Source organism: Phaethon aethereus (assembly GCF_964289735.1).
Source record: "Phaethon aethereus genome assembly, chromosome: 3".
Lineage (NCBI taxonomy): Eukaryota > Metazoa > Chordata > Aves > Phaethontiformes > Phaethontidae > Phaethon > Phaethon aethereus.
In genome coordinates this window covers 916,507-1,057,181 of record NC_138576.1, presented here as the reverse complement: position 1 = coordinate 1,057,181, position 140,675 = coordinate 916,507, and the positions used below count along the sequence as shown (strand labels likewise).

Genomic DNA, 140,675 nt, shown 5'->3' with positions numbered 1-140,675 from the left:
CCAGCATTGCTGATTGCTGGCAAGGGAATAATCGCTGCGGGTTTGCTCCCAGAGCAAGTGTCGGTGCAGGGAGAGAGCAGGACTCCTTGGTTCAGAAGCAGCTTCTGGATGGGTTTCCTTGGCTGTTTTCCAGTCCAGGCTCTAAGCTGATCCCTGCCCATGCTGGGCTGTATGGGAGGGCCCTGCTCTGCCCAGACTCCCACCCAGCACTGGGTCCCGTCCCCGGTCTGGTGCTGGAGCTGGTCTTCTGGACTTCACCTCTCCAAAATCCCATCCAGCAACACCTCAAACAAAAAGGTTTTTTTTCTGGGTGGTTTTCCAGCAGCTCCATGCACAGATCCATGCTCTGAAGCCATCCTCCTACCCCATATCCCCAGCACAGACATCACCATAAAGTGGAGTAACAAGCTGTAATTAAACAACAGCCCTCCTAATTACTTTCTAGAGCTGGTTAATTGCTTTCCTCTCCCTCTTTTGCTGATGCATAATGAGGGGAGATTAGCCAGGGAAAGAAAGAGTGGCAGGGGAGGAAAACAGGGAAGCAGGACCCAAACAGAGAAATTTAGGAACTGTGGGAGAAAGAAATAAGTTTGAAAAGCCAGAAAGCAGAGGCAGGGCAGGAGTCTGCAAAGCAAAACAGGGAGGCGAGGAGTCGGTGTTTCCCGCATGGTATCAGGGCAGGAGAACCCCCAGGTCAGCCCATCTCCTCTAGCTGAACTCTCTCTGGAGGGAGGATATGAATAGACCTTTGTGGGCGGAAAAGGAAGACCGCTCCCCTCTACCAAAGAGGAGAAGCCTTGTCTCCTGCCCCAGCAACATCCCAAATCTGTGCACGTACAGCCGTAGCTGCTTTACTGGCCCTATACGTGCACCCAGCAAATGCCCATCACCTCCTGGTGCCAGGAGCTGTGGTTCCCCGAAGCCCCTCTAACCTAGCAGAGGGTCTTGCAGAGGTGTTACCCACCCGAACTGTGGAGGTAGGCAGGACAGGGCTGTTTGGGGTCAGCCCTGACCAGGAAGGTTGCCCATGACTGCAGCCTTGGAGCACTGTGAGGAGCAGGGAAGCTGCAAAGGAACGAGCAACCTCTTCTGGTTCTGTGGTCTGATTGAAGCCCTTGAAGTGCACTGAAGCTTTTTTTGCCTTTTTTTCCCCTGATGCATGGCCACCGGCTCCAGCAAAGGCAAAGAGAAGACAAAGGAGCACAAGTAGGTTTGCTCTCCCTGCTCCTTCTCCTCCTCCTTGTTTCCAGCTTTCCCAGCTCATGCTGTGGTAGATGCTGTGTTCTCCCTTCCTCTAAAGCTGAGCCTGTCAGCCCTGGAGGAGCTTGGGTCTCTTGGATATGTGGCCTGAGGCTTCCGAGCCTGCAGGGAATATTTATCTACAGCAAAAGCCAAATGTAAAAGGCAGGCTTGGAGCGGTTCCTGGCAGCACTGGAAAGCAACTGAGAGGTCTTGAGAGAAGGCTGGCTCCCATCAAGTTTGGATGGGTCCTGGCTGGGGGTAGAGTTTCCCAGCTTGGGCATGGACAGCCTGGCCAGGGCTCAGAGCAGGAGAGGGTCTGGGTGCAGGTCATCAGCATAAGACTGGGCAAATGGGACTTAGCACCAGCTTTACAGCTCCTGTGCCCACAGGTCAGGTGGCTACATCATCCAGTTGGACAAATTTCTTCAGCTCCCGCCTTCCTTTTGTCCCCAGCGCTTGCACTGATACCAGACCAGGCTGTGTCTGAGCTCTCTCCCAGCAGCAGCATCCTCCAGCTCTCCGGCTTAGCAGATCTGCTGAAATTTAAACTCGAGTCTCCTGTGAGTGCAGGCTCTTCTGCTGTCCAGTGGACAGTCCCTGCAGCCACCGCAGGGCACTCCCCGATCAGCGAGGTCTCTTTGGGCTCATATTTATTGCACTGCAGTTTAAGGACGAGTTTATGGCCATATCTTACTGATGGACCCTCCCAATTAACGGTGTAAAGCGAGGAGGCAGAGATGAGGTGGGGAAAGGAGAAAAATGTCTTCAAGCAGCCAAGGAGAGGGCAGACTCAAGAAAAGGTGGGAAGAGATCTCCCCGCACCAAGCAACCTGGTCCTTGCTGGCTCCCCTCCCCAGTTCGGCTGGGCAGGGAAGGGGTCTGAGGGTTGGGGTCTTCCCTGGGCTCGAGGGTAGTGTGCGCAGGATGACCCCGCGGGGCTGGCAGTGGGGTCTGTCCCCAGTGCCGGCGGGAGAAATGGAAGCCTTGTTAGCACAGGGGTGGTGGAAGCAGCACCCACCTGACGGGCATAATTCCTGGAAAGAAATGAGCTGTGGAAACCCTGTTCCCTGCTCCCAGCTCCCCAGTAAAAAGCAATGATTAAAATGTCCTTTTTATCCATGAATAATTAACCAGTAATCTGCAACCGTATCTTTAACTAGAAGCCGGCCAGGAGAGAGATTGCTTCCACCTCCCTGCCCACGTCTCAAAATCTGTCCCTCCATGGTCCTCTCCTGGAGACCCCCACGGGTGAGACCCTGAAAGACAAAGCCAAGCGTTTCTGGGAGCAGCAAACTAAATGGAGGATGCATGCTTTGCCCGCAGCTGAAGATAATTCATCTGCCCAATCCCATACTAGACAGAAGAAAATCCAAGGGGCGAGTGCTGTGGGAGGCTGAGTGGATACTCTGGTGGCTAATACAGGTTTAAGCTTGCTCGGAAGCTTGTCCCTACTTGGGAACAGGGTCAAGCTGTTCGGTCCTACATCCCCAAACTCGCAGGAACCCAGTCTTGACCCTGCTGCCACACTGGGTTGCAATGGGCCAGCAGCTTGCGCTGTTTCGGAGGGGAGCAGGCAGCCGCCCCTCCTGCATCTCAGTTCTTTAGGAAACCAGGCTAAACCCGGGCTTTGGCAAAGCTGGGGGGGGGGGTCTCGGTGCCACCACGCAGCCCGTGTCGGCATCTCAGGTTCGCGGGTCCTCATGTAATATTCACGCGGCGACGGTGTCAGCTCTCCGCCAGCACCAGCTTCCCACCCGCGCCGTCGGATGCGCGGCAGGAGCAGCGGAGGGGTTGGCACGACCTTTGTTTAATGCTGCAAAGACCCTGCTGTGCCTGGAGAGGGGCTTGGCTGGGGTCCCCATCCCTGCGCCGTCCTGACCTGCACGTGGGGCACGGCTCGGCCCTCGGCATCGGGATGGCCACTCTGCCCTAGACGTGCCGCTGGCCACTCTCCTGTCTCAGCTGAGCTCTTCCAGCATCTCCTCCCGGGGAGCCACGTCCTGGTGAAGGTAGTACCCCCGAGGGGTGGGAAGGGGGAGGTGTGTGGGATGTGGCAGTGCTCACCTGGCTTGGAAGAGGTGGCAGATGGGGCTTGGGAAGGGGCTGGGGGATGAGGGTGAGCGGCTGGACATCTGCCTCCAAAGCATCCGGGACGGCTCCTTCCTCATCCTTCACTTGCTTCCTCCCTTCTCCTCCTCCCACACAAAGCATGCTGCCAAAATCCACCTTTTTCTTTTTTTTTTTTTTTTTAATTTTCTCAGTGACCTCCAAACTCCATTGTTTCCTAGATATTTACCTCCCTGGGGCTCCAGTCCGCTGTGATGATACCAGTAAGGGCACTGGTGAAGGAAGGAGGCAGTGCCAGATGTTGTAACCAGGGTTGCGAAGAGCAGGAGGGAGATGTGGCCGGGATGCGGGCGTGGGGACAGCACCTGAAGTTTTGTGCCACCGAGGGACCTTGTGCCCTCTGGACTCTGCTCTCCAGACTAGCTAGAGCTGAGGCTCATCTCATGGATGTGCTAGAGGCTGTCAGGCTGTTTCGCATTTCTGGGACCCCTTCTGGAGTAAAACTGGTTCTGGGGACCCAAGAGAGGCTCCTGCAGCCGATGTCCCCAGGACATTTACTGGGGCTAAGCTGGCAGCGCAGGCGTCATCACTCCCGAAGGGGAGGGGGTGACACCGTCTCTCACGTGCACCCCTCTGGAAGGAGCTGGGTTGGGCCGGTGCTGCTGGGATGGGCCTCAGGTCATGCTCCTTGGACCGGGTGCTTCATCCCAGTCTTGTTCCACACGGCCCAAACCCCGCTTCATCGTTTCACTGGTGGGGGCCTCGGATGCTGCGCTAGCCAGGACCCAGCGCATCCTCCGTGCCCGTGCAAGGATTATCGTCATTTTGGGTCCTGGTAGAGGACCAGCACTGCCAGTGTCTTCCCTGCAGAGTCCTACTGGCTCCGTCACCAGTTGCTCTTCTGCTTTGTTTCGCTTCCCAAGAAACCGCAGAAATTCCCGGGACGAGATACGGTGATTTCATCACTAACCATCCGTGAGCAAACTGCCTGCGTGGCAGCTCTGGGGCTGGTGGGGCTTTTTTTTCCTCTCCGTTTTAAAGAAATTAATCGGAAAGAAGGGAATGTAATGTAACCGACCCCGGAGGTGTGCTGTCGTGCGGCGGGGCTGTGTGTCTGCTGGATTCCCGACACTCGGTGGTGGAGAGCGGTCTGACAGCCTGAGCGGTTACAGCGTTTGCTCGTAAAAAAATGAATTTGCAAATAGCTTAAAAGTGTTAATTCCCCCGCAGCACCTTGGGGCAGATGTTCCCTGGCAGGATTTCAGATATGGAAACCAACTCCTCGTCTTTCCTCCGTCTATCCATTGAGAAACTGCCCTTTTGCTGAGGATCCCGTGAATTAAAATAAAGCCAGCGACTGCCTTGAGGGCCGAGCATTGCTTTAGTCCCACTTAAACCTCAGCTGGAAATAGCTCCTGTTTCTTACGCTAGCCTTCTGCTCCGATCGAATTCCCCCTCCCTTGGTGAATACGTTATCCTCCTATTCTCCTTGATTTTCTTCTCGTTTGCTCTGGCTCCTGCAAACTTCCAGCTGTTATTTAAGACAACAAGCGCATCAGGCTGGCTGCAACGCCAGGACTGCTTTATTTTTCAAAAAAAGGGTGGACCTTCACCCTCTGGCCCCAGCCAGATGTGACCAAAGCAGAGACCGGGGGGTTCTGCAGCTTTGCTGCTGTCACCTGGCTCATGGGCATCACGTCCCAATCCTGCTGCATCCAGGGCTGGTGCTGAGCCCTGGCTCCCCTGCCTTGGCAGCCAGCTTGGAGGTGAGGTCCAGGCTGGAGGTGAGGTCCAGGCTGGAGGTGAGGTTCCCCCTTGCTTCCAAGCTGGCCCAAAAACGTTGCAAAAACTTTGCAGGTTTGATGGACAAGAGCAACACTTCTAGGTAATGGAATTTTCCAATTAAAAAAATTCCCTTTCACCTTTACCACCTTCTGCTTTTGGGACAGTCACAGGCCATTGCCTTCAAGTCTCTCTCCAGCTGTTTGCTCTCTAATACTAGAACAGGGTTATCACACGGCCTGACTTGTGCTTCTTGCTGGTTTCAGTTTTGCAGATACGATGAAGGGGTTTGTTTTTTTTTTTCTACTGAGGTTTTTCCGCTGAATTTTCAGGCTCAAAATCCACATCACATCCAGACTCCATAACTCTCACCAGGGTGACTGAGAACCTCCCACCTCTTTGCAACAGCATGGACTTACCCCCAAATAACAGGGAACGCTTTCCCAGGAATCTCTCCAAGGCTTTAATTGTCTTTAACAATCTCTGCCTGTTTGCGGTCGAGAGCGATCCGGTTTGCAGCGCAGAAGCCCTGTTATTTGCCGAGTGCTGTATTTGTGTGTATTTGCTGTGTATTTGCGGCTGCACTGGCTGATTTCTGGGCTGGAGTACCAGCCCTAGCCCCACGGAAGCATTCTGGAAGCAAGAAGTTTTCCTTCTTAAACTTGCCTTGAAACGATGGATATTTTTAGAAAGCAACTGGCCAGCCATTTGCAAACCATTATTTTTATCAGCCAGTCCAGCCCAAACTGGAGTGACTTTGACCCCAGCCTAGACTGCAGCCAGGCAGCCAAGACCGACCCGGTGCTGGCGTTGACCGCGCTGGAAGGAGAAAAATCACGTCGCTGCAATGGGCTGCTGAGAAACCTTAGGACCTGCACAGGTTTGCTGCTGATCCGGCCAAAGAGGTTACTGATTTTTCACAGCAAGGTGGTGGAGGAAGCGGTTGGATCTTTTAATTTTTATGTGACGGTTTTAGGTAAATTGCACAAACGGGTCGGGAGGGATGAGAAGTCTCTTCAGAGCGGGGGCCGGCAGCAGAGACGGGAGGCATGGGTCGGGGGGAAGAGTTTCTTGGCTGCCAACGCCTCGTGTTTTGTCCCAAGTTGGAGCATTCCCTGAGGAAAAAACGAGACCCAGGCCTCAAAGGCGGTGTGTTCAGCTGCGATCTCGACTCTGCCCTGTGGCATGTTTGCAGCAGCCCTGCTCAGTCCTGCAGCTGCTATTTTCTCTCTTGCTTTTGAGCTGTGAAAGGCTCCTCCTGTTCCCACCCTCAAGTCACAGAAAACAACACTAAAAACACAGTAATTGATTTTTTTTTCTCCTTCCTCTCTTCTTCTAGAGCCGGGAAAGGAGTTTTTTCAGCCATGAAGCTTGGCAAGACACGTCCGTCGAAGGATGACCATCGGAAACAAGGTATGTTGTTCCTGGGAGGAGGTTGTTCCCTGCTCCAGTGCTGCTTTTTGGCTCTCCTCCACATCCCAGGAAAGCACCTGAGAAACCCCACAGACCCACAGCAGGGTTTGGGTGGGAAGGGGCCGTCAGAGGCCATCTCGTCCCACCCCTGCAGTGAGCAGGGACATCTTCACCCAGAGCAGGTTGCTCAGAGCCCCGTCCAGCCTGACCTGGGCTGTTTCCAGGGATGGGGCATCCACCACCTCTCTGGGCAACCTGGGCCAGGGCTTCACCACCCTCCTTGTCAAAAATGTCTTCCTTGGATCCAGTCTGAATCTCCCCTCTTTTAGTTTAAAACCGTCACCCCTTGTCCTGTGGCTACAGGCCCTGCTGAACAGTCTGTCCCCGCAGTGGCTCCGTCAGGCACAGTCGGAAACTCGGGGATTAGATGAGGCAGCGTTGGGTGCTTGGGAGGAGAGCTGGAGAGAGGGGTTCCAATGGGAAGCAGGAACTGATGGAGAGAGGCTCCTGCTGAAGGCTTGGCCAGGCAACACCCACCTTCTGCCACTGTGGCAAAGCCCGGGAGCCACGCGGGCAGCTTCCAGCTTATTTTCAGGGATGATTTGCGAATGCAAACAGAAGTTAGCTCTGGCACCTTGCTGGGTGCACGGTGCAGCAGCAGCACAGCGAGAGGGAGGGCTGCTGACATCGGACGCCTTTCTGGAGATGCGCAGGAGGGTCAGCGATCGGAAATTCATTGTTGTTTCCATTCAGATCAAAGGATTGTGTTCCCAGGGCAAAGAAATGGAGGAACGTGTGTTTGCAGGCGAGGACAAAGCATTGCTTTAGATAGTGTTTTTGGGAAAGTCTCCACCGGTTTTTCAGCCAGGTTTGAGGACAGGAAAAGGGGAATTTGGCCTGGGACACCAGCGTAGGTAGAGGTACTGGCAGCCTGCGGCAAGGCATGGCAGCGAAACCCGGGGCCTCCCTCTCTGCCCAGTGCCCGGGTACTCATCTCATGGTTAAAGCTTCATGCAAGACCATGGGGAAAGCAGCTGGGATGCAAAGGCAGGAGCAGGGTGTGTGTTGTGGGGAACAGTTGCAACACAGCTGCTATAGTGTGGTGTGGTCAGTGCTGCACAGCCATGGGGCTCCTTCTTCCACCTTCCCCAGGTACCTCTGGCTTTCACACACCTCACCAGGGCTCTGCTCTCTTAACACCAACCTCCTCGCTCAGCCTCAGTGCTGTCTCAGTTGTGACTCCTACCCTTGGGTTGGCCAGTTGGCGATGGGATGGAGTAGCACAGCACCCTCCACCTGTTGGCCAAGCCAGCATCCCTCCTGTGTCATGGTCTGCTTTCCTCCCACGCAGACTGCTGGTCCTGCTCAGGCCAAACAGACCCACTGCATCACCGAAAACCAAGCTGGGAGGGTGCGAGTCTGTCTGCCCACCCGCACACGGCAGGTTTGAACCTGCTTAGGTCCTTCCTGGCTGGTACGGTTCTGGATCAATCTCAAAAGCTCGCAGTTGAGTTGAGGACACCCTTTCCCCACCCAACACGCAGCAGTGCGTCTCTCCGCCCTGACGGAGAGCTTTTCCTAACAGCCAGCCTCGATCTCCCTCACTTCAGCTGAAGCCCATGTTATCTCACAAAAACGGGCCAGACTACAGTGAAAAACCTGATTTCTGGTCTCCTGGAGCATGCCCATCTCCTGGAGCAAGCTTGCCTAGATCAGTAAAGACACAGGGAACCTGTTTCCCGGGAGTAGCATCTGTACTGTGCCAGTGGATTCATACAGCTGTGCCACCAAAGCAGACCAGTCCTCCAACAGCGGATGGTTTTGGTCCAGCGGAAGAAAATCACTGCTGATTTGTGGTCGTTTCTTGACCGAAGCAAAGGCAGGAGGGCAGGCATGGCACGCACACGGTGCGCAGAAAAGGCGGTATCTCAACTTCTTCTGATAGAAACGCACGTGGGTGGACAACACAGCTGTGTCTCAGTGCCAGTGGGATCTGGGGTCTTGACCCTCCCTGCAGCAATTTTTCTTCTTGGGAAATGACCCCTTTCTCATATTTTTTCAGACCTCTCTACCCCAAAGCTAGACAGTTGGTTATCTTTGCAGCTGCTTTTCTGGTAGCTAGAGCTGCCAGCACTTGCTCAAATGCTTTTTCACCCCTTGAAGTCTGGTGTGTTTATCATTTTCTGGTTTTGTTTTGCCTTCACAAAACCCTATGCAGGCATGCTGCCCAGGTGGAATAATGTGTCGCAGGAGGCACTACCTGTTTTTTTAATCCCTTTTTAGACCAGGTTGTCTGTGACCGGACCTGGTGACCATTGTTCTTTGTATTATCAGGTGAGGTTGATAGGACGTATTGGTTACCTTTCTCTTCACCTTTAATTATTCATTGGGTGGAAACAATAAGAGACATTCTTTTGCCTCCTTTATGCAGATGAGCCCGCTGTTTTGGAGGCAGAAGACCTGGACCGAAAAGCCATGAGACAGGGATGTGGACTGGAGCCAGACACCATCTCCTTGGCCTCTGTCACGGCTGTCACCACCAACGTCTCGAATAAGAGGTGAGGGCCAGATGTGGGCTTGTGCAAGCCAGGAGGTGAGGGCACGTTGGCAGACACCTCACAACCCCGCGTTCCCTCCGATGGGGTACATAGGAAATCACATTGCCCCAGGCGGCTGGTGGTTTTTGACCTGCTACGAAGAGCACCAATGTTCAGTGGGGTTTCGCAGCCCCCAGGGTTTGTGTTCCTCAGATTCAAAAAGGGCCAGGAGCTTCGAGGGGTGACCCTGCAAAAGCTCCGTCACAGCTTGTGGCGAGTCCATCTGTGGTTTGACTGAGGGTTTCTTCTGCCCCTCCAAAAGGTCCAAGCCTGACATCAAAATGGAGCCGAGTGCTGGGAGGCCAATGGACTACCAGGTAGGTGACAACGTTGTGCCCCAACCTCAGACCACAGGGGTCACAACCCGGGGGGAGGGGGCAACCGTTTTGCAGGGAATGAGTTCATGCTGGGCTTCAACACACTGCACTCACAAAGCACAACCTTCCAAGAGCTGGCATTTAAATGCTCGAGCAATAAACTCCAGGTTAAGTAATTAACTGGTTTTGCTCTCCATCATGTGAAGCCCAGAAAGCCCAAATTAAGCTGTGATTGAAACGGGTTGTCTCCAATACATTTATCTCACATCTCAAGAGCTTTCAGTACGCTGTTTGGTATTCAAGATTGGTGAGCCCCGGCCGGCAGCAAGTCGCTCACTGGATTTCCTCAGATGGGCTGGTACGTGGCTGCTGCTCTCCCGTTGAGCAACACTCCGCTCCTGCCACTTTGTCTGGACTAGAAGAACGCCACGTTTAGTTTCCCAAGGCTCAGATGGTCCCTGCCGCTCCCTTTTCGTTCACTGGTTGGTGCCAGCGTGACTCATAAAGTGGCTCCTCTTCTCATTTTTGCCAAGCCGTGCTGATTCAGCAGCCATTTGGCTTTATGTCCCCACTTCTGAGCACAGCAACGCGTTCCTGGGGACATCTTGGAACGATGCAAATAGCTGGTTTTGTCAGAGATTTATTGCAGAATGAAGTGTCAATGCAGGATGGTGCCCAGCAAAGTCATCCCCAGCCCCTTCCTCAGAGGGCTCAGCTACCCTTTACCAGCTGCCTCTTAGAAGCACTCTAGAATAAAATAGAATATTTCAGCTTAAATTATCACAGCATCCCCGCAACTTTGGGTGGGTTTTTTTTTTTTTTTTTTTTTTTTAAACTGGAATCTGAGCCTGTTTTAAAGAAATCCGATTGAAAGTCGAGCCTCTTAATATGTTACCAAAATGAAATTTCCCCAAATGACAAAGATAATAGTTTAATTTTTAATAGGTTTCTATTTTCCATTATTATATGATTTAAGATAAAGCTGAGTTCAAGTTACAAAAATAATTAACGACAGCTAGAGAAGGCATGTATAAATTAACTCATCTGTTGGGCTTCAAGGGAGCCAGGACTGAGAGCTCATGTTATTTTAAAATAATAATTTTAAATGATACCCAAATTCACTATGCTTTGAAACCTGGAGGTTACCTGTCCTACCACCAACTTGTGATAGATTTTAAAGAGATGACTCTAGGAAAATGGCTGCTGGGCATTGAAAAGACTTGGTACCTACATGAAATTGCATCTTATGTTTTTTAGTTAAATTAAGAAATTTAGCTATAGTCCAAGCAGGAATATGAATTTAATTGCAAGGAAGGAATTTAGAGACTATCTAAATACCTAATATTAATTTAATGTCACAAGGTGGATTGAATTGTGAATGACAAACTTCTGTGTCATCAATACATGCAAGCATTCCATCTGGATGATTTACTTACGTTCTATTGAAAGTAGTTTATTTCTCATATACCACACAGACGAGCACTTAATTTAAATAAACCACCATGTGTGTATGCATGCATATAGGAAGGCTGAACCATGAAATGGTGGGGAATCCTCCAGAAATAATGGAGAGTGGAGTAGACTAGACTAGAATAGAATATTCCTATTGGAAGGGTCCTGCAATGATCGCCCCTTTGCGTTTTCTAGCGGAAGCAAGTGCAGCCAGCTGGGGTCTCGCCAGCCAAGCTCCACTCCCACAGCTTCGCTAAATCCATTTGGCTTTACACCTTGCCGTGCTCCGAGGCAGAAGCAACAGGGATGCCCAGGGTCTCATCCCACACCACGCTGCAGCTCACTCAGGCTTGTCCAAGCAACCCAGTGTCTTTGGCTTGACCAGTAGACCCCAGAGCTGCCACCATTGCACCGAAAATGACTCAAAATCAAGAGGTGGGGAGGCAGGGGTTAAGGCAGCGAGCGGCATCTGGTGCTGCTCTCAGGAGAAGGTGCACAAATCCCTCTCTGCAGGTTAGCATCACCATCATCGAGGCCCGGCAGCTGGTTGGGCTCAACATGGACCCCGTGGTCTGCGTGGAGGTTGGAGAGGAAAAGAAATACACATCCATGAAGGAATCGACCAGTTGCCCTTACTACAATGAGGTGGGTCTGTCCTCTGGTGATGCTCATGGCTACCGGCTCCTCAGGGTCTACATTACTATTAGTCAATCAAATGTAATTTCTTGTCACTTGGGTTTTTTTCTTTTTTTCTTCTGTCACCTCTTGTCAGAATAAGATGAAACCTCAAACCACCAGGAGAAATGAAACCTTTGCCCTCTGGTATTTTGCAAAATGGTAAAAAGCGTACTCGCTTGATCTGTGCCAAATTATTCTCATTCTTTCCAAGAAGTTAGGGCTTCTTTCTAGTTCCTCAGACTGCAGAGGCTGGCAGTGTTGGGGCTCACACGGATCCATCCCTGCTGTGGCGGGTGCTCCAGGATGCTCCTCCAGGCAGCCACAGCCTCCCCAGCTGCAGCGGGCACCGTACCACTGCCTTTCGAGCCAAAAGGAGCCCGCCCCGGCTCTCCTGCCCTCACGACTGCTCTTTCCCTTTCAGTACTTCGTCTTCGATTTCCACGTGCCCCCAGATGTCATGTTCGACAAGATCATCAAGCTGTCCGTAAGTGAGCGTGGTTGTGTTCATCCTTTTCATGGGGCTTTGGGAGAAATCAGCCCGTTTTGTGTATGCACTGGGGATGGATCTAAGGTCCTTGAAGTGAGACCCCCAACAGGAGCAGAGGTGTTCGGTCCTACGAGCCTCACCCCTTTTGCAGGCACCCAGTCCCTCTTTCTCTTGCTGACCCTCATTGCTGGGGCCACACCGCTCCACTCCTGCTTCCACTGTCTCCCTGTGTGGCTAATCTCTGGCCTTTCAGAGCCAGGCAGAACTAAACCTGTCCCGGGACGTGTTTCGGCTTGGAGAGAAGCAAGTCCCTCCTGATCCTCCTGAGAGGATTTCCTGAGGTGTGAGACTGACAGAGCTATTGTGGAAATTCAGGACTGTAGATGCTGAGAGCAAAGCAGAGACTGCAGCCCTCCCCACAGTGACGGAGGAGAGTGGTGAACAAGATTTGCAGATTCACTGACTGAAGCACACTAATTAGGAATATCCGTATCTATGCCACGCATCGACCAGTTGTTACCATAGTGGCTGGAAAACTGCATCTTGTTTTAAAGATTAATTTCTTTGCATTTTTTTCTATTCAATCCAAGAACACACTTGCTTGCAAGACTGCTAAGCAAGAGCTGGCAACCCCACCGTGCCTTTTAGTGTCCTCATACAGGCCAAGGAAGATGCATCAGCTCCTTTCCCATCTGACACTGAACACCTCTGGAAAGAGCCTTATGGCCTCCAGGGCATGGAAGAAAGTCTGACCTGTTTTCGCCTCTTGATTTCCAGGTGATCCACTCAAAAAACCTCTTGCGCAGTGGGACTTTGGTAGGCTCCTTCAAGATGGACGTTGGAACAGTTTATACTCAGCCCGGTACGTAAATGCTGTTTGCAACCAGTCCTATGTGCCTACGTGCACCATTGAATAACTGTCCTTGCAAGGTAGCTGGGAAGGTGCTAGTTTCCTTGGGTGATGCTTATCTAACTTAATTTTAGTATATAGCAAGATATAAGATGGTCACCTGGGCTACCCTCTGCTGTCGGGAAAGAGCACTCAGCACCTCCGGAGAAGGTTGTATATCCCATCAAGAAATAAGGTGTTACAGCCAGAGGCTGAGATGCCCTCTGGGTGTGCTGGTCTCTGTCCACTGACCTGCTGAGGAAGGAAGCCCAAGGAGACTTACTTAGGCAAGATATTGACCTTCCAGATAGCTGGAGGTCATGGGATGGATCTTGCCCTTTGTGGCTGGCATTTAAACCAAGAAATGAAGATGCCTGGTGTGCAATGGAAAAGAGAGAGAGGTTGATTAGAGCTGCTGCTGTGTTGCTCACTGATGATAAACAGAACAGCAATGCCCTTTTGAGGGCCCAGTGCTCACAGCAGGCTAGAGCTGAACACACAACACCCCTTCAGAAAAAGATACCTCCAAAATCACAGCATTTTTTTTTCCTTGCTCCTGTGTCACGCCTATTGCTGCACTCTGCCTTTATAAATAAGCCTGAGAGCTAAGATGTAAATGAAGCCTCCAAAGTCTGCCCTTCAGGGATGCTCAGCAGATGATGCTGGAGGCACCTTGAAGGAGCATCTAGTCTGGTTCCTTGCTCTGCAGAAGGATGAAATCTTTCTAACACCATCCAAAAGGCACCTGAGACATAAAGACTTTGAATCATAGAATCATTTAGGTTGGAAAAGACCCTTAAGATTATTGAAGCTTAACCTAACACTACCGAGCACACCACTAAACCATGTCCCTAAGCGTCACATCTACACATCTTTTAAATACCTCCAGGGATGGTGACTTCCAGCATTGGAGACTCCAAACCCCTTCAGACGATTTATCCCATTGCTTCTCAGACTTCGACATCAAACACATCTTCCTAATGAATTTTTCAGGGGTTTCTGTCTGAATTCCTCACACCTGAAGATGTCTCTTACGTGTATGTGCAGGTCCCCCCACTCAAGTGGAAGGATGTTTCCAGTCCTCGCAGTAATTGCTGTGTCTCATTCTGATAAATTACTGTCTTGTCCCCTGGCTTCCAGAGCACCAGTTCTACCACAAATGGGCCATCCTTTCCGACCCTGAGGATCTCACTGCCGGGCTGAAAGGTTACATAAAGTGTGACATCGCCGTGGTAGGGAAAGGGGACAACATCAAGACACCACACAAAGCCAATGAGACGGAAGAGGATGATATTGAAGGGTAAGGATCCGAAGACCCAGCTTCACATAGCCTTGCTTGGGAATGACTTTTCATGTCTCTTCACCTTGGATTGTGCAATGAGGACAGCATCCCTTCTGGATGAGGCTGATAGCCCATGCCTACCATGTGCAATGAAACCAGAGGGATCAAGTTGTTGAGAAGAGAGAACATATGGCAGATAACTTGTGCAAATCCAGGTCATATCAAGTACAGACCAGTCATTTCTATCAGGTCAGGCCGTCTGCTGGCTGTTGAGCTTTCTATAGCAACATCAGCCTGATGCCAACCGATCTGATGTCCCCACTGGTTACATAATGCTCCTGTTGGCCCTTGGATAGGATGGGGTCTCGTCACTCACTGCCAGGACAGAGCAGGGAGGTCTGGGTGAGGTTTCCCAGTCTGCATGGGTCGCAGGGCTCTTTGACTCCCCAGAGCATGTAAAAGGCCATGGAAGAAAAATCAGGAATGTTTAAAACTTAGTTCCAGCCCCAAAACATTTCAGGCTAATTAAATACCTCCAAGTGCAACCACGGGCTTTCAAGTCTACTGCTCAGCCTCTCACCACATAGTCAGAAACCCAGACTAGTAGCAAAATACCAGCGCAGCTCGCTTGACTTGCTGGGGACCAGGTGGCTTGAGGCACCACCTGAACCAGTTTGGGCCATCGTTCCATGCAGTAGTGCTGATATTATCTGACTTTTTCATGGACAACTCCAGCAATTCCTCCAGAAATTGTTTTGTTCACAGCAACCCCCATGTCTCTCATTTCTTCCCCCTAAAAGAAGAAAGTCATATATAGCAAGAAAAACAATTTGATTGAGTTCAATTCTTCCCCCAAAATAACCACTCCAGCTCCCCTTGTACCCTGATAAGAAAAACATCCCATTCATCTGGCCTGCTTTAAATGTCTGAATTAGGCTGAATTTAACTGTCCTCTAGACTCCACTGACAATAATGATTATATCCCTTTAGTGGAATGCACATTGTCCCAGGGGGCTCAAGATTTTGCGTATGAAATCACCACTCCCCATCCCAAAACAGGATGATGGGGAGAAACAGGACAGCAACAAAATGTATGGCTGCAGAAATGGTCATCTTTCCACCTCCACAGAGCCTGCGCTCAGGAAGTGGGGCAGCTTCTCTCTCTTTGGTAAGCCTCTCCTGACAAACCTGCCAGCCCCAGTAGCTGTTTCCAACCCTGCCTGTCGGTGTTGCAGGAACCTCCTCCTCCCAGATGGGGTCCCTCCGGAGAGGCAGTGGGCTCGTTTCTACATCAAGATCTATCGAGCGGAGGGGCTGCCCCGTATGAACGCCAGCATCATGGCCAATGTGAAGAAGGCTCTCATCGGGGAGAACAAGGACTTGGTAGACCCCTACGTGCAGGTGGTCTTTGCAGGGCAGAAGGTGAGCAAGCCGCGTCTGGTACTAGGGTGGCCCTGGGAGGTAACGTGGGCAGAACAAGCCATTGTAGAGGTGGCCAGAAATTATCTTAGCTGTCCTGGCGTGGAGATGCTGAGAGGCATGGCAAAGTCGCCTTATTTGCTATGTTTCCCCTCTCTTGTGCAGACTATGGTGGGCTTGCAGCACTCTCCAGTTGAGGAAAGGAGCTTGTTACTTGGGAGAGGAGAGTCACAAGGCAGAATGCATGTTTCAATGGTCATTAGCAAGGGAGCAGTTCAGGTTGTGAGCGATGGCTCAGGAGCTCAAACCCTTGTCAAACATCGATCTCCTCCCACTCGGCAGGGCAAGACATCCATACAAAAAAGCAGCTATGAGCCTCTCTGGAATGAGCAAATAATCTTCACAGAAATGTTCCCCCCATTGTGCAAGCGGATAAAGATCCAGATCCGAGACTCGGACAAAGTCAATGATGTGGCCATTGGTACCCACTTCATTGATTTGCGGAAGATCTCTAACGAAGGAGACAAAGGTAAAGCTAAGGCGGGGGCAGACCGAGCTACCTTCTTCATGGTAGAGAGACACCCCTTTGGCAGAGAGTTAGCAAAATAGCCTAGCTCCTTCTCCACCCCTGGAGACAGCTGCTTCTTGGTGCCCGGCTGGAGAGACTTTGATTCACTGCAGTGGTCTTTCTGAGGTCACTGGACATGCACTCTTTAAAAACCAAGCCCCATCACAAGCCTCCAGTCTACCACTTGGAAACAGAGGCACCCAAGAACAAAAATTCGTTGTCATGAATGGATGAATATCTGACAGGTTCCCCTATTCACGCACACATGAACACACCAGCATACATAGGCAGGACCAATGTGAAAACAAAGATGGCTCTAGAAAGGGGGACTAATGGGAGGTTCTTTTTTCTTGACTCTCACATTGGAGACTCACCAAATGAGAGACTCACCTCTATCTTTGGGCTGGTGGACTGCACATCCCCATCACTGCCTTCACTGCAAAACTGTCTCCATGTATGGTTTCAATCACGTATTTCCACGCACACACGTGCATATTCAAGCCTGCGTTGCCATACACAGACCAGGACAGTGATGCCAATCCATGAGTGAGTTTGTACCCTGAGGCAAAGACATGCCCTCCTTCTTGCACATCCCCTTCCCTACATGCATGTTGGGTCTGCTGCAGGCTTCCTGCCCACCTTTGGCCCAGCGTGGGTGAATATGTACGGCTCCACCCGGAACTACACCCTGATGGACGAGCACCAAGAGCTGAACGAGGGTCTGGGAGAAGGTGTCTCCTTCAGGGCCAGGCTTTTGATGAGTCTTGCTGTGGAGATCTTGGACACCACCAACCCGGAGATCAACAGCTCCACTGAGGTGCAAGTCGAGCAGGCCACATCAATTGCTGATGTAAGTCGCTCCTAACCCTACAGCTGCCAGCGGTGAGTCTTGGGTCTCAGGCCTCTTGTTTTTTTATCTTTGGTTTCACAAACCAAGGATGTCATTTAGAGTTGTCCTGTGTTCTGGATCCCCCAGCACAATGAAAGCAAATCTTGCAAGGATTTCAGTTTTTATGATCATTCATATGCTTACCTCTCTTAGGAGTGCTGGGCAGAAGAAATATCTGAGTGAGGGGGGATCCTAAACTTTGAGATGTTTCTCCACTTGGGAGTTAGACAAGGCCAAAGAAAGCCATCTCCTAATGCCAACTGTCTCACTCCTATCCTGAAGATGGACAGAAGCCAAGAATCTAATCTATATCCTAACCAATTCTGTCAGGGTGAAACTGGTCAGAGAAATGGAACGGCTGTTTCCTGACAAGCGAACCCTCACAGCTTTAGTCCTGATACGTAGAGCCCACAAGACTGCTGCTGTTCTCTGCAGACAGACACATCCAGGCTTGTCCCACCTGGGGATGCCCACATATGTCAAAACATATGAGCCAAGGGTGTGAAATAGAAACGGAGAAGTCTGATGGCAGTGCACCCTCTGTGTGAAAGCTCTCGTTCGGAAGTAAAGTGGCCTTCATTCACCTCCAGGGGAAATTAAGCCACCTGGAAATAAAGCCATTCCAGTTCTGAAAGACCATCCAGGCAGGTGGTTAGGTGTGCTTTCATTAATTTGATTTGTGGATAAACTCAGTCTCATATTCCTGAATGTCCCTTAGACAGTCCCTCATGTGCAAGGGATGACTGATCTAAACCCATTTAAAAGTTAAGCTAAAATCTTTAATTACAGTCTCTCTGCAATGAGCCTAGAGATAGCTCAGCCGGGGGGAGAGAAAACCCTCATGGTCCCCTTGAAAGCCCAAGCAGTGACATCTCACCTTCTGAAAGCCCATGAGGGTGCTCAGAGGTGCCAGGTGATGCACACCTCTGCCCAAGGCGACCTGTCCTCCTAGGTGTGTCTCTGACTGACCTCAACCCTGATCCCTGCAATTTCTTCTGCAGAACTGCACTGGGAAGATGGAGGAGTTCTTTCTCTTTGGAGCCTTCCTGGAAGCTACCATGATCGACAGGAAGATCGGAGACAAACCCATCAACTTCGAAGTCACAATAGGTTGGTTGTTTTTCAGGGAGGGTGGTTTTGAAGCATGCCTGGTGGGGAATGCAAGATCCAAGGCTGAGAGCAGGGTTTCTTCCCCATTTTCCTTATCAACACATGCCAGAGCATGCAGAGCTCTCAGTTTAGGGAGAAGGTGATGGTTACTTTACCAGCACAAGCTACTCGGGGCCCCAAATCATCTGTTGTGCTCATCCTGTGCTGTGGCCAGTGGACCTGCTCCCTTCTCTCATGTGGCTTTGTGCCTACTGAGGCCGACCACTGAAGGGAGGGTGCATATTCCTCCTGGCTCAAGAGGGGACATGAGCAGGGGACAGACACCCATCACTAATTTACGGTTCCTGGGCATGGTTTCAGAGAGTTGAACTCCGCTGTCCCCCATGGTTCCTGCAGAGAAAACTTCTCCCCAACCTGAATTAGGGCCAAGAGATCGACCCTGATTGGAGTTAAAACCCTGCGACTTTATTTCACATTTTCTCTTGAGGTAACTATGGGAACCAGGCCGATGGCATGACCAAACCCATCCTACGGAGACAGAAAGAAGGAGGAGATGGGGACGTGGAGCAGTCCGAGCTGCTCCAGAATTCAAGTGAGGATGAAGGTGATGAAGATGGAGAGCTGGTCTCTGTTTCCTCATCTCAACCTGTGAAGCCCCTGGTGACAGACAGGTGAGCATGCCCACCTGGCCACTGAAGTGCTACTGGACAGAGATGTGTCTCTCAGCTCAGACATGGTGTGTAAGTGTTCCCACATGCACTGGTTGTCCGAACTCCCACCACTGTCTGCAGAGATGAAGTCAGAGGTGAATTCAGTGCCATCATGGGGCCTGGAGACATTCGGCCCAACAGACTGGGAGCAGCAGTGGGGACCAGATCTCCATGCCCTGTAAGGGGCGACTAGATACCATGTGTAGATACCTTGTCTTAGATACTACAGTCTGCCAGTTGAACCCCTACAGTTCTGAGAACTCCTGTGGATTCTCTGATACCCAGTAAAGGGCTGAATTTACCTCCCAGGCTACCCTACAAAGGACATCCTTCATCCACCTGGCCAGAGGTCACAAATGAGTGGTTTAGGCCACTTAAAGAATCACTGCCAGAGATATTAGGAAAATAAATTATTTTAATATGAATTTGTAAAAAACATAACAACAGAATTCAATGGCAAGGTTCACTCTATCACTTATTCAACATGGAAAAAGCATACAAAGGGAAATCGAGTCAGAATCAGGTTGGTATGATTTATAGAGAGATAAGGGAAGATGATGAGAGAGACCCTCCTGTTGAGTCATGAGGTTGAGAGTGGACCCTCTTGCTTTCTAAACTTCTCAGAGAGGATTGTAGGTGCGGCTGAATCCACTCCTAGTCCTAGACTTGGTCAACAGTTTATGTCTAAAGGGTAAATTGCATGTACACACAGAGATACAGATATAGAGAAATATAAAGCTATACCTGTTTAAAAGTTCCCCTTGACTTCAGTGAAATGTTCATGTCGAATGCCTTTGCATTTCTCAGTGGCTGAGGGTTGAGCCTCAAGGAGCGGGGGGGTTCAGCCCAGGTCCTGTCGTCAGTCTTCGGCGACGGTCCTCCGAACTTCATAAACTTGAGAGTTCACGAGCTCTGAGAGGCATCCCACTCAGTAGAAGATGCTGGTTGTAGCCGGTTGTGGTCCAGGAGAGCTCAGAGGGCCTCACTTAGAACCGCTGTTTATAGAGTCACGAGATGTTTGACTTTAGGCATCAGTAAATTTCCATCCTGGCCATAATCGTTTGTCAGTAATTGCTGGAATTCCCAAAATTCCAGTGACACTGGTACTCATCCACCTGAGTCATAATTCAGTAAATATGTTCCAGGGATATCAGGGGATGATTAGTTACTCCCACAACTGAATTCCCGGAATGGTCAGTACCATTCCCCACCTTAGCTACGCAAGAGTGCTGGGTACGGTCAAGGGGCTCTTAACGGCCAAACTCATTGCACCAAGGCCAAGGCTTGACGAGAGTTCCTAAGGGCGGGGGTGCAATGTACCACCACACCAGATAAGCTTCCAAAACTCGTGGCTATCTGATACCTTTCATGCTCTTCCCCTATGGCACGTAGGGATGAAGTTAACCAGTGGATTAAAAAAATTGTTGGTGGGCACTGAAAAAACAGCTTCACTCCCACACATATGTTTTGTACCTTTAGGAAACCAGTCTAAAAACAGGTCCTTCCCTAGGATCACTGCCACCCTTGGTGTCACAACCCAGAACTGCACACCAGGGAGGAGAGGTCTGGGCTTTGTCTGTGCTCTCTCTCACTGCCCAACATATAAAAACATCATGGGCACCATGTAGAGGCAGACAAAGTCCGTCTAGAAATAAGGCACAGATTTCAGTAGTGAAGGTAATTTGTGCTGAGACAAGGTGCGTTTCTTCACCACTTCAGATCTTAAAAGCTAGACAAGGTCACAGACACACAGAGGGGGGAGGATGCGAAAACTACTGGAAAAAGTTCTTGAGAATGTGTTAGGCAGGAGATTGGGGTAAAAGACTTACTTAAAATACTTTGTCTCCCTTAGTTTGCAGCATTTTTTGGTCAGTCTCTCTGTCCCCATTGCTTACAGTCATTGACAGCCACACTCTGCCATTTAACTGAGCCAGGGCTCAGGAAACTGGGTCCTACCCTGATGCACGGCTGGTTGTCAGTGGACAAATCGCTTCTGTTTTCTCTGCTTCGGTTCCTCCAGCTATAAAATTATGTCTATTTTTTTGTCTGCTTTACAGATTGCTTTGAGATGTGCAGGTAGCAGTCACCCTAAAATACAGAGAAGACCCAGACAGCTGCAAGTGTGATTCTGGTGGGTGATTTCCACCCCAAGCAGCTGGGTCAGAAAGCCCCAAACTGAATGGGATCAGCACACGTGTCTTGGCGTGTCTGGGCTGGTCTTCAGCCACAGCCTGGATTTGAATACAAAGGACTAGTACTAAGGAAAACAAATTGGATTTAACCTGATGAGATATGCTTAAAGTGGATTCTGACTGTGTTATACCAGTAGATAGATGTTAATAGAATTAACTGGCTGATTTTATTCATTTGGGAAATGAAACAAACCACACTGAACCAAGGGTATTTGAGCGCCAGAAAAAAGTGTCTGCCCGGGGTTCCCTCACTTGTTCACCAGCTCCTTGTCAAGGTGAATGCCGCATGGACGTGAGCAGCACGGATGTCTTTTGAGCCTGTGCCCTGGGCTCTGCCCTTCGTGCTCTCCCCCCCATACCCATCCCCTTGGGTGCCGGGAGCCTCACGCTCAACCACGGGGCTCTGCTGACACCTCCTGGCTGGAAATACCCTGGTGGCTTCGGAGGGATGAGCTGAAGCTGGTTTTTAACTAAGCATGATCCCAGGTGCAGCAGGATCTGCCGTGCCTTTGCACTGTCTGGAGCTCCAGCCCTGGAGCCCTGGGCACAGGAGAGACACGGACCTGCTGGAGCGGGGCCAGAGGAGGCCCCAGCGATGCTCCGAGGGCTGGAACAGCTCTGCTGGGAGGACAGGCTGGGAGAGCTGGGGGGGCTCAGCCTGGAGCAGAGAAGGCTCCGGGGAGACCTTAGTGCAGCTGCCAGGGCTTGGAGGGGCTGAGGAGAAAGATGGGGACAGACTGTTCAGCAGGGCCTGGAGCCACAGGACAAGGGGTGACGGTTTTAAACTAAAAGAGGGGAGATGTAGACTGGATGGAAGGAAAGAAATTTTTGGCAGTGAGGGTGGTGAATCCCTGGCCCAGGTTGCCCAGAGAGGTGGTGGATGCCCCATCCCTGGAAACACTCCGGGTCAGGCTGGACGGGGCTCTGAGCAACCTGCTCTGGGTGAAGATGTCCCTGCTCACTGCAGGGGTGGGACTAGATGGCCTCTAACGGCCCCTTCCCACCCAAACCCTGCTGTGATTCTACTCTGTGATCCTATTGCCACTCCATCCCACCAGCATATGGAAACCTGTCAGCTCTGCAAAGAGCAGAGACCTCTTCCTGTTGTGAAGGTCAGGGTCTATAGGAGATGCTCACCAGCATTCAGAAAAGGGTGTTAATGCTTCAGGTTCTCTTGTGTCCCTGTTCACGCTGCTGCATGCTGGAGATGTTTGCTCTCCGCTGGGCTGCTGTCATGGTCATGGGAGTAGGAGCTTCCCTTGTTTCTCTCTGGGCCACCAGGTCAGAGGTGGTAAATTTGCAACCCCTGGGCACTGCACCCGTCCACCCTGGGTCTGGCATTGGGAAGGGTCCTAGGAGAGCTGGAGCCTCTGTCCCTTAGGGTGCAATTCACCTCAGCCCCCTCTCTCGATGCCTGACCGCCTCTATAGCCCCCTCCCCACCGCAGCATTGCCTCCCCGGCAGAGGTGTGGGACAGGGGCTGTTCCTGGCCGGGAACGTTACCACCATGGAGCATCTCTTCTTGCCTCCTCTTGCAGGAACTACTTCCACCTGCCATACTTCGAGAAGAAACCCTGCATCTATATCAAGAGCTGGTGGCAGGACCAGCGCCGCAGGTTGTACAATGCCAACATCATGGACAAGATTGCGGACAAGCTGGTCAGTGGGTGCTGGGGAGGGAGGGAGGGAGGCAGCTTGGGGCATGGGGCTGGCATGAGGCACATCCAGGCTCCCTGTGCAGCTCCGCAGCTTGTCACAAAGTGGGGACAAGCAATACGAGGACCTATTAGCAAACTCGTGCCAGAAAGGGGAAGTTTCCCAGTGCTAAGTGCTCCACAATTCGAATGTCCAAATCCTAGGAGCTCATTGAATTTTCTGTGGGGTCGGACCTAGGTGTCCCCAGCAAAGGGAGCAGGGGCGGGGGGCTTCGTCCCCCTGGAATGCAGGAGTGAGCCACTCGTGTGGCCGAACCTCCTCAATAGTCTCAGTTAATTGCCAAAGAGCCTTTGTGACAGCTCCACGTTGGCAGGGTCACAGCAGGATCTTCAAAGGGACAGCCTGGCAGGTCCAGCCAAGACGGGGTGGACCTTGGCCAACTAGTCTCATGGAGAGCCGTGGAGCCATTGCCATCACCCAGAGCTAGGTCCCTGCAGCTAAATGTCTGCCAGACCTGAGCTCTAAGGCTGGCAGCTCTGGAGAAGCAGATGTTTCCCACTGGCAGCCCCCACAGGGCTGCTCTATGTGGGGTTGGACCTCAGGTGGGACATCGCCCCACCGACCCCTCACCACTCCCCCCATTTGATGCTGCAGGAGGAAGGGCTGAACGACGTGCAGGAAATGATCAAGACGGAGAAGCCGCACCCGGAGCGCCGGCTCCGAGGGGTCCTGGAGGAACTGAGCAATGGGTGCTTGTGAGTAAACGGTGGGCAAAGGTGGCACACTGCTCTCTTGGGCCTGTGGGCAAGGCCACGAGCATGAGCTCTCCTTGCCTTATCCTCCGGGTGATGAGCAAGTATTTAATTGCATTGGCACAGTGCCGTATCAGCTGCCCTCTGGCTTGGAGCAAGGGTGAGGTGGTGCTTACATCTGCACCCCAAAGACCCCAAACCAGTGGTGAAAGCCTCAATCTTGTGGCCTCCACAGGCTGGTTCCTGATCGGCACCTACTCCCCATGCACGACACTCAACATTGGATGCAAATAAACCACTTGGCCACGATTGCGTTGCAGACTGGGGGGAACGAGGGCATTTCCCTCCAGTGGGGTGCTCTCCTGCTGGCAGAGATCCATCCATCCCATGGGCTCCCGTGGGATTCATGCTGCCGGCCTTTTCCACCAGGCGCTTCGTGACATTGGCTGACAAGGACCAGCACCACTCTTCCCGCACGAGGCTGGACCGGGAGAGACTCAAGTCCTGCATGCGGGAGCTGGTAAGTGGGATTTGGCCGGGCAGGGAGGAGGGTTCATAAGCGGGGGCTGAACCTTGTCAATGCAGTGGGGAATCTGGTCCGTAGGCGTGTTGGTTTCCAGTCTCTGTGAATTGAGGGTTTGGGGGTTATTTCTTAGCAGAGGAGCCCAAGAGTCCACACTTGGGTCCATGCTGCTGCCTCCCTTCCACCACACTCTGCTTTGCCTTGGAAAGAAATCCAGGAGTGCAGAGGAGGAGCTGCACTGCTGTCAAGCAGCTGAGGACAGCGGGGAGGAGTGGTTCAGGGGAACCATGCAGAGCACAGCTGCTCCGGGGATGCTTATGGCATAGGTGCTTGGGGCTGGTGGCCCAGCTCCTTGCAAAGGAGTCGGATGTGCAAAAGAGATGTGCAAAGAGCAGGTGGCTTATCCAGCTGCCACGGCCAAGGACACCGGCTTCTGTAGCCAGCTGCATACTAGAGCGCGATGGCTTCAGCGTGCGAAAGCCTCCACGTCCCCTTTTCTGAGCTGTCAGGTGCTGACTTACAGCAGGGTCAGCAGAAGGGGAGAGACTGTCCTTAACACCAGGCTAGAAGTCACCCCAAAATGCCCGAAGCACAGCTGGCACCTCTGTCCTGCACACTTCCGCTGGGACGGAGGTCTCTGTACTGTCAGGGGCCTTCCTGCACCCTGCCAAGGCTGACGAAGGGGTGTCAGAGGTACCGTCACCGGGATGCATCTGCCTCCTCACCACCCTCTCCCAGATGCTGGGGACCTGCCAGGTGCTGCTCCCTTCTTTGTGCTCCAGTCTGCTCTTGCTAACGTGGTGTCCTGGGCTCTCCTTTAACCACAGGAGAACATGGGGCAGCAAGCCACGACTCTGCGGTCGCAGGTGAAGAAGAACACCATGAAAGACAAGATGAAGCTGGTGCAAAACTTCCTGCAGAAACTCCGGTTCTTGGCGGACGAGGTGAGTCCCTCTGCACGTAGAGAGAGTGTTAGCTGTCAACGCCACGGCGACAGCAGCCTGGGATGGATGGAGACCTCTGGGCAAACCCTGTAGGCAGGGGAAGTCCCAGTAGGACAGGTCTTGTGGAAGGACTAAGCCACGCCAAGCCTACGTGGTGCCCCATGCCTCCCAGGCACTGCTGGGTTGGAACAAATCAGCACTAAAACAAATCTAAGAGCCCTTCCCAGCCGGTAACAGAGCTGGGTCTTCTTGCAGCTGAGCTGAAGGCGGTTTTGCCGGTCTCAGCCACGGCAAAGCCATGCAATTCCCTGGGGCATCAGTCATCAGAAGGTCCACACAGCGCTGAAGTCAGCAGCGGGGAGCTGTTTCTGATCCTGGCTAGGTAGGGAGCTGTTAAAGCGAGTAGCTCTTCAAAGGGCTGTGGGATAAAGCCCTGTCCTCTCGCAGAACTCAAGCCATCTAATTTTTATTGCTGCAGTGTACTCTTGCTTCCCTCCAGCTCACGGGTAAGAGATAATAACCCAGTATATTGGAGTTGCTCACAGCATTTCCAAAGCGATGCTGTATCATGAAATATTTTTTTCCTTCCTTCAGAAAAATACAGCATTCATCTGATATTTTTACAGTTTAGGACTGGGTCAGCCATTGGGGGTTACCGGCCCTCATGGGAGCTGTAGTTGTTGCACCTCCTGTTCTCATTTCCCGTGGCAGGCTCCCAGCCTCAACTACGTACCCCTTATTACAGCCAGGCCTTCTTTGGCTTGCACTCAGGACAGCAGAACATAAACCAGACTATAAGGTGTGATGGGACCTGTCCAGGCAGAGAGAACCTGTTCCATAGTAAGGAATGAAGGTATGGCCCCTGCCCCACCATCCCCATCGGCACTGAATGAAGAGAGAAGGACAATCTGTAGTCTTATAATCCTTTTTTTTTTTTTTTTTTTTTTTTAACTAGAACAAATGTAAACCCCAGTTTCTTTCCTGCTAGGCTTCACCCTGCTGAGTTGTTGTGGTTTAGCCCCAGCCAGCAATTAAGCACCACACAACTGCTCACTCACTACCCCGCCATGGTGGGACAGGGGAGAGAATTGGAAAAAAAACCTCATGGGTTGAGATAACAACAGTTTAATAGGACAGCAAAATAAGAGGAAACAACAAGAATAATGATAATACCAACAAAGGAATGTACAAGAACAAGTGATGCCCGATGCAGTGATTGCTCCCCACCCGGTGAATGATAGCCCGTCCCCACGCAGCGATTCCTGCCCCCCAGCCAACTCCAGTTACATACTGGGCCTGACATCATATGCCAGGGAATATCTCTTTGGCCAATCTGGGTCAGCTGTCCTGGCTGTCCTTAGCTCTGAGCTGCTTTTCTTAAGCAGATGAGCTTCTGCAGTGGGAGGCTCAAAATTATTTCAATGGCCCTAATGTCCCAATAGGTACATCCATCTCCTGTGGCATCAGCTGAATTTGCCTTCAGAAGGTCTCCAGCCCCGCTAGTGCCTCAGTGGTCAGAAAGAGCTGAGGCACTGACAGGGCTCTTCGCTGGTGTTCACAGCCCCAGCACACTATTCCCGACATTTTCATCTGGATGATGAGCAACAACAAGCGCATTGCCTACGCCCGCATCCCTTCCAAGGACATCCTCTACTCTATTGTGGATGAGGAGATGGGCAAGGACTGCGCCAAAGTGAAGACCATCTTCCTTAAGGTGCCGATCTGTCTTTCCTGGGGCAACTGCAGCGAAGAGGAGGGAGATGGAGGAAGGATAGACTGGGAGAATGGGAGATGAAGATGAGAGCGCTGTGTATCCAGTTTTGCTGGGGCTTGAATACTAGGCAAAACAGACCCAATACTCTACTGGTAGGGGTGGAAGTCTGCTGCTAGGAATTGTGAACCACTGATCTTACCCAGTCCGGTAAGTGAGAAATGTTTGGAAGGAGAGAGATGTTTGAAGCAGCTGGCCACAAAAGAGGATGTTGACTTAGAAAAAGCCAACGTGGTGGGAAGAAGATAATGCATGAGCCAGAGTAGTGTTATGATCCAAAATTATGAGGTCCCTGGTTTTAAGGGGCAGCAGTACAAGCGATGCACCAGAAGGATTTGAATGCTGCAAGGGGTGGTCAGTCCATCTCTAAGGCTTTCCCTATATCCATGTAAACTCTTCTGTCCTTTGTGCCCAGCTACCTGGGAAGAGGGGCTTCGGACCTGCTGGCTGGACAGTTCAGGCCAAGATGGAGATGTACTTGTGGCTGGGCCTCAACAAACAGCGCAAAGACTTCCTGAGTGGCCTGCCTTGTGGTTTTGAGGAGAAGAAGACCACCAGAGGCCAAAATCTGCCTTCCTTCCCGCCCATCAGCCTCCTTTACACCAGTAAGAACTTCCTGCCTGCGGTGGGTCTGGGGACAGGACATGGAGAGGGCAGGAGGGAGCCTGGCTGGACACCACTTGGACTAAGGGCTTCCAGGACCTCAGAGGAAAATAATTCCAGTTGTCCCAGTCTGAGGTCTCACACTGCTCCCATGGGGAGCTGGGGTGTGGGAACTGTGCACCCTCTTCCTTACCCTGTTCATAGCTCTGGTTATTCTGCACATGGTGGGCAGGATGCCGAGGAAGTCTGTATCCATTCGGGACTCATGCTTTGAGCCTGTATCCTCCATCAGTGCTGCCCCTGGGCAAAAGCGTGCCCCTGGGACCTCACTCTGCAGGCTGAGCCCCAGGTTTGCCTATCAAGCTGCCTCACCTCCTCTCTCCCTTGCAGAGAAGCAGGTTTTCCAGCTGCGAGCCCACATGTACCAAGCCAGGAGTTTATTTGCAGCCGACAGCAGTGGCCTTTCAGACCCCTTTGCACGAGTCTTCTTCATCTCCCAGAGCCAGTGCACAGAGGTAAACACCATCCCCTGACCTGGAAGGCATTGCATGTCCCATCAGCTCTCCGTCCTGCTCCCCTGCCACAGGTCTCGCGACTGCTAGTGGATCAAGGACTAGGTTAATGGTTAGGTTAAGCACCCACATGGGATCCTGTGGTGGGAAAGCAGCCACAGCACTGGGGCTTGACTCTCTCCAGGACCCCCTTCCCCAGGAGAACCTTCACAACATGTCCCCCTGCACCAGCTATCCCACATCCCTGTGGCTGTGGTTCACCTGCCTGGTTAGGAGATACCGGAGCATTCCCACTGGTGGACACTGTGAATAATTTGGGTCTGCTTGCCTGCTGTTGGAGTTTTTGTCTCAGAAGAGTTCTTGGGAGCTACCCCATGGCTTCCTGGTCCAAAAACACGTAGAGCAGCCTACTGGAGTTGCAGCCTGACACATGGCTGAGACAGGCCAGGGCTGTGCTCATTCTCCAGAGCTCAACCCCGTGGCTGCCCCATCACTGGGCACTGTTTCACCCGGATTTTACAGAAAGAAGTAGGTAATCACGCAGAGCAAATAGGAACACCAGAGCGAGGGGTGAACACTGCGAGCTGCCAGGGTCAAGATCCGCACGGTGTTCCAGACCCTTCGTTCCCCCTTCCTTCAGATCAGGCTTCAGATCCTATTGCGGATCATCCCATCTCCTGCCCCATCAGCCCTGCGATCTGTAGAGCACCGGCTTTGATCCAACACCCTTTGATCCAACAAACAGCTGCAAGCCAAAGTGCTGCATGGAGAGGACATAGATACCTACTCGACTGCAGAGAGCTGTAGTGTACGCAACTGCGTCACAGCGCTGTTAATTCTCTTAATAACCAGTGTAGACAAAAGGACCCCTAAAGGGTACAGTGCTGCTCATCTATTTTAGCCATACACCTTAGGAAGAGACAAATTGCACCACAAAAACGTTGTTTTCTTTCCACTGCTTATAAAGGAAACCTGGGGTAACTATTCTAAAAGTAATGGAGCCTGTACGTTGTCCACAATGTCTGAAATAAATATTTCCAAGGCATCGCCCACCCCAGCACTGCTAATATCCTGGTGCAGGAAAACTGAGACCAATGCCCTGCCTGCTGCCCTTGCCCAGGGCATCAGCCTCTGGCTGGAGCGGTAAGTCCCTCTCCCATTCTTCCAGGTTCTCAATGAGACCCTTTGCCCGACCTGGGACCAGCTGCTGGTTTTCAACAATGTGGAGCTGTATGGAGAAGCTCATGAGATGCGGGATGACCCTCCCATAATTGTCATTGAGATCTATGACCAGGACACAGTGGTAAGATGAATCCCAGCAAAGGGAAATATTTATGATTTAGATGCTGCAATCACTCTTGAGTTGGAGGCAAGGCAGATGGTGCAGAGGATGTGAGAAGGAGCTTTTCTCCTGACTCTTGGAAGATGGTTCCCCCTAACATCTTCCATGGCATGAGCAGTCTCTGCTGCTTATTAGATCTCAGACTCAACTTAATGATATCTTATTTTTGGAGAGTGAAGCAAGAGCTTATGTGAGGCTGGAGGCAAGGAGACATTACCTGCTCAGCCCTTGCCTCCTTGCTGTCCCAGCCCTAGGCCACCTCTTTCACCTTATTTGAAGAAGCCGGGAGTGAAAGCTGTCACTGAGCTTCGGTGTCCCAGGCCCAGTGGGCTGGTCCTGTTCTGACCACAATGGGGAGAGCTGTGGGGCTAACTTGGAGGACTTCATGTTGGGTCAGCAAACCCAAGTGCTCTCTTCGTCTCTCCAGGGCAAAGCTGACTTCATGGGCCGCACCTTTGCCAAACCAGTGGTGAAGATGTCAGATGAGCACTACTGCCCTCCACGCTTCCCCCCGCAGCTGGAGTACTACCAGATCTACCGGGGCAACTCCACAGCCGGTGACCTGCTGGCTGCCTTCGAGCTGCTCCAGGTACCAGCTGGCCAAAGCCACCCCAGACTGAGGGATGGAAAGAATCACAGAATCAGGTTGGAAAAGACCTTTAAGATCATCAAGTCCAACCATCAAATGGTTGGATGAGATGGAGGGTTGCAAGGGAGCAGGGCTTAACCCATGCTTATATATCTTAGGTGCTACAAAGAGCAGGTAGCTCATGCATCCTAGAAAAGCTAGAAGGGTTTAGCGCAGCTACTAACCCAGTGAGAGGGCAGCTCCTGCCCAGTTATGCTGGTCAAGGTCATGTGCAGTGAGTCCCAGGCATCGTGCTGGACAGGACACCCCACTAAAGTGCTGCGTTTAGCCCAAACTCTGCACCATCCCTAGGATACAGGAGATGCCAATGGGACTCTCGGCGCTCTCAGAGATGCCAATTTGAAGGTCTCAGGAAAGAGGGGTGTGAATTCATAGCAGCATCCCAAAAATATGGTGAAATTTTAGCGCATAGTCTCTGGGGGTAGCAGGGTTAAACCCTCCCGCTTTCGTGCCTTCTTTCCACTGAAACTGTTGTATTTGTATGGACGTGTCTCAGCAGCCTCCGGGTGTGCAGGGGCATGAGACATCCCAGCTGAAAAGAGAGAGGCCCCAGAAAACTCAGCGCAGTGCTGGTGGGTTTGGCCGCACAAGGACCAACCTGCCGCAGGCACCTCTAACGCAGCTGAGCACCAGCCAGGGGCGGTGGTCCCCAGGCTGGCCCCACGTCCACGCACGCCAGGAGCAGGCAGGGCCTGGGGAGGAGGGTGGACCCTTGGGGGCTACATGCTCCCTCCACCTCTGGGTCTCCCCTTTATCTCAAAGGAGACTTTCCTTTACCTACCTGTCCGTCTGCGATGTCCTCAGGTGCCCCGTGACGATGGTGAGATTGGGGCAGCCTTGCAGGCTGCTGCTGAGCCTGGTGTCCCACTCCCCAAGGTGGTTTTCCCGTCTCCTTTGATGCCAGAGGAGGTGCTCGTCCAAGCCCTTTTTTATCCCCAACTTTCCTTGCAGTGGGGTGGTTTCTCTAGGGACTGGCTCACATGGGATATCTGATCTCCCTGCTGCTCTGGGTTGGAAACGGGACCTGAAACCTGCTCCTGGGCTAAGCTCTTGAACCATTTCTGCATCTCTTCACACCTAGACCAGGTGGATGCAACTCCTTGCAGGAGGAAAAGGAACAGCCCTGGGGTTGGGATGCGTTGGTGGGCTGAAAGTTTGCTTTGCTGCTGGATCTGTCCGGTGTGGAAGCACAGCACTGCCCAGCACCTTCTGCTCATGTGTGTGCCTTTTCCCAAAACACCTGGAGGGTACAGGATGCTCAGCAACCCTTGTTGCTCCTGCACCCTCTGAGACAACACAGACCCAATGCATGAGACCAGGGTGTGCCAGTTACAGCTGAGACTACCAAAACCTGCTTCCCTTCTCCAGTTCAAAGGAACAGATCCTAATCCATGCTGCATCTCTTCCAGATTGGCCCTGGGGGCAAGTCAGACCTGCCTCCAATCGACGGCCCAACAGACATGGACCGGGGCCCCATCCTGCCAGTGCCACTGGGGATTCGGCCAGTGCTGAGTAAATACAGAGTGGAGGTAATTGCCTTGGAGCACCAAATTTTAATGCTCAGTATTATGTGGAGCAAGAGAGCCTGTCCATGGCTGTTTGAAGGCCAGGAGGGATCTCTGAGGCTCTGATGACTAGCTGGGCACCAAGACCAGACGTCTGCGCCGCAGGCATCTGTCTGTACTGGCTGCACAGGGAGTGAGGCTGCAGCAGCCCTAAAAGAACAGGGAACTGAATGACTCCTTGTTGTCTCAAATGTGGGCACCGTAGCAAGTCTAGAGCCCTGCAGCAAATGGCACTTGGGCTGAGATGCAATGCAGGGCACATGAGACGCGCAAGTAATACATCTCCACCCGAAGCAGTCCCCTAGGTCAGGTGAGCTGCATCCCACCAAGCTCAGCCATCAAGAGCAGGATGCCTCTCATGTACCTGTAGGTATCTAAAGGGTGATGGATCCAATCAGGGCCCCTCTCCTTTGGGTGTCTTGGTGGTGATCCAGGCAACACAGCCAGTGACGTTCATTGCACAGTTCACCCACGGCTGTAGGTAACTCTGCTTAGGTGAGATGCTGCTGACCAAATCTCCAGGTCTCTAAAAGGATCCTAGCTCCTGCTCTTCCACACATTTGCAGCTGGTTAAATAAATTTTAATTTTATTTAAGCTGGAACAAATAAATTCCTCTGATGTGCAAGGTGAATACAGCCATGGGGAATCAGGAGGTGGAAAAATCTCACTTTAGGGGAACTTTTGCTCGTGGTGGCAGTCTGTTATCATATAGAAGGGAGAGGCAAGTTTCCCCAGTGATACTGATATCATTTTGACATAAACGGTGCCAGCACCAAATGAAGAGCCACTGTGGGTGGACAAAGCTGGTCTGGTCCTGCTCTGTGGAGTCCCATGGCAGAAAAAGGTTAGAAAGGGAGAAAGGCAGAAAAGGGAGTGTTGAGGGCAGCAGGTTGGAGATCTTAGGGTACTGCAGTTCAGGCATGGGGTGGGGTGTCAGAGAGAGATTGTGCTGCAGCCCTGAGCCACGTGGAGGAGGAGACGATACCTCAGGGATCCGCCATTGCCTGGGCGATGACATTTGCAGTAGGATCTCTGCTCCTGGGGGATATGGAGAACCAGCTCCCGTGACTCTAGCCTGGCTCCAGCCAGGGGCGCAGTTCCTCTCACATTCGTGCTCTTCCTTCTCCTCCTCCTGACCTAGATCTTGTTTTGGGGGCTGAGGGATCTGAAGAGAGTGAACCTGGCCCAGGTGGACCGGCCCCGTGTGGACATTGAGTGTGCTGGGAAGGGGGTCCAGTCAGCCCTCATCCAGAACTACAAGAAAAATCCCAACTTCAGCACTTTGGTCAAGTGGTTCGAAGTGGTGAGTGTTTCCTCTTGCCCTGAGCCCTCAGCTGAAACTCAGATTTTCTGGAGCCCAAACCATGACACCTAACCCCTTGCTTCAGTTTCCCCACAGCAATGGAGGATGTGAGCTCCATCCCAGTTGGTGATGGCCTTTCTCTGAGGCCTCCCAAGCCATGCTTTGCTGGAGCTGCTCTAGACCTCCTCCTCCAACAGGATCCCTGCTTTAGTAGTGGCCTTTCCAACCACCAAAGTAGACAGCCCCCACCCAACCCTTGATAACCATCACACCTTTGCTTCCCAGGACCTCCCAGAGAATGAGCTTCTCCATCCACCCCTCAACATCCGGGTGGTGGACTGCAGGGCTTTTGGGCGTTACACCCTGGTGGGGTCCCACGCCGTCAGCTCCCTCCGAAAGTTCATCTACCGCCCACCAGATAAGACAGCCCAGCACTGGAATATGACAGGTACCAGGCTTGGGCCACGGGGGGCCTGGCTGGTATGGGTCATTGCGGGGGGCATTGCATGCAGCAGAGGGACATAGAAAAGAGGGAGATGGGTTGTAAGGACTATGGGACATTGCCTGCTTGTTGGTCACGCAAGCAGTGATTCAAGGTTTGGGTCAAGGGGGTGAGAAGGTATAGGGTGTGAGGCCATGATTCCCCTTTAATTTTCTGATCTGTTGGTCTCACTGCAACAACTGCGCTCCCCCCGATACCTGTAAGACAAGAAAGGCTCGATCACCTCTAACTTCTCTGCAACTTCATGACTCTACACTCCCCAAGTGTTCCTCAAGACTGGGAGGTGAATTTCCCATGCTCCATGCCTTCTGCTATTATTTAAGCAAATACTAGAAAGCTACAGATTGAGGCCACCCTCTCAGTTCCAACCACCACCCCATCTATCAGCACTGGAGAATTCCTCGCAGCAAAAACCATCAAACCCCCACTTTCCCTGCACCCAGCGCAGCAGCCGAGGGCTTGCTGAGCCACAGGAATTGCTCATCTCCTCCCAGTCCTTGGTGGAAGCGGAGGCACTCTTGGCTGAGCAGAGACAGGAGTTCTGTGGGAGGATTGCCAAGGGCCATCCCTGGTTCCAGCCAGAGGTCTGGACCTATGGTTGTGTCCATGCCAGGTCATGTTTTCAGGGCAATCATCTTCTCTGCCTCTTCTTCTCTGGAGGCTGGTGCAGGTGAAAAAAAAAACCAATCCTTTTCATCATTTGCTTTCCTTTGCTATGGAAGGGTTTTTTAATCACGCTGTAAGAGTCTGTGCTCATTTCCTCTGCTCTTCTTCTCTGAACAAGACGGTCACACATCACTCCTGCATGAATCCTGTAGGATCTCACCTGAGCTCTCAGTTTCTCCTCTACACTATCCTATTCTCTTGTTCTTTCTCTGTCATCTGTCCAGCTAAACACCTCAATGGCTATCTACCAATGGCCAACAGGGCCCATCGCTCTCACCCCACAGGGGAGATCGTTGTCAATATGGAACCTGAGGTTCCCATCAAGAAGATGGAGACCATGGTGAAGCTGGAAGCTGTGAGTATCCATATGTCAGCACCACTTTAACATCTCTTTCCTCACTGAATTGCCAATCTCTGAGGGATTTCACCCAAACAGAGTCCGCCTTGTCCTGTTGAATATGGGGTTGGGCTGATGCCTGGAATGAAGAGCCTTGGGTCCTCATCAGTCTACAAACTGGCCTCGTTCTGTCCTGGATGAAATTAGCTGATGCTTGCTGCCCAGAAAAAGACTGTCCTGGGCTATGCAAATTATACAGCTTTATGTTTTCCTTCAAAATCAGTCAGATGGGAATGAGCACCCACGAGCACAACCCTGTCCCTATCTGTGACCAGCGCAGACACAAGTGACCCATCAGAAATTCCCCATCTGCGCAGCTGCAGCGATCCTGCCCTTCCACAGCCCTGCGCACCGCACAGTCTCTGCAAGCAGCCAGGGTCATGCACATTTCCCTGGTGGTTTTTCCTTTTTACAATAGTTTTGAGACATTCAGATGGCTACAGCAGCTCTGGGAAATACCCGTGCAGCAGTCTGGATGGGTGGTCAGCACAGTGTCCTGGTGTACAGCACACAGCAGATGTGCATGGCATAGGGCTGGTCCAGGCACGCACGGTCCGAGGCAGCCAGAGCTCTTTAGACCTAGTGTGCTTGCCCTGAAAATTTGGCACCGTATGCATTGGGCAGGCAATGTGTCCCAGAGGCATCAGGCTTTGTTCGCGCTCTGAATGTGCCTGTGCCCATTTTCTTGCCGGAATTTCAACTCCTTCTCGTACACTTCTGCTTGAGAGCTTCCTCCACAAAACGAAACGCATTTCTTTTTGCAGGAGGCTCTTTGCAGCAACATGCACACACAACCCCCCAGACAAGCAGCACGTGCATACATGCGCCTGCAGGCGTGTTGTGGCTTCCAACTATGCGTGGCCCCTCGCAGGTGTGCATTTACAGAAGGGCTATGGCACATACAAAGCCTCACAGGCCCATACGTACGCCCCACAAGGTCCCCGGTGCAGTCACATAGGCACCTGTAGGCGTTGTTCCCGGTGTGTGCGCAGGAAGCCGTGTCGTGTACGCCTGCTCACACCGCCTCGCGCAGGAGGAGCTGCAGGACACGTGTGCATGGGTATGTCCGGAACGCCCCAGCACCCACGTGCTTCTTGAAATCTTCTTGTGGACCTTCCGAGAGAGACGAGAAAAGCTCCAAGGCAGCAGAGAGGCGTTACCCGAAGGCCAAAATATCTTTCCAGACCCCGTCCCTTGCTGCCTGGGACCGCGGTTCTCCCTCAGCAGAGCGCGAGAGACGTCTGCCGTGCGGAGCCGAGCTTGGCGTGTCACGGCGGACGTCTCCCTTGCACGCAGAGCTTTTCCAGCCAGGGCTCTTCATTCAAGGCATTGGGTTCCTTCATCCTCGGGAAGCTGTCTGTGACTTCTAGTGCGTGCGTGTGCCCGTGCGTATTTGTACTCGGCTGAGGCTGCGCTGCTAATCCGCTCTCCCTCTCGCTCTTCCCTTCCACCCGGGGCGGCAGAACTCCGACGCGGTGGTGAAGGTGGACGTGGTAAGTGATGGTTCTGCCCTGCACCCCTGCTCCCAGCCCTCCGCTCCCTGCCCAGCCCTTCTGCGTGGCTTTCAACGGGCCGTGCATCCTCACCAACCCCAAGATAGGTGCGGACCAGCACCCCTTTGTCCCAAGGCAGAGACACAGCAGTGTTTTCTCCTCAATGCATATGGCAGTGGCCTGGCCCTTGCGGATTAGGAAGCTCCTCTGGGCCAGCACTTCGCAGCCCAGCTGTGCCAGGAGGAGCAGGGACGGCAGCACCCTGTGGGAGGGGTGCTGGTTATTCCCACCACAACCGGACGCCGGCTGCAACAGGCTTTATTGCACCACTAAGTGGAGCCAGGGGAATTTGCTGGGCAGAGGGAGGATTGCTGCCGTGTAAGATTCAGCTGCTGTAGCCTGGGAAGTGCATGGATGAAAGGGATGATGGACAGGAGGGGAAGTCTTGGGACTCTGACACTGTGTCTCTCTGGAGCCTTGGGCATCTTCCTTTCCGTGCCTCAGTGTCTGCGACTGTAAATGGGACAAAGTGCTAATGAGGCCACCCAGTCTGGAGGGTTCTGCCTTCTCGGGTGCTTCACCCACCACCTTTGCACCTCAGGAGACATTTCACTTTCATCTGATCCCTCTTCTTCTCTGTCTTTGCTTCCCCTGTCCCTGCAGTCTGAGGAAGAGAAGGAGAAAAAGAAAAAGAAGAAGAAAGGAGGAGGAGGAGAAGAAGTAGAAGAGGAGGAGCCGGACGAGAGCATGCTGGACTGGTGGTCCAAGTATTTTGCTTCAATTGAGACTATGAAGGAGGTGGGTGCAGAGCAGAGGAGGGGAGTATGTAGGGGGGAAGAGAAAAATGTTTCCTGCCTGTGTGGTCTCACCTATTTCCAGCTGCTTCCAAAGGCTTGGGGCTCTGCTGCTGTCCTCGCCAGCCGTGCCTGCCTGCCAGCAAGGCTTTCAGCTGGCAGGGCTGAGCAGGATTCCTCTTTCTTTGAGCGGACTCTGGGTGGCCTTTGTGCCTGGTTTGTACTCAGAGACGGGTATTTAACAGCATCGGTGCTCAAGGCTGCACTGAGCAGCTCCGATTTCTCCAGCGCTGCCAGAGCCTCGCTCACGGCTCAGGTGGGAAGAGCGAGCTGTGGCCCTGAGTTGGGCATTTCCAGCGAGCGCAGAGACCTCGGAACAAGCACCCACTCCCCGTTCACTTGATTTCTCCCCGCAGCAACTCCGGCAGCAGGAAGCAGCCTCAGCAGAAGCGGAGGAGAAGGACGAAATGGAGATTGCAGAGGGTAAGCAGGTTGCAAACAAGAGAGGGAGCATGGCAGGACTCCTTTTGGTGCTTGAACCCCCCTTTTGGAGCATGCCGGTGCTCTTCTGCTAAACCAGATGCTCGCAGCGTGTCGTATATCCCCGTGCAGGATCGATTCTTGTGAAGGCAGGCCTGGTGTGGGCTGTGTTGGGTTAACGTGCTAATGCCGGGTGAATCCAGGTATTGTGGCAGCCTCCAACCCAGCCGTGCAGGGAGGAAGGCCATGTGCAAGCAACGCAGACTAGTGACCAGGATCCGTGTTGTTGTCCGAAGACATTTTCATGCAATGACAAGTTAGAATGTCATTAAAAGTCCCATCGCTTTGGCCACGCAGATGTGTTAGCTATAGGACTGTGTCCTTGAAGCCTGTTGAGCACACCAAGTAACAGATACTTCTAGATCACCTTCATGGGGTTTTCCATCCTCATTTTGCACGAGGCTTAATTTTTTTTTTTTTAATTTTGCAATTTTTCTCCAGTTTTACACAGGAAGATGCAACCAGACAAAAGGTCTGGGATTCATCTGACTGCCTTTACCTGCATGTAGAGACCTCCTTGTCTGCTGTTCTAGCACAGGCAATGAAGAAAAATACACGCTTTTAGGGCAAGTTCTCTGACGTATTTTCAATACTATGTTACGATCAGATGAACTGTGCCCTGAACGTGTTTTTCTCTGAAGGAAGTCGGGGGTCTGTAGCTCAGATGGGGTGTTGCTGATGTCTAAAGTTGGGTGAGACAAATTTTGTACCACAAGTGATGTGGGCCAAGAATACTGGTTGAGTTGGGAGACGTTGGTCAAGGGTGACTGTCCAGTTGCAGCCTGGAGGCTCCTTGCCCAGTCCCACCAATAAGGCCTGGAGGGGTTTCTCTGAGGACCTTCATCCATGCTCTCCATGTGTCCCGCGTCCCCATCACAGCGGATTGCTGTCATGCCCAGGCAATGCAAAATCCATTAGCTGAGAAAAATACAGAGCCTGGTTTCTTTTGGAAGACTAGTCTTTGCGTGATGAGAAAGATGAGGCCAGGTGTTGCTGAGCTTAGAGACAACCCTGGGCAGGTTCTTCCTGGGCTTGCTGTCACAGCAGGGCTGCTGGGGGTGTCTTGTGTCCCCCATTGTTTTATTTCTGTCTTCTCAGTTGGGGTCATTTCCCTTTGGCATTCCCATCCCTTCCTCCTTTCCTCTCCCCTAGTCTGTCCCCATCTGCATCGCCCAGCAGCCATGAAAGCGGGCAGAGGCAGTGAGGGACAGGGATTGTAGAGGGGTGGGAGAAGTTTTCTTTGAACCTGCCTTTCCAGGAAGCCTGTTCCCAGCGTGGTTGATGTCTCTGGCTGGTGGTTGCTCTGAATAGAGACCCTAACAACCTGTCATTGCACCTGGTCATGGGCAACACCTCTTATCAGGGAAGCAGCTTGTGCTCTGGTGCTGAACATCAACACTGTCATCTCTGTGCTACCTAGGCTGGGGTTTTATTCTCCAGGCTGCACAGAGCAGGAAAAGTCTCCAGTAGAAGGAAGAAAAGGAGACACACTGGGCAGGGCCAGGTCTTCTCTCACTGCTGCTGAAGCTAGACAGAGCCTAGCCCTCTGTCCATGTTTTGTAGCCCTCCAAATGACTTCTGCTCAGGTCAGCTCTGGAAGTTCCCTGCACAGAGAACTCTGGGCTCCTGGAGATGCTATGACCCAGACACAGAGTCAGGGAAAGATGGGAAAGCGCTGGGACGGGAGCTGCAGGCAGTAGCAGCGGTCAGCTTTCATGCTTCTCCTGTTTGAAGGATTTTGATGAAGTCCTTCTTTCCCATCTTCTCCACCCATCCTCACCCTCATTTCCATCTCCTCTCTCCCCTCTGCTTCCCCTCGGACTCAAATCAAACTTGATGACTCTCCCATGAAAGGCTCCAAGGGTCTGGCGAAGAACAAGGAGAAGTCCAAGGCACCCAAAGACGACAAGAAAAAGAAGCAACAGTCAGCCTCTGAGCCTCCCGAGAAGAAGAACAAGCAGAAGATTGACGAACTGAAGGTACGTGTGTCAGGAGAGGAGGAGAAGGTCCTGCCTGCTCAGTGGCAGGCTGGAGGTCTGGCAGGACCAGAGCAGGACAGATCAACCCTGCATGAGTCACCTTGCCTGTCTGGGGATTATCTAACCCTAGGTGAGATGTGTCTTGGGACTGCCAGCTTCTCTCCATAGTTTGAAGGAGTCAGAGGTAACAAGTTTTACAGAAACGGGGTTGCCCCGGTATAGGATCATCCTTGGGGTGGCTTGGATGTGCCCTGGCTGGAGGGGAGAGTTGTCCAGCCTGGCCATGGCTGGCCCAGCCAAGACTCGGGGCAGGGATGGGCTCTGGTTCCACGTACTGGCCATGGTATTTATTAAGATTAATGTAGTCTGTGATTCTGGGGTTTAGAAGGGGTTTGAACCTCAGTCTTGCACAGAGCTGGGACAGCCACCTCACCCATTCAGCTGAACTTCCCTCTTGTATGTTGTCAGTTCAGGGAGGTGCTTGTGGCATCAACGTCCAACCCAATGACCCTGGAGATCCTTTCCCTTCCTATAGAATCGGGCACTCGGAGCTGAGGTGTCCATGTTCCCTCTTGAGTTGGCTCGGGTAGTCACTGTATCTTTTCCTCGCTTTTTTTTTAACCTAATTCCCCTCCCTGAACTTTCTGTCATCTCAGGTCTTCAACAAAGAGCTGGAAGCAGAGTTTGATAACTTTGAGGACTGGCTGCACACCTTCAGCCTGCTCCGTGGGAAGACTGGGGACAACGACGACAATGCAACAGAAGAGGAGCGGATAGTGGGGAGGTTCAAAGTGAGTTTAGTTGCTGAGTCGGGCCAGGGCAGGGGCAGCTTGGGAAGCCCTTGTCAATGGGTTTCTCTGCTAAAGCTGGTTTAGCAGGAACGGGTTGGATGCTATAGAAACCAATTTGCATTGACCCAGCTGCAGCACCTTGCAGGGAGGGAAAGCCTCCAGAAAGCCCCCAGAAATCAGATGGCTTCAAAGAGCGCATCCACAGAGGTGGTGATCTGCAGGCAAACAGATCCTTGATGATCCTTACAGAAGGCCAAGGGAAAAGCAGATCCTCTTTCTTGCCCACTGTGGAAATAAGTTGTGCCCTGGGTTATCTCGCTGAACCATTTTTCACCAACACCAGTCAACTAGTCTGATGGTCAAGTTGCACCATTACCGGTCCCCAGGCAATGTAGGAGCACATCTGTCAGCTGTAAGATTCTTGAACTAGAACCTTTTTGAGGGTGTGATCCTGGCAAGATGAAGCCTGTTGATGCCAGTTTTGCCCTTTGTTTGCTTAGCAGAGGCGATGAGCAGGCAGTTCCCCACCTTAGCTAGGATCAGATGCTTAGGGAGCATAAAAATCAGCAGTGTTTCATGTGGTAGTTCCCAGATTTTCCAGCCCATCCCTTGTCAACCCTTTTATTCCCATTGCTTTTATTCTCCTGTCAGCTTCACTCTTGGAAATCCCTGTCCATGAGCACCTCCTTCCCTTTGTCCAATTTCTCTGCTCATGGTTGCAACCCCTGAAGAGGTGCTTGTGCGGTGGAGGAATTTTCCAGATCTGGCCTGTCTGCTGCAGCAGATGGCTAGAAACAAGGATATCGACTGGGTCTTCAGGAAGGGTGGTTTGAGATGGGTCTGCTTACCCTGAGCCCCTGGACAGCAGGACTCTCATGGGGCCATGCACTCCCTTGCACTAGGGCTCCATGTGTGTCTACAAAGTGCCGCTCCCTGATGATATCACCAAGGAGGCAGGATACGACCCCAACTTTGGCATGTTCCAGGGGATCCCGAGCAACGACCCCATCAACGTACTGGTCCGAGTCTATATTGTGAGGGTGAGTATAACTGTGTGGTGTGGAAAGGCGTGATCATAGAATCATCAGATCACAGCAGGGTTTGGGTGGGAAGGGGCTGTTAGAGGCCATCTAGTCCCACCCCTGCAGTGAGCAGGGACATCTTCACCCAGAGCAGGTTGCTCAGAGCCCCGTCCAGCCTGACCTGGGCTGTTTCCAGGGATGGGGCATCCACCACCTCTCTGGGCAACCTGGGACAGGGCTTCACCACCCTCATAGTGAAGAATTTCTTCCTTATATCCAGTCTAAATTTACCCTCTTTCACTTTAAAGCCATCCCCCATTGTCCTGTCACTACACGCCTTTGTGCAAAAGTCCCTCTCCAGCTCCCTGTAGGCTCCCTTTAAATCCTGGCCGGCTGCACTAAGGTGTCCCCGGAGCCTTCTCTGCTCCAGGCTGAGCCCCCCCAGCTCTCCCAGCCTGTCCTCCCAGCAGAGCTGTTCCAGCCCTCGGAGCATCGCTGGGGCTCCTCTGGCCCTGCTCCAGCAGGTCCGTGTCTCTCCTGTGCCGAGGGCTCCAGAGCTGGACACAGCCCTGCAGGGGGGTCTCCCCAGAGCGGGGCAGAGGGGCAGAATCCCCTCCCTCGCCCTGCTGACCACGCGGCTTTGGGGGCAGCCCTGGACACGGGTGGCTTCTGGCCTGCAAGCGCACATGATGATGCTGCAATCACATAATCACATGGCGATCCTGCGCTCCCTTCCACAGTGCACACTCAGGAGCTGGTCCCAAAGCTGTAGGGATGTTGGGTTTTAGCACTCCGTGCATCAGGGCCAAGGAAGCAGCATGAGGACTGAAGCAACTCATTGATGGGGACTTTAACAGTGTCTCCACAGCTGTGTGCTCCAAGCACTGGGAGCAAGCCAGATCCAAGCTCCTGCCAGATCCAGACACCTTTCTTCTGGTATATAGGATGGACCAGCACGTCTGTCCTAGTGCTTAACTGAAGTTGAATAACTGGGATCAGCCTGGACTGCGAGGTGCTGGTTCCTTACATAGCCATGACACCTCAGTGAAGCACATGCTGAGCCGAATGGGAGCTGGCAGGGTCTAGTAGACCTGGTTGAAGGGCAGGGTGCCTCCTTGAACACATGCTGAGCTAATGCATGTTTCTTTATATTGACTGTGCTCTGGAAAAAGTCATTTTTCCTGACCTCTAAACAAGTCATCTGTGTGTCCGCAAGCGTGTGAGGCAGGCACTAATGCCAGGCACTTGAGAGGGATCTCAGTCCTGCTAGAAGTATTTGGGCCGCTCTTTGTCACCACCTTGTCCCGGTGTTTTACAAATGCAACCTACTTTTGGATGCATTTCCCACTAGCCAAATTCTCCATCTAGTGCTGCATCCCATTGCCCAGTGGAGTAATGAGTCTCCCATCCATCACCAACAGACTGAGGCTGCAATGGTAGACACCAGTCTGGTCAGCACCAACATCAACCAGGACTGACTGGATGTGTCCTGGCATGGGCATCTGCTGTTGTGTGCCATGATGGAGGTTGGGACTGGAGAGTTTGGGGATACTCACCCCCTTTATGGGGAGAAGCCAGACACCCTAGCCCTAATGTAATGATTAAAGAGAACAAGAGGGGAAGTGGGAAGTCTTCTTGACATCTTGTTCAGGTTGTTGCTCTAGGTCTTTCTTTAGAGACTGTTTCTTTCCCCTGTGAAAGAGATGCTAAAGGAGACTGTGGTTACATCTCTCTGAGGGGACACAGCCAGCCCCAACTCCTCCCCAAACTGGAACAGAGATTAACACAAGGCAGGATTTCTGCCCTGTTTAAACCAAGACACTATTTAAGGGGACCAAAGTGCTTAGCCACATGCCTACAGCCAGGCAGGGCCAGATGGTCTCAGGAATGGAGAATAGGGCCGTCCCTGAATTCCTCGCTACTGTGGATGGCACTGATGTATGTCTGTTCTCTACAGGCCACGGACCTTCACCCAGCCGACATCAATGGGAAAGCTGACCCCTACATTGCCATCAAGCTGGGGAAGACAGACATCAAAGACAAGGAGAACTACATCTCCAAGCAGCTGAACCCTGTCTTTGGAAAGTGAGTTGCCCCAGCCCTGTTACCTGTCTGCACCTGGAAGGGGTGTGCTAAGCCTGAGCCAAGCTTGCCAGCCACTGGACCTGCACCCTAGTTGTCCTACAGCTGCTGCTTGGGCTCAAAAGATGGGACTCATCGCACAAAACTTTCCTTGCAAGCAGCGTAGGCATCCTCATTTCAGTCATCTGCCCTTCTTTGCCAGTGGTATGGTTAATATCGTAAAGGTTGTTTAAGAGATGTCCATATCCGATCAAGATTAAGTACCTACTTTAGGAATCGTTAGGCCCAAACTCCAGTGAGAGTATGGCCTGGATCCCCAGTGACACACAAACTCAGGGCTATGGACAGTCAGGTCAAGCAATCGCCCTGTGCCACCTCCGGTCTAGGGCTGCTGGATATGAAACAACCCATGCAGAGATTTAGTTAAAACCCCCTACGTCGAATGTCCTGCAATGGTAGATGCAAATTAAACACTGTCCACAGGCTGGAGCAGACCCACCTCACCCATGTGTCTGTCCTGAGTAGCAGCCAAATCTTTCAACAGCTTTTCTCTTTCCCCTCGCCTGCTTTCCCCTGGCCTAGATCCTTTGACATCGAGGCCACCTTCCCTATGGAGTCCATGCTGACAGTGGCGGTGTACGACTGGGACTTGGTGGGGACTGATGACCTCATTGGAGAGACGAAGATTGATCTGGAGAACCGCTACTACAGCAAGCACCGAGCTACTTGTGGGGTGTCACAGACTTACTCCATGTACGAGCAAGGCTTTCCCTGCCCAACTTTCTGCCTGGACCCATGCCTGTCTCATCTTCCACACCAAGCCTAGATCTCCTGCGGGAATCTCCCTCCTTTATTGCCTGCTAATGGAGAAGACTGTGCTGTACCCTCACTCTTAAGACAGGTTTTGTGACCAGCACAGCAGGGCAGCAGTGGAATGGGTTGTAAGGAGCCCAGGACAGGGAGGAAGACACTCAGGGGCACTGGTGGGACTGGGCAGAGGGATGAGGCCAGAGCTGAAATAGCAGCAGGGCCAAAGGAGCAATGCTGAGCATCAGGAGTCAAGTGGGGTGCACTGCGGATTTCGGGTCTGAGTCAGCACAGAGTAAAGGGGCCAGGGTGGAAGGGTGTTAGCAAAGCGTAGCGAGGGGACACAGAGGGACCTAGTCTGCATTGAAGTTTCATGTTTTCTGCCTCAGATCCTTTCCCTGTGAATTCCAAGTCCTTCATGGCAGTAGCATTTGTTTTGCTGGCAGAGGGGAACAGAACTGCTTTTTCCTCCACATCTTGCTACTGCTTCACTGACCTTGCCATCCTATTCACAGACATGGTTATAACACCTGGCGTGATCCCATGAAGCCCTCCCAAATCCTGTCCAAGCTGTGCAAAGAGGGCAAGGTGGATGGGCCGCATTTTGGGCCAGGAGGAAGAGTGAAAGTTGCCAACAGGGTCTTCACCGGCCCCACGGAGATTGAGGATGAAAATGGTACTTGCCCCATGGGATGAAGGTTGTGGAGGGAAGCAGGGCTCTGGGGTGTCCCCTCATCATCCAGGACTGGAGACAGATGTAGTGGCCTCATCACCCTAAAGCAGCAGTGTAATCATTCTCCATCCACCACCTTAAATGGACCTTCCAGTATGTGACCAGTTAGACAGTGTCATTTAGACCACCCAGGTCTGTGGGGTGCTCTCAGAATCACTCATGGGCGTCTGTGGCACAGCATCACCAGTGATGCCTTTGAAAACTTCCTCCTGGCAGTGTATGCCCAAGAAGCAATGAAGGCAGCCCACTCTGGCCTTTCCAGGGTTTAAGAAGCCATTCTCCATGTAACTGCATCCCCAGACAACAGTTGTGTCTCAATGCGCTCACGTGTGCTCAAGAAAGATGAAGGCAGGCCAGGAGGGGTGTGGAAATGGAGAACATGGTCAATGCCTACGGAGTTTGTTCAGCCTGGGAAAATGCAGACTGACAGTGGATCTGGACCTTCTGTAAATGACTAGGGTTAGAGGGAGGAGAAAGAGAGGAGCTAGGAAGTGTTGGCTGAAAGACAAAGCATACGCAAGGCAATGGAGAGGAGTAGCTAGTGCCCTTGGAGTAGGGGTAGAGGAACAGGGTTGTTTGCTGTCCCTGGTGTGTCTCTGCCCAGTTCTTAAAGCTCAGCCCTCCCTTTGCCCACCAGGTCAGAAGAAGCAGACAGATGAACACCTGGCCCTGATGGTGCTGCGCCACTGGGAGGACATCCCACGGGCAGGCTGCAAGCTGGTCCCCGAGCACGTGGAGACGCGTCCGCTGCTGAACCCTGACAAGCCGGGCATCGAGCAGGTCCTCAAAGTCCCGGAGCAGAAGTGGAGGCAGCCCATGCTGCAGAGCCTCCAAGCAGGGAACAGAGATGCCAGCTGGGCAGACCAGCTGTAACCCACCTTGTCGTGGGCCATGGAGGCGCGGGAGGTGTCCTGCAAAGAGTGGCACTTGGCCATCAACAGCCCTTAACAGTTGCCTGTTGACGTAGCAGACTAAAGTTTCAGCACCTCTCCTGCTCCAGCCTGTACCCATTTCACACACCCCAAGTCCCTTGGTCCCCTGGGCTCCTCCATGCCTGTGCACCTCGGCACCACGCCATGCCAGGAGACACTCTTCTGCAGAGGGTGGAAAGGACTCATGGCACGGGCGAGCCCTGCCTTGCCCCATATCTGGCATGGCCAGACAGATGTTGAAGGGCAAGAGCAGCTGGGGGGGGTGACATTTCTGGGTGGGGGGACAAGGAGGGACAAGGGAGCTGACTGCACCTCTCAACCTTGCAGGGTCGCCTGGAGATGTGGGTGGACATGTTCCCCATGGACATGCCAGCGCCTGGACCTGCCACTGATATTTCCCCCAGGAAACCAAAAAAGTAAGGAACCTCTCAGCCAACCAACTCAAGGCTGGGGATGGAGCCCTGCTTCTCCCCTCTCCTGCTGCTGCTCCCTGGCCCAGCCCGGCCCTCTGCCTGGGTACCTCAGCCATGCTGGTATTTCCAGAGATCCCAAGACTGGAGGCACTGAGTGACGTCTTCCCTTTCTAGAGCTGCTACTGAAGGGTGGTTTCCTGCCTGTTCCATGTCCTGCAGCTCCCGATCTCTCTTGTCTGTGTAGACTAGGAAATTAAATTGTTACCCAGTCCCTGGCACAGGGCTGGGGCAGACGAGTGCGCCCAGCCCTGACCCTCTTCAAGGCAGGGGCAGGGGTAGCCCAGGGAAAGGCATCCCCGGGCAGTTTGGATGGGTCCTTTCCAGGACATGAGGATTCCCCAGCATGGCCAGAGCCCAAGGCAGGGAGTATTACTGGAGCAGAGTTGGTCAAGGGTAGAGGGTAGATTCAGACTAGATGTAAGGAAGAAATTTTTCCCAGTGAGGGTGGTGAATCCCTGGCCCAGGTTGCCCAGAGAGATGGTGGGTGCCCCATCCCTGGAAACACCCCAGGTCAGGCTGGACGGGGCTCTGAGCAACCTGCTCTGGGTGAAGATGTCCCTGCTCACTGCAGGGGTGGGACGAGATGGCCTCTAATGGCCCCTTCCCACCCAAACCCTGCTGTGATTCTAATCCAAGCAGGACAGAGCAGGCAGCAGGCAGTGTAATAGAGTTCTTCCCTCCCCATCCTGCCTTCTCCCAACTCATTTAGAGAGAAGACAGACATTTCTTCCCATGGCATCCCTCCTAGCCCTGCCTTACCCTGCCAGATTGTGTCCTTGGGCCCCTTTTCCCACGCCCAGGGCTGGGATATGGGGACACCACTGTGCATCCTGGTGGGAGTCTCTTGCACTCCTGTGCCCAACAGACGATGCCTTGGGCAGAGAGAATGTCCCTTGATCCCAGTGGGCTGCAGACGGGGTCTGAACAGCAGCGCAGGCAGCTGCAGGGAAGCTGATGCCAAGGACAAAATCTGGACACCAGCACGGACTGGAAAAGCAGAGGGTTGTCTACAGGGCAGCCCAGGACAGCCGTGCTCAGCAGTAAGCCGTGAGCTGGAGCTGAGATGTTCCTGTTGACTGGCTGAGAGAGGGTTTGCAGATAGACAGCCTGTTTCAAGCAAGGGTATGCCTGGCTGTCATCCTTGGGATTTAATCCATCTCCCCTGCCTTTGCTGGGAGCACTGGGCACCGCCTGATACCAGCTGTAGGTGCTGGAGAGGCACAGCACAGGACAAGCTCACATACACGGGAGAAGGCAGGAGGGAGCTGGGGCTGGAGCCCCACAGCTGGGCTCAGCCAGGGCGTTGCCAGAGGGACATACCAGAGGAGGTATTTAAGGAAGCTGTAAACCTCCTTCCCCTCATCCGTAGGACTCCCCGGTACTTCTAGCGCTGTGTTGTGCTTGCGGCTGCATGTCTGTGTTTCTCTGCCACCGTCCCCCAACTTCCTCCAGTCCTTTCCACAGCTGCACCCTGTGAGGAATCTGGCTTGTGCTCTTCCTCCACCCACTCCCCCCAGAGCTCCTTTCTCCATCACCGAAATTCCCAACCAAGCTGAATGTGACTGGGAAACCCGCGGCTGCTGCACACAGAAGGCAGTGCTGGGAATATCCCAGAGTCTCTGAACCTGCTGGAGTCCTGTGAAGGACGGTGGTGCCCGGCGGGTGCCCTGGACGTGGCAGCAGGGTTCACTTCTGAAGGCAGCAGCATTGCTAGGGGAGGACAGCCCTGCTGAGTAAGGGGGGGAAACCGGGAAGAGAGTTGGACTCAGACTGTTTTGCAGGCCCCGTTTTAGCCATGAATCTACCAAACCCCAAGCCTGGTCTGTGCCTTCGAGCCTTGGGCTTGGGCTTTGCAGAGGTTCAGAGCAGACAGAGGTAAAGGTCCCCTTGTGCTCTGCTCACTGGGCTGATCTGAGCTCATGCGCAGGTCCCCCTCCTGCTCTCGTCCTCACGATCCCTCAGATAAGATCCCTGCGAGCAGTTCCCTGCCATCTCACTGCCTGGACCTGGGTTCTGGCAGCGTCACCTCATTCCCCCCTGCCCCCATGCCTCACCTTGTCTCCCTTCCTCCTGCCAGATATGAGCTCAGAGTGATAGTGTGGAACACAGACGAGGTCATCCTGGAGGACGATGACTACTTCACTGGCGAGAAATCCAGTGACATTTTTGTCCGGGGGTAGGTACAGCGCGGCATGCCAGTGCCACCTCCTCTGCATCTCCCTGGCGGGCGTTGCTGGTGCTCCCCGGGGTCCCCGGGGTGGTTTTGGAGCGGGGAGGGGACGTATGGCACGGACTGTGGTGCAGGGTCAGAGAGCACCAAAGCTGCCGTTGTCTTCTGTGCTGTGCCCCTTGCCTCTCCGTCTCTCTTGGCTGCACGAGCCGCTGCATGTGCCTGGCCTGGCCACCCGGCCTTGAGCGGCGGGTTCGTATCTGGAACACCGATGCGGTGCTTTTGGAAGATGATGCTTTTCTGGCGGGAGGGAAGGTGTCTGACGTCTGTGTAAGGGGGTAATGGCCGAGGCCACGTTGCTTGGTCCTCTCTGTCCCTCTCCCCGTTTCCGCACTTGTCTTGACAGCCCCACTTGGCATTTCAGCCCTGCAACCTCCAGTTCCAGCATCTGGAGCCAAACTGCGGTCGGTTCCCATCTCCGCTTCACTCTCACCCAGCAAGAGGAGCAAGCCCCTTCCAAAACTTGCCCGTACAGAGATGGGGTGACCCACACTCCCCTAGCCCAATTCTTTACAGGTCCTCAAATCAACGCAATGACATTTCAGGCTGATGGCTGACTACGCGGTGATTTCCCACCAGTCTGTTAAACTGCTCGGTGCTTCCTCTGCAGCCTCGTCAGCTCAGGCCAAATCTCCTCTGCTTGCACCACGTGCTGCTCTCAGAAAACTGGGTCTCTTTCAGCATCTCAGGTCCTACCAGCCCAAACCTTTCCTGCAATGGCTCTGAATCGGAGATGCTCCAGCCCTTCTCCATCTGTGTGATGGGGGATCACTTGACCTTTGTGTTTTGTGGAGCGGAGCAGGGCATCGGCACGCTCAGAGCGTGAGAGAACAACCCTGCATTGGGTGCCCGAGCATGGAGTCGTGTCCCTGCTGGCTGCAGCCCCTCAGGACAAGAACCTGAGAGCAGCCTGGGGAATGGAGATGCCTTGGCTCATCAGAGAAGGGGGCTGGGGGGCACTTACAGTCTTTAAAACAAAGCTGTGTTCCGCCAGGGCCCAGACTTGCTGGTATGGACCATTCTCCGTGTCCCTTGTGCTCTGGGAATCCTGCTCACTGGAGCCTGAAAACTGGGGGCACAAGCACATGTGATGGTAAGGTGGACATGGCCACCCCATCTCCTGGGGTGGCAGGACTGAGACCCCACTGTCTCCAGTGACATGGTGCCCACGATGCCTGTCTGAGCGGGGCACTTCAGGCCCCTTCGCTGGAGATAGGGTCAGCAGAGACAATCCCACTCCCAAGCAGAGCCTGCAGCAGGTCCTAAATACCTCTGATGGGCTCAGATAGATGTGCCCTGACACAGGGAGCCCGCGGCGACCCACACAGACCGAGCTGCCTGCGCACAGACAGCTGCCACCAGGGCACCTGTGGTGGAGTGAGAAGGTCTCTACAGCCTCCCCGGGGCTGCCCGCTCCACCAGTGTGAGATGGGGACATCCTTCCAGCATGCTCTGCTCCAGACTCCCCAGCAACGCTGCTTGCTCCTGGCCACCTCTTTAACATCTTCCCTGCCCAGAGAAAGACCTCTGACAACCCGCTTGCCTTTCTTGCTCTCCAACCCCACTGTTCTCTCCTTCCCCCATGCCCGTTTTGCCCTTTGGAGACGCTGCTGCGGTGATTGGAGCAGCCCCAGCCTGTTGCTCGCGCCTTTTAGGTCCTTACAGTCTGTCCTGGAGACATCCTGGCTGCACGGACCAGATAGTCCCGTGCCCTCTCCTTCCTCCTGTAACGTGGGCCACCCCTCTCACCCCTGTGGGCCCTGCAGGTGGCTGAAGGGTCAGCAAGAGGACAAGCAAGACACGGACGTCCATTACCACTCACTCACTGGTGAAGGCAACTTCAACTGGCGCTACATCTTCCCCTTCGACTACCTGATGGCGGAGGAGAAGATCGTCATCTCCAAGAAGGAGTCCATGTTCTCCTGGGATGAGACCGAGTACAAGATCCCAGCTCGCCTCACCCTGCAGGTCTGGGATGCTGACCACTTCTCGGCCGACGATTTCCTCGGTGAGCGGGGGGTCCGTGGAGCTGGGGCAGCGGGGCAGCTAGCAGGGAGCCCGTGGCTGGACACAAGGGAGCAGTGTGGGATGAGGCAAAGCCTCTACAGGAACAGAACCTGGAAGGGCAGCTCTGTTCCTCGAGTCCGCAACAACCTACAAACCCCTTCAGATGCTGCTTGTGAGAGCCCGTGTCCCTGTTCAGAGGCGGCTCCTGTAGCAAAGATGTCAACTTTGAGTTCCCAGAGCTAGCTCAAAGTTGCTCTCCGGGGCAGGAGATGCTGGCCCAGCCCACCTCCTGCCAAGGACTCAGCATTTTGGGGCTGCCAACATCTGTGCTCCCCTTTCTCCTGCCAGGGGCCATCGAGCTGGACCTGAACCGCTTCCCCCGGGGAGCCAAGACATCGAAACAGTGCAGCCTGGAGATGGTGACGAATGAGGCAGAGCTGCCCATGGTCTCCATCTTCAAGCAGAAGCGGGTGAAGGGCTGGTGGCCGTTCGTGGCCAGAGATGAGAATGATGAGCTGGAGATCACCGTAAGGAAGGGGAAAAGGGAGGGATTTTTGCATCCTGCACTCTGCAGACACCCTCCACCCCCCTGCACTTGCCTCTGTTCCCTCAGGCCCCCTCTGTCACCATATCTTGGGGGCCTGAGATGGGAGGCACTGCCCAGGTCTCAGCACAACTCTCTGCTCCCTGCAGGGGAAAGTCGAGGCTGAACTGCACCTTCTGACGGCAGAGGAGGCAGAGAAATCCCCCGCCGGGCTGGCTCGCAATGAGCCCGATCCCCTGGAGAAGCCCAAGTAAGTAGGAAAACCCGCTCCCCAGCAGGCACCTGGGTTCCTGGGAGATGCTGTGGGGTGCTCTCCAGGGCGGGAGCCAGGCATGGGGATACAAGGAGAAGGCTGTAGGCATGAGGGTTGGGGCAGAGCCATCTCTACTGCTCCCCCCCATTGTCTGCTATTCACTGCCCCGCTGCTTTTCCTTTCTCTATTCCTCCTCTGCCTCTTTTCTTGGTTCCATCCCCTTTCCTTGGCCTCCACCTCCTCCTCCTCCCCTCCAGTCCTCACCGCCACCTTCCAGCTTCAACTGGAATCCTCATGCTCCCTCAGCAGCCTGCATTACTCCAGCTGGCACGTGTCATGCTGACTCCCCTTGTTCACCCTCCTGATCCTCCTGGTTGGGCTCTTTCACTCTGTGCAGCTTACCCAGGGAAGGGGATCCTGCACCTCCCCTTGCCCTCCATGCCCATTGTTGCACTGCCGGCCATGCATCCCTTCTCCACGGCCGTGGCATTCATGACGCGTATTTGCTTCCCCTGCAGCCGCCCGGACACGTCCTTCATCTGGTTCCTGAACCCACTCAAGTCCATCAAATACCTCATCTGCACGCGCTACAAGTGGCTCATCATCAAAATCGTGCTGGCGCTGCTGCTCCTCATCATGATCGCCCTCTTTCTCTACAGCATGCCAGGCTACATGGTCAAGAAGCTGCTGGGAGCATGAAGCATGGGAGCCTCCCCCATGTCCCCAGCGCTGCACCACATCCTTTCCTGGCCCCATGCCCTTCTCCCCGCAGCCTCTCAGCAGCTCTGAGGGACATCTCCTCCCTGCTGCTGCTGCTGATGATGATGATGATAGGCCTCCTCTTTTGCATTCCTCCTCTGTGGGGCCCATTCATGCCTTTAGTCCCAGAAAAATGGGGCTGGAGGGTGGCGTCGATCCCGAGGCTGCACATCCCTCACCGGGGCTCGTAGAGGTGCCTGGGTGGCTACTGCAGGGCACCCAGGCTGGGGGTCTCGGAGCCCTTTGCCCACTGGGGCCATAGTGGGTGCCCTCCCAGGGACCTCAGCCCCCAGCCCCAGGGGAAGGGGAGTGAGGGCTGGGGTGGCATCGCTGGAGTGGCGGGAGCGCTCCCGAAAGGCTCGTTGGAGAGAGACACTGGGAAACCAGGATGAAGCAGGGACCTGGGATGGAGCAGCTGGGGACACACCAGCCTCTCCAGGCTAGTGGCCTCCCTATCCCCCCTGCCAGCACTGTCCTGACACCCTGGTAGCCCTGGAGGTCACAGTCCCCCATTCATTCAATAAATGAAGAGCTCTCGGGGATGCTTTAAGGATGCTGTTGTTTTATTCTGATGAAGGCTTAGTTTCGCTGCCGAGTTCTCCACTAAGGCCTTGCGATCCAGGGGAGAGCGCTCACAGCTGCTTCTCTGTGGCTTCTCTGCTGCTGGCGGCCTCCTGAGATGACATGGATCTTTGCCCCATCCCAGCAGAGCACGAGGCACTTGAGGGCTCCTCTTGTCCCTGGTCCCGCAGCTGCACAGGGAGCAAGCCAGTTGGGGCTCTGCCTTCCCCTCCGGGCAGGATGGAGGCAGGCAGACATCGACGTCCTGGGGACGCCAGTGACCGAGCAGGACTGTTGCTGGGCGGGGAAGCCACAGTCCCTTCTCGCCCTCGTCTGCCGGCTGCACTGGGGGGCTGCCCCGCGGGTGGTCTCATCTTGCCTGTCCTAGGAGGGAGAAAGGGGGTGAGGAGGGACCCCAGGGCTCCATTTGTCCCCGAGCAGGAACCTCCTGAACAGCACAGCTTGGAAGGCTGCGCAAGGCAGCCCAGTCCCGTCCCCGTCCTCCCGTGCTGCGCTCGCCCTGCCCACACTCCTCCCGGTCCCACCTTTTAGCCCAGCTAGAGCTCAGTCTGGCCACAGTCATAAAGGATAATAAAAAATGTTTTTACAAATATATTAACAACAAAAAGAGAGGCAAGGAGAATCTCCATCCCCTACTGGATATGGCGGGGAACATTGTCTCCAAGGATGAGGACAAGGCTGAGGTACTTAATGCCTTCTTTGCCTCAGTCTTTAATAGCCAGTCCAGGTATCCACAGGGTATTCAGCCCCCTGAGCTGGAAGATGGGGATGGAGAGCACAATGTACTCCTCATAATCCAAGAGGAAGCAGTTAAGGACATGCTAAACCACCTGGACACCCACAAGTCTATGGGACCTGATGGGATCCACCCGAGAGTACTGAGAGAGCTGGCGGAGGAGCTTGCCAAGCCACTCTCCATCATTTACCAGCAGTCCTGGTTAACAGGGGAGGTCCCAGAAGACTGCAGGCTTGCCAATGTAACGTCCGTCTACAAGAAAGGCCGGAAGGAGGATCCTGGGAACTACAGGCCTGTCAGCCTGACCTCTGTACCGGGGAAGATCATGGAGCGGTTGGTCTTGAGAGTGCTCACAGGGCATGTGCAGGACAACCAAGGGATCAGGCCCAGCCAGCATGGGTTCATGAAAGGCAGGTCCTGCTTGACCAACCTGATCTCCTTCTATGACCAGGTGACCTGCCTAGTGGATGAGGTAAAGGCTGTGGACGTTGTCTACCTGGACTTTAGTAAAGCCTTTGACAGCGTCTCCCACAGCATTCTCCTGGAGAAACTGGCGGCTCGTGGCTTAGACAGGTTTACTCTTCGCTGGGTGAGGAACTGGCTGGATGGCCGAGCCCAAAGAGTTGTGGTGAATGGCGTTAAATCTGGCTGGTGGCCAGTCACAAGCGGTGTTCCCCAGGGCTCGGTTCTGGGGCCGGTCTTGTTCAATATCTTTATAGATGATCTGGATGAGGGAATCGAGTGCTCCCTCAGTAAGTTTGCAGATGACACCAAGTTGGGTGGGAGTGTTGATCTGCTGGAGGGTAGGAGGGCTCTGCAGAGGGATCTGGACAGGCTGGATCGATGGGCTGAGGTCAACTGTGTGAGGTTTAATAAGGCCAAGTGCAGGGTCCTGCACTTTGGCCACAACAACCCCAGGCAACGCTACAGGCTTGGGGAAGAGTGGCTGGAGAGCTGCCCGGCGGAAAGGGACCTGGGGGTGCTGGTTGACAGCCGGCTGAATATGAGCCGGCAGTGTGCCCAGGTGGCCAAGAAGGCCAACAGTGTCCTGGCCTGTATCAGGAATAGTGTGGCCAGCAGGAGCAGGGAAGTGATTGTGCCCCTGTACTCGGCACTGGTGACGCCGCACCTTGAATCCTGTGTTCAGTTTTGGGCCCCTCACTACAAGAAGGATGTTGAGGTGCTGGAGCGTGTCCAGAGAAGGGCAACAGAGCTGGGGAGGGGTCTGGAGCACAAGTCTTATGAGGAGCGGCTGAGGGAACTGGGATTGTTTAGCCTGGAGAAGAGGAGGCTGAGAGGAGACCTTATCGCTCTCTACAACTACCTGAAAGGGGGTTGTGGCGACGAGGGTGTTGGTCTCTTCTCCCAAGTAACTAGCGATAGGACGAGAGGAAATGGCCTCAAATTGTGCCAGGGGAGGTTTAGATTGGATATTAGAAAAAATTTCTTCACTTGAGAGAGTGGTCAAGCATTGGAACAGGGAGGACATGGTTTAGGGGACATGGTGGCACTGGATTAATGGTTGGACTTGATGATCTTGAAGGTCCTTTCCAACCTAGTGATTCTGTGATTTTCTTGCCGGTGCTCCTTATGCCTCTGTCACTATGTGTGGAAGAAGGCGTCGACCTTATGCCGCAGATCGAATGGCAGCTCCTGGTCCCCTTCCATGGTGCCGTTGGGTGCCGAGCTCCCGACTAGCCGCAACCAGCCCCACACGGCCACCACGCTGCTCCGCACACTGCTCTTCAGCTTGAACCAGGACTGACGGATGCGCTGCAGGCTGATGCCCTGCCCCAGACCCTTGTACCCCACCCAGGGCAGGGACTCTGTGCCCGCTCCGCGCAGCCGGTCCGGGGCCTCAGGGGAGGGCGGCTGTTCCCACGGGGCCAGGGTCCCTGTGGGGGCCAGGCTGGGGAGGGACTCGTCCTGCCCACGAGCACAACCGAAAGTTCACTTTCCTCAGCTTTTGGGTTTTGGCTACGTTTTTCACCTGGCCTATACCCCTCCAGATCATGAATTCCACCAGGGCTTGACCACTTCAGCCCAGGATGCCACCAGTCTTGACCTCTCCGGTAAGTTCCTCTGCATCGGTGAGCCACAGGTGCAGTAACACGTCTCCTCTGGTTGGGCTTTCTGTCACCTGGAGTAGGAAGTTATCCTTGATGCACACTGAGAGTCTACTAGACTGCTTGAAGCTTTCTGGGCCACTTTTCCAGCAGGTGCCCAGCAGAATTCCCCTAGCAGGATCAGGTGAAGGGAAGCAACTGTTGGGGCTGCATCACTGGAGCCTTGGCAGCATTCCCAAAAAGCTCGTTTCAGGGACATTCAGAAACAAGGATGAAGCAGGGACCTGGGACGGAGCAGCTGGGGACAGCTGGGGATACATCATTGCCCCCAGGGTGGGGATGAGGCACAAAGTGGCCCCAATGCCTGTCCCCCCTGCCAGCACTGTCCCTGACACCCTCATAGCCCTGGAGGTCACAGGCCCCCATTCATGCAATAACTGAAGAGCTCTTGGGGATGTTTTTAGGATGCTGCTCTTTTAACCTCTCAGTACAGGTTGGGTTTCACTGTTGGGTTCTCCACTGAGGTCTTGTGATAGTGGGGAGAGGGCTCATCGCTGGCTGGTTTTCATGGTGGGCCCTTTCCTCCTTCCCTCCGGCTGCCCCACTGCTTCCCAGTCGCAGCCTCTTTCCCTGCTGCCTCTCCCCGGTTCCTGTGCCCTGGGCGTGTGGCACAGCAGGGACTGGAGCTCTGGGCCAGGCGAGACCCTCCACAGTGACATCGTGTCGAGCCGGTGTCCCCAAGCAGGGACGTTTGTCAGCACAGCGAGGATGCCGTATATTGGCGTATATGGTGAAGCAGGTTGTCCCCCTGCAACCCGCAGAGATCCCTTCCAGAGCAGATCCCCACACTGCAGCCCATGGAGGACCCCACACAGCAGCAGGTGGACCTGACACCCTGAAGGACGCTTCTGCCTGTGGCGATGAGCCCAGGCAGGAGCCATTTTCTGGCAGGAACTGCATGTCCTGTCCATAACCCACGTTGGAGCAGTCTGGCAAGGGCTGTATCCCTTTGGCAGGACCCTGTGCTGGAGCAGGGGAACAGTGGCACAGACAAAGTGTTACGAACTGACTGCAACCCCCGCTCCCCATCCTTTTTTGCCCGCTGTGGGAGAGGAGGTCAAAGAGCTGGGAATGGAAAATCCAAGTTGAACACAGGATAAGGACAGAGTGGGAGGAAAGTATTTTTACTTTTGTTTTTGTTTCTAACTTATCCTACTCTATTTTTATTTGGCAATAAATTAGATTAACCTTCGCCAGGTTGAGTCTATTTTGCCTGTGTTGGTAGTTAGTGAGTTCTTATAGAATCATATGATCACGGAGTGTTTTGGGTTGGCAGGGACTTTTGAAGATTGTCTAGTCCAAGCCCTGTGCCATGGGCAGGGACATCTTCCAGTCAGTCGGGTTGCTCAAAGCCTCATCCAACCTGACCTTGAATACTTCCAGGGATGGGGCATTCCTGGTCCAAGCTGAAAACCAAAGTGCGCGGGAGCGTCGGAGACGAGCGGGGACAGCAGGGAGCTTGGCACCCGATGGCCGGCATCGCAGGAGGGGACCAGCCACTCCCGCCTGATATCCGGTTTAAGGTTGATGCGCTCTTGCACGCCATGGCAGTGGAAGCATAGGGAGCACCGGCAAGAAAAGTCACCATAGCAGTTCGGAAGCATGGATGGGAATTGTGTTGAGAACCCCTTGAGGCGAGTTGGCCTAACTTAGTCCCCAGCCTTTCCCCTCAGGTTTCCCTTCCTCCCCACAGCCACACCAACACCCCAACAGGGTGTCCCAGGGCCCTGGCCAGGATCCCTGGTGCGAGAGAGAGGACAAGAGACCACCACGGTGTCCCTGGCTGGTGAGAAGCCATCAACCCCTGGGGATGGGAGTGGGGGGCTGCTGCCGGGGCCACCAGCAGGTCCCCCAGGCGCCCCGGGGTGCCAGAGCAGCCCTGGTGCCACCAGGACCGGGCCACCATCGCAGGGCCCAGCCTGGCTAGGGGTGGAGGCGGGGGCCCCCAGGGACCTTCCCTGCCCGCTCTCCCGCAGGCCCTGGGCTACGTCCTGGGGCGTGCTGCCCCTCAAACCCCGATGCGGGGCTCTCTGGGGCGGCTGCTCCCCGATGCCCTCACAATCGCCGTGCCAGCTCAGCCCTGGGCCGCCATGGCAACCATTGTGTGTCGGCGCGATGTCACCATTGCATCACAGGCGTGGCCCTTATTTTAGCGGGCTTCGGGCGGACTTCGGGCGGGCTTCGGGCGTCACTTGACTGTGCGCGAGCCAGCGAGCAGATGGCCCCGAGAAAACCGTCGGAGATGGAAGGACGCGCGAACAAGCGGGTAGGAGCGGGGTGCTTGGGTGTCACCCTGCGCTCCCCTCCCGTCGCGGCACCTCGCCGGGGCCCTGGGCCGGCCCAGCTGACCCCTCTGCGCATCCCCTCTTCATGCAGAACTTCTGGAGCAGAGGCCGGCGCTTCCTGCGCCGGATGGAGGAGTGGAAGCTGACGGTGCTGCTCTTCATCTCCAGCCTGAGCCTCTGGGGGCTCTGCATGCTCGTGCTGCCCTGTGCCCCCAGCTTGTTGGCCATCCTGACCCTGGGCATCTTCCTGATCTGGTGTCCCAAGAGCAAGGACAAGGTAGGTGTGGGGTTCAGCATCGCCCCTCACGCTCCCTGGGCAGGGGTTACCCGGGGCAGACCCCACCCCCGGGGCGCTGGGGAGGGCCCCTGCCATGGAAGGGAGCGGCGAACAGCAGCCGCTGCCCAGCCAGCCAGGCCCCTGCCCCGCAGCCACCGAGCCGCCTGCGCGCGGGCACCGGGCTGGGGGCCGGGGACGCTCCTGTCCCCGCAACTCCCAGTGCCCTTCCCTGGGCCCTCGTCTCCCCGGCAAGGGGCCCTCCTGGCCGAGGGCAGACACCCCGCGCTAACCCGGGGCTCGCTTTCTGGGCGCAGGGCACCCCGGTGGGGGAGAGCCGTTGGAGGAGCAGGAGGAAGGACCCGATCGGTGAGCAGCCCCGTCCCAGAGCTGCGCCGGGCTCCGCAGCGGCTCCCGGCCGAGGGACGCCACTGCAGCTGGAGCGCCCGTGACAGTGGCCCTTGTTCACTCTCCCTCTGCTTCCTCCGCCAGGAGCCTGCGTCCCCTGGGAAGGCATGGAGGGGTCTACAGAGAGCCTGAAGGCAAGGTAAGCAGAGCCCAGCCCTGCAGGGGGGCAGCCCCCTCCGGGAGCCCCACTCGTGGGTATCTCTGCCCTGTGCAGCTGCCCCCTTGCTCCGGGGAGGCTGCAGGTGGGTGAAAGCAGGGTCCAGCACACAGCCAGGCCCCGGGGTCAGCCCGGATCCCCCAAGGAAGGGCTGGGGCTGGGGGGCGAGGGGAGGCTGGGGGTGGCTTGGGGGACACGCAGTCGCTCAGGAGAAGGCAGAGAGAGGGTGCTGGGACCCTCCTGTCCCACAGCAGCCCCCACAGTCCAGCTGGTATTTCCCCTCACAGGCAAGGGAAGCACCATGCAGCAGAAGGCTGGGGAAGTGACTGCGGTGGGGAAGGAGCCTCTGCACGGAAGCTCTCCCAGGACACAGGAGACATGGGACAAGGCGGCCATGTCAGTGCTGACACCACCTCAGAGCTCCTCAGGAACCAGCCCTCCATTGCTGACATGGAGGAGCTCGCCACATCCCTGATGGAGTCCCTGGACATAACCCAAATCTGCCTTGGCCTGCTGCGAAAGCTGAAGGAAATGCAGCACTGCGGCGCTCCAACCCGTCGTGGAGCCTTGAGGGAAGAGTATCTCATCTGCCTGCAGTGCCGTCAATGCCTCACCGGCAGCTGCCCGCACTGCAGCGAGTCCACAGCAGAACAGGTCCTGCCCACGCTGGCCACCGTCCTCTACACCATGGACATCCTGGTGCACGAGGAGGACATCCAGCTGGAACTGGGGCTGGGCTTTGAGCTGGCCATCGGTGGGGAGCCTGTCTACGTGTGGGAGATAAGCCAGCGACTCCCCGAAATACCAGCTGAGAGATGCTGCGAGGAGTGCAGCGCACCTCTGCCCAGGGGCTGCAGGGACAGCGAGTGCTCGCAGGCATCGTTCACTGTCCCCAGGGCCCGGGGAACACCAAAGGGACAAGTGAGGCTGGCCAGACAGGACGTGAGGCGGTCATGGACAAAACGCAGCTCCAGCAGCAGCGCAGAGCTGCAGCCGGGTGGACAGGACGAGTCTCTCCCCAGCCCGGCCCCCACAGGGACCCTGGCCCCGTGGGAACAGCCGCCCTCCCCTGAGGCCCCGGACCAGCTGCGCGGAGCGGGCACGGAGTCCCTGCCCTGGGTGGGGTACAAGGGCCTGGGGCAGGGCATCAGCCTGCAGCGCATCCGTCAGTCCTGGTTCAAGCTGAAGAGCAGTGTGCGGAGCAGCGTGGCGGCCGTGTGGGCCTGGTTGCGGCTAGTCGGGAGCTCGGCACCCAACGGCACCATGGAAGGGGACCAGGAGCTGCCATTCGATCTGCGGCATAAGGTCAACGCCTTCTTCCACACCATGGTGACAGAGGCATAAGGAGCACCGGCAAGAAAAGGTGGGACCGGGAGGAGTGTGGGCAGGGCGAGCGCAGCACGGGAGGACGGGGACGGGACTGGCCTGCCTTGCGCAGCCTTCCAAGCTGTGCTGTTCAGGAGGTTCCTGCTCGGGGACAAATGGAGCCCTGGGGTCCCTCCTCACCCCCTTTCTCCCTCCTAGGACAGGCAAGATGAGACCACCCATGGGGCAGCCCCCCCAGCGCAGCCGGCAGATGAGAACGAGAAGGAACTGTGGCTTCCCCGCCCAGCAGCAGTCCTGCTCGGTCACTGGCGTCCCCAGGACGTCGCTGTCTGCCTGCCTCCATCCTGCCCGGAGGGGAAGGCAGGGCCATGCCTGTTGTGCTCTCTGTGCAGCTGAGGGACCAGGCTGCTGCCCTGGGCACAGGAACTGCGGAGAGGCAGTGGGAAAAGAGGCTGCAACTAGGAAGCAGTGGGGCAGGTGGAGGGAAGGAGGAAAGGGCTTGTCCTGAAAAGCAGCCAGTGACAAGCCCTCTCCCCGCTAACATGAGGCCTTGGCGAAGCACCCGGAAATTAAAGCCGATTGTTATTGACTGATTAAAACAGTAGTATCCTAAAACCATCCCCAAGGTCACCTCCATTATTCGATGAGGGTCACACACACTTGAAGCTGAGAAAGGTGGCTCCCCAGCTGTCCCATGTCCCTGCTTCATCCTGGTTTCCCAATGTCTCTCTCCAAGGAGCTTTTCGGGACCGCTCCCACCACCCCAGCAAATCCGCCCCAGCCCTCGCTCCCCTTCCCCTGCGGCTGGGGGGCTGAGCTCCGCGGGAGGATGCCTGCCATGGCCCCAGTGGGCAAAGGGCGAGACCCCCAGCCTGGGTGCCCTGCAGTAGCCACCTGGGGTAACCACACAATTTTGATTTTTACCTCTGGAGGATTTGGTTGCTTTTTTTCTACCTTCCCACTAGGCTGTGGTCTCCAAGGGGTATGTAAATCCTACTTATATTGAGGAAACTTTGATGCCCCTTGGACTGCCTCTGACACAAAGTGAGGCCCGCTGTCGGAGGATAAACCATCAGAAATTCCAAATCTGGGGACTATTTCCTTCAGTAATACTTTAACAACTTCCCTAGCCCCACTGATGCGGCAAGGGAAAGCTTCTGGCCATCCTGAAAACACATCTACTAAAACGAGTAGGTATTTGTACTGTCTGCGCTTTGGCAACTTGGAGAAATGGGTTTGCCAGTGTTCCCCAGGAGCTACCCCCCTCATCACTCGCAGGCGGTTTTCTTTGTCGTCTGGGGTTATTTACACAAGTTCGGCACCCTCTTACTATTGCCTCTGCCCTTGATTGCACTTCACAGAATCACAGGATCACAGAATCACTAAGGTTGGAAAGGACCTTCAAGGTCATCAAGCCCAACCGTTAACCCAACGCCACCATGCCCCCACTTTTGGCCCTATGGCATATCCCCTAACACTGCTGATCACAGCATCGGCTCCCACGTGAGTTTCTTCATGTACCTTCCTGAGGAGGACTTCCATCATTTTTGCTGTAGTGAGAACTTGTTGATCCGGAGCTATCCACCATCCTTATGCATTCTTTGAACACTTTACCATCTCTGCCAATTCGTTTTCCTTCTCGGAGTATTGAGGAGGTTTCATGTCGATCTCTCTACTGATCTCTGTCGATCAGAGCTCCAATTACATGGCAGCTTTTTTGGCTGCCCAGTCAACTTTTCTATTTCCCTGAATTATTGTTCTTTGTCCTTTCCGGTGGGCTTTGCAATGAATTATGGCTGCTACTTTGGGCTCTAAAGCTGCATGTAACAACTTTACAAGTTCTTGTCCATATTTTATGCCGCTTCCCTGTGAGTTGAGGCAGTCCTTTTTCTTTCCAAATGGCTCCATGAGCATGCACAACTGCAAAAGCATACTTGGAGTCTGTATATATGTTGACCTGCTGTTTACGAACAGAGAAGGACTGGTGGGAGATATGGTGGTCGGAGGCCATCTTAGGTCACAACAACCCCATGCAACACTACAGGCTTGGGAAGGAGTGCTTGGAGAGCTGCCTGGCGGAAAAGGGCCTGAGGGTGCTGGTCGACAGTCGGCTGAACATGAGCCACAGTGTGCCCAGGTGGCCAAGAAGACCAACATCACCCTGGCCTGTATCAGCACTAGCGTGGCCAGCAGGAGCAGGGCAGGGATCGTGCCCCTGGAGTCGGCACTGGTGAGGCTGCACCTTGAATCCTGTGTTCAGTGTTGGGCCCCTCATGACAAGAAGGACGTTGAGGTGTCCAGAGCATGTCCAGAGAAGGGCAACGGAGCTGGGGAGGGGTCTGGAGCACAAGTCTGATGAGGAGCGGCTGAGGGAACTGGGGGTGTTCAGTCTGGAGAAGAGGAGGCTGAGGGGAGCCCTCATCGCTCTCTACAACTGCCTGAAAGGGGGTTGTGGTGAGGTGGGGGTTGGTCTCTTCTCTCAAGTAACCAGTGGTAGGACGAGAGGAAATGGCCTCAAGTTGTGCCAGGGGAGGTTTAGATTGGGTATTGGGAAAAATTTCTTTACGGACGGAGTGGTCAAGCATTGGCACAGGCTGCCCAGGGAGGTGGTGGAGTCACCATCCCTGGAGGTGTTCAAAACACGTGTGGATGTGGCACTTCAGGACATGGTTTAGTGGGCGTGGTGGTGTTGGGTTGATGGTTGGACTTGGTGATCTTAAAGGCCTTTTCCAACCTTAATGATTCTGTGATTCTGTGACTCTCAAGTCTCTCCCTATTTCAAGAGCCCTGGTCAATGCGATGATCTCTGCCTCTTGTGCCGAGGTGTTCCAGGGTAAAGGTTTAGTTTAAATTTCTTCCCATAGGGTTACCACTGCATATCCTGCTTTCCTTTTCCCATTTTGCATAAAACTGCGACCATCTCTGTACAGTTCCAAGTCCACATTTTTTAATGGTTCATCCTTTAAATCTGGTCCACTGGTATAATCCTGTTCAATAGTAGCCAAGCAATCACACTCTCGGTGTTCTTGTTCAGCTATAGGCAATGCCTGGATGCAGGGCTGACGCCACGCTCATAGTCACATCTTCCTGATCCGCTAGGATGGCTTGATGTTTTGCCAATCAATCTGGAGAAATGCAGTGGTGCCCTTTTTTAATTAGGATGACCATTGCTGCATGAGGGACTAACACGGTTATGGGTTGTCCCAGGATGAGCTTTCGGGCTTCTTGGATCAGTAGAGCAACCACTGCTACGGCTCGAAGGTGTGCGGGCAGGCCACCCTTTGCTTACTTCATCAAGTTGCTTTGAGAAGTAAGCCACTGGTCTCTGCCATCTCCCAAGTAATTGAGCCATTACTCCTAAAGCTATGTGTTGCCTTTCGTGCACATATAATCAAAAAGGCTTTGTCATGTGGCGGAAGCCTAACCCTGGAGCCTCCCTTAGTTTCTTTTTTATCTGATTGAAGCTCTTTCGGCAATCAGGAGTCCGTTCCAATAATTCTCCTGGTCCCTTGACAACACCATATAGCGGCTTAGTAGCTAGTCCAAAATTTGGCATCCAAATGCAACAAAATCCAGCTATTCCCAAAAACAGCCCCCTCAGCTGCCTTTTGGTTTTTGGCACGGCGATCCTGCATATAGCTTCTTTTCTTTCTAGTCCAAGCTCCCTTTGTCCTTTTGATATTTCAGAACCCAGATACTGAACTTTTTCTTTTGCTACCTGAGCCTCTTTCTGGGAAACTTTATATCCTGCCGGTCCCAGATTTTCGCAGACTGACTGTTACCTCCGAGCTGTTCTTCTCAGCATCAGCTCCTATTAGTAAGGTATCAACGTATTGCAACGGAGTCCCGTTGTTATTGCTATGTTGCTATTGTTCCAGATCCTTCGCCAATACGTTACTGAACAAGGCAGGGCTGCTTTTAAATCCTTGTGGGAGTACAGTCCAACACAGCTGCACCTTCCTTCCCGTTGTGGGGTTCTCCCATTCGAAGGCGAAGATCGTTTGACTTTGCTCCTCCACTGGGATACAAAAGAAAGCATCTTTCAGGTCCAAAACACTGAAATATGCATTTTTTTCAGGCACCAAAGCTAGCAATGTAAAAAGATTTGATGCAGTAGGATGTATGTGCACAGTTATTCGGCTTACTTCTCTTAAATCCTGCAGTAATCTGTATTCCTGGGAGCGAGGCTTCTTTACAGGTAAAATAGGAGTGTTAAACTCAGACTGACATTGTCTAAGCAGTCCATATTGCCTGAAAGTGTTTATCAAGGGTCCTTTATTCCAGTCCTTTGTGTGCTTCCAGTCTCATAGGGTACTGCTTTACCCTCACCGGACTCACTCCTGGTCTGAGTCGTGTTTTGAGCGGGATCACATTCTTGGCTTTACCTGGTTTCACTGAGGCCCACACCAGAGGAATGACGGCATTCAATACCATGTCCGGGATATTATTCTCGGGTTCTTCCGAGGTCTGATCTGCCAGCAAGCAGATTTGAGCCTTCCAGGCCGTTTCTCGAGGAGTGTGCCGCTAGCAGTACAGGATTCTCAGGGAAGGTTACTTGGGCGTGTAATTTACATAACAAATCTCGTCCTAACGGTGGAAGGGGGCATTCTGGCACGTACCGAAACTCATGAGTCGGTTGAGTGCCTCCAGTTGTACATTCCATAGGTTGTACAAAAGGCCACAAAGTCCTCTTCCCCGTTGCCCCGACAATCGGTATCACAGTTTTACTGCGAGGTCCTCCACAACTTGTTACTACCGAATGAGTAGCTCCACTGCCAATCCCAAAATCGACTGTGTCGTCCCCCAGCTTTGCTGGAACCAGGGGATCTGCTGGGGACACCTCGATGTTTTTCCCCAGTTCCCTTCATTCGTCGTCTGAATCTTCCAACACCCTAACGTCAACATCACCCCCTGACTGAACTTTTCCTTCCTTGTTGGGGCATTCATTTCTCCAGTGCCCCTCCTGTTTGCCACTGGCATGTGGATTTGGATGCAAAGGGGCCTCTCTATGCTCCATGACCTCTTCCCTTACCTCCTACCCCACCCTTCCTACCTCCAAGTGCCGTGGCTAAAAGAGAGGCCTGCAATTTCGTTCTCGTCTGTTCCTCCTCCTCTTTCTTTTCCTCTCTACCACGGTATTTTTTTGCTGCTATTTACCTCATCAGCAATTGCCACCAGCTGAGAAACAGACATTCCCTCTGCTCCGTCTACTTTCTGCAACTGCAGAAAACTTTTCTGCAAGTTTTCTTCTGTCTTGCGATGTTAAACGGTTTTTGATTTGCCTCCCCTTCTGGATTTAAGTCAGCCCGTTTCTTCGCCACCTCACATAATCCCTCACAGAAAGCCAACGGATTCTCATCAGCTGCTTGTTTAACTTCACATAGTTTAGACAGATTTTTCGGTTTGGGGACCCCACGTTGTATCCCACATAGTGTTAACTGCTGGTATCGTTTTATTTTAGCTTTCCCGAACCCAGTGTTCGGATTCCACTCCGGATCTTCTCTCAAAGGCAAATACTGACTGGGATCCTCCTGCCTACTTCTCTTCCACAGCAACCAACCCCTTGTTTTTCCTCCTCCTCCTCCTCCACACACGGCATCAGCACGTCACCGCCCAACCCACCCTGTTTTCCTGACTACCAGGGTTTCTATACAAAGTTCTATACGAAGTTCTGAAAGCATCACCATATGGCACTTCATCCCACTTCCCACACCGGCCACCAGCAGGTCCCCCAGGCACCCCAGGGTGCCAGAGCACTGGGACCCCCACCACCACCCACCCCGTTTGGGTTGGGCCACCGTCCGAAGGCGCTTCCCGGGGCTCTGTGTCCTCGCCTCGCAGGCGAGCGTTACGCGCGTCTTGCGTCGCCGTTCTAAGCTTAGGTCCAGCCTCGCGCCGTGCGGCATCAGCTCCAGCCGATGCCCCGGTCCCGTGAGCGAGTTGCGCCTGCCGAAGCGTTTGTAATCGCAGCAGGGTTTGGGTGGGAAGGGGCCGTTAGAGGCCATCTGTAGCGGCCCGAAAAGGAGTCGTTTAGGACGACCTCCTTCCCCGTGAGACCAACGACCAAGTTCGTGATCCCCCTGGACTGAATTAAGGTGAAACGACACCAGCCAACCAATTTAACAATTTAATAATACAAAATGCAAGGCATGAGGTTACATGAAATGACTCAATGGCAACTACTCTAACTAAGTAATTCAACTAAACAAACGAGTTCCCTACAGTACATCTTTTACACTTCGACAAAGAGAGGAGAGAGAAAGAGAGAGAGAGAAGAGGGGGGGGAGAGAGAGAGAGAAAAGACAGAGAAAGACAGCAAAGAAGATACCACCACCCGTGGATCCAGCGGTGTTTCGTTGCTCCTTTTGATGCTCCTTGGTGGGGGGGATCCCCCTTTTTGCTTCTTATGGTGTCCTTTTTACACAGTCCGAGTCCCACAATCTCCACCCGCATGCATACGCAACAGGCTGGTTCAATCAGGCAATGGCACCTCTTGGTGTCTCCTCCCAGTATTCAACCAGGCAAAGGCACCTTATCTCCGTCTTTTCTGGGGTCCACCCCGTATTGAGGCATGTTCAAGCTTTTGTACCAAGAAAAAGGTGTGAGTTCCTCGGAACCGTGAAATGTTTAAGACAGAAACCACATATTGGTCCGCCACACCATCTAGTCCCACCCCCGCAGTGAGCAGGGACATCTTCACCCAGAGCAGGTTGCTCAGAGCCCCGTCCAGCCTGACCTGGGCTGTTTCCAGGGATGGGGCATCCACCACCTCTCTGGGCAACCTGGGACAGGGCTTCACCTCCCTCGTTGCCAAAAATTTCTTCCTTCCATCCAGTCTGAATCTCCCCTCTTTTAGTTTAAAACCATCACCCCTTGTCCTGTGGCTCCAGGCCCTGCTGAACAGTCTGTCCCCATCTTTCTCCTCAGCCCCTCCAAGCCCTGGCAGCTGCAATAGGGTCTCCCCAGAGCCTTCTCCTCATTTTCCTCCTCGCTGTCCTCCTTGTTCTTCTCCTCATTCTGCTTTTTCCCATTGCACCATGGACGTGCGCGAGTCATGAGCAATGCAGGCTGAGGCTGGGCAGACGTGGCCAGAGGGAGCAGGAAAAGTGCAGTGAAGGAACAAGTTTTGCAAGGACGAGCTGTCAGCCAGCACAAACCACGAGCAAAGCAGCAGCTGGGGGCATGGAGCCCCTCTGCAGCCCCTCCTGGCACGGCCACTGGGCTCCTGCACCGAGGACACACCTGAACACGCTCCACAGGCGCTCTTTCACCGAGAGATCTCAGAGACCCACGGGACATGCCCCAGCCGAGTATGTCCCGCCACCGCTGCAGGACCCCAAACCCGGCCTGACCCCATGTCACGACCTAAAGAGTTCCCCAGCCTGCAGGTGTTTAGAAATCGCGGACGTGGGTCCGTAGGATTCCCCAATACACAGGGACGCAGAAGCTTGATCTCTGAATTCCTCTACTTGATTACACGTTGCCACAAATAGCAGAAAAATAACTTCTAGCAAGTATACCCATGAATAATAAAGTGAATATAGATCAAGCTATTACAATTTACAATGTTATTATCATCAATCAATAATAGCAGCAATCGATAATAGCAGCAATCAAATATAAAGAATATTATGGATTACTACAATCTTCTCATCAGTGAAGCAAACATAAATAATGTAACACTAGATACACTTATGATAGATTACTTATATGCATATATATATAAAAAATATATGTTTGTAATATCAAGCGCATTAGACAGATCCCAGAAGGAGACCCAACCACCCCAGAAGTGGCAGGACAAACCCAACCAACCCCAGGATGGGAAAGCACTAAAATAAGAGTCTCACTTCGGAGATGATCCACATCACGGAGTTGGGAGTCAACCGGGCATCGCCGGCGAGGGTCCAAGAGCTCACAGAAAGTTTGTGCGGACCTGTTTAGGAAAGGGAGAAGTCTGTGCAGCACGGGAAGTTCTCAGAGAGAGAAGCTCCATTTGGGCAAAACTTGAGTCATTTTTATAATAGAGACATAAGAGAGCGTAGGACACCACCACTTCGAGCAGCCAATACGTGCTATTAGTTTCTATTTTTCACCTGGAACAGTCAGTAGATGATGTTTTTTGTTCTCTCACACCAATTTTTACTTTTCCAGACTGTTTTCCTGTTCTTGTGGTTAGAACAGCCAGTGGCAGTTACAGATTCGTACTTTCTCAGGACGTTTCCCCCTTTTTCCAGACTATTTTTCACCTTTTCAGACTTTGTTTTTGCGCTTATCAGTGGTATCTCAGGATGTCTCTGGTTTCTCAGGACCAGCTGCACTTCAGAGACACCAGCTGCACTTCTCAAGGATGCTTCTGGCTCCCAGGCTGAGTTCCCAGGCTGGCAGGCTCCTCCTCTGTCAGTATTTCAGCAGATATTTTCTTTTGTTCAGTAATTTTCCCCTTCCAACCAGGTCGCCTTTACGGCTGCTCACGTCACCTCCCCAGCCTCTCCCAGCTCCCGCCTGCCAGACGCCGTTGCTGATCCACCCGTGTGCCAAATGACTGCCAAAATAGGGCAAATTCCGGAGCTGGGTGCGGAACGGTCCCTCTCCGGCACCGGCACATCGCCCACGCCCCACCGGCCGCATGGCACAGGAGGCACAGGGTTCTGGGCGCGCGTTTGACCCTGTTTCTTGGAGCAACATCAAGCAGTTACCAGAGAGGTCTGTGCCCCCTCACCAGCGTGACGGGAGGACACACGATTTGCTTTCTGCCTCCCCCGGAGCTGCAAACATCTCTGCACAGGGCAGGACCGAGCTCCACCTTCCCCGTCTGCATACGTCGCTTGCCGGCGGCATTCCCGCAGCCCCGGGTCTTACCAGCGCTCGGACCCGCTGTCCTGGCTGCACACCAGCGAGCCCAAAGGCGGGCAGACGTGCCACGCGCCTGGCTCCTGTGCCACGGGCAGCTAAACCGGATTGCAGCACCCGGATTTTGGGTGCCCTGGGAGGGGTAGCCCCCTTGCCAGAGGAGCCTGGGGAGGGCGCAAGGGACCCCCGTTTGGGAGGGCGATGCCCACCCGCGAGGAGTGAGCGGAGGGATGTGCGAGGGGCCGCTGAGCGGGACTGTGCCCATCCCCGCAGCGTCGGGGCGCCATGCACTGGCGGGGGGGAACAGGGGCCATGGCTGGATAAATATGGGTGGGCAGGCAGCCGTGGTGCCAACAGCAGGTACAGTTGGCACCAGTTAAATGATGAATTAGTGAATTCTTATGTTAGCCTAGTCCGTACAAAGGGGTTTGACTCCTTGTTTGTTTGTTTTCTTTCCTAACAAGCTCATAAAATAAAGTTTAATTTACAGAGTACGTCATCCTGTAAATCTGCGAGGCCCAAATGGACCGTGACAGCAGCCTGCGCCGCCAGCACGCGGTGTGCTGCTGAAACGCTATTGTTCTTAACAATCCCTTAAGTATATTACACCTACCGCAACAATCCTCTTAGAGGAAGCCGTCAAGACGGCTGATAAAGGACGAGGCATCACTTAAATACACCTAGGCTTTAGCCTAGAGGGAAAGCGTGTGGTCCAGGGCCTGGGAAGAGGCCGCAGGGCTCCTGGGTTCTGCTCAAGGCTTTGCCACCAGCCTGCAGCCTCCTCCACTGCTCCCAGGACAGCTTCAGCCCCAGACGCCCGGTCTCTGCTGTCACCCCATGTCCCACGTGCTGCTCTCAGGGGCCCAGCGCCACGGTGGCCGCTCCCCCACGTCCTGCAAAGGTGGCTTAAAGGTGGCCTGGCCAAAGCAGAGCTCTGCCGAAGTTCAGGGAGCCTGGGTGGGTGCCACAGCCCGAGGGTTTCAGAGCAGCTCGGGTAGGTCTGCCGTGGGACAGAGCCCATGCCCGCCGCAGTGTCCCACGGCCGGGGGGGATGGCTGTGCCCCACAGAGCTGCGGGGTGCGGAGCAACCGCTTCGCTTAGGGAGCAAAATGGCTCCTGGGGCTGTTTCACACCCCCAATTTCACCGTCGGGAGAGCGTCGTTCCTGCTCCAGCAGCAACCTCCGTCGCGGACCTTTACGTAGCTCAATTCTTGCGATTTTCAGCAGAAGTGCCAGTGGCTGTGCTGGCACCGACGGTCGCCGGGAGGTCACTGTGGTGCGGGGTACAGGGCGCTGGGGGAAGGAGCGGCAGCGTGGGGCCCTCGGGACGCCCTGCGGCAGCGCCCGTGCCCCTGCGCGCTGGCGGAGGAAGGCAGAGCTTTCCCAACCGCAAAGAGATCCCGGGCGTGACGGCGTCGGTCCGAAGGGCACCGGGCACGCGGTGCGCGGCGCGGGAGGGTGGCACCGAGGCTGAAACTGCCGCCAGCGCCAACCGTGTTCTCCCTTCTGCCGAGCAAAGGGCACGGAGTGGGGAATTAGGGCACGGGATGTAAATCCTGCACCTCCCAGCCACTCTGCTGAGTCCCCCGGCAGTTTCTGGCGTAGCAGCACTGCTTTCTGCCCTCGGCCCCCACCGAAGCTGCGACTTCTCCGTTTAGCCCTGTGCCACCCATGCACCTTCCCAGGCACACTCAGAGCTGCAGGCACAGAGCAGCGGTTCAGACCCCCATGCCTGGCTGAATTTTGATGCAATTTGGTGGCCACAAACTAAGACGCGCCCCCAGCCCCAAGGTGTGTGTTTGGAAGGGAGAAGGCAGCCCCTCTTCCCGCCCTGCTGTAGCCTTCCCCACCACTTGGCCACCCGCCGGAGCAGGGACCGTGTCCCCAGCCACCTCCACGTCCCAGCACAGTCCTCCTGATCCGCAGCCGGGTGACCCGGGAGGGGCCGTGATTCCACTCGCCCCCTGAGTCGGCCTGGGGCTCGTGAGGACATCCCTCCTAATTCCTGACCTCAGCCTCCCTGGCTAAGTCGGCTGTCCATGGTCTCCTGCCCCGGGCACGCAGCCACCGAGAGCTGCTTATTCGCCCGGGTGCAGCCCCGGCCGCGCTGGCGCGGGGATGAGGCGGGGATTACCCCGATTAGCACCGAAGCCAACAGCGCGAAGAGCTCGCTGTGGCGGTGGGCGGCTTCGCTGGGGCAGAGCCGAGTCCTGACGCGTCAGGGCGGTCGAGCTGCTGCCAGGAAAACACCGGTTTCCAGTGACACCCAACCTCCTCCCTCTCCCGCGGCACCTTCCTGAGCACGCTCAGGGGAGCACCACGCCGGAGGAGCCGTGGTTGAAGCAGGCCATGATCCTGGCTTCAGGGAGGCGGGAAAGGAGCGTCCAGTGAAAGGCAGCACCTCTGCCCGCTCCATGTTCCAAGCCCTGCGTTTCGCGGCAGACCATCTTCAGCAGCGGCCGGTGGCCCCGCGGCCCCGGCCCCGCGCAGCCCCAGCTCCGCCCGAGCCGTCGGTGGAAACGCGGCACCGACCCTAAGGGCTCGTTAGAGGTTTAATCACTTGTGCGGGGCTCAGGGCTGACCCCAGGCGCGCGGGGCGCAGAGCAGGGCCCACAGCCTTGCTAGGACAGATCCAGCCCCAGCTGCCCAAGGGACCCACCCTGCCCCTGCCAAGGGAGCTGCTGGGGGGCCCGAGCAGGGCCCGAACCCCTGAGAAGAGCGTGTTTGGCGGGGGGGGGGGGGGGCTCTCTTCTCCTCGGAGGAGCCCTGCGGCCATACCCCCCCACCAGCTGTAACCCACAGCCTCCCCGGTACCGCTGACCGCTCTCTCCGCCTCGCTGCTAAGGAGCAGCCAGCAAGTAAAAAACCCTCTCTCTGCACTGCCCTCCAGCCCGTACCCTGCCTCACCCCACCTTCTTCTTCCTCACCACGCATGCCCCAGTCATGCTACGGGGCACGGGATGACTTACAGGCTCTGCAGAAGTGGCAGAGCAAAGGGCAGGAGCCTACGGGAAAATGGTGAGCCTTTGGGATGCTGCACCCCAACGCACCCCCCCCCCACCCCTCTAGCAACTCCCGGGGGCCGGTTAACCCAGGAGAGGGTGCCACGGGGCAGGGCTGGCCCAGGGCAACGCTGCCTTCTCCTTGCCACGTCCTCCCATGTGCCGCAGCCCGCTGCTCCCGTGCCTGCGGCGCCTCGACGAGCACCGCAACCGCAGCCTGTCACAGCAGCCGAATAAAACCCACGGCTCCAGGGAGAGCCCACAGGAGCTTTGCCACCTCTGCCGTGGCCAGCACAGTCGCTCAAAGTGGGGCAGGAGCTCCAGCCAGGAACCGCTGCCCAAACGCGGCTCCTTGTGCTGGGCTGCCTGCTCAGTAGAAAGGGGGGGGGGGGAAAAAAAAAAAAAAAAAAAAAAAAAGACAAAACACCATTAAAAGGCTTGGAAAATTTTATTCTTTACTGAACTTTAATAGTTTCTCGTTTGGTTTAAACAGAATAAATATTTCAGTAATAGCATTTAACAGACTGGAATTCAAACCCACTGCAGTACCTAAGCTCCCAGCGACAGGAATCCAGGGAAGCGATTGGGGTCCGTGGGACCGCGGCAGTGCTGGGACCGCCGCTCACAGCCAGGCTGCTTCATCTCCGTTTGGGGCAGCCCTGTGCACAGCACCCAGAGCCCCCGGGGAGCCAGGCGCCCGCTGACAGCAGCTCCTCAGAAAGGCTCAGTGGGGAAGGGGCAGAACCAAACCCCCACACCAGCACCAAGCGCGTCTTTCCCTGCATCATTTCACAGCCCCCACGGCCCCGGGAAGCAGGACAGCAGCGCTGGCTCTCCAGCCCTGCTGCGCAGGGGGTCGGTGGCAGAAGCCCTGGCTGCAGGTCCAGTTGGTGCCTCCAAACTCGTTTCTAGAAGGACAAGGCAGCATCCCCAACCCCTTCCCCACCCTGCCCAGGAAAACAGAACAGCCACGTGGACACAGGCCTTCAAAGATGCTCTGAAGGGCTGCAGAGAAGCTCCCTGTGCTGCACTAGTAGCAGGGGCCAGTGGTAGGAGCCCAGAGAGCAGGGACTGTTTGTAAAACCACTCAGATGTAAAGGTCGAGTCTGAAATGACCCAGTTCAGCCCACCTCTGCGGGCTGGATTTGACGCTGCTGCCTTGCTGGGGCTTAGGTGCAGGATTACAGCTGGAGAGGAGAGCGATTCAGCACTCACACAAAGACCAGAGCCAAAACCAGCCTGGCACCACCCTCCTCTTCACCTTCCTCTTCCAGAGGGGCTGGCGCCAGCGCACCATGGACGACCGAGATCAGCGTCCACGTCAGCTGGAAGCTCGAGGGACAGAAGCAGGTCACGTGTCCCTGGCGGGAGGGAAGGGGGGGCAGATGGCGATTAATGAAGTCTCCAACCTGAAGCATAGCACCAGCTCCTACCAAACGCCCCCAGGGACGCCGCTGGCTGAGATGAAGGGCACCTTGGAGGGCAAGCAGCAGATTTCACGGGGAACCTCCACTCCAGGGGCAGCAATGCCCTGACCACTTCCTTGGAGACCAGCCTAGAGACCTCTCAAGCCAGGTCTGACAACACTTGGATGGGCCAAAGGGTCTTCTACAAACTAAACTGAGACCTTTTCCAGAAGCAGAGATCAGCGTAGCACCCGTCATCACCATGTCCCACCAAGAGCACGTCACCTCGGCCGCTGCTTTGACAGAGCACAACGAGGTAGAATTAAATGAGCAAAAGCAGGATGAGTCAAGCTTGCAACCCCGCACCAGGGATGCGGATCTGCACTAGAAAAGCGAGGAGCAAATGAGCTTTTAGCTGCCCCAGCTCCACCAGCACCGAAGCAAAGCCGACACACTGCGCTGAAAGGTTTTGGGACGGTGTAAGGGGATGCTGGTGAGCTGAAGGACTCCCACTTCTCAAGCGAGTGATGGACGCTAAGCAAAAAGGGACAACTGGAAACGAGACTGCTTCAGGGATGTTCCTGCAGGTTTCGGAAGGATATAGAAACGCCATGCAGAGTTCTGCCATAAATTGAGGTGACCAGAGCTCAGCTACAGCTCGCGTTTGCGCACAAATCTGCTCTTCCCTTGGTGCTGTGTATGAGAGGGAAGAAAAAAAAGATCCGAGCTAGTTTCCAAAAAACACTGCTTCTCCAGAGACATTCCAGGTCTATCACAAGCAGGCGCAGATGCTCTCAAAGGAGTGGACTTTAGGAGCCTTGCTAGAACTGACCCGAGATCAAAACAGCTCTCAGACTACAAACTGCAGGTACTCAATGCACCCGGGAGGTAACATCAGGCCAGCTCTATTTAAGGAGCTTAAATATGTGTTTCCAGAGCCTTAGAAGCTTACAACATGCTGCTCCTCTGCCTCTGGCAAAGCCACCTGTATCAGGTGGCTGATGTTTACGAGAGGAGAGACTGCTGTCGAGCCCTCGCCCCGACCGACCGCGGGAGAGAGGCGTTAACTGCGGCACAGACACGCCGGGGAAGGAACAAGTGAAAACCACGGCGCGCAGGGGCTTGGTTTTCATAGCTTTTGTACCCCCACAGATCAGCTGCAGCGTTTGTACGCAGAAAACGTCGCTTTTAGCACGATGGCCACTTTTGCTCAAACCCCAGGAGGTCCCAAAACCTGCGCTTCACCCTCAGCCCCGGCTCTGCACGTGAATTCCTGCGCTGGGCCGCTGGATCGGCGCAGAGGCAGGAGCTGTGATATAAGCCACAAGACTGAAATGAAAAAGGCTGCAGGCGCGGCTGCCTCTGCCTCGGCTAGGCAAGTCCTGTGCTGACAGGCTGGCATGTCCCAAACTCCCACAAAAACCTGCTTTAGAGTGAAGACTGACCAGTCACAGAGCAGCGAGGATCAGGAGCAGCAGCACTGGCCACCTCTTCCTGCAGCACAAGCACCTGCCTGGAGCCCAAAGCCAGGAGAACATCATCCCAGGGGGTCTTGAAGGACTGCACCCTTCCCTGAACAAGTTTTTCCCTGGTAATACACTGTATTGAGATAAAAATGTGCAAAACTGATTTAGGTAAGCATAAGAGTTCTATTATCAACACAGCAGGTCCATCAGTAATTAAGAAAATATGATTGACACTATCCCTGGAAGAAGAGACAACACAGATCAGCTCTCAAACGCCAGACAGGAGGAGCTCAGGAGCGAGCGCATGTCCTGCAGGACCCTGCCCCGTCCCACAGAGCGCACCCCAGAGCAAGGACAGAGTCCAGCCAGCAAGGCGAGCAACCACCGCCGTAACACAATTACCCTCAGATGCTGTCAGCGAGGAAGGAATGCATTTATTCTTAAGATTTAAAACCATTACTATTAATAAATAGTTTGCTTCTCAGCATGCCACGCCACACTGTGGCAAGATGGTTTGGTCCTTCTGTTCATTCCCAGAGCAGGGATGTGGGAATCCGGGAGCAGGAATCACTTAATTTCAAAGAGCCCAAACAAACCTCCACAGCTTTGCCGCAGCACGAGTTGGCAACAGTCACATGCGCACCGAGATCAGGTCTGCTCTCTCCTCGCTCTGCCACAAGCCTGGTGGCACTAGAGAGAGGCGAACCTGTTTTCCAGCACTGATTTAAAGAGACATTTTTCTAGCCTCAAGGTGCAACAAATTAAGGCACCAAAAATCCAAAGATGAAGCCTGTGCAGATAGGAAGTCGTTCCAGTTTTTGAGAGATGTTTCTCCTGCAGCCCGACAAGTATTTGCAGGATTTCAGAGAGGATGCCCTGCTTCCCTATGTTTGTAACTCCACAAAGGGGTTTTTCAGGGTATATTACGTGCTGCAAAGGCGCATCAGCTCACAGCTAGGAGAGATGACAGACGAACAGCGTATTACAAAGTGACATCCTAAGATTTAAGATCAGACAACTTCTCTCAGCATTAGCACCGTCCCAGGCCCCAGGCCCCAGCAATGCTAGTGGGAAGAGACAGGACAACGCAAGCTCCAGGCTTGGGAGCCCAGAGCTCAGCTGAAAATTATTCCCTGGTCCTGCAAACACACAAATAGAAAGTAAATAACCCAACCTCCACTTTTTCTCAGTGCTGCTAGCACAATTCTGCTATCTGAACACGTCCCATAGATAAGCGTTGTGTCCCATTTTAAGATTCCCTATAATTCTTGTGCAAGCATGACTTCAATTTATCTCCCTTCATAATTATATTTCATTAAATAGCAAGAGTCAAAAATTCAAGCACAGCCCAATTCATTTGTACAGTTAGGGTTTTTTTTCTGTACAACATCACTAAAATATATAGGAGTAAGTTACTTTATTAAATAAACTCTGAAAACCATTTGCCCCCTCTCTCAGATTAGCCAGACACGTCGCAGCCGTACAGACACATGAGCACAGACGTTCAGCCGAGCCCTCCCACGACGTCAGCCCAGACGAACGCGCCAGCTCGCTCCTCGCAGGACGTACCGTGACCGAGCAACCCCGACCTCGCGCCCTGTGCGCAGTGAGCTCGCCTCAGGATTTCAACTCTCATAGTCTGCATGACAATGACTCAAATTTACAAAAGAAAAAGCATTAAATAGTAGTTACAGTTGGAAGGTTTCCTAAAGCAGGAGGAGTCTTCCCCTGCAGAAGGCAGACGCTGTGACCAAGCTTTTATGAACCACGTTGCACAACAATCAGTGTATAAGCAACTTTGTTCCCATGGTAGATTACATATGCACAACCTGCTGTGCTTGTTCGCCTCCGGATGCAGCCTTTCCAGAGCCTGGGTTTAAGCTACACTCTTCATTCAAGCACAGGTCTTCATTAAATAAAGTGAACGGAAAAGAAAATCAGCATTCAGTCTTCACCACTCCACTCTAACTCAATTACAAAAACAAGTTTTAAAAAAAAAAAAAATCAATGCAAACATGTCTTTTACAAACAGACAGTAAACAAATATATCCCTGGAGGAGACACACAGCCACTGGAGACAATTGTTTTGAAAATAAAGTGGTATTTGGAAAGGACCCCACCACACACACGCCCGTGAGCTTTCTGGAAGTGCACACCCAACCAACACAAGACTTATCAAGGTGCTTCTCTAAGCAGTGGATTTGCTGCTGTCGATGGGAAGGGTGACGTGCAGACCGAGCCTGGCTGCGCTGCTACAAAAGCAGAGGCTCAGGCAGCTTGCAGTGACCCAGCAGAGCCGACCCGAAACAGCAAGTTCATACTGGTAGGAAGAGGGGGGAGTTTGGCTCTGTTAGACAGGCTGGTGTAAGCCACTTTCTGCTGCCGATCGGAGCCCAGACCCCACTCCCAGGCGGGGAATGCACATGGGCAGACAGGAACACGGTCGAGATGTGGTCCCAGGTACCCACAGCTCGAGCAGGGGAGGCAGAAGACACCTTCCCACTTTCACAGGAAATTGAGCCCCGATTTTTTTAAGCCCCCCAAGTACAATATTACTAGAAGTTTTGTGTGTTGTTGTTCTTCCCCCTCTTAAAAAAAGTTGCAAGTATTTGCCCAAGTAGGCGAGTGCAGGAAGGCAGGACAGAATGTGGGAGAACTGTCACCATCTGCTCCCTAAGTACCAGCCCAGGACGAGGGCTGTCTAGCAGGATTAGGGACAGACAGGAACTCCCCCGACCACCAGGATGTTCCCCTGACCTTGCAGAAATCAGCTGTTATGTTGGTTTTGGTGATGGGTCAAGATGCTTTGCTCAGGTAAAGCCATTTGCATCTCCAACTGGCTTTACCCGAGCAACAGCTGGAGTGTGAGGTTTCACTGGGAACATTCAGCTGGTCTAATATACAGTAATAGTGACCTGAAAGGCTACCCTCCTCGTCCAGTTTCACCCCAAACCAAAAGTCTGCATTCGTTGAACAGCAGCGGGGGCTGCCCCGTACCAGTCCTGCCCTGGCTGCACCGGATACTGTGCGTACTTTGCCCTGATATCTGTCCAGAGGATAGGTTTAGATCTGTGGTGATGGCTGAAGTATTTACAGGTATTTGCAGCATTTATTTACAGTACTTCTGCAGACCGCAAGCCGATTTTCTCTTCCTCCACTCCTAGTCAATCTGGCGTGGGCTTCTTTAGCGAGAAGGGCCTTATATTGAAGTGCCTGCTCAGCTGGCTCACCTGGGGACAAGGCAGACAACGGGACCAGGTTAGCGAGGCTCGGAGGGACAAGGAGGAAAGTGGGCAGAGCACCAGACTGGTTCCCTGTACAGCCAACAAAGCCCCTGCCACCTTCCTGTACCCACTTTCCTCAGCATTGCCCACCCTACAGGCTCCCCGTGGGCGCGGCAGATCCGGACCACAGCCTCTGTCTTGTGCTACGGGGCCAGCCAGGCTGCCCTGCCCAGGAGCCGAGCCTCGTCCCTGCCAGCCCGACACTGGGGCTGGCCGGGCCCGTGGCCCTGCAAGATGCAGCCTTGCTCCTTTCCCCTGCCTTCCCAAGCAGCCCGGCCTGACCAGGAGCAGGCTCACCTCTGTTTCTGCCCTCCTCAGAGGCAGGAGTCAGAAACACCCGCCCTGGGGCCAGGCATGCAGGAATTTAGCCCGCAGTACTGCTCTCCCTCTGTGCCTCCCCGCAATACTTTTATTATCTTTCTTAAATTAATTTGATCATCTCAGATACCTATGTGAAAACCTGCGCCCTGACTCCATTTGCAATTCAAAATGGGGGTCGGGTACTTTGCATTGACCACAAAGACACACAGAGGAAGGCTACAGAGAGGAGGGGAACCCAGCACCAGGTTTTGGATAAATCGGGCCCCTTTTACACCAGTCTTTGGAAGAAGCTTTCACCACCTCTTTTGAGGACATGAGAAAACCACAGAGGACTGAGAACTGCACCAGAAAACGAGCTTTCAGGCATGGTTCAGAGAACTGCAGACAGGAGGATAAAACGGATGGTGTGGCACCGGCAGCTGGTGACCACAAGGTGACAGTCACTGCAGGACGACGAGCAAGCAGAGCTGAGCAGTACCGGAGGCTGAGTCGGGCACAGAGTCAGGGCAGAGAGAGTTTATTCCTAATCCTTATTCCCAAATTCAGAGCAGTTTGGGATCATGCCACAGTCCCAGAGCCTTAAAAGGCTCTTCAACTCAAGGTTTCTTTTATCCTGGAAGAGAAGACTGCACAGATGGGCCTTTGGAAAGCTGGATGGGGGAAATGAGGGGAACACAAACTGAAGGGAGCAGAGCACCAAGAAGCTCACCGCAGGGGATGGGCAAGCCTGGGCAGACAGGATTACACCATCCGGTCAGTCCCCATCTCCAGCTGTGATTCCAAGACCAAATTTATTTAAGCTTCTTAGCTATTCAAATCCTTCTTGCATAGAAGCCTCATTACACTAATTGGAAAGACAAGACAACCTGGCTATTACTTCTTTGCTGTAATTACAGTTCAGACTCGACTCTGGAGGCTCCACATTAGAGCTGGGGTTCCCAGGGGACAGGGCTTCCCAAGGCGGGCGTACGCTGGTGGCAGCAGCCAGCTCTGCAGGGGTTCCTTGCCCTCGTTCCTCAGCAGCTTCCTGGGGCACTTCTAACAGGACTCGGCCTCCTCCGAGTTTATTTTCTCTCTTAATGAAAACTAAGAGAGTCAGGCAGAGCTGGCACAGAATAAGGGGAGCAAATCGGTCCCTGGATCTCTACACAGCCCTTGCAGCAGGGCAGAAGGCACTGCAGCTGCAGTGTCCCCACGTTCCCTGGCAGGAACATCCCTCCTCCCTCCTGGCTCTCCCCGTGACTCCAGCGCAGGGCACGTCACCGAGGTCGCAGATCGAACTCCTCAACCAAAGTTACACCAACAGCAGTTTAACTTTTTACACTAAGGCTCCCAAATTAAGCACTCCCGCCCGGTGTGCAGACACGGTAACACGGTATCTGCTGCTCTGGGTACCTACTGGAGCTGCCCTTCCCACTGCCCAAGGGTGCGGGTCACCCGTGCTGGCTTACATCCAGGCTGGTCACTAAGCTGCAACCGCAGCCAGGATGAGTTAAACACGGCAGCAGAGATGCAAGTATTTGTTTCACACTAATCTCTGGCGCAACGGCCCCTCCACGACATTGCGTGAAGCTTGCTTCAAACCCACGCGACAGCCCGCACAAGCCTCTTGCAAAGACGTCAGCTCAAGTTTCATATGAAACTTCATATGAAACATATGCTGTCACAGACAGCATGACACTGGCAGCCATTCCCACTGACATCGCCGTTTTTAAGCGGAGTATTCCCTGCCCCAAACAGCAGCAGCACCCAAGCAAAGCCCGCGTGCAGTCAGAGCACAGCAGCCAAACCCCACGCGTCGAGCGGTCACCTACCACGACGACTCCGTAGTGGATGTGCGCCAGGGTGAGGAAAGCAGTTAATATGTAGAGGAGAAGCGTTTCGCTGGTCGGCGCGAAGCCGGACGTCACCACGAAGAGCACCACCGCTATGGGGAGCAGCATCCAGTTCAGAGGCTGGCAGCGTGTGCTGCTCATCTGACAGACAATCAGTTGGCACTGCAGGAAGAGAAAGCTGTCAGAGCTGGCACCCAGGATCGACTCTGCAAGCCCACAGCTGCCCACAGAGAGGACGGTCACACATGTACAAATTGTGTGCGCTCTACAACTACCATCACACAGTTCCGCCCCGAGCTTCTCACTCGGGGATCTTTCTTTGCATTAGAAAATGGGACACACACAGCAAAGCCTCGTGGGGCAGGAAGGTCATGGGGAAACAGGCATCAAGGGCATCTTTAAAAGAAAAAGGAGTTCCCCTGAGCTGACCGAGCCTTACCAGAGTTATCTGCACAATCAGCAGAAAGTCCTGCCAAGCAGCAGTGTGAGCTGCTGGACCCAGGGCATGGACAACACAGAGCTACTCAGCCACATGTCTGAGGGGACGAGCACAGGTGCCTTGGTAAAGGTCTCAAGCAAGCACAGATGCAATATGCAGCTAAATCTGATTTTGACAAAAGCTTTAGTCCCCCACATTTTAAGTTTATCCCAAACAAGGCAGCAGGAACTCCTTTCGCATTAGCAGTTTCACAACACAGAGGATGCATGCATGCGCAAACACACTCAGTTTAACTCATTCTGTCGTTTCTCAAGAGCGAGAGCTGCAGCACAAAATTCATAGACCCCAAACCCTGTCTACTTTCCTGTTTGTTCTTTTAATCACAGCAAAACAGAAAAGCTGTTAATTTTTGCTTCTCTCCTCACATTTGAGATCGTCTTTTTCTTCCTGCCTCCCAAGCGTCCTGGCAGGCTTCATACTCCCCAGGGGATAAACTGGAACATAAAGCAAAAGCTGCTTACAGAAATGTTAGCAAAGGCTGTTCCAACCATGAAATAGAAGAGCCTGGGATGGACCTCCAGGATGTCTGTCGGGGACACGAAGATCCATGCGGTGCAGAGCAGGAACAGCAACACTGGGGACACCAGTGGCAGCATGATTTCATACACGGAGTGGTGCTTCAAGGTGTTATTCTTATAGGCCCTGAAAGGCAAGCAAAGACATGAAAATACCTGGAACCACAGCTAAGAAATACCTGGTCCTGGCCTTCAGGAGAGGGCTGCAAAATCTCATTGGCCATTCTGCTACCCAAAACTGCTGATATCAGTCATAACCACAGTGAGACCAGGAAGATGGCACACCTTCATTGTTAACCCCCAAAAATCCTGAATTACAGCAGCACCTGGTTGTCTGGCGCTCCGGGTTGTGACCAACAGAATAAGACCACAAAACCTAGGGGCCCTCCTGCAAGACCCTGCTCAGCCCACTCCTCCCAGTGCATCCTGCAAACTGGGACCTCCTGGTATGTCAGAGCCACTTTGCCACACTGAAAACAGTCGTCTGAAAACTACTAAGGAAACCAAGAGGCTTCGGAGGCTCTTGCAAAGGTGCTAGTGCAGGGAGGGAGACTTGAAGAGAGAAAATAAACTTACTTGTAGAAGTTATAGAGGCTCATTGGCAGCGTCACTGTGAGCGCACAAGCTGGAAGAGAGAGACCCACGTTACTGCCCCACAGTAGAGGGAGACCATCACATGCACCCCACGAACAGGCAGGTGGTTGTGCTCTGGTTTAAGTTGCTCGCAACAAAAATAGCTCAGAGGTGCACCAAGAATAGCTCGGCACATTTAAAAGTAGGCGCTCATAATTCTGGTTCAAGAGCTGTAATTACAAGTTAAGGTCTGCTACAGATTAAAGACATTTCCATTTTTAAAAGTTGCATTAACGAGCCCAGTATTATGCTTTAAACAAAGTTTAATTATAATACTGTCTTTAATGAGACATGAGGCAAGTTCAAACTCCACAAGCAATATGGCTGCGCACAACAGAGTTTTCAGTCTTAGTAATAAAGCCAGTTTGCTATTTCTCCCACTGTGAACAAGCACTTTGAGTTCCCATTGTGCAAAAAAGTTCTTCTCACTTGACAAATGATACAAAAAGTCTAAATAACTCTGAAAAAATTTAGACCTTCACAGGGAACATCATTCACTACACTCAAACCCATGAGTCTATCACAACTCCTTCCATGTTTATATAGCACTAGGTATTTTAAGAGAGCTGTAAATATTCCTGCTTTTAATAACCCAACTCCTATCCAAGTGCACAAATCCAGCCAATGTAGGCATCGTGCTCTATTTTTAACACAGGAAAAGTGCATTTATTATTTATATGTTAAGTTATACGGCTGCCAAAGGAAAGTTCCGATTAAGAAAAGTGCAAGCATTAGACTTAACATAACAATTCAAGACATTGATTTGAAATTAAGTAGTTACAATTAACCCCTAAAGAAACGGACACAGACTAAGAAAAATTAAACTGAGCAAGAACTTCTGAAAGACTGGAATTTTATTAAGCAAAGCCAGCTCTCCCCTACTAAGCTTCACCTGCATTACTCCCACCTTTGCAGTGGCTTGTTCTGACAGACCACTGGAGAGAAAGGTTGGGCTTTTTTTTTTTTTTTAATTTAATTTTTAGATGGGTGGATGGAGGGCAGGATCCCCAAACAACAGAGTGCTCTTCCCCACCTCCGTGGCTGTAACCTCCCTCCTGCAGCAGTCCCAGGCTCCCACGCAGCATTTGGGCTCTGGGTCCAGCGCCGGCTGTGCGGCGGGCGAGACGGAGCCCCAGGCAGCAAAGCAAGCGTGCTCTGCAAACAGTGCAAGCGTGGGGGGTCCTGCTGGCCGCCGGCTCCCAGCACCCACCCGCACGCTGGGCTGCGTTTTATCCCCTAAAAACCCCACAGCTCTCCCCAAAAACAAACCGTGCTTCCCCTGGGCAGCACGAAGCCCGCAGCCCCAGAACTCGGGCAACGCAGCTACTTGGAGGAGACGTGTCTTCACAGGCTCGCAGGTCCCAGGCACGAGGGAGTCGCCTGTTTAGCACCCAGGGGCCGATGCTGGGCTCCAGGTGCCCCCCAGCACGCTGGCACACCCGGCCCCGAGCAGCAGCCACAACCCTTGAACTATGCCGCTCCAGGCCAGAGACCGTTTTGTGTCTGCCCATACAAACCCTTAGCCCCAGGCAGGCAGCACCAGGGCTGATCCCCCAGGCAGCGACGTGTGCCTATACCTTCAGGATGGACACAAAAATATATCTGAGGCATGAGCACAGAGCTCCGCTTCCTTGCTTTTTTGGTCAGCATAGACCCAGGCACACTGGAGTTAACTTCTCCAAAGTTACTACGCCAAAGACAGCAATGCTTTGAAATGCTGGGAAAGGGCAGGCTATGAGAACACCTTCAATTAGTCACTTCAATAACAGCCTACAGGAGTTTTCATTACAGCAAACAGAACAGCGTTATCATGTAATTAAGACATTCAATTTCAGTAAAAAGATGGAGTTTAAAAGACAGGCTTCAACATGGAGTTTCTTACCAATAATCATTGCAGTGAATAGGTCTCTATATAAGAAATTAAACAGGAAAGGTGCATACCAAGCCTCAACTCCCACAATGGCTGTCACTATGTAGACAACTGAAATGGTCTGAAAGAAAGCACAGGACACGCAGGCGTGAGCAACCTGAGACAGGCAGTCTGGCAGCACCCGACCCATCAGCACAGCTTCAGGGAAAGGCAGCTCGAGAAGCACGCTTTAAGCTACATCATCTTCTCCCCACCAGCGGGAAGGAAAAAAATCTAAAAAAAAAATCCACAAACATCCCATGTTGAGACCAGGTCTAATAAGCGTAAGTAGCTGAGCTGCTAAGACTACAACCAGGAGCTGCTCCTCACAGCAGGAGCAAAGATGCCCTTGCACAGCTTGAACTCACAAGGTGCTTGGAGCACAAGAGATAGGTTTTATATGACAAGTTGCAGTGATCCTGGAGGGTTTGTTTGGGGACTCTTTCTTATCCATCTGCTGAAGCAATTACAGGGAAAAAGCTAACAAGGGATATGTCAGTTTTAATAGTAACCCTGAAGCTGGGTGAAGCGTGCTGCAGGGTAGCTCAGCCCTCCACCCCCTGCCTTTTTGCAATAGGCAGAGGTCTGAAAGCATTAGGGTTAAGCAATGCTTTTGGAGAAAGGGGTCAGAGTATCGTCAGAGGGGACCAGCTACAGTCTCCTTTTATTAGGAGAGATGATTATTGCAATTAACGCAGCTGCATTAATTGAACTCTCCTTCCAACTTGTTGCATTTCCCACCCAGCGTCTGATAAGCCAGAAGATAAAGGCGCACCGTGTGCTGCGCAGTGCTGTGAGACTAAACCCTGGCTATGGAGGACCGCTGCCAGCAGTAAAGGTGAGTTCTACCATCCAGAGCTTGCTCCCAGTTCTGACGGGCTCTTCAGAAAGAGCCTCCTGCAGATAAGTTCTTAATGAGAGACATGCCAACATACCAAAGGGTCCATCACCCATCAGTCTCAACATCAACTGCCCAGTCACCACAGTACAGCGGGGCACCTCGCCAGGCACGGTGACTAATGTGCCAATTAGGTGCTACGTTTTGGCACACATCCTGCTAGTGCCAGAAGGCACCCCTGACATCTAGACTTGAATTTACCCACACTGGTAAAACGCAGGAACATAACCAGAGCCACAGTTTAGGTGGCCAAAACATGCATCTTAGAACAGCAGAAACCAGGTAGAAGAAACACAAGGCAATGCCTATTCTGCAAGCCTCGTGTTTTGTGGAGGGTCCATCTACAAAAGCTACTCGGAACAAAATAAAAACCACACTGCACAAACCTCCTTGGATTTAACGGTTTTTAGCAGTCGAACTCTAGTGCCACATGGCCCCAGCTCACTAAAGCAATTACAGCTCCGTGTCATGCACGCAGTCCTGGAAAGCTCTCCTCCTCCACAACGCCAGGCTGGAGACACCCGTCTCCAGAGCGCGTCGCAGTGACCGATCAACAAGGCTCTGGACACGTAGCAGAGCTGCGTGCATCCCTCGCACACCCCAGCGGGCACCGCTGCACCCCCGGCACACTAGCAGTTTATTGAGCTTTTGCTGAAGCCAAGCAGCGGCAGCGGCGTGCACTTACCACCTGGCTGATGTCATATCCCCAGGGCAGGAAGAGGATCCCTGTGTTATACTTCTCCCAGTGGGAGAGGATGAATGAAAACAAGACCACCCATAAGAGGAGGTAGAGAACGAAGACACTGACACCCGTGGACCCCCGTCCAAAGGTGGAGTAGACTGTCACGACAAAGTACACGCATGCCCAGCTGTCGAGGCCATGATCAAAGAGCTCTCCCAGGGGCGTGCTGGAGTTGGTCCGGCGAGCCTGTTTCCCATCAACACCATCTGGGAAGAGAACAAGGAGAAACGGGGAGTTTTGCTGGACACCCCCACACAAAGCAATGGGCCGGTTTGCAGCTGACAAAGTGCACACAGCCAGCGAACAGCAGCTTTCACTACCTCCATCCTCTAATGGGGAGTGCACTTTCCAACCCCCCGCTCTACTTGAGGCTGAAAAATACAATAAAGTCTGATGAGATTACATTTATTTAAAGCAGACTGAAGATAGAATTTCACAATTCATCTCAAAGTCAGTTCCAGCATCCTCCTTTCACATCAACTGCTCTGGGACAACGTCCTTCTATTCACTCTGCAAAGCAGCTCCCAGAAACTGCTCTAGCAGCCCGAGCAGCAGTTGGGTTAGTGCATGGCAGAAGCCCAGAATCAAAGATTTCTCAACATGCTCCAAGATAAGATGACATACCACCGCAGCATGAATGGACGACAGACACAAACCCCCACAATCAACTAAAGTCTTACCTAATGTATACGCAATGAAGTTGAGGAGACCCACAATGACCCACACTCCGTTGGGAACATGCTGGTGGTCAGGAGCTGCAGAGATCAGAAAGACTCAAGTCAGGACAGCTCAGTTTGTACTTTCAGTGGGTTTATTTTGGCACAAGAGGCACAGCAACAAGGACCGGCAGCTCACCAAGACAAAGCACCTACACAACTCAGTGAAACTGAGGTGTTAGCTTTCCAGGACATGATGGCAGAGCTGTTCCACAGCATGTGAAACCAGGTCACCGAGGGCTTTACTTTCCAGGACATACCTCTCCTCTTGTCCCCAGCTCCCCAAAGTCTTGGGATCTAAGACCTGGTGATGGCAGCTAGCACCTATAACCCAAATGAATGACATGGAAGTGTGTGCAGATCAGAATCTCCTCAATCACTTGCTCATAGAGCATCAAGCAGAGCCTCTCTGAGATGTGGCAACACCCTCCCTCCCCATAAACATGTCAGGATTCCCCGTCCAATCTCCAGTCTGCATCCTGCCAATTAATGTTCCTCCTTAATAACATCCCCACCTTCTCCAGCATTGTTTTGGCAGATAGCCAGCTTAGCTGTTGGCAACTCAGAGAGCCCGAAAGTGCATTTGAAAGAAATCAGGAAGAGGCATAGCTGCTTGGCAGCAACCTCGCAGGAGGGCACATGGAGGTCTCCTAGGGGGAACGATGATTCTGTGAAATGCCACCTCCTGTTTCCTTACAGCAGCATGATGGCGCCTTTCCAGCAGCAAACGGAGGGCACCACATCTACAAAACCATCCAATGAGGAAGGCAGGCACAAGCTTCTGGAGGCCTCACCAGCAACATGAAAAGTTGCCTTTCCAAGCAGGACATGCATAACATGTATGTATAAAAGAGTCCCAAAGCATGAGCTTCACCATCTCTTTGGCAGGGCCCAAGTGTCTGGACATCTGATGTCATAGAATCATTAAGGTGGGAAAAGACCTTCAAGATCAAAGTCCAACCATCATGTCCTGGGGATTCTCACAATGAGCTTCCTTCCCTGAGCTACTCATGGACCAAAACACAGTCCAAATCTTATCTAACAGCCACTGATGCCACCCAGGCTTTTGAAAGCCTGGCATACTGAATACAGTACTTGCCTACCTACTGATAAAGACAATCCCAAGAAACCAGTATTTTTCCCCACTTAACTGTGTTTTGATGATTGGCCCAGTTTTAGAAGAACTAGATGAACTCTTCTCAGTAAACTAAACCAAACCTGGCAGAGTCAAAAGGAGAGAAAAATGTAGAAAGGAAGCTATTGGTAAGTATTGGTAAGTGACTGAGAAATCTTTTCCCTGGGACACCCCCACGAGGAAGGGGACACAACCAAACCCTCACGAAAAGACAAACATGGTTAGGACCCAGGGAACTAGCAACCTGTCAGCCTCAACTCTGTGAGGAAGGATTTGATGGGTGTACTGTTGGGTGGGTGAGGAATTTGTTGGATGGTCGCACCCAGAGGGTAGTGTTCAATAGTTCCATGTCCAGATGGAGATCGGTGACGAGCAGTGTCCCTCAGGGGTCCGTACTGGGACCAGTACTCCTTAGTATCATCATCAACGACATAGACAGTGGGATCGAGAGCACCCTCAGCATGTTTGCAGGTGACACCAAGCTGAGTGGTGCGGCTGACACGCCTGAGGGACAGGATGCCATCCAGAGGGACCTGGGCAAGCTTGAGGAATGGGCCCATGTGAACCTCATGAGGTTCAACAAGGCCAAGTGCAGGGTTGGGGTGGGGGGAGGGGGGAGGGCAGGGCAGGACCAGGCAACCCCTGGTATCAGCACAGGCTGGGAGGTGAAGGGATGGAGAGCAGCCCCATGGAGAAGGACTTGGGGGTCCCGGTGGGTAAGAAGCTGGACAGGAGCCAGCAATGTGTGCTCGCAGCCCAGAAGCCACCCGTGTCCTGGGCTGCCCCCAAAGCCGCGTGGCCAGCTGGGTGAGGGAGGGGATTCTGCCCCTCTGCCCCGCTCCGGGGAGACCCCCCTGCAGGGCTGCGTCCAGCTCTGGAGCCCTCGGCACAGGAGAGACACGGACCTGCTGGAGCGGGGCCAGAGGAGGCCCCAGCGATGCTCCGAGGGCTGGAACAGCTCTGCTGGGAGGACAGGCTGGGAGAGCTGGGGGGGCTCAGCCTGGAGCAGAGAAGGCTCCGGGGAGACCTTCCTGCAGCTGCCAGGGCTTGGAGGGGCTGAGGAGAAAGATGGGGACAGACTGTTTAGCAGGGCCTGTAGCGACAGGACAAGGGGTGACTGTTTTAAACTAAAAGAGGGGAGATTCAGAGTAGATCTAAGGAAGAAATTTTTCTCAACGAGGGTGGTGAAGCCCTGTCCCAGGTTGCCCAGAGAGGTGGTGGATGCCCCATCCCTGGAAACAGCCCAGGTCAGGCTGGACGGGGCTCTGAGCAACCTGCTCTGGGTGAAGATGTCCTTGCTCACTGCAGAGGTGGGACTAGATGGCCTCTGACAGCCCCTTCCCACCCAAACCCTGCTGTGGGTCTGTGGGTACTGTTGAAAAGTTTAAAGCTGTGCACAACCTTGCCTTATGCAGAGAAGTGAAGCTGAGAAAGAGGATTTTGCTTTTGTTAGTCTGAACATGGTACTGGCATGTTTTTGCAAGACATGGGATGCAAAGAACCAGGCTCTACCTGCTCAATTCAGGGATGCAGAGTGTCCCACATAACCCTGTTAGATTTTAAAATGAAAGTGCCAGGTTCTTCTCCGCTCTGTAGGTAGAACAGATTCCTACTCAAGATTTCAGCTGTTTCCTCCTCCCTCATCTGCACGCTGCCAGCCAGGCTCATAGCCACCCAGCAGCCAGAGGGAAGGTGTCATATTCGGACAAGTCCTCGTCATAAAGCCCAACTCCATCAAAATGTCAACTCTGTCCCTCCTCTGGCACAGCCACATGTCTCTGGGAATGCTCAGACCAAGAGGCCTCATCAACGAGCACCAGAAGTCACAGCAGAGGAGGGGACAGATTTCACCACTCCACATCCAAACAGGAACATGCAGCCTTACCAGAAGCATAAAAGTCAGGGTCGAAGTATGCCATGAGGAAGAAGTTGAAGACAAGCAGCAGGAAGCCAGAAAACGTTATCAAATTTGGGGCCAGCCAGGTAGGGAAGATCTACGGGAAAGCAGCAAAAGAACACATGAACTCATTAAAACATGTATGAAGGACCACATGCTGCTCCCAGCCACAGCAGAGACCTGGCTGCAATCATCTGGGCGTTAGACAACACTGCTTAGTCACATCTGGCATATCACGGGGCAGCAGTGAGCTCGGGGCAGGCTGCAAGACAGCACCCTTTGTAATTAGTTGCACCACAAACGAAGCAGGGCCTTTCAGCTGACAGTTTTACAGGGAAGACTTTGGGGTGACTGGAGTTTGCTGTCCCACCCAGGGCAGGACAAGGCCTCACCTTCACTATCGTGTTCCAGAAGGGATGCATGACGTACAGAGACAGGGGGTTGCTGTCCACGGCACTGTACTGTGAATGACAAGGGAAAAATAAAAAACAACAGTTACGGCTCCAACAACACTTGTGAAAAGCCAGAGATCCCAAATATCGGGCTTTCCATGAGGACACCTGCTACCTGAGTCTTGGCATTGCAAGAACACTCAGGTCAGAGACAGAGTCTCACCAGGGACGGCACTAAACAACCCGAAAAGCAGCCACCAGCTCCAGCGACACAGGGCACGGACCTGCAGAGGCAGCTCTCAGGTGTACGTCTCATGCCTGTGCCCAATCCCTCCCCTCCACAGGGAGCAGCCACCCAAGAAGACTGGGTAGCGTGCTCACTGCGGCGGTCTTTGGAAGGTAGGGAAGATACTCAAGGACACACAACCTCTTTTCCAGCCAGTGCTCCTGCCAGAGTCCCGCACCCCGATGGCCACACAGCAGGCCTGCTGGCACTCATCACAAGCCAGAGGAGAAGTGACAGTCCCACTGCCCCAAGCACCCACTCCATGGGACTGACCGACCAAAGACACCTTGGTGTGGTCTTGCTCAAGCAACCCTGTAGAGTCCTGCCCCACAAGATCATAGAATCACAATCATTTAGGTTGGAAGAGACCTTTAAGATCATCAAGGCCAACTACTAACCCAGCACTGCCAAGCCCACCACTAAACCATATCCCTGAGCACCACATCTACTCATCTTTTAAAATCCCTCCAGGGATGGTGACCCCACCACCTCCCTGGGCAGCCTGTGCCAATGCTTGACAACCCTTTGGGTGAAGATATTCTTCCCGATACCCAATCTAAACCTCGCCTGGCACCACTTGAGGCCATTTCCTCTCATCCTATCGCTGGTTACTTGGGAGAAGAGACCAACCCCCACCTCACCACAACCCTCGTTCAAGCAGTTGTAGAGAGCGATGAGGGCTCCCCTCAGCCTCCTCTTCTCCAGACTGAACACCCCCAGTTCCCTCAGCCGCTCCTCATCAGACTTGTGCTCCAGACCCCTCCCCAGCTCCGTTGCCCTTCTCTGGACACGCTCTGGACACCTCAACGTCCTTCTTGTCGTGAGGGGCCCAACACTGAACACAGCATTTGAGGTGCAGTCTCACTAGTGCAGAGTCCAGGGGCACGATCCCTGCCCTGCTCCTGCTGGCCACACTATGGCTGATACAGGCCAGGGTGCTGTTGGCCTTCTTGGCCACCTGGGCACACTGCTGGCTCATGTTCAGCCGGCTGTCAACCAGCACCCCCAGGTCCTTTTCCACCAGGCAGCTCTCCAGCCACTCCTTCCCAAGCCTGTAGCGTTGTCTGGGGTTGTTGTGACCCAAGTGCCGGGTCCGGCACTTGGCCTCGTTGAACCTCATACAACTGATGTCAGCCCATCGATCCAGCCTGTCCAGATCCTTCTGCAGAGCCCTCCTACCCTCCAGCACATCAACACTCCCACCCAACTTGGTGTCATCTGCAAACTTACTGAAGGAGCACTTGATCCCCTCATCCAGGTCATTGATAAAGATGAGCAGAACCAGGGACCTTCTCAGCGCACCCAAAGGCACCATGCAGAAGAGCAGGGGGAAACTTCCCCACCAACCATGAGAGCTGGGGCCACTCCTGCAGCCCCACTGGTCTCCAGGCTCCTTAGCTCTCACACCCCAGCACCCCTTTTGCCAAAGGCTGCAGGAAGACAGCGATCCCCTTGGTGTGGTCCACAGAAGAGGACACTGTTCTCTGACAGACAGGATACTAATGGGGAGCTTCAAGGGACACAATTCCGCACTGACAGCTCTGAGCAACCTGGATACAACAAATGATTGACCCCAGAGGTCCTGCACAAGAGCTGGCATGCTTCAGTCAAGGATTAAGCTCATCGAGATGGCAGCTATCACTGTCTCACCCATCTCCAGTCACTTGGAAGAGACCTTCTCCTTCTGGAAAGACAGCAGATATTTATAAGCAAGTTCTTCAACCCCTCCCTTGTCCTGCAGGTACTCCAAAACACTATGTGTACCACCATGCCATCACACATCCATGTGTATCTCCGAATCCCACACATCCCACCACAGTTTCAGGCATGGAGGGTCATTTGGCACTAAAGAGAGACACAGAGGCATCAGCTTGCCAGTGTAGCCACGCAGGTGACCCGGGCTGGTTGGCAGGCACCACAGGACATGGGTGGAGGTGGGGACAGAGATTGGGGCCAGCAAAGGAGCAAAGTGATCTCAGCAGAACAGGCAACAGATTTCACTGTTTGGAGGTAGGACTTATGTCATTTTTCCTTATTCAGTTAGGGCAGAGCAGTTTGAAGCAGTTGCCTGCTGACCTGGCGAAGGCTCAGCAGCTTGCTCCTTGCCTGCGTCCAGCTCAGCAAACTGGAGTCCATGTTTCCAAAGGGGGAGGATTGGCAGGTGGACACCAGGAGGCCCTCAGGTACCCCACGCAGGACGGGTCTCAGAGGGCTCATCAGAAGGGCTGCTCTCTGTTAAGGAGCTGAGATGTCTGCAGAGGCAGCTGCTGCCCTTGGAAAATTGGGAAGAAGAGCTCTTACTCCTCATCCAGCTGCTTTTAGGTCGTTTGAGGTAATCGGGGTGTGTATGAGGTGGGGAAAATAAAAATAGAAATAAAAATCAAAGACCTAGACAAGCCATGAAACTGTTTCTAGTTAGAAAGTTAAAATTTTACATCATTTGGCTCTCAAGAGCACCGCAAACTCTTATCTGCTCTGCAGCTCACAGCCCCTTCCTAGCAAAGATTAGCTTGTCTAAAGTCCTCTTGTCCAGGTAAGGGGGGTAAGATAAGATTCCCAAGAAAAATCTTATACGCTACAAAACTCCTCAGCTTACATGCTCGGTGCCAAGCAGGGCAGCTCCAGGCACCCGCCCACCCTGGGCGATGAACCCCACCAGCTGGGACAACACCCACACAGCTCCCCAGCATCGGCGCCTGCCACCAGCCCACTAATCCCAGGGGCAAGGTTATGAGCAGAGTTATGGAGAGCAATCAAAGCCTCTACCCCTCCCGCACCACCATGGACATAACCTATGCACGCCTCGAGATACAGGGAGTTTGGTTCGTAAAAGGAAACCCATCAGCAGAGAGCAGCTCCAGGTCCCCACCCATCCCACAGCCTTGAACTAGCCACCATCTCTGCAGCCAGGGCTTGTTCCTCTCTCTGTGCTCCTTTCCTCGGCTGGAAAGCCTGGGAGCGGAGGGGACAGTCCGTCCATTTCAAAAGGTGGGAAGAAAGTGGTGGGAAAGGGCAAAGCAACACCCCATAAGACAGCGCGAGGAAGGGGCACCAGGTCTCGTCGGGCTCCGAGCACACAGGCTGAGAGCTTACAATATTTGTTCCCAAGTGAATCCCATCCTTGGCAAGCATTTCTGTACTGCCAACCAGCTCTTCCCTGCCCTCCCCGTGACAGATTGATCCATCTTGCTGGGGGTTAAGCCCAGCGCTTACGTCCCCACGCCAGCAAGCCTGTAGGAGCTGCAAAGCAAGCGGCCACAAAACCTCCAACTCGATGCCGTACAGAGGCGAGGTTTAAGCCTCGAGGAATTTCCATCCCAGCTTAATGCAATTTCAGAGGACAGAGTTCCAAACACTTTACAAGATAATAGGATTTGAAACACTGGTTAGGCGAGGAGGAGAGCTGGAGACTGATTAAATCTCATTAGCCCCAAAACAGCTGGGAACAAGACAACAGACCCAATGTTTGGAGCAAGGCAGGAGAAGCACTCTGGAGTTCTATGCTCGTGTTTGTAATGTACCTCAGGGAAGTTTTCCAAGGCCCACATCCCGGGAAGCTTTCCCCTCTCCCCCCACATTTGGGGACTGGGGATAACAGTCAATAAGCAGCTTTCCCCCATGGTCACACGGGTTCCCACCTTGCTTGCAGAACTCAAAGACCTGCAAGGACACATTTCTCAGGGGAGAGGGCAGCCGTTTTGCAAGGGTTTGCCGATACAACCACCCCAGCTTCAACTAGTCTCCTGGAGGGACACTTCTTTGCCTGCTGGGCAAGGCAGGTGGGTGCTCTGCCAGCTCAGAGGACACCAACAGACCAAAGGCACGAGCTGGGGCTGTCTCCGGTGCCAGGCTGCCTGTCACCCTACGGGATGGCATTCCCAGGCAGCCAGGGCAAGGCTGCCGGCCCAGGACAGCCACCTGCCAGAATACCAGTGACCTGCCAGGCACCTTCAGCTACAAAACTCAAAAACATCCACCATACAGCTGCAGGGAGGCTGGGTTTTCCATCATCTGGCTTCCTTCCTATGGACATTCCACCTTTTTACCTTCCTGCACTGGCAAGAAGGGGTTCCCAACCCACACGGCACGCAAGCTCTCCGCTCTGCCGAGGACAGCAAGCCACCAGCACCGTTGGGGATGCTGGCAGCGGGCAAAGGAGGAGCCACAGGCAACACAGGCACGGTCATCACCTCCTCCAGCTGTGGGGCCTCCACATGCTCAGAGCTGGAAGCAAAGCAAGCTGTGGAGATGCTTCACTTGCAGCTCACTCCTCTGGCCGCTCACCTTCCAGCCCACGCTGTGGGAGGAGAGCAGGTCACGCTGTGTTGGTGGCGGAGGCAGCAGCCTGTCCTTGAAGGAAGCCCTCAGCCAGACTCCCCGTTCCTGTGTCAGCCCTCCACAGGGCCAATGTTTGTGGAGACTGACATTCCCTGAGACATACAGGCTCAGGACATCTGTCTCGATCTGCCTGTTCACATACACTTGCGCCTCGGAGCAAAGCTGAGGAAGGGGCCCAACCGCCCCCGAGAGCACCAGGCTGAGGCGTGGGACTTGTACTCCCCCAAAGCTCATCTCGCACTCAGCTGCTGCGGTTGCTCTGATGAAACACTCTCGAGGCTCTACACACAGCAGTGTTTTAGCTCACCACGCACAGCTCCGGCTCTGTCATTCACCCACCTCATCCTCACTGCAAATTAGCGTCACCTTTTCCATTTTGGATCTCTATGCGTTGGTCTAGTGACTCACACATGTGGCTATTACCCTTCTCCAAGTCATTTTTCTACCACGACTAATGACTACCACCAGCTAGGACTCTTGATTTCTCCCTCATTTTCAGGGAGAGAAGGTCAAACAAAAAGCAGGAGTGCACAGAAGGAATTCCATACGCCCCGGAGCCTCCTTCTCAAAGCAGACAGGTATTTGTAATGGGCCCTGCTCTAAAATAGCACCGTGTATGCAGGCACTGCTGCTCCTTACGATTGCAGGAAGGAGCCAGCCCAGCCCAGCCAGTCCCCTCGGGATTCAGTTTTAAAGTCCTTAAGAAAAGAGCAAAGCCAACTTTGCAGCAACAATCTTATCACTCGCACCGTGCAGCAGCAGCCTCCCCCGTGCCCCCATCTGTGCCAGGACGGCCACGGGATGGCTCAGCCCCCCACTTGCTCCATCCGGCTACCCCAGACGGTGCCACAGGGCACCCCAACAGCTGGCAGATGCTCCCAGCTGCCACGGAGCCATCACAGGCGCAGCGGCAAGCTGACTGCATCGTTATGGGATTTAGAGACACAAATGGCTCATACAGCTTAAAAACAACATTAATCATGCAACCAGGACTTTTCTGGAAGATTCAATTATGTGTCCAAGGAGGAAAAAAAATACAGATTTATAGCCCAGATTCTACTAATAGCCTTCCTGTCCAGAAAAACAATGCCGCTTTTAAGTAATCCAGTTACCGGGAGCCAGTGGCCCACCAAACGCTGTCGCACGGGTGCCCTGAACGCACTGGTGCCAGACACCCGCATGGATCCAGGGTGGGCTGGGGGCACAGGCACCCGTGCTGGGGACAGCAAGCAAAGATGGATTTGCACGCCCCATTTTGCCCGCAGGCACTCTGGCAAGGTCCACGGCAGCCTGCGCTGCCTGCCATGAGCCCGTGTAGCACTGCTTGCAACAGGAGCAGAGCGGAGGGAGCCTCGGCAGAGCAGCTCCAGGAAGTCCGTAAGGCTGTTTCCTACAAATCTCCTTAAGTACGAAGAGGGCACAAGGCTCTCCCATCAGGCTCGAGATAAGCCAGGAGGCAGCAAACTCTACAATCCCTGGCAAACGTAATTGAGCAGAGCCGTGCCAGTGCAAACGAGTCACGTTTGCACTATGCCCACACTCTGCTGATGCATGAGAAGTCACATCGTGCTTTAATGGTACTTATTAACTCGAGTCTTGTTTATCTTTTCTAAGGTCATTTCTCAGCTGGCATAACAATGGAGCACGATGGCAGCAGTAAACCTGCAACCACGCCATGAGCCACCGGGCTTGGCTCCCACCACGAGCAGCAGCAGCAGCTGAGCAGGCAGAGAACAGCACAACGGATGTCCCGTCCGCCGGCCCCACGGCAGGGAGGGACTGCCCGAGCAGCCAGTGGCCCAAGCTTCAATGCCACCACCGCGCCCCTCCTCCTGCCTGGTTTTCACCGTGCAGGTTTTAGACATCTATCAATCAAAGACACTTCAAAACACAGCATGCAGGGAGCCTGGAAAGGTCAGAGCCCCTCTCCTCCACGAGGAACTACTGCATTGAGTAGAAGCCTCCTTCCTGCTCCCCAAGACCCACAGAGTGTGGAAATTCATTGGGAAAACCAGATTTCTGCCCTGCTGGACACCCAGGTCTCACATTCAGACCCACAGTTCTCGCTGGCACCAGCCTGGGGATTGTCCCTGCATTCTGCAAACATGGATGTGGGACCACACCTCCAGCAAAGCCGATGGTGACGAGCAATGGGGAGAAGCTTGCTCCTCCCCACAGCTCAGGGGCAGGAGAAGTGTTTAGGACCACAGGCGTGGTGGCTGGGGAGCGGGCAGCAACGGTCCTGTTCTGGCAGGAGGAACTGGCCGCAGGGAGAGCAATGCTCATCGAGACAACAGCTCTATCTCAGAGCAGAGGTACCACAGAGGGATAAAACAAGTGCGCCTGGATGCAAAGCATCAGCCCGGGCAGAGCTGACACACAGCACATCTCCACCGAGCCTAACCCAGGCCTGGCCCCTCCACAGGCCAGACTCGCTCTCCAGCACAGCGGCTGATGAAGGGACCTGCCTGCGGTCACTGCAGCAGCTCACCCTACAAAGACCCACCTGGTAGGGAGCCCACACTCGAGTCAATCCTCGGCTATCTGAGCTCCAGCCAGCTCATCCAGGGGGCCGGCAGCTCTGTGCCAGCACTGTGGGACAGAGCAGACAGACAGTCCCACCACCCTACCGCCAAGTCCCATGCCACCCCATCATCGTGCTGGGTGGGGGGAATCATTTCCCTGCAGATATGTAACATGGAGCAACACTTGACGTTGACGGCAGGCTTCAGCCAAGCAGCCTGCCAATGTCCACTGCATCAAAGAGCACTCTCTGTTTGGGAGCATTAAATATCCATGAATATGGGTCACCAACGCTTCCGCTACAGTTCGAGGTGATCAGCCGCAGAAAGGATGCACAGATGGTGAGCGCAGGAGTGGGAAAGATGAACCCTCAGCGGCCTGAGGCTGGGATGCAGTTCGAGGAGGATCAGCCAGCAGCAAGCCTCTGGAGTGGGAATCCAGGGATGAGAGCAGCGACTCTGGGGAGGAAAAATGGGGGGAGGAAGAAAAAGCAGAAGCAAAACCACACAAACAGGAAACCTGTTACAGTAACACTGCAACAGCTGAAACTTTCCTACTGCTGCCAGAGCTGTTTAGGACTTTGACAAGAGGGCTGAAGTATCCGAGAGGAGGATCAGACTAGTTTTGCAAGCCTGCTTCTGGTGCCCAAGGAGAACAGAAGGGACCAGGGTGAGCATGGCAGCACAACTGGGGCAAGGGGGTAGGGGAGAAGGCAGCATCCTCCCACTACCCCCAGGCACACTTCCACATCCACCCTGTGCTCTCCCCAGGGCATTCAGTCCCAGCAGACTATCCCAAAACCCCTTCAGTGCTGGATCAGCGAGGTGAATTGGCCTGTCTAGGTGCCTGTGAGCCACCGGGGAGCTGCAGACACTCACAGGACCGCAGCCCCAGTCTCCTCTCCAGAGGACTACAAGGCCATGGCAGAACTGGGCTGAATCCAGGAAAGAGCCACCAACCAGGAGAACACATGAGTCAGTGCAAAAAAAGATAATTCATTACAATCCCTAGAAAAAGAAATCAAGTGGAACTTTTTAGTATACCTATCAAAGGAAAACGCAAGCCCACACACATCAGGAGATGATTACAGATGAAGCAAGGCACTGCGAGGAAGGAGGGGGAAGAGCACCTTCAAGTTTCAACAGAGCCGATATTGAAAGGCACAAAGAAAATGTTTTTTTTTTCTAAAGCACATAACCCTCTGCCTCTCTCCATCCCTTGTCCTGCCTCTCTGCACAGACGAAATTCACAATTAACAGAACAAAAGCTGCGTTACTTTGTGACATCCTGCTCTGTGCAAGACTCGGAGCACGGCAAGTCAGGTCAATTATACAAGCCCTAATAACACGGCCATTTCCTGAGCCAGCTATGGGAAGTGATACTTTAATTTCCACAATGCACTCCAGTTCTCTTCCAAACAGTCCCAACAGCCCCGACAGCCAAATACTTGCTGCTAATTAGCACAGAGTGACTTTTATGACGGAGTTCATTGTAGCCAAGATTCAACACGCACCAATAAACATTGCAGTAAACTTTCAGTGCAATTTAAAGAGACCCAAGATGGACTGATGAGCAGCCTACGCTATTTTTAAGTGACTGCTTTGCACACCTTGCAAGACTGGGCGAGCACTCAAGGCAGAGCTGCGACCTGGCTCTCCTCTGCATGCCACCCGCCAGCCTTGCCTCTCCGACAGAGCTCGGGAGGCTCCTCCAGCACGTGGATGGGGGTCAAACAGCCAAATACACCAGCACGCTTATCGGTGTTGCCCACTCCAACTACCTCTTCCTTTCCACATGCCTGTGGTCATTAATTTTGGGACAGGCTCTGTGTTGGCACTGACAACAGGGATGGGGGAGCCCAGCAGTGCTGGAGCGCTTGGTCGGCTCCCTGCTCCCTGTAGAGGGTGCGGGAGATGCATACATCCATCACAACAGACTCCAAGCAGGACAGCAAAAGAGGAGGGTGTGTGCAAAGATCCATCAGATATCCAAAGCAAAAATGCAGAGTAAATGACAGACTTTTTTCTTTTTAAAGGGAACCTGAAGAGCAAAAGGCTGCTGAGGAGCAGCTCTGCTTCCTGCTCTTCCACTGCACTCACAGCCATGAGAAAGGCACCTGGTTTCAGCAGATGTCCCCAGCCACCATCTTCTGTTTCAGGTGGGGCAAAGGATGCAGAGGGATGTGGGAAGCGGTCAGCTGGGCAGAGCAGGAGCTGCATCCTTCTCCTGCACAGCAAGAGAAGAGCTGGGAGGGCTCCCAATGAGGGACAAGACAAGGACTCCACTATCCGCATCCATCGCACACACGAGCTGCCCAATTCACACCTTCAAGGGTAGGGATTGCAGTAAAACACCCCCACGAACGGCAGTGCGGAGCCAAAGAAGGGGCAGAGAGGTGCTTTGCAGCAGCACAAGCATCACCCCATGAGCACCAACCAAACCACCCAGAGAAGGGCAACCCTGGCCCAACAGTCATGCTGATGCACCAGCTGTTTGGCAGCCACCGAGCTGTGTCCCCCTCAGCAAGTCATCTTCTCATACAAAAGCCCACAGAGGTTTGAAGTTCCTCCTAGGAAACCCTGCAGGACCTACTGTGGCCTGAAGTAGCAGTAGGGCCCAGACCACAAAGTGCTTCATCACTACCATTGTGTGGCTAAAAACAGAGGGTCTGGGAAACCCTCACCAAAATATGGTTCCATATCTTCAGTGCCCCATAGAGCAAAGGCCACTGCTCAGAAACCAGACCTTCGGCAGCATCTTGAACAATCCTGAAATTGCTGAAGTAATGTAAACACACAGAGGCTAAGTCCCGGGAGTGGAACTAGCTCATCACTCACCAAAACCTTACAACACACATCAGAAGTGTCTCTAGAACGCAAGATAAATCCCTGACTGTCATCTCATTGCTTAGCACAGAGCAAAAGCTCAGCCAAGGCTCATGAGCCAGGTTGTTTCCACTTAACCTATAAGCACAGCTATGGTCTCCTCCAACCTCGGCAGCTGGGCAGTTTTCAGACCATGAGAGCTGCAAGGGACACCCTGAGCTGGGCAGAGGTTCAAAACCCTGAATTCAACTGCAGCACAGGAGAAGAAAGAAGAAAAACACCTCTAACTTTTACAGCTGCTCATGTCAAAAGTCAGGGAGTCTAGGAGGACTTCCTTACAGCATCCCCTGCAACACAGCGCAGCCAAGCAGCACCTTGGGAAGCTGTGCACTGCTTAAAGGCAGAAACATACAGTCTCAGAGCAATTAAAAGAGCCCTTGGGGAAGGAGTTAAGTGATTCAAGAACAGGGCTCAAAGGCTTCCTCTCCTCCACACCCTCCCAGCTAAGGGCCCTGCAGGAGAAGGCAAGCTATTTTGGCCTGAGGAAGACTGGCCTTTTAATCACCGTTGCCTCAAGCCTCACAACCACATCCCTAGCATCAAAAAGCCTTCCTTTCTACTGCTCTTGATACCACTTTTGTTGTTGTTCCACTGGTCTGAACTGCCACTGGCACATGTTGGTGTCTCTGCTCAGCAGAGCAAACCCTGCAGAGATCTCTTTAGGGCTCGTATTTCCAGAGCAGCCTATAAAAGCCTGCCAGGGACAGCTTCTGGCCATCTGCTTCCCACAGCGCAGCATCTGTAGCCCTGCTCTCCATGGCACTTGAAGTCTGAAGGCAAGAGGATTTCTTGAAGCCACTTGAGGGGAAGAGCACCCTCTTCTTTAGGGCAGAGAGGAGACTGCGTGAGACCGGCTTAAGGGACCTATAGAAATGAACAGGCAAAGAGCAATACACACATGACTCGTGGATCTGCAGTGTCTGGCAGGTCTGCGGCTGGTGCTCAGGCTGGTGACAGCCCAGGAGATCAGGGGTTCCCACCTGGAAGAAGGGCGCAGAAAAGGGAGAAGAGCATCCAGGAGGAGACTACTTTCCACAATAAGAAGATATCCTTTAAGCTAGATGCCTAGCCCTTTGGTGCATTCAGTGCACCAGGTCTCCCAAGCTAAGGTCTTATCTGACACTGCAGGACAACTGTGCTTGACATACTGCAAACCCAGTCCGCTGTGGTGACCCTGACTGAGAAACTGCTATACATGGAGGAGTCAGTGACACACGCTGCAGTCAGCCTGAGTGTGCCCAGGCCCGTTCTGTGCTGCACAGATCCCTCGGCCACAAGGTAAACTCAGCCAGCTTGTTGCAGCGGAGGAGCCAGCAGGCAGCTGCCCCTCAGTGTCAGTGACTGCCCACCTGCATGTCCTTACCTTCATCAGCAAGCAGCGCTCATGTGAACATTCTTTCTACCTGACACTGGAAATGAGGAATAGCATTGTCTTCCTGTAAGAAAATCCTATAATAGTTCAAATGATCGAAAAGGGGGAAATAACTTCTATGGACAGGGTCTGCCCAGCACGCTGCGCATGGATCGGAGGCCCATTTGATGCTACACCACCTGGAATTCCCACCATCTAAAGGGATGTAAGATTATCTATACTATTCTCTATTTACAGTGTTAGCTCTAATCATAGCATTTTGAATGGCACCTTACAGACTCTCAGTACCTTTCTTACTGGGATAACAGACCAGCACGTCCTGGTGCAAAATCTCTGCTATGTTCGAACCCAGCACAGGGCTTGCATGCAGCTACGCTCAGCACAAGATGCTTTTGCCATCCTCAGGAACAAGCAGTTGGGGAAGAGCCCTCCTTTCCCAAGGCAACAAATGTCACTCCTGGCCACTGCAGTGGTCCTGCAGGGGCTGCTCCGGGCAGCTCTCTGTTGGATACCTCAGTAGGAAAGAAATGCTGGGACCTGCTGTGCAGGGAGAACGGGATCAGCTCACAGCAAATCGCTGGCCAAACCTACAGCGAACTGCAGGTAACTGCAGAGAGAAGCTGGGATGAGCCATGAGTCAGGACACTTTTACTAGCGCTTGAGCACTGCTGGCTGTTCCCAAGCCTCAGCACAGCAGGCACATGGCATCAGACACCGAGAGGATTTCATTTTACTGCCCACGCAGGTCACAAGACAAAGAACCTCTTCACAAGATCCACCAGTGAGCGGGCTGCCGCCAGCCTCCCCCATGCTGCTGCTGGTTGTGTACTCCCCATGGGCTGCCATCACCAGCTCCTGCTCAGAAGTGAGGACACAGAAATGGAAGGATTTTAGGGTGTGGCAGTTTTGCTAAAAAAAAAAAAAAAAAAAAGTCCACTTTCCTCTTACTGAACTCACACTTGCTCCCAAAGCCTCTGGGGTGAGACACCAGCCTGTCCCACCTTTGGACCCAGACACGACATGTGTCATTGCCTTCCTCTTGTGGGACAGCTCAGTCCCTCCCATGCCACACGTAGGGTTGGCACTCCCACATCCTCCTTCACCGGCATTTCCCCCAAACCATTACTCCTGAGGATAAGACAAACCCTTAAGAAAAGCCCGAGGTCATCACAACAGAGTACCTGCACTTCCACTCAGCTCACAAGGAGAAGAAAACACACAAGCAGAGCCCACTTACACACATGGCCAGAGCCTCACACACAACACTGGTCGCTCGAGTATTTTCCCTGCTCCTACGTGAGCTGGATGAAAGAGCCATATAGCGACCACACATCTGGCTGTAAGACATGCCCAGGAATAGTCATCAGCAACTCCATCACACCCGAAAGCACCAGTACAGTGCAGGACCCCACAGGGCAGAGCTGAATAAAGCAGAATCACAAGCAGCTCAGACAACGCCAGGCAAGGAAAAGCTGCAGAAAACACAGGGCACGTGACCGGAATACAAAAAGACAGTGACAAACCATCGAAGCTGTCTGTAACTAAGAGGACACGTGAAGCTGCAGCGCTCTGCCCTCACTCGCAGTCAGCCTCATTTTCCGCAGCTGCTCTTGGTGCCGTGGCAACTGCGAGCGCAGCCTCCCCAACCCACTGAAACGAGCCACGAGAGTCATGATGCCGCAGAAAGCAGCGTGCAGCTCATGAAGATGCACAAGCAGAGTTAATACGAGTAGTAACAGCATACGAGTATGCAGCACACGAAGCTATCCTTCCCCCGCCGCGCTGGCGAGGCTCCAGCTCGCATGCTGCATCCAGTTCTGGGCACTGCACTCGGGAAAGGCAGAGACAACTTGCACAAGGGAGAGTTGTTTGGGTTGCTCTGTGAAAACAGGACTCGGAGGCAGTCTGGAGGGAAGAAAGGGGTAGGTCTTTCTCCTAGAGAAAGCAAAGTAGGAGCAGACACCTCTGTGAATGTTCCAGATGGTCCCATTTTCCCCCCTCCCCTTAATTTTATAGAAAATGGTTGCCCAGAAGCCTGCCAGAAAGCGATCTGTAGACAGGTTTTTAAGAAGCAGATCATGACCTCTGGCATCCAGCTACAAGGTTTACACTCTGAAACAGCAGTGCCTGGCTGCATCTTTCTTGGCAGAGGAGATTCAATACTTATGAGTAACACAGCATCTGGTTTTGGCCCAGGACATTCAATACTTCACAACAGCAGAGTGTCTGGATTGCTTTTCTTTGGAAGGTCAACACATGCATCCTGCTCTACAGCCTCAAAACAAGAGCTTTATTTTTGATATCAAGACCTCCGCCCTGCCAGAAGCATAGATCATCTGCACTAGGCTGACAAGCCGGAGGAAGCGCTGGAGCCAACACACTTAGGATTTGTCTGGCACTCTGACCACTGCATACAGCATCTCCTCGGGGGAAGCCTCAGCACGCTGCTGCCAGGCAGTGCTGTAATGCTTTAGTTACAAAGAATGTATTTGTTCCGGCAGAGAAACCCTTCCCATTTCAGGTTAGCTTAACTTAAATCATCTCCAAAGGTACATATGCTACTCAAGTCCCACAGTCTTCTACTGAAGGAGTGTTAGAGGTACAATTAAAAACTCCCCGATAACGCTGCACTTTTTGCTGTGCTGCTTCCCTGGGCAGAGGAGCTCTTCAGTGTCCCTTCAAGAGCAGATAAAGGACGGTTCCCTCTATACCCCTACCACCCGTGGCACCAAGCCAGCCTGTGACAGAAGGCGCATACACCTACCTCTCCCCCAGCCAGGAGAAATGTGCATGCTGCGAAGCTAAAACCATCTGGGCTCCTGACTTGCCACTTCCCATATGCGCTCCTGGCAGCAACGGGAGGAGTGAACCAGCCAGGGCTGGAGAAATCTGTGGATCATCTTGCATGAAGCTCTTCTGCTCCTGCTGTATTGGCTCCAGGGACACTAGCTCCTCTCCAAGAGCAGGGACATGTTGCTTTCCTTGGACACATCTTGGCTCTTCCACACCCCCCCAAATCTGCTTGCTCTTCTCCAAATCTATCGCATCCGGGCTGGAGAGCTTCTGCTGGGCACAGCTTAAAGGCTGAGGCAGAGTCAAAGGCGGTAGAGCCGTTTGCAGTAGGAACCGGTGGAGAGTCCCTGCTGAGGGTTTGGTTCTGACCATGCATCACCTTTTTGGATGGCCCGACCTAAGACCAATTGCTTGTCCTAGCTGCTTTCCAGCTACACTGGCTTCGGGTACATATTCAAGTTACACAACATGAGCCACCTTCTCAGATGTCCTGCTGTGCTGCTGCACAGCTACTCTTACCTCTTCCACTAAGGTTAAACGCAGGCCCACTTTGGGGATGAGGCAGAGAAAGCAGCTCAGCAACAGCTAAATTATTCTTTGGTTATTTTGCATTGCCACCCATACACATCTCACACCGCTGCTTCCTTGCTCTGTCCGTTTGGGACGACAGTTTACGCTGTTGCAGAAGTTTTCTGCGCACGAAGAGCTAGTTTTACCCAGAAAGTCAGCCAGCTTTTCATCAACAGAGCGGTGACGGATCTAGAGTTGCACCTTCAAGGCAGAGAAAGGGGAGAGCAGGACAAGCCTCAACGCCTAAAGCAAGGCTGGAATACGTGACCCAGTATCAGAGATTCGTGCCTGGATCAGCCACTTTCTCAAGGCTAAAATAGAAAAGGAAAAAACAGCTCCCCATGCAAAAAAGACATGCGGGAAGAGAGCACTGCAGAGAGACCGACTGGGGCTTCATGACCTGCTACGGCAGCCTGGCATGTCAGCACTGATTGCTCTTCTCAATACAGGTTATTGCCATCTCCAGCAAAGCACTTTCACCCGCAGGTACTCACACTGCCGGCACTGCACAGCCCTGCCAAGCACCCAAAACCGAGGCATCAGTGTAGAGCAGAAATGATGCTCTTTGAGCATGAACCCACCCACTCTTATCAAAGTCCCTATTGACTGAGTAAAACCACAATCTCTGGAGCAAAGCTACTCCTGCCAGTAAGACCGCACTCCTGCCCTCAGGGCATACACAGCTTTATTGGCTTCTGACTGTTGATTCAGCTGTGCCAGGCTGAGACCTCCATCAGAGACCTGCTTACACATTTCAGCCCTTTGCCATCTGAAACCAAGGCCAGTAAGCACAACGCCAGCGTGCAACTGGTGACAGTAAGCAACTGATGCTGCCCATGCCGTGCTTTACAACCTAGATGGGACTTTCCAACTCACCGTGGTCTGCATTCCAGGTCCTATTCATAGATTTAACTGCAACAGCACTTCTGTCAGAGGCGTCTCCAGAAAGATTGTGACCTGGGAGCAGGTCTTTGGTGCCTGCTACACAAACGAGAAGGTTGCTGCTGTTGCCTGGACTCTCCCAAGTTCAACGGCCAGCACCACCAGTAAAGGCTGGAGATCCCCCTCCTCACCGCACAGGTACTGGGAGGGAAGGCAGCAACACCACAAATCCCTCCAGGCACTACTGGAAACAGCACTCTTACAGTCTCCCTCTTCAAGCAAAAGCATTGTCTTTGCAGGAGCAAAATCAGTCACCTTGGGAGGTCTGGCTCAAAGCTGACTGCATTTTGCTTACCTTTTTCCAGCGCCCACACAAAACCGCTATCTTTCACTGCCTTTCTAAATGCTTAAAGTTTACTGACGAATCCCCGTACAATCCATCTGTCACAGGGAGCCTCATGCAACCTGTCACATTGGCCAATCTCACTCTACCAAGTCCATTTACCTCCACCTCATCAGCTCCAAGTGTGCAAAAAAGCATGAGCAAGCTCTGACCACTCCTGCCCCCACAGACTGCTCCAGGAGATCAGTCCCACACAGCCAACCTCACCCAGCCATACAAGTCAGCATGTCACCTGCTTTGCTCCTTGAACGCATCACAGAATCATAGAATACAAGGTTGGGAGGGACCTCAAGGATCACCTGGTCCAACCTTTCTCAGCAAAAGCACAGTCTAGACAAGATGGCCCAGCACCCTGGCCAGCCGAGTCTTAGAAGTGTCCAATGTTGAGGAACCCACCACCTCCCTGGGGAGATTATTCCAATGGCTGATTGTTCTCACTGTGAAAAATTTTCCTCTTGTGTTCAGTCAGAATGTCCCCAGGATTAACTTGTACCCATTACCCCATCTCTTTTCCATGGGACTCCTTGGAAAAAGGGAGTCTCCATCTTCTTTGTAGCCACCCTTCAAATACTGGGACATGGTGAGAAGGTCTCCCCTAAGCCTTCTTTTCTCAAGGATTCAAGGATGGACACATCCAGCTTTCTCACCCTTCCCTCATACGGCAGGCTTCACAGCCCTTTGACCATGTCTGTGGCCCTTCTCCAGACCCTCTCCAGCCTGTCCACATCTTTTTTGTACAGCGAGGACTAAAACAGACTTGTCCTAAGCATCCTGCACACTTAAATGACACCCCATGAACCACCCTGGAAGGACTGCAATGTGGCCCAATGTGATGGATCTTTGAACAAGAGCAAAGCACAAGAGAAGGTGAGGTGAACACTTTTAGCTACACTGCTGGTGTGGCAGAAGAAAAAAATATGGCAATCATCCCTGCCACCCATATAAAAACACAACCCAGTGTTCCCCTGTGCTAAGGATGCCACATGCTTTGGCCCAAAATCATACCCTAGGTATTTAAACTGCAAGAGCAGAGCCTGTTTGTGCTTACAGCAGCTTCCTTCAAAGGTTTCCAGTTCTTTGAACAAAACACAGACTGCCACGCTTGCACGAGGAGATGGGGATGATGTCTGGCACGTTTCTGTGGATCTGACCGTGCAGGGAGCAGCCACAGGGCAGGAGCAATGTGGTCCTGAGCTAAATATGGGGGGAGTCCCTAGGCTGGCCGTGCTCACACCACGATGCAGACCTGCACACACCCAGAGCTCCCTCCTCCACAGCCCTGTCACAGCAGGGGCAGCCACAGCACAACCCGGCAAGGCGCCGTCCTCACTTGCATGTGGTGACATGCCACAGTCACCTCTCTTGACCACATCACTGCCAGTGCAGGAAGAGGTGGAGGGGGACAGACAAGCTGCCACACCACCACTCCCAATGACACCCACCCAGCACCCAGTAACACCCCCCCCTCCCAGGGACAGCCGGGGGCAAGGGGCATACACATCAAATGTGATCACACCCCACTCAGTAACGTTGTACCATGCTGTAGTGTAGGACGTGAAAGTGTGTTGGAGCACAGCTGGGGGAGCACAGCTGGTGTGCGATCACACTGCCACCGCCCCACGCTCTGCTGTCCCCATGCCGGACCCCACAGCACAGCACACAGCCTGTCCTCCCCCAGAGGGGGGCGAACAGCCCCGGGGGTGCCCACCTTAGCGTGTGGACACACTCGCGCCACTTTGTACCCCGCACCATCACACGCGGCGTCCTCGTCCCCACTGCAAAAGAGGCCGGGGGTGCCCAGTTTGCAGGCGGACACCCCTTGGCTCGCTGTGGGGCACACGATGGTCCCCCCTGTCCGCTCCTGCTAGGAGGGGGACCCACATCTCCCACACAGTCACAGCTTCACTGCACCCAGCACCCTCACCAGTGAAAAGGCGGGAGGGGGCGGGCGGGGAGGAGAAAGAAAAACCATTTTATTGCACCGCATTGCACTGGCCCCCGCCGCACGGCCCACGGCACGGCCCACCCGGGGAACTGCGCGGGGGTGAGGGACCCTGCACGGAGTCAAGCACCCACGCGCTGCCCAGGACCGCACCCGGGAGGGGATCCTGGGGGGGAACACACACTTCACGCCCCCACCCTTCCACTGAGCGGCACCCCGCCTCCACGGCACCGGGCCCCACTGCGGTTGGCCCCCGTCCCACGGAACCAGGCCCCAACGGTCCCCCCTCCACGCGGCCAGGACCTAGAGCAGCCCCCGCCACCCCCCTACGGCACAGAGCTCTACTGCAGCCTCCCCCACAAAAAAAAACACGGGCCCCACAGCACCTCCTGCTCCCCACGGCACCGAGTCCCACCCCAGCCCCGGCACCGGGCCCCACTGCAGCCCCCCTCCCCATGTATCTCCCTTCCAAACGGCGTCCCCCGAGAGACCCGCCCAGGCACGCCGGCCCCCTCAGACATCGCCCTCAGGGCGGCAGGCCCAGAGGCGCTCGCCTGTGCTCCGGGCCCCACGGCCGAGCCCCTGACAGCCCCCCAACCCCCGCGTCCCGCTCGGCGCGCCGGTACCTTGTACTTGCTGAAGCCAGCCAGCTGCTCGGCGGTCACGTACTCCATGGCGGCGCGGCGCGGCTCGGCCCGGCCCCGGCCACGGTCACCGGTCCCGGCCACCGGTCCCGGTCCCGGTCCCGGTCCCGGTCCCACCGCCCCACGCCCGCCCAGGCCCCCACCGGCCGCCGTAACCCGCCTCCCGCCGCCGCATCGGCCCACCCGGCGTGGCCGTGACGTCACGGCGCCCCGCCCGCCGCCCGGCCAGGCTAGGCGAGCGGCCGGCGGGGCGAGAGCGCCGCCTGCTGGGCGGGAGGACGCCGGGCTGTGAGGGGAGCGGCCGGCCGGCGCTGACGGGCGCCTTACTGCGGGCAGCTATCGGCTCTGACGAGTGACTTTTGGGGAGGAAATAAAGACCTGGGGAGGTCCCGCAGGGGTGGACCCCGCCGCAAGCGCAGAGGAGGGCGAGCCAGGCCTGCCTTGGGCATCTCTCCAATGCGGAGGTGATGAGGAGGCGAGGGAGGCCTGGGGAGACGCGGGGATCGCCTCCCGCCTCACAGCCGGCATCCCAGCAGCTCTCCCCGGGGGCTGCCGACCCCTCTTCTCCACGCCTGCGGGCGGGAGGAGGTATTTGGTTAAAAAGAAACCCGTCCTCAGGGGAAGTGGAAGGAGCAGGGGCTGCCGCTGGCGGCTCGGGCGCTGCGGGGGGACCGGTGGCAGCCGTGGGCTCTGAGGTTTACAGCTGGACTCGATGATCTTAAAGGTTTTTTCCAACAGAAATGGTTCTACGATTCTATGTGTCTTCCCTCGTGCACCCATCGCTGGTCAGTGGGGTATTCTGGCATGTTATGACCTTCCAGAAAATGGAAAGAGAAGTATGACCATTTTCAGGTTCCCTTCTCACAGGAACATCTGCCCCGTCCCAGCCCTGCTTATTCCAATCGTGCGTTTTGCTGCAGTTCTATTATTTTTTTTTTAAAGGAAAATGTAAGAGAAAGGTGTTCGAAAGCGGCCAGAACAGGGAGACCTTCCCGATGCAGCTTGGACTGGGATTATCCCACGCTCCATGCACACCGAGGCCAGGACCGGCGGGAGAACCCCAGGAGCACGCAGGGCCAGGCTGGGGTGAGAGTAACCTCTGGGCCCCATGGGGAGCCCATCCGTGTCCCACTGGCTCCAGGGACAGGTGGGACAAGGGCTATGTGTTTCCATGGGGAAGGGGGAATGGTGGGGGTACACACAGGGAGGAGGGACGGGAAAGATAGAGCAAGGAGGGGGAGAAGAAGATAAAGCAGAGGAGAAGAGAAAGTGAAAGCAAAGTTGGTACATTCAGCTCTCCCCATCTCCACTTCCAGTACCATCCCGGCCTCCTCCCAGCCTGTTGCCCCAGCCCCAGCCCCCTCACCTGCCTTCTCCAGCCCCAATCTTTCCCACCACATGCATCAGACAGACCCCCACCAGACAGTTCCTGGTCAGCTTTACATTCAATTCCCACCATCATCAGGTCTTTTGCCTTCCCTAACAACTTCTTTTCAGCAAGTCAGTGTCACTGAGAACCTTAGTTCCAAACCTTGCAGACCCAGAGAGCTACTGCATCCCTGTGTCAATTGAAGGCATGTTTGCATTCCTTCCCGCAGCAATGTCTGCAAGGCAGGACACGCCAGACGATCCCTCTGGGGGAGACGCGTGCCAGGGCGGACTGGCAGAGACACTGAAAGGCGCGGGCCTCCGTGTAGAGTGCTGGCTCCCTGTACCGGAGAAGGAGCTGGGAGTTACTGGCACACGGGCCTTGAGACATCTGAAAGATGAAGATTACCTATGGCTTCCAAGCAGCGCACAGTACACGTGGGAGAAAAAAGCCCTGAAAGGGTGCTTCAGGCACATGGCAAGGCCAGAGTGCCGGCACGGACCCTCCATCCGCCTGGTACCCCGGCCCGGACCCAAGGCCACCCTACTCGCCGGCTAGTCCAGCTTGACGTTTGCTGGCAAGTTCACACGTGCGCCCCGCGCGCACCCGGTTTGGGGATACAGACATTTGCTGCCTGCCCAGCAGCCAGCACCAGGCACGTGGGCTGTGACCCATGGTCCTGCTCCAGCTGCTGCTGCTCGGCCCTTCACTCACCTCATTGACACCAGTCCCTCCAGGCAGTTCGTTTTCAGGACACACACCATTCCCACCCCAGTGGCTGGAGTTGAAGGACCCCCACTTGCTCCAGTAGCTGCACTGGGATCCCACTCACTGCAATAGCTAACACGAGGGGCCAGGGGCATCCAACCCCTCAGTCTGACTCCAGTAGCTGGCCCCAAATCCATTCACACACACGCAGGTCTCACCAGTAAATCCACTTAGTCCTTGCCGCACACACTCATGCTGGTGAGGTTTGTTTCCCGTCATTTTCTCCGTATCTGTTTTGTCAGGTCTGTGTCTTGGCGTATTTTGGGTTTGGTTCCCCTTCTTTCCCTTAGCTTCCCAACTGGCCAGCTCCTTGATAGATAACCTCACTGGAACAAACCTTCTCACCCTTTTACTCATCAATTATTGTGACTGACCAGGCTTGGTTTATCATTTGTCCATCAGACAAATGACCAATCCTTATCATTTGTCGGTCAGATTTGTTTAACTGGCTGTTCTGGCTTATGGCTTCCTCCCCTTCTTATTATCCCTTTGAGACATTGAAGAAGGTCCTTGAACAGACACCTTGAAAGGAGCAGATGCTCTCCTTCCACACACCCTTACACAGACCATCGCCCAGTTGCCACCTGCCTGTCTTCACAGCACAAATGCTGAAGTCGCACACAACTGTGGCTCACCTGAAAATAAAGGGTACAGAGGCCAGGCCAGTCCAACTCGATTAGTTTATTAGCAAAGGCTACAATCACCACTTTGGCCAACACTCCAGGAAAGCTTGTTGGGTTTCCAGCAGGACTGCAGGAACTGCGCAACAAAAACTGCCAACCACCTCACTGGTGCAGTCCCAGCTGGTTACATGTTCTCCAGACCGTGGCTCCATTGCCACCAGCCTGCCTTGACAGCACAAACGCTAATGTCACACACTGCCGATGGCTGCTGAGGAAGCTGCAAAGATACAATTGATAAGGAAATGATAATCCTGAAAAGCAAAACGGCACAGCTTGCAGTCAGTGTTGAGCTGCTCTCAGATCCCGCAGCCCTTTCTTTAAGCGTGACAGGTACTTGCTGAAGGAAAACTTTTTTTGCCAGTGTCACTTTCTCATAGCAGCTGATAAAATTGGTACTTTCTAATGCTGCCTTTGTTCTTCATCTGGCACTTGGTCTTAATCTTGGCCATAGGACTGCTCGCTGCAATTTTTCTTTTTTGCGCTAAGACACAGCAGATGTAAATATTTATGGCAAGAAGGGAAAAGGATTCTGACTTTATCATGAAGCAAGGGAATTTCTGATCAATGGCAGGAGCAGCACACCTTATTTCACCCAACTTTGTGAGCAATTAGGTATCGTTTTCTTCATGTGGCTTGAGGTCATAGTCATTATAATAGTATTTTGTGGATAGATTCCTACTATGTTCTAAAATGCAAAGCAGTTGCGGTTTTTCCTTCATATCGATGTGGCCTAAAGCTTCTCCAGTTCTTCAAGTGCTTTCTGCTTTGTAATTTGCTGCCATGAAGCAGGGATTTCTCCTTTGCCATGAAATTTCCCATTGTACTGTTTTTCTAGCTCTGTCCTGAAATGAGACACAAACCATTTCCAGTATGCTTGCATGGATGGATCAGAAGGAATGTTCCAAGTGGAATAAGGAGGTCCTGCAGCCCGGTATCTCTTGTAGGGGATCCACATGTCTTCACCAATCCTGAATAAGCAGTCACTTGCAACACTACTAGAACAAATATCAATGACCAGATTGTCTGTTTTATGCCACCTGTATCCTTTCAAAACTTGGGGACGATGGAAGACAAGCTGATGATCTCCATCATGATTCGGCATGGTGTTTGTGCAAACAGCCCCACAAAAGGGACACTGCTCCCAGCACCCTGCAAACTGCTCAGCCAGGATTGTGTGAGGTTGCCTTTCAAATGAGCTCATATCAGCACTGGCAAACTCTTCCCTGAGATGGTCTTTCAGGGGAGCCAGTGCTTCTGCCATGGCATTATTCAGGAACTCTATATCTGTTATCTCCTGATGCTCAATTCCCTTCAGGTCCCTTCTGGGCAAGCTTAGCACCTCTCCAAGCGTGCTGCAAAATTCATCCAGCCAAAGAGAGATTTTGTCATCTCTGTCTTTTCTGTCTTTGACAATGTTGGTTGATGTGAAAACAGCTGACTGTATGCTTTCATAGTAGTAAGTAAGGGAGTCATCTAAAAATTTCTCCAGCCTCCTGTTCTTATCTAAACAGTACGTCTCAACACGTGTCTCAATGTAACTCTCTAAAAAGTCTTCTGGGCAATTAAGGTACTCCTTGAAATTCTTAAAATTTTCTTCTTGTGCCAGGTATCTCAGTATGCAAGCTTCCAGAGAGGATCTATTGCCATTGAAATCTGGGATTTTACCCTTCATGTCTCGAGCTATGGCAAGAGCTGTCCTCTCGTAGACTGCCTGGTGAAGAGCTGGGGCAATCTTGTCACACAGGAAAACAGCAAATGTTGTGATACAAGTGGCTCCTTGGCAGGAAATCTGGAAACATTTGAAGAAATCTTCTCTCTTGCTCTCCAGGTAGATGGCTGGATCATTTGCTTTTTTGAATGCCACATGCATGGCTTTAAACCTTTCTGCTGCCATTCTGCACAGATAAATAGATAAATCTATTCTGTAATCTTTATTAAAACTGTATTTTGCATTGCTAGGGATGGAGTTCATACCTTTCTGTACTTCATTTAGTATTTCATGGATAAAACTTCGACTGTAATCCCTTTTCTCCTTTTCCTTCTTATCAATGTTTGCCTTCACACACGCTATGATGTTATCTGTAATGCGGTGCATGTTGCTCACATCAGCATCATCAAAATTCGCAGTCCAGATGACCCAACGTTTTTTCTTAGCAACATGTTTCTCCAGGTCAACAGAAAATACTCTGTGTTTGGGAAATGTCCTGATTCGTTCATGTAAATTAGGCTCCTTAATGTGTTCTAGAAGGACATCTTCTATTTCCACATCAATATCAATCTGTTCTGGAGGGGGAGCAACAGAGGAGACTTCAGCAATCCAGATTGCCCAGAGAGAAATAAAATTGTCTCTCAGTTCTCTTTCACTTAGTTCCTGGCCTTTTAGAGACAGAGCCAACTCCCTACTCCTTTTCAGGAGCTCGTTTTCATATTCTGACTTCCTTTCATCCAGTTTACACTGGTTCTTCTTTAGTTCAATTAGATTCTCACACTTCTTTCTAGTTTCAAGAAGAAGAGATTCTTTTAGTTCTTTTAGCTTCAGTTCCGTGCTGCCTTTCCACTGGACCAGTATCTCACAGTCTCTGTCTTCACTGAAATACTTGTCCATGTCTTTCATGATGGCATCACTTGTCCCTTGCACTAGTTTTTCAAGGTATTCGGTGGTGATCTTCTGCAAGTCCCCGTTCCGAACTTTATTGTCCAATTTCATTTGCAAGTCTAGGATGTGACTCCTCAGCTGCCAGGTCCACTGACTAAATGCGGTTTCCAGTTTCTTGTACGCAGCAATCTCCACTGAATTCTTGAAGCTGAAAATGAAGTTTTCATTCAGCAAAGCATTCCAGAGGTCACTAATACGAACTTTCAAGCTTGAGAGCCTCAGAACGCTGCCCTGTGACTCCTTCTTGGCAGCTTGGAGAATTTTGCTCTTTAATTCCTGGACATTCTGGCTGTAGGTGGGATTGGGCGGTGCCATTGGGGGGTTTCCTTCCCACAGGTGAGCAAAGTAATGAATATGGGTGTTCACGTCAAAGCGGATGACGTCGCTGAAGCAGGAGACATCACAGAATTCCTGCTGGGCGGCTGTCACAGTCATTTCATCCAGCTTTTCCTGCAGACGTCTTTGTCCTTCCATGTTCTGTTCCTTGGCAGTTATTTCTCCCACATTTTGGTGTACAAACAGGCAGCTTGGGGAAAGATTTACTTGCTTCATCCTCAGAAAAGCCTGCACAGCGATCTGAAGGACATCTTGCATTTCTGAAGGATTTTCTCCAAAGATATTGATCAGAGTCATGTTGCCAATGCCAATGACAAAGGTAGCCAGCTCGTTGTCATGATTAAGGGATTGTTTATTGGCCATCTCTATAGCACGAAGTCCCTCTGTGTCAACAACTAGCATGTAATCAAAGTCCAAATCTTGTTGCAGCTTCTTGTCCATTTTAATTAGCTGCATAAACGCCCCCCGGGTGCATCTCCCTGCACTGACATTAAACTGAAGACCAAACATGGCATTCAGCAGGGTTGACTTCCCTGTGCTCTGGATGCCAAGCACTGAAAGAACAAACACTCGTTTGTCCCCTAACTTCTCAATTAATCTGTCAAAGATTGCTCCAACCCATCGTAATGGAACGTAAGAAGCATCACCATCCATCAGCTCGACGGGATACCCTGAAACCATCAGATCAGCTGCAATTTCAGGTAGTTTGACAAAACATTTGTCCTTTGAGTTCATTGATTCCAGAGCTTCATAAATCTGACCTACCTCTCTCAAAATATGCTCAAGGCCAATGGACGAATCATTGATTTCATTGGACAGGGCATCTAACTCACTCAGCAACAGAGGTTTCAGATTGTTTTTTTCATTGGTTTTCTTTATTGCCAGGATTTGAGACCATAACTGGTGATATTGTCTCTTCAGCTCGTCAAGGCGATCGGAGGACAGGTCATCCATAAAGACCTTCATCCACTGCAGGAAGTATTTCTTGGTATCTGCTGGCTGGGACTGCAGAAAGCCAAGAACAGATCTCATCAGCTGATTGAGGGGGAATGCTTTCTTTAGTTGCTTTCTTCTTATTGCCGACTTCTCTGATTCAATTTGGCTCCGATGATGCTCTATGCTCTTGTTCCTCTTTTCCTGCAAGCGAGTGAGTTCTTTGTCCTTTTTGCACCAGGTGTACCACAGTTTTCCTTGAAGAGGCAGTAGCTGAGATTTTATCTCAAACAACTTCTCTTTCTTCAGAAGCTTCACCAGTGCCTTTGCCTTTTCTTTGGCTGTCACGCATGCCTCTGTATCTTCATCAACTAAGAACCCATGCTTGCGAGCTTTGTCCTGGCAGGCATCAAGGCTGAAAAGTGTGTTAGACTCTTCCAGGAGATCCCTGATTGTTTTTGTCAATTCGCACATTAATTCTGCTTCGTTTCTGTTCTTGATACCTATTCTTATGTTTTGGCTAGATCGGCTGGCTGCAACATTCTCTTTTTCAGTGAAAAGACAAACCAAAGGCCTTTGCGACTGCCACAGGTCATGTAAAATTTTCATCCCTTTCTTGTCACTCTGATCAGACTCGGATATGAGCACCACATTCACAGCAGATATCTCCTGTAAAAACTGAAGCTGTTCTTCATGATCCCTTGCATCTCCATGTAGGTTACAGAAAGCAACACAGCAGTCAAAGCTGTCATCGTCACTACCCCGGGGGCAGTACCAGGAGATCTCCACAACACCTTTCATCAGCAAACAGTCTTTGGTGCTGCCTTTGCAATGTCGGTGGAAAAAAGTGTCATGCTTTTGTTTGCTCAGCAGAGCATTCAGGAGCTGAGACTTGGAAGAGGAGGGAGAACTGCCAATCCGTATGAAGGACACGATGGGTGTCTCTGCCTGATAAATTAGTTTGTTTTTGTAATTGTTAATTCTGGCCTGCTTTCCCGACTTCTCAGCCCCTTTCCAGCTCCTTTTGATTTGGCTGAGGGACCAGAGGGGGAACTCTATCTGTGAAGTGCACGGGTTTGGTACCAGGAGAGGTAGTGCAAACTGACAGAAAGCAAGCTTTGTGGAAATGTACTGTCTCATGAAATCATCAGCGCAATGAAAAATTGCCATCTGGAGGTCCATGGGGTGCACACAACTCTCACTGGTTGCAGGTTCAGGGGCTTCTTCCTCCAAATCAGTGAAAAAGTCATCAAAGGAATCTGAGGGTTCATGCTCTTGCTCTGTGATTTTTGGTACTGGTGTGAGTCCTGGGTTGCTCTCATTCTTGCAAGTCAGGTACCTCACTCGATAATCCACAGTTAATAGCTTTTGCAAGAAGTAAAATGGTAGTTCATTGTCGTTGCTGGGCTGGCTGTCATGTAAAGATGTCTTGTATATTATGTGGAAGTCTTCTGTTCCCATTTTTCTCGGATAGTGACTTTCTAGTCCAAGGCGCTTAAGTAAGTGGAGGAACTCTTGGTTTGCAATGGCTTGATTTGTTTTGGATTCGCTGCCATCTGATTTGGATTTGGACTGACTGGAAGGCTCTATCTTTTGAAAAGTGTCTTCCATGTCTTTGATTATATTGCGTTTCTTCAGATCGTCACATGTGTCATCCAAGTGCCCACTGATGAAGGAATGCAAGTCACTTTCCAGCATCTCCCAGTCTTTGAATGCACTGTGCTTTTTGAGGAGAGTTTTTATCTCTGTGGACCATAAGTTCTTCATTCGATCTTCCATGAAAACTAAACGCTCCTTCTTCTGCTCAGGGGACACCTCCTTATATTCAGATGTTATGGTTAGACCCGTGAGCAGCAGGAAGGCCTGGGCTCTGTAAACATCTTGCTCCTTCAGACTCAGATACTCCTTATGTCCCGTTTGCATTTCATTTATCATGAAGTTAATTTCTGGACATCCAAGGAGGTACTGAAAAGTGCTCCCTTCCACCTGGTATCCCGTGCTGCTCGTAATTAAGAGCACCAACAGTTCTATGTCTTTCTGTGCCCTTTCCTGGAGAAACTGGAGTAAAGAATAAACAGCTAGGCTTGCAGTCAAGGTGGCTTTTATCTTTGCCTCATGAATGGCAGATGCAGAGGTTTCTGGTGCATAGGTGACTTCCTGGATGTAGTCCTTCATTTGCAGCAGTGTCTTGGTGAGATCTTCAAACTCAGAAACATTGGGAGTTTTGGGAAGCATGTGCTCAGTATGGAAGATCCATTGCATAATGAAGGAAGACCTGGGGAAGTCCTTGACAGAATAGACATGAGGATCCAAGAGGCACCTCAACAGATACTTGATATAGGTGGTGTTTTCTGGAGGTGACTTCTTGCAAAACAGAACGGTATTCACCAGGAACTCCTGCAGTGCTTTGTCCGACAGGCATACATTGATCCAGACACTATGATTTTTTGTTTTTTCATTCAGGTTCTGTTTGAACTCTATCAGCGTGAGCAGTTTCCTTTCATCCACCGTCATCTCCCAGGCCTTCACACACTCTAGGAAAGCTTTGGCCTCTTCCACTGCACTGACCAGTTCCTCTCCAAACATGGTACCAACACTGTGATTTGTTAGTGCTTCATATGCAGCCCTGAGGCTGCTGCTCATTCGATAGATGGACTTAAAATCACTGCTGTGATTAAACAGGATTATATCCCACACTGGGATCAGCTGAAACCCTCGGTCGATAACACACCAGGTTGTGTTATTAGTTACAAGCCCCAGTTTCCACTGAGGAAGAGAATCTGTCTCTGATGGGCCCCCTGTGTTGGTCACGTAGAGCTGAACCGCTGTGTGGGCACTCCTTCCATCTCTTCCCTGAAAAGAAGCCTGTGAGCTGGATTTCGAAACATCCACGTCCACTCCCACGCTGACACTGAAGCCGCTGTAGCTGGCCCCCACGTAGCAGTTCAGTGCTTCAGATGCTTGTCGCTTCACCTCTTCCCGCTGCTCAGCTCTGAATCCTTCTGTAGATGCCTTCCACCAGAATATCCCCCCAAAGTGGAGGGGACCCTGGTTTACATGAGACCCAAACCTTCTGAAGAAGCTTGCACACCTGCTCTTCAGCATGTTGGGCCTGTCTGCTTTCTCAGTGATGCTCAAAAGATGCTCGATGTCTTGCAGCTCCCGCAGGGCTGCACCCGAGAGCTGAAGCTGATGCTTTTGGAAGTAACAGGAGGCCAGAGGGATGTACTGGTACTTGGTGGTGCAAATGTAGCTCCTCTCAGAGCAGGACTGGTGGGTATCCTCTGACTGCAAGGAGCTGCTGTAATCTACACCAGCTTCAACATTAAACCCCCAGAACCCGGCTTTGGCAGAAACACTGATGCTGAATCCCAGCTGCTCCATGGACTTGGTGAAAGTTGCTTCTGCTGCAGAGGAGGAGAACTCCTTCCTCTCAAGCAGAGACCCTTGCTCTGGACCGGCAAGCTTGAATCCGTCAGGAACCCTAATGAGTTGGTCTCGCTTTGCCAGCACATCTTCCAGGCTGCTGGTTCTGTAAATGCCCCGCAGGGCCAGTCCCCCTGATGCCCGCCTCAGGACCTCCATGTCAGAGATGTTCTCAGCCCTCCCCATTGACAACTCCTGCTGCTCCAGCTGCTTCTGGATGCTCTCCAGCACATCCGCCAATGACTTCTCTGGTGGTGCCCAGTACTCTTGGGGAACCTCCAAGGCTTGCCACAGAGCCTCCTCTTTCTGTCTTATAACATCCTTGCTGTGGCTGCGGCTGTTGTGCATTTCTTTCAGCTCCTTGAGGACTAGCTTGGCCGCTTCTTGTCTCTTCTTTGTCATCTCCAAGCGCTCCTTCTGCAGCTCCTCAAAAGATGCTTTGTTGTCTGTTAGCTCCAGGAGTTTCCGGAGTGCCTTTTTTTCCCAGGGGTACTGTACTTCGCACTCCAGCTTAAGGTAGTCTTCATATTGCAGATGTTTCAGGGCTTCTCTGGACTTGACTCCCAGTATCTCCAACAGTTTGGGGAGCCAGTATCCACCATCCAGTCCTTCTTTCTCACATGCTTCTGCCAGTAGTTTTTTAGCAAGTTGTGCCTTTTCATCATCCTCTAGTATGTCCTTCTGTGAACTCATGGCTGCGGAAGAGGAAAACAGAATTTCTTTAAGGTATGTTATAAGAGGCCATGGCCTCTTATAAAAGGGCTCTCCAGCAGCTGCAGGCCCAGGGATTCCTCCTACCTGGCTGCTGGAGCCCAGCCTGGGACACCCCAGGACCCCGGGGTGTCCCTGCTGCTTTCCTATTTGCAGGTTCAACCCTGAAGCTGCATGTGTATCCCAGAGACGACAACACGCACACACACTCTGGCTTGGTCACACCACCTGCCATAGACAAGGTGCTGCCTTCAACAGTGCCCACATATACCCAACAGGACTCATAAATGCATACGTACTGAGCTGGCAGATCTTTAAGGACACTTTCCACAGAGCACAAGAGTTCTTGATCCCCAGGTGTAAGAAATAGGGAAAGGAGGGCAGGAGACCAGCATGGCTGAGTGCAGACCTGCTGGGCAAACTAGAGGGCAAGAAGGAAATGCCCAGGCACGGGAAGCAGGGACAGGGATCCTGGGATGAGTACAGGGACGCTGCCTGGTTGTGTCAGGATGGGGTCAGGAGGGCCAAGGTGCGGCTGGAGCTGAGCTTGGCGAGGGAGGCAAAGAATAATCAGATGAGCTTCTACAGGTACGTCAGCCAGAAAAGGAAGGTCAGAGAAAGTGTCCCCCGCTGATGAGCGAGGCTGGCAGACTGGTAACAAGGGGTGAGGAGACAGCTGAGATATTCAGTGACTGCTTGGCCTCAGAGTTCCCTGGCAGTGTCTCTGCCCACACCTCTGGAGGGGCTAGCCTGCAAGGCGGGGAGTGGAGGAGCAAAGTCCTTCCCGCTGTAAGATAAGATCAGGTTCAAGACCACCTGAGGAACCTGAACATGCACAAGTCACAGAATCACAGAATCACAGAATCATTAAGGTTGGAAAACACCTCTAAGATCATGATGTCCAACCATCAACCCAACACCACCATGCCCACTAAACCATGTCCCGAAGTGCCACATCCACATGCTTTTTGAATACTTCCACCACCTCCCTGGGCCACCTGTTCCAGTGCTTGACCACTTTCTCCATAAGGAAATTTCTCCTGATATCCAACCTAAACCTCCCCTGGCACAACTCGAGGCCATTTCCTCTTGTCCTGTCACTGGTTACTTGGGAGAAGAGACCAATCCCCACCTCACCACAACCCCCTTTCAGGTAGTTGTGGAGAGCGATGAGGTCTCCTCTTCTCCTCTCCTCAGCCTCCTCTTCTCCAGACTAAACAACCCCAGTTCCCTCAGCCACTCCTCGTCAGACTTGTGCTCCAGACCCCTCACCAGCTTCGTTGCCCTTCTCTGGACACAGAATCACAGAATGACTAGGTTGGAAAGGACCTTCAAGATCATCAAGTCCAACCATTAATCCAGCGCCACCATGTCCCCTAAACCATGTCCTGAAGCGCCACATCCACGCGTTTTTTGAACACTTCCAGAGATGGCGACTCCACCACCTCCCTGGGCAGCCTGTTCCAATGCCTGACCACTCTCACGGTGAAGAAATTTTTCCTAATATCCAATCTAAACCTCCCCTATACACCTTTTTTTTTTTCATACTGCCATACAAACCTAGTACTTGTTTCAATTCAGTTGGATGTTGAAGAGGTTTATTCAGCACACAAAACCTTCCTGTGCATTCAGCTCTTGTCCCACCAAGGACACAGAGCTCTTACCAACACAGGTATTGATCCGAGGTGTTTGTGACTCGGCTCTTGGACCCTTTCAGAGACTTTAGTGTCAGCTTTTCCTTTAAAGTAGTGAAGATTTAGGCAATATGCTCAATGTATGTGGGGTCTGATTCATCTCACCTCACAGCAGATGCTCCTCTTGGTCAGATGCTTGACTTTCCAGAGGACACAGGTAGCCAAGGTCCCCAGCTCAGCTGAGACAGGACACCATCACACAGCAGGCCTGGTAGACAAGGTTGGGTTGTTAAGAAGATGGGGACCACCTCAACAATTCAGGAGGAAAAACACCGGCAACGAAAGGCCCAAAATCCTAAAGGAGAAGACCAGACGGTTAGGAGATGGCAACCCATCAACGCAAAGGATTCATTCCAGGGGGTGGTGCAGGCCATCCCCTCTCTACCAGTGATGATTGCCCAGCCAGCAAAGACTCATCAGGGCCTTTCTGTGGTGGTGACCAGAGTAGAGTTTCGCCTGGGACCTAAATCCACATACCCATTGTGTATGGTAGCCCAGGGACAGTTTGCAAAGTATGGTTCTCCTGCTTTCCGAGTCTCTTCTGCACACAGCAAAAGGCACCTCAGGACAGGGCTGAATGCCTGTACACCATAGCGGCATCACAGGGAGGAAGACCAAGCCTGGCCATGAAGTCCAAGCTCAATCTGACTGTGATTTAAAAAGGATCCCCCAGTATAGGGATCCTCCCCTGGACCCAAGTACCTGCTGCACTCTCAAATACTGGCCCTCCTGCCACGACCGTGCAGCCACCAGCAAGGGAGGGTGCAGGATTCACGCCTGCTTTCTCAAGGGGAGAAGATGTGGAAGGATGGAGAGCAGGCTGATCTGTGAGAGCAGAGCCTGGAGACCTGCGGAAAAGTCCCAGCTCGAGATACACATCTGGAGATAACATCTGTGCTCCCGCTCTGACACCCCTGCCTCCTTTAGGTTCAATAAGTCCTGCACTTGGGTTACAACAACCCCACGCAACGCTCCAGGCTTGGGGAGGAGCGGCTGGAGAGCTGCCCGGTGGAAAAGGACCTGGGGGTGCTGGTCAACAGCCAGCTGAATATGAGCCGACAGTGTGCCCAGGTGGCCAAGAAGGCCAACAGCGTCCTGGCCTGTATCAGCACTAGTGTGGCCAGCAGGAGCAGGGCAGGGATCGTGCCCCTGGACTCGGCACTGGTGAGGCCGCACCTCGAATCCTGTGTTCAGTGTTGGGCCCCTCACGCCAAGAAGGACGTTGAGGTGCTGGAGCATGTCCAGAGAAGGGCAACGGAGCTGGGGAGGGGTCTGGAGCACAAGTCTGATGAGGAGCGGCTGAGGGAACTGGGGGTGTTCAGTCTGGAGAAGAGGAGGCTGAGGGGAGCCCTCATCGCTCTCTACAACTGCCTGAAAGGGGGTTGTGGTGGGGTGGGGGTTGGTCTCTTCTCCCAAGTAACCAGCGACAGGATGAGAGGAAATGGCCTCGAGTTGTGCCAGGTGAGGTTTAGTTTGGATATTGCGAAAAATTTCTTTCCTGAGAGAGTGGCCAAGCACTGGCACAGGCTGCCCAGGGAGGTGGTGGAGTCACTGTCACTGGAAGTGTTGAAAAAACGTGTGGACGTGGCACTTCAGGACATGGTTTAGTGGGCATGGGGGTTTTGGGTTGATGGTTGGACTTGATGATCTTAAAGGTCTTTTCCAACCTTAATGATTCTGTGATTCTTTCTTACCCCCCCAGTTCAACCCTTGTAGCACACACAGGTCGCCAGAGCTTCCTGAAAGAGGCTGGAGAGCAAAGGCTGCTTCCTCCATCCCACGCTCCGAGCAGAGACAATTCACCTGCTGCCCTTGATGTCAGAAGGATGGAGTTAAAAAGAACCTTGCAGGTAAAAACTTTCAGGCTGACTAAGCATATAATGAACAGGTGTGAAACCAGGATAACAAAAATGGAAGGCCCCTAAGATTAAAGGACGGAATGACCTCAGAGGTTCATATAACCAGAAACAAGACACAGTAATTAAGAGCAATATCTGAAGACAGTAAAATTCTGTCAACCCTTGCAGATAATGCCTCGTTATAGCTTCTTTACATAAACCAGAGACAGATCAAAAATACAAGGTGTCCACTACATAACCTATGGTGATTTTAATACTAAAAAACACACCTCTAGGAGGAGATTTTAGATGCAAATATCAGTCCACCTTAGTATAATGAGCAAAACTGAAATTAGGACATGTGCAGATGAACTTTTGTGTAAGTGACCAATCAACTATTTCTTCTTTGTTGTCATTTTGTATAAAAGACCCTGTGTGCTCCTAAGAGGTGTGCTGGCCGGTTTTAAATGCCCAGCACCCCACTCTGCAAACTGGCAATAAAGACAAATATCTCGACTCAGTGTGTTGATGGGCGTTTTGCACATCGGGTGAAATAACCCTGATTTAGGGACAATACCCTAAAACCCCTTCTTTCCTTCCCTGGCATCTCTCAAGGGATGGGAAAATACATGAAATACGAGGCAGAAGATAAACAAGACCCCTGCTCCACGCTGAGCCCCAGCTCCCAGCCCCAGAGCTTACCGCAAGGTGAGGTCCTACCATCTCCCTCCGGCACTCGGCAGCTCCCAGGCTGGTGTAAACACAGCCTAAACCCTCTATATAGGCTCCGGTCTCTTAGGCGAGTGGCTGCTTCCTGTTGACAAGAGCAGCACGGATGGCTTCTGCATTCCTGGAAATCAGGCCATTGCCGGCAACAGTGTGAAAATGAAACCTGGCAGATGCTGCCTGCGCTGGAGCTGAGCCAGGCAGCTCAGAAAGCAGCAGCAGCCCCGGGCACTCACACAACGGGCTCCCAAATCGTGTCCTGGGCTCTGCACAGGGGTGCCCGGTGCACCCGGTCAGCGCTGGCAGGCTGCTGGCAAAGCTGCTGCCTGCAGTCGGGGCGAAAGGCAGCATGGGCAGTGCTTGGGGGTCTTGGCTGGAAACCTCCCCAACCTGCTCCTCTTACCCCCAAGTCACAGAATCACAGCAGGGTTTGGGTGGGAAGGGGCCATCAGAGGCCATCTAGTCCCACCCCTGCAGTGAGCAGGGACATCTTCACCCCGAGCAGGTTGCTCAGAGCCCCGTCCAGCCTGACCTCGGCTGTTTCCAGGGATGGGGCATCCACCACCTCTCTGGGCAACCTGGGCCAGGGCTTCACCACCCTCACTGGGAAAAATTTCTTCTTACATCCAGTCTGAATCTCCCCTCTTTTAGTTTAAAACCGTCACCCCTTGTCCTGTGGCTACAGGCCCTGCTGAACAGTCTGTCCCCATCTTTCTCCTCAGCCCCTCCAAGCCCTGGCAGCTGCACTAAGGTCTCCCCGGAGCCTTCTCTGCTCCAGGCTGAGCCCCCCCAGCTCTCCCAGCCTGTCCTCCCAGCAGAGCTGTTCCAGCCCTCGGAGCATCGCTGGGGCCTCCTCTGGCCCCGCTCCAGCAGGTCCGTGTCTCTCCTGTGCCGAGGGCTCCAGAGCTGGACGCAGCCCTGCAGGGGGGTCTCCCCAGAGCGGGGCAGAGGGGCAGAACCCCCTCCCTCGCCCTGCTGGCCACGCGGCTTTGGGGGCAGCCCAGGACACGGGTGGCTTCTGGGCTGCGAGCGCGCATTGCTGGCTCCTGTCCAGCTTTTCACCCACCGGGACCCCTAAGTCCTTCTCCATGGGGCTGCTCTCCATCCCTTCACCCCCAGCTTGTGTTGATACCGGGGGTGCCCCAACCCAGGTGCAGAACCCTGCACTTGGCCTTGTGGAACCTCATGAGGGTCACACAGACCCATTCCTCAAGCTTGTCCAGGTCCCTCTGGATGGCATCCCGTCCTTCAGGTGTGCCAACTGCACCACTCAGCTTGGTGTCACCTGCAAACTGGCTGAGGGTGCCCTCGATCCCACTGTCTGTGTCTTTGATGAAGTTACTAAGGAGTACTGGTCCCAGCATGGATCCCTGAGGGTCACCGCTCATCACCAATCTCCATCTGGACATTGAGCCATTGACCACTACCCTCTGGGTGTGACCATCCTACCAATTCCTCATCTGTCCAATAGTCCATCCATCAAATCCACCCCAAATCCTCATTCCCCCATCCTTGCATCACCAGTGCCCTCTCCTCAGAGCCCCCCTTGGCATCTGCCATTCCAAAAGCCTCACAGGATTTATTCATCCTCATGCTGACCAGCCCGTGTCCCCTTCACTCCCTGTGTTTTGTGCAGGTTTTGCAGTGCAGCCACTCGGGGCAACCTGGGGGGCTCAGCTCCCGCAGGGCGAGATCTCTGCAGTGGAGAGGGGTCCCTCTGCCCTTGTGGGAGTGTGGCTCTGGCCACTTGCCCCGGGGCAAGCTGCCTCTTGCTCCAGGCTTGGCTGAGCGTGGTTCAGGCCCTGGTGGCAGCGGGTGCTTTGCTGCATCCCTCCGGCTGCCCCTCGGGAGATGGTCCAGCCCCACAGGCGCTGGTCCCAGGGGCTGGGGGGTTCCTGCAGGGAGCTCTGCCAAATCGGCCCCTCTTGGCATCCTCCGGCCTTGGGAGGGGTTGGAAGATAAACTCTTGGCATAAGAGGAGAGAAATGAGGCTTTTTACTTGAAAGCACATGAGCCTGAGGAGCAGTTTCAGTTCCACGGGCTGCCTGATTTCTGAGAAGAGGAATGGCAGCCCCCGGGCCGGGTAAAAGCCAGGAGGAAAAATCAAAATTGCCCTTTGAACCCACTCAGCGTCCGTGCAAGGAGCTGCAGCCCGAGGGAGCGGAGGGCAAACCGCTGCTTCACCTGCCCCCGAGGCAATTAATAGGGAGCGGGGTCATCAACATGACGAGGGGGCTCTTGAAGCCTTTCTCCAAACGTGCACCGACCTTTCCCCCGGCCCCGCGGGGGGTCGGCCAGCTCCCTCCTCTGCGGCTGGAAGTGCGCAAGGGGAGCCCCAGGGACACCCCGAAGGGGAGGGGGCCGCGGGGCCGCAGCGAGGGGCGGGGGAGGGAGCAGAGAGCAGGTCCCGCAGGAGGGACGGAGACGCTCGGAGCCTCCTCCTGCCTCTGAGGGGAAGGGTATAGGGCAGCCAGACCTACAGCCCAGGTATAGGGGATGGAGCCGGCGAGGGAAGGGCCGCTCGTCGGCCACGCTCAAATCAGCAAGGTCCCTTCAACAAGCCAGGGACGTTGGAGACAACCTCCAAAACCATTAGCCACGGTCCCCGAGAGCCCGGGCAGGCCGGGAAGCGGATCGCGGCCCCCCGGCACAGCCTCCAGAGCCGGAGCCAGGCGAGGGAATCATCGGGCGATCGCTTTACCAGCCCCCGGGGGAGGGCGAGGGGAGAAAGCGCAGCCGGGGTGGCTCTGCCGAGCGCGGCTGGGAAGGGTGCTCACGCCGAGCGTCCGAGGGCGCAGCCGGCGGCGCGCAGCGGGGCGGTGCACGCCCCCCGTGCACGCGCAAGCGTGGGCACACGCGCGACCATGCGCGCACGCACGCAGACACGCATATGTATGCGCACGCGTGCACACGCATGCAAACGCACATACATGCACGCACACAGACGCACACACACGTGGATGCACCAAGGCACACGCGTGCGCATGCATGGGTGCACATGCATATGCACACACACGCATACGCACACATGAACGCAGGTGTGCAGAGACGCACATGCACATGCGTCTGCACATGCACACGCATACGCTGCATGCACTCAAACGCCCACGCACGCATATGCGCACACATGCACAAACACACATGCGCACACATGCACACCACGCATACGCACACAGGCATACACATACGTATGGGTATGCGCACTGGCACACACGTGCATATACACACAGGCACGTGCACAGAGGCACACAGGTGTATGTACACACGTGCACAGAGGCACACACACGTGCGTGTACACACACGCACACCCCCTCGAAGCCCTGGCTGGGCTCCGCTCCCGGGCGCTCTCGGGGGTGGGCGCTGCACCCCAGTCCTGCCTGGCACCCCGGGGCCGGCCCGGGTTTGGGGACCAGCACCACCAGAGCAGGAGCTTGTAGGGGCAGGTTGGAGCAGAGCTGAGCAGCGCTGGGGGCTGCAGCAGGGAGCGGGACCCCCGGCACCTGGGGACGGGAGATTTGGCTCGTGGGGCAACGCTGGAGGAAAGGTCGCTTGGGCTGACGATGACACAGCAGCTGCCGAGAGCGGCCGGCCGGAGAGGCGGCTCGGGAGGGTCCCGTCCCCAGCACTGGGAGAAGGGGGAAGGCTCCTGGGAGACAGGACAAGGGCCAGACGCTTCTCCCCAGTCTCCTCCGGGACTGCCCGGCCCCAAGGACGGTGCCTCCAACCCCGCGTTGTGCTCATCGCCTCCCCAGCCCCGGCCCGCACCGGGAGATGGAGCACTGCACTGTCCCGTGTCCCCGGCCACGCGTGACACGACACGGCACCCCGCAGCCATGCCCGTCCTGCCCCTGCCCCGGGCAGCAGGGAAGGGGCCAGGGGCGAAGCGACTGGTTTGAATGGAATCACGCAGGGAGCCGAGGCAAAGCACGTGGGTAAAACACAATCCCCCAGCCGCTCGGTCTTGATTTGATCTTTACGGCCGCTCCCGTGAGCTGCCCTGGGGGTGGGCAGAGCCGGGGGGTCGGGGGGATGGATGTCACCCAGCAGGCCACCGCGGCGGCTCCCCTCTGACCCCTCTGCCGAGCGGACGGCGCTCTGTGCTTTCACGTCACTAAAGCACCAGCCCTTGGCCCCAGGACCAGCACGGGCTATTGACCCTCTGCTTCCCAAAACACCGTCTCCATCCGGCATCCCAGAGGCTGAGATGGGGCTGCAGGCCAGGGCTCAGCCCTGAATCGCCCCCTCCAGCCCTCAGCACCCCGACGCTACCAAAATACGCCCACGACTGACACATAAACCGCCCGGATCCAGGACAACCGCTCCCTGCAGCGGGCTGGGGCCGGGCACGTCGGCCAGTGCTGGGAAGTCCACTGCCCCAACCACCGCAGGAGCAAGGGCTGGGCAGGACACAGGCGATGCCCGCGCTGCCAGGGGACACAGGGCACAGAATCATTAAGATTAGAAAAGACCTTTAAGATCATCAACCATCACCCCAACACCCCCACGCCCACTAAACCATGTCCCGAAGTGCCACGTCCACATGTTTTTTGAACACCTCCAGGGACGGTGACCCCACCACCTCCCTGGGCAGCCTGTGCCAGTGCTTGGCCACTCTCTCAGGAAAGAAATTTTTCCCAATACCCAAACTAAACCTCCCCTGGCACAACTTGAGGTCATTTCCACTCGTCCTATTGCTGGTTACTTGGGAGAAGAGACCAACCCCCACCTCACCACAACCCCCTTTCAGGCAGCTGTAGAGAGCGATGAGGGCTCCCCTCAGCCTCCTCTTCTCCAGACTGAACACCCCCAGTTCCCTCAGCCGCTCCTCATCAGACTTGTGCTCCAGACCCCTCCCCAGCTCCGTTGCCCTTCTCTGGACACGCTCCAGCACCTCAACATCCTTCTTGGTGTGAGGGACCCAACACTGAACACAGGATCCGAGGTGCGGCCTCACCAGTGCCGAGTCCAGGGGCACGGTCACTTCCTGCACGTCCCCCCCGCACAAACCGGCCTCGCAACAGCACTGGCTCACGGTTTGGGTGCTCAGCCGTGTTTTGGAGGCGGGAGAGGAGGCACACGGACATCCAGAGGCGAGGATGGAGGCTGTTGCTCATGTAATCCCTCATGTCACCACGAAGAAGCTCACAGCAAAAACGCGCTCAGTCACCAGCTTGGGGCGGGGAAGAGCCGGGATCTCCCGTCGTGGCCGGCCGGCAACAGGAACAAGAAACACCAAAACCTGGCTTGAGGCACCGAATGAAGCACCGCGCTCGAAGCAGGGCGACGGCGCTTATGCCCCGCTCCCCGCACATCAGCCACGCCAGGGTCCATGGCTGCCCCCACCCCAGGGTGCACCCCAAGGGCCTTTCCAGCCCTGTCCCTGCAGCCACGATGTCCCTTTCGCTGAGAAAAAGCGGGCACCGGGGTAAAGCACAGCGCGGCTCCAGCCCCTGGGGGTGACGCTGCGTCCCCAGCCCCCCGCCATGGTCACCTCTGCACCTCGGGGAGCTGATCCGGAGCTGCCTCAGGGAGATCCCAATGGCACCTCATAGGCATCACCCCCCCCGACCACAGCCCCACACCCAGGGGCCCCCCAAACCAGCTGCCCCCAGACCTGCTTGTGCACTACCCAGCACCTCCCAGACCCCCTCCCTGTTTAGGGGGTTCCCAGGATCTGGCTGCAGCCCCCAGACCCCTCGGATCACACAAGACTCAGGGTGCCACAGGGGGGTATAGCAGGGGCAGGGAGCACTCGCCCCCCCTTCCTCCGTGGGGAACAGGGTCCTGGGGACAGGTCCTGCCCCCACAGCCCACAGCTGCCCGGGCAGGCTCCCCGGTGCCGGCAGCACCGGCGGGCACTGGCCACCTTCCCACCGCCCCAGAAGTTCAGGGCCGGGAAAATAGCAGAGGAGAGGAGTCTGCAGCCCCCCCCGCTGCTGGGCAGGGGCCTGGGCTTTCAGCCCTGACTGAAATTTGGGAGCGGGGACCCCTCCGTCATGACCGGGACGGTGTTTATTGAGGCCGGCTCTGCTCTGCGCTCTGCTCCTGCCAGCCCCGGGCACCGCGGCGACAGACTCGCCCCGCGCAGCAATTCGGGACCTCGCTCCCCCGTGCCGGCCCCTCTGCCCCATGGACGGGCAGACAGACAGATGGACACTGCTGTGCCCCGTCGCTGGAGGGTCATTCCTGGGGCTGGGCTGCCCCACAGTTGCAGCAGGATCCCGGGGGCCTTGTGGGGCCAGTAAGGCTCCCCCCAGCTTGCCAGAGGCGGTGGGACCCCACAGGAGACCGTGGGCCAGCCAAATGGGATGGCGTGAGGGGCAGCCACCCTCAACTTGTGCCACCCGGGGCCCGGCGGCCACCTCCCTCTGCCTTGCCTGCCGGCACCGGCCAGGTTTGGGCTTCTTTGGCGGGGACATGGTGACGCCGAGGCTCCCTCCGGCACCGCTCCTGCCTCAGGCGCTCAATTCCAGCTGCTGCTTCGTCCTCCCGTGGCGTCAGCTCTCCGTCTGGGGGCTCCGGGACACCCGCAGGGACATCGTCTTCACTCTGGGGAGAGAGGTAACGGTGAGCACCTGGGGGCCAGCCCACGCACCCCCCGGCACGGTCACAGCCGGTGCCCACCCGTGGCCCCGGCGTGGGGGATGCTCACCCCCAACGATGCTCAGCAGCTCCTCGAGCTCCTGCTGCAGCCGCAGCCGCAGCAGCTCCCGCAGCAGCTCCCGGCGTCGGCTCCGTGGGGTCACCCCCATGCGCCGCAGGGTCCCCTCCGTCAGCCGCAGCAGGGCCCGGCCCGAGACGGCGTGCTCGCACGCCAGCTCCGCCAGCCCCCCGGCCCCGCGCCGCGCGGCCAGCCAGGCGCCCACCTCCGCCACCGTCCACTGCCCCGCCGGGCGCTGCTCCCACCGGGCGCCCTGCGACACCTGCGCCCGGAGGAAAGGGGTGAGCTGGGACGGCCCCTCGTCCCCCAGCCCCACGGCAGCTACAGGCTCAAGCTGGCTCCTCCACGTCCCCGTCCCCCCTCCCGAGCCTGAACGTGGCTCTCTGTCCCACCCCTGCACAGATGCTGCTGGCTCCACCCGTGTCCCCATCCTCTACCTGTGGGGGTCCCCCAGCCCTGGTTATCTGTGGGGTGTCTCCAGCTCCCGAGCCCCTGCCCACGCTCACCTCGGCCCTTGGGCAACCCTCCGGCGGTGCCTCGGCCCCATCCTGCACCCGGGCGTCCATGCTCAGGCTCCCTGCAAACGGGGCTTCATCAGCCAGGGGTCCTGCGGCTTGCCCCCGGACCACCCGCCGTGTCCTGTCACCCAAATAACCTCCCAGCCCCCCGCCGCAGCAAAGCACCCCATCCCACCATCCTTGCCCGCCGCCGCCTCCCCAGGGGGATGCGGGTGGGGGTGGCCGTCCTCCCCGCTGCCGCCCAGTCTGCGCCCCCCGGCCCCACAGCAGAAGGGGGCTGCTCACTGGGGCATGAGGCCGGGGGCCGCAGCGAGGCGTACGGAGCCCGGCACACCCGGGAAGTGAGATCAGCCCCAGCTTGCCCGTGCCAGCCGCCTCCGTGAGCCCCGGGGGGACACCGGCACGGCTCCCCCAGCCCGGCCGGGACCCCTGACCCCCTCCTCCCCACACCTCTGCCCCAGGTCGGTGCCAAACGCCGAGAGAGGAAAAGAATCACAGAATCGTTTAGGTTGGAAAAGACGTTTAAGATCGAGTCCAACCGTAAACCTTTGGCCCGGCCCTGCCGCCGCGGGCACAGCCCCGTGCGCGCCCCGACAGCCCGGCTTCCCCGGCAACGAGCACTGCCAGGCTGCGAGGGACTCCCCGCCGCTTCGGGGAGCGGGTCAGGGCCAGGCCGGGTCAGAGGAGAGCAGCGCCGGGCTCCGTCCGTGCCGACAGCTGGTGGAGGAGCTCTGCAAAGGCTCCTCCATCTCCCCTCCCGGTTCGCTGCAGCCAACCCACCACCCCATTTGCCCCAAGCACCTTCCCCGCACTGAGCGGCACGGGACTCACCGCAGCAGCTTCGCCTACGACAGCGAGGGTCCCGGCAGGCGGCGGGGACGCGGCCGAGGCACCGGCAGAGCAGGCGGGAGGAGCGGGGTGAGCCTCGAGGATGAGTCACATCCCCACGGGCTGCGGCCCTGCCCCACCGAGCGTGTAGGGACCCGGCCGTCCCCTGCACTGCTCTGCCCCCCGAGACCCTGGAGGGGGATGAAATCCCCCAGATAACTGTGGAAATGATCCACCATGGAACAGGCGGGCCAGAGAGGTCCAAGAGGGCCTCGGGGCTGCAAGGGCTGCCCCAGGACACCGGCAACACGTTTGCACCAGAGCTGTGGAAATATTTCACACCCTATTAGCTCACCTCCCGGACAGAGCACAGCTTCTTCCCAGCCCCAAACACGCCAGTACCGAGCAGCATACGTGCTCCAGCTCCCTGTGGTCCCGGCAGCACGCCCCATCCACAGCTTTGCGCCCAGCACAGCCACAATGGCCCCCCGGGCTGATGGCAGGGCGGTCGGGGTGCTCGTGCCCCCACCCATCCATCCATCACTGCAGAAAGGTCCCTGCCCACACAGGCACGGATGAGGCGTAGCCTCTCCAACAAAGCAAGCAGCTACAGATTTTTGTTGTGAAAGATCATTTTAACTCGCCACATCCTGCAAAGCAGGATCACACAAAGTCACCACGCCGACACGGCCATGGGAACAACGGGAACCCCAGCGGCACCACTTAAGTTTGCTGAGCTCTCCAGGATTCCCACCTGCCGGGAAGCAGGACACTGAGCGCGTTCCCACACGTGTTTGAGCAGGAAACACAAGGGGTGCTTGCACACAAAACCAAACAGGCCCCTTCTCCCCTCACCCCGGCGGTTCCCACTCGCACGAGTGGCCGCCTCCCTGCGCCGCGTTCCCATCGCCGCAGAGTAGCGGCGTTGCGCAAGATTCCCTACCAAGAATAAACAAGAACCTCCCGGTGCCGCACCCGTCCCTTATCTCAGGTTTGCCTCCCAGCATACAGCTGCCGGGTGGCAGAAGCTGTTTCTTCCATACAAAGGACTCGAAGGTTCTTGCAGGTTGTTTTAGAAGAATCTCTATTCCCTGGTAAGTAACACCAGCTGTCCCCGGCATAACAAAACCCCAAAGAGACAAGTGAAGAAAATAACCCAGAACATTAACCACAAGAGCAAGAACAACTGTCTTCCCAAAATCTTGGGAGAAAGACAAGTCTGCACACCTGAAGTTTATCAGCACCTTGATTCCAAGTAAACATTACCCTGCCACCATTTCTGAATTTTCAAAATGCCAAACACTGAAAGTGTGTGATCGAGGTGCCACAGAGAAGCGGGAGTTACCAAAATAGTCTCAAAAGAATGCGTTTTGATGATTCACTGGGGCTCTGGCGCTCAAGGTGGGTTCTGGGCAGACTTCAGATCAGCGGTCTCCCATTTCAGACACCCGGTGCCACCTCAGAGCATGCAGCCTCTACACCACAGAAACCATCCCAAGCGTATTTCAGGTGAGGGGAGGGAAAGAAAAAAGCCAGACTTTTTTTTTTTTTTCCTGATTTATTGTGGCCAACATCAGCGACACTCATTTGTCAGAAGCAATTTGCTAATTCCAATGCTCTTTGGACATTGAGCAGCCAACTTCCTCCTCATAAACCAGGTCAGCCAGCTCAATTTGAACCCGTTTCTGAAAATGGTTGTTACTCCTTACAAGGACACATGAACTCACATCTCAGCCCACCGACCTCCAAGTACTTTACGTTCTCCTTCTCTCCAAACCTAATTCTCTGTACATAGCTCTGGAATCATTCTTCTCCACTGGGTGGGGAGAAACCTTACTTATTGCAGAGGTACGGTAGAAATCAGATGGGTTACAAGGATCTTGGAGAGACCAAGAGCCACATGAACTTTTACTCTCCTGGAATTGGAATATTTCTTAGAACACGTTCATTAGTTGAATATTACCAGCTGAGTTGCTAAAAGGTATTTACAAAGGCCACCAAAAATCCCTTCTGAGAAGGATTGTATGTATGTTTTTATTAGTGCATTGAAATGGCATTGCCAGGGACAGGACATCCGAATATCCACTCAGCAGTCCCGTGTCCCGTTACTGAGGGTAAAGTTCCACTATCATCGCGTGCCCCTGAAGGAGAGAAAAAGAGAGAGAGAACCATCACCAAAAGGTCCAATTATTACAGACACGCAGTCAGTAAGGGCTGCCCATCTCCTGACAGTCTTAAAATAAATGGGGAGATGAAAATCCAGAGATGATTCAGCAAGAGGGTTCTGCAGACAGTGGTTTGGTGGCTTCGGGACAGCACGGATGGGCTTCAAGTTGGCCAAGGCACCAGCGTCCACCCTGACCAACCCATCAGGCTCTCCTGAGGGATAAACTAGGAATTCAGGGTGGAGGCAGCACTAGGGCCAGTGCCCTCAGGTTAGAGAGGGCCAACCATGCCAGGTCCCCACAGAGCTGCCACCAGTCACTGCAACCTGAACCAGGGCTCCCATCCACAGCCTCAAGAGTTGTAGGAAGAGTCTCCCCGCCACTTTTCTTGTAAAGATCTTTCTTCCCAAGATTAGAAGAATGATGCTCACAAACCACAATTTGGGAAGTCTTTGAGTCACCAAATGAAACCCTTGGAACATGGCAGAAATCTCTCCTCCTCTTTTGTATCATTTAGGCAGCAACGGGCTTCGGTCACCATTGCCCAGGGATGATTCGGAGACAGGCTGGGGAGTCTCTAAAGCGGACGGGGCAGAGGGAGCTTGCTGAACTGAGCTGCGATAAGGAGGCAGCCAGCCGAGCCGGAAGGTGTTCTCAACACCCAGTGCCACGGGACGTCAGCGGTGCCCTCACACCTGATGTAACTGGGCAGGATTTGATAGCACCAACAGGAGCAGAAATGTAATTACTGCCCCTCTCCAGAGCCATACAGCATCATTACCTGCCCTCCTGCAGCACACGCAGCAACCAGGCCATATTGTCCTCCCTCCTTCTTCAATCTGTGGGCAGCAGTAATTACTAGACGGCAGCCAGTGGCACCGAAAGGATGTCCCAGCGAGAGGGAGCCGCCCCAGTTATTGAACTTCTCCAGAGGAGGGGCTCCGACCTGCAAGAACACACAGAGTCACCCGTCTGGAAGGAGACTGGCCTGACCATACCACCAAACCTACGTGGCCAGCCTAGACCGCTGTAAAGCGTTCTTTGGCACGTACAAGTGCCTGATGACAGCACAGAACTCTGCCAAAGGCTTTACCGCTTCCCCTGCAGCTAGACAGCGATACCCTGAGTTGACAGAAGGCATGCAGGAGGACTGAACCCCTCCCACTGTTTTTAATTCCTTCCTCTCCAACAATTACTGTTATGGCTCTACATCTCCACCTCCTGCTGACAACGGGAGTGCCATCGTTCCCAAAGAAACTGCTCATACTGGGATTTGCTGACCCAGAGTTCAAGAAACATTGCTTCTCCTTACAGAATGTAACAGAAATCCTGCTTTGCAGCACCTGCATGCCCTGCTGCAACGAGGAATTCAATCCATCCTGAAGTTCAACTAAAGATAAAAGCGTCCTGACTGTGTCTTACCTTTGACTTTCTGCCCATGTAGTTTTGTGCAAACCAGTCTGAATCCATAGCTTTCAAGTTAGCCAGTATCTGCCCCTGCAAAGGTGGGGAGGGCGATGTTAGCAAGGATAACGCAAGACTTCAAGGAAAGCCTACGGACGCCGCTGGCAAACAAGAGATATCTTGAGACCAGCTACAGCCAACTGTATTTAGCAGGGCTTGTTGCAATAGGACAGTCTGAGGAGAGACCTTATCGCTCGTCTACAACTGCCTGAAAGTGGATTGTGGTGAGATGGGTGTTGGTCTCTTCTCCCAAGTAACCAGCGATAGGACGAGAGGAAATGGCCTCAAGTTGTGCCAGGGGAGGGTTAGATTGGAGATTAGGAAAAATTTCTGTCCTAAGAGAGTGGTCACGCATTGGAACACGCTGCCCAGGGAGGTGGTGGAGTCACCGTCCCTGGAGGTGTTCAAAAAACATGTAGACATGGCACTTTGGGACATGATTTAGTGGGCATGGGGATGTTGGGTTAATGCTTGAACCTGGTGATCTTAGAGGTTTTTTTCAACCTTAATGATTCTAGGATTCTATGACAAGGGGTAATGGTTTTAAACTAAAAGAGGGGAGATTTAGGCCACATACAAGGAAGAAATGTTTCACCACAAGGGTGGTGAACCCCTGGCCCAGGTTGCCCAGAGAGGTGGTGGATGCCCCATCCCTGGAAACAGCCCAGGTCAGGCTGGACTGGGCTCTGAGCAACCTGCTCTCGCTGAAGATGTCCCTCCTCACTGCAGGGGGTTGGACTGGATGGCCTCTAACAGCCCCTTCCCACCCAAACCCTTCTGTGATTCTAACTGAAAAAGGAGTTTTACAGGATCAGCCCTGTTAATCAACATTAGCTCAACCTTAGCTAGAAAAAGGTGCTGTCCAATTAACAGGCCACCTCACCATAGCAACACATAACCCCAACCCAATTAGTAAATGATGTGCAGAGGTCTTGGGAAACCAAGATTATTTTTTAATGTATTATTTTAGAAGAATCTGTATTCCTTTGGTGACTTCAAGCAACATAAGCCACTCTGAGCATCGATTGTGTCAATGTAAAAAAGTTATATTTAAAATATATACAGTACTTATATTTAGACACAGATGTAGAATTACACCTATCTACATTGAGTGAAGGTCTTAACAAAGAGCTTTCAGCAACACAAAAACAAGACTGCTACAGAATGGCATTTTACAGTTAGAGGCATCCTTAGTGTTCAGAGTACTTACAGCAAAAGCTTCATGGAACTCAAACACATCGATATCAGCCATGGTCAGACCAGCCTTCTCGAGCACTTTGGGAGTAGCATACGTTGGACTGAAGAAAAGTTAAGAAACGGAAGTCTTGCATGAATACGTTTCCTCACATCATCATCCCCTTTTTCTACAGTGACCCATGTTACGCTCCTTCTCTCTAGGGTGCGCGGCACAGCTCTCTGCCTGTCCCACTCCAGCTGAAACATAACCCCAAGTAGCTACTGCTAGTACCAACACACCGAGATGCCCCCCAGAAAATCAGGGTATTTCTGCCCCAGCTGCTCTCCCACATTAGCCACCTCCCTGTGCTGAGTCACACCTCACACTGGCTCTCGCACCTTTGCGAGAAGGCCTGAAGAGATGTAATATCTCATGAGATACTTCCTAAAAAACCAAAACATGTAATGGCAAGTCAAGGCTGCTGTGCTATTACGGACTGTGGGGGATGCTCCTGATCCCTGCTGAGGGTTTGGTTCTGACCATGCATCACCTTTTTGGATGGCCCGACCTAAGACCAATTGCTTGTCCTAGCTGCTTTCCAGCTACACTGGCTTCGGGTACATATTCAAGTTACACAACATGAGCCACCTTCTCAGATGTCCTGCTGTGCTGCTGCACAGCTACTCTTACCTCTTCCACTAAGGTTAAACGCAGGCCCACTTTGGGGATGAGGCAGAGAAAGCAGCTCAGCAACAGCTAAATTATTCTTTGGTTATTTTGCATTGCCACCCATACACATCTCACACCGCTGCTTCCTTGCTCTGTCCGTTTGGGACGACAGTTTACGCTGTTGCAGAAGTTTTCTGCGCACGAAGAGCTAGTTTTACCCAGAAAGTCAGCCAGCTTTTCATCAACAGAGCGGTGACGGATCTAGAGTTGCACCTTCAAGGCAGAGAAAGGGGAGAGCAGGACAAGCCTCAACGCCTAAAGCAAGGCTGGAATACGTGACCCAGTATCAGAGATTCGTGCCTGGATCAGCCACTTTCTCAAGGCTAAAATAGAAAAGGAAAAAACAGCTCCCCATGCAAAAAAGACATGCGGGAAGAGAGCACTGCAGAGAGACCGACTGGGGCTTCATGACCTGCTACGGCAGCCTGGCATGTCAGCACTGATTGCTCTTCTCAATACAGGTTATTGCCATCTCCAGCAAAGCACTTTCACCCGCAGGTACTCACACTGCCGGCACTGCACAGCCCTGCCAAGCACCCAAAACCGAGGCATCAGTGTAGAGCAGAAATGATGCTCTTTGAGCATGAACCCACCCACTCTTATCAAAGTCCCTATTGACTGAGTAAAACCACAATCTCTGGAGCAAAGCTACTCCTGCCAGTAAGACCGCACTCCTGCCCTCAGGGCATACACAGCTTTATTGGCTTCTGACTGTTGATTCAGCTGTGCCAGGCTGAGACCTCCATCAGAGACCTGCTTACACATTTCAGCCCTTTGCCATCTGAAACCAAGGCCAGTAAGCACAACGCCAGCGTGCAACTGGTGACAGTAAGCAACTGATGCTGCCCATGCCGTGCTTTACAACCTAGATGGGACTTTCCAACTCACCGTGGTCTGCATTCCAGGTCCTATTCATAGATTTAACTGCAACAGCACTTCTGTCAGAGGCGTCTCCAGAAAGATTGTGACCTGGGAGCAGGTCTTTGGTGCCTGCTACACAAACGAGAAGGTTGCTGCTGTTGCCTGGACTCTCCCAAGTTCAACGGCCAGCACCACCAGTAAAGGCTGGAGATCCCCCTCCTCACCGCACAGGTACTGGGAGGGAAGGCAGCAACACCACAAATCCCTCCAGGCACTACTGGAAACAGCACTCTTACAGTCTCCCTCTTCAAGCAAAAGCATTGTCTTTGCAGGAGCAAAATCAGTCACCTTGGGAGGTCTGGCTCAAAGCTGACTGCATTTTGCTTACCTTTTTCCAGCGCCCACACAAAACCGCTATCTTTCACTGCCTTTCTAAATGCTTAAAGTTTACTGACGAATCCCCGTACAATCCATCTGTCACAGGGAGCCTCATGCAACCTGTCACATTGGCCAATCTCACTCTACCAAGTCCATTTACCTCCACCTCATCAGCTCCAAGTGTGCAAAAAAGCATGAGCAAGCTCTGACCACTCCTGCCCCCACAGACTGCTCCAGGAGATCAGTCCCACACAGCCAACCTCACCCAGCCATACAAGTCAGCATGTCACCTGCTTTGCTCCTTGAACGCATCACAGAATCATAGAATACAAGGTTGGGAGGGACCTCAAGGATCACCTGGTCCAACCTTTCTCAGCAAAAGCACAGTCTAGACAAGATGGCCCAGCACCCTGGCCAGCCGAGTCTTAGAAGTGTCCAATGTTGAGGAACCCACCACCTCCCTGGGGAGATTATTCCAATGGCTGATTGTTCTCACTGTGAAAAATTTTCCTCTTGTGTTCAGTCAGAATGTCCCCAGGATTAACTTGTACCCATTACCCCATCTCTTTTCCATGGGACTCCTTGGAAAAAGGGAGTCTCCATCTTCTTTGTAGCCACCCTTCAAATACTGGGACATGGTGAGAAGGTCTCCCCTAAGCCTTCTTTTCTCAAGGATTCAAGGATGGACACATCCAGCTTTCTCACCCTTCCCTCATACGGCAGGCTTCACAGCCCTTTGACCATGTCTGTGGCCCTTCTCCAGACCCTCTCCAGCCTGTCCACATCTTTTTTGTACAGCGAGGACTAAAACAGACTTGTCCTAAGCATCCTGCACACTTAAATGACACCCCATGAACCACCCTGGAAGGACTGCAATGTGGCCCAATGTGATGGATCTTTGAACAAGAGCAAAGCACAAGAGAAGGTGAGGTGAACACTTTTAGCTACACTGCTGGTGTGGCAGAAGAAAAAAATATGGCAATCATCCCTGCCACCCATATAAAAACACAACCCAGTGTTCCCCTGTGCTAAGGATGCCACATGCTTTGGCCCAAAATCATACCCTAGGTATTTAAACTGCAAGAGCAGAGCCTGTTTGTGCTTACAGCAGCTTCCTTCAAAGGTTTCCAGTTCTTTGAACAAAACACAGACTGCCACGCTTGCACGAGGAGATGGGGATGATGTCTGGCACGTTTCTGTGGATCTGACCGTGCAGGGAGCAGCCACAGGGCAGGAGCAATGTGGTCCTGAGCTAAATATGGGGGGAGTCCCTAGGCTGGCCGTGCTCACACCACGATGCAGACCTGCACACACCCAGAGCTCCCTCCTCCACAGCCCTGTCACAGCAGGGGCAGCCACAGCACAACCCGGCAAGGCGCCGTCCTCACTTGCATGTGGTGACATGCCACAGTCACCTCTCTTGACCACATCACTGCCAGTGCAGGAAGAGGTGGAGGGGGACAGACAAGCTGCCACACCACCACTCCCAATGACACCCACCCAGCACCCAGTAACACCCCCCCCTCCCAGGGACAGCCGGGGGCAAGGGGCATACACATCAAATGTGATCACACCCCACTCAGTAACGTTGTACCATGCTGTAGTGTAGGACGTGAAAGTGTGTTGGAGCACAGCTGGGGGAGCACAGCTGGTGTGCGATCACACTGCCACCGCCCCACGCTCTGCTGTCCCCATGCCGGACCCCACGGCACAGCACACAGCCTGTCCTCCCCCAGAGGGGGGCGAACAGCCCCGGGGGTGCCCACCTTAGCGTGTGGACACACTCGCGCCACTTTGTACCCCGCACCATCACACGCGGCGTCCTCGTCCCCACTGCAAAAGAGGCCGGGGGTGCCCAGTTTGCAGGCGGACACCCCTTGGCTCGCTGTGGGGCACACGATGGTCCCCCCTGTCCGCTCCTGCTAGGAGGGGGACCCACATCTCCCACACAGTCACAGCTTCACTGCACCCAGCACCCTCACCAGTGAAAAGGCGGGAGGGGGCGGGCGGGGAGGAGAAAGAAAAACCATTTTATTGCACCGCATTGCACTGGCCCCCGCCGCACGGCCCACGGCACGGCCCACCCGGGGAACTGCGCGGGGGTGAGGGACCCTGCACGGAGTCAAGCACCCACGCGCTGCCCAGGACCGCACCCGGGAGGGGATCCTGGGGGGGAACACACACTTCACGCCCCCACCCTTCCACTGAGCGGCACCCCGCCTCCACGGCACCGGGCCCCACTGCGGTTGGCCCCCGTCCCACGGAACCAGGCCCCAACGGTCCCCCCTCCACGCGGCCAGGACCTAGAGCAGCCCCCGCCACCCCCCTACGGCACAGAGCTCTACTGCAGCCTCCCCCACAAAAAAAAACACGGGCCCCACAGCACCTCCTGCTCCCCACGGCACCGAGTCCCACCCCAGCCCCGGCACCGGGCCCCACTGCAGCCCCCCTCCCCATGTATCTCCCTTCCAAACGGCGTCCCCCGAGAGACCCGCCCAGGCACGCCGGCCCCCTCAGACATCGCCCTCAGGGCGGCAGGCCCAGAGGCGCTCGCCTGTGCTCCGGGCCCCACGGCCGAGCCCCTGACAGCCCCCCAACCCCCGCGTCCCGCTCGGCGCGCCGGTACCTTGTACTTGCTGAAGCCAGCCAGCTGCTCGGCGGTCACGTACTCCATGGCGGCGCGGCGCGGCTCGGCCCGGCCCCGGCCACGGTCACCGGTCCCGGCCACCGGTCCCGGTCCCGGTCCCACCGCCCCACGCCCGCCCAGGCCCCCACCGGCCGCCGTAACCCGCCTCCCGCCGCCGCATCGGCCCACCCGGCGTGGCCGTGACGTCACGGCGCCCCGCCCGCCGCCCGGCCAGGCTAGGCGAGCGGCCGGCGGGGCGAGAGCGCCGCCTGCTGGGCGGGAGGACGCCGGGCTGTGAGGGGAGCGGCCGGCCGGCGCTGACGGGCGCCTTACTGCGGGCAGCTATCGGCTCTGACGAGTGACTTTTGGGGAGG

At 54.0% G+C, this 140,675-nt stretch overlaps 3 protein-coding genes across 6 annotated transcripts in view; 1 reads left to right on the top strand and 2 right to left on the bottom strand.

Moving 5' to 3' along the window:
• The window catches only part of OTOF (otoferlin), a gene marked incomplete at its 3' end in the record, with an annotated part of 107,602 nt that extends 55,943 nt beyond the window's left edge, over positions 1-51,659 (top strand). Inside the window, exons 6-47 of one of the 4 annotated variants that reach the window (XM_081997531.1) lie at positions 1,177-1,206; positions 6,431-6,504; positions 8,936-9,062; positions 9,364-9,418; positions 11,384-11,515; positions 11,970-12,032; positions 12,813-12,897; positions 14,065-14,224; positions 15,442-15,628; positions 15,968-16,154; positions 16,820-17,043; positions 18,084-18,192; positions 18,680-18,863; positions 22,633-22,753; positions 23,405-23,505; positions 23,932-24,022; positions 24,853-24,969; positions 26,531-26,683; positions 27,156-27,345; positions 27,734-27,858; positions 29,024-29,158; positions 29,625-29,786; positions 31,256-31,375; positions 32,554-32,715; positions 33,001-33,163; positions 34,108-34,238; positions 35,744-35,773; positions 36,437-36,571; positions 36,984-37,050; positions 38,962-39,086; positions 39,743-39,877; positions 40,780-40,917; positions 42,857-42,984; positions 43,564-43,734; positions 44,304-44,464; positions 45,159-45,301; positions 45,781-45,869; positions 48,004-48,102; positions 49,923-50,164; positions 50,512-50,690; positions 50,857-50,957; positions 51,479-51,659. In XM_081997531.1, the coding sequence (XP_081853657.1) occupies positions 1,177-1,206; positions 6,431-6,504; positions 8,936-9,062; positions 9,364-9,418; positions 11,384-11,515; positions 11,970-12,032; positions 12,813-12,897; positions 14,065-14,224; positions 15,442-15,628; positions 15,968-16,154; positions 16,820-17,043; positions 18,084-18,192; positions 18,680-18,863; positions 22,633-22,753; positions 23,405-23,505; positions 23,932-24,022; positions 24,853-24,969; positions 26,531-26,683; positions 27,156-27,345; positions 27,734-27,858; positions 29,024-29,158; positions 29,625-29,786; positions 31,256-31,375; positions 32,554-32,715; positions 33,001-33,163; positions 34,108-34,238; positions 35,744-35,773; positions 36,437-36,571; positions 36,984-37,050; positions 38,962-39,086; positions 39,743-39,877; positions 40,780-40,917; positions 42,857-42,984; positions 43,564-43,734; positions 44,304-44,464; positions 45,159-45,301; positions 45,781-45,869; positions 48,004-48,102; positions 49,923-50,164; positions 50,512-50,690; positions 50,857-50,957; positions 51,479-51,659 (5,512 nt within the window). Of the gene's footprint in view, positions 1-1,176; positions 1,207-6,430; positions 6,505-8,935; positions 9,063-9,363; positions 9,419-11,383; positions 11,516-11,969; positions 12,033-12,812; positions 12,898-14,064; positions 14,225-15,441; positions 15,629-15,967; positions 16,155-16,819; positions 17,044-18,083; positions 18,193-18,679; positions 18,864-22,632; positions 22,754-23,404; positions 23,506-23,931; positions 24,023-24,852; positions 24,970-26,530; positions 26,684-27,155; positions 27,346-27,733; positions 27,859-29,023; positions 29,159-29,624; positions 29,787-31,255; positions 31,376-32,553; positions 32,716-33,000; positions 33,164-34,107; positions 34,239-35,743; positions 35,774-36,436; positions 36,572-36,983; positions 37,051-38,931; positions 39,087-39,742; positions 39,878-40,779; positions 40,918-42,856; positions 42,985-43,563; positions 43,735-44,303; positions 44,465-45,158; positions 45,302-45,780; positions 45,870-48,003; positions 48,103-49,922; positions 50,165-50,511; positions 50,691-50,856; positions 50,958-51,478 lie in introns of all 4 variants that reach the window. The other 3 variants (XM_081997529.1, XM_081997532.1, XM_081997530.1) reach the window with 3 other exon arrangements.
• A 25,794-nt stretch (positions 51,660-77,453) lies between these two features.
• SELENOI (selenoprotein I) lies at positions 77,454-107,784 on the bottom strand (the record flags this gene model as incomplete). The annotated part of the gene is made up of 10 exons (XM_081997433.1): positions 77,454-77,570; positions 79,760-79,942; positions 80,741-80,921; positions 81,371-81,419; positions 83,310-83,418; positions 84,920-85,182; positions 85,657-85,731; positions 88,713-88,821; positions 89,117-89,185; positions 107,737-107,784. The coding sequence occupies 10 exons, from the start codon at positions 107,782-107,784 to the stop codon at positions 77,454-77,456; spliced, it is 1,203 nt and encodes a 400-aa protein (XP_081853559.1).
• Positions 107,785-111,304: 3,520 nt separating this feature from the next.
• Positions 111,305-118,618, bottom strand: LOC309404256 (interferon-induced very large GTPase 1-like; the record flags this gene model as incomplete). The annotated part of the gene is made up of 1 exon (XM_081998645.1): positions 111,305-118,618. The coding sequence occupies one exon, from the start codon at positions 118,616-118,618 to the stop codon at positions 111,305-111,307; it is 7,314 nt and encodes a 2,437-aa protein (XP_081854771.1).
• Positions 118,619-140,675: the final 22,057 nt, after the last annotated feature.